We start from the raw sequence: 143,377 nt of genomic DNA on the forward strand, positions 1-143,377 counted from the left end.
AATTCCGGCTTTCCAAGTCGCTTAGCAGATGACAAGGCGTGAGATATTACGTACTTTGACTCTAGTCGGGCTTCGAGAAACAAGTGATAAGGTCAATGTACCCTCATTATTGTCGACTTCAAGAGAGAGTTTATAGATTCTATACTACAAAATTACATCACACTTCCAATCATACTCGTACTAATATTATAATTACGAAAGTTTAGATGGATGGATGGATGTTTTTTAGAGTTTGTAACCTACACGGCTGAACGGATTTCTATGAAATTTGGTATAAATATAGAGGATATTGTTGAAGAACACATAGATTTTTACTTTTGTTTTTTTTTAATACCACGCGGACGGAGTCGCGAGCGAAAGCTAGTGGTATATAATTTTAAATTGAATTACAAAACGTTTATTTATTTAAATAATTATGGTACAAAGTAGAATACTTATGTAATTTTTACACAAATAAACAAAAAGTAAGTTGTATCTTTACATAACTCATTAGTGGATTTTCTATGGTACTTCTAATTAAATTGTTTAAATTAAAAAAATGTTCTCACGTATTTTATCCTAAATCTGTGGGTAGTCGGAGATATCAATCACTATTCACATCTTCACAAACACATTAGTTATAGAGGTGAAAGCCTTAGCCCTACAAACCGATGTTTACAATTAAAAAGTAAAAAGTAGACCAATAAAAGTATATAACGTCTTTAAAATCATAGTATCTTTAGAGCGTGCGCACACCAAAACAACTATTTTGTCTCGCTTTGATTCCTATGAGAATTATACGGAGGTGCGCACAATACTCCATTTTAGGTGTGCTACTAAACTGTGAAATTAGCTGCGAAACAATCGACAATCGCACAACCGTTGTGCGATAATTAAGTCACAATTGCGCGCCCGCTCTTACTGTTCTAGATTGGTTAATTTATCATTCTTTCACTTTATAAATCGATGCAAATGATCGAAACAAATGTATAATAACGCGTAACTGATGATTTAGCATTTCTGCGATTCACGAACAAAATCTTACCGATGTAGAAAGCTGTAAATATTACATAAACCGTTGAGAATCTTCCAATACGGTAAAACGTTTGAAAGTCGATTATGCATTGCAACTTAATTATATTTAATAATTGAATATTTTTATTTAAGAAACACTAAGAGCTATTAACAATTCAAACCGTACCGTATCTTTTCGTTGGTTCATTATTGAAATATACATTTAAACGTGGTTTAAGAATAATTAATAGAGGATGTAATAAATAATAATGGATGATGTCTCAACAAAACCAGAAATGTGCGACTAGTCCTAATGTTTTATTTATGGCCGGTTTCCCAAGTACTTTTACCGTTCGTTAGTGTTTATGTTTCGATAACTCCATTCAATGCGTTTCTAAACTACCTAACTAGATTTTGACCCTTTCAAAACTTGGTTCAGTCTAACACTAATGAATAACTAGTAAATCTATACTAATATTTTAAATAGGAAATATTTGTATTTTTGTGTTTTAATATTTTTGTGTTTTTGTAAGTATTGAAATAACTCAAAAACTAATGGATCAATTTTAGAAATTCTTTTATCATTAGAAAGGTAATTTAATTGTAAATAACATAGGCTAAGTATTTTTTTTTAATTTGTTATTTTTTAACAGCTAGTGATAAAATAAATGGAAACTTCAGCAACCCAGCGTTAACATTTTTCACTACAATATGTTGATATTACACTACGCTCTGATTGTGTCGTACGATGACATCTCTACCTACCCGTTATTATGTAACGCAAAATGTAGCGAAATATTACAAGAAAGAACAAAAGAAAAGTCACCGCGGCGTGCCAAATCAATTCTGATTCCGACCACCACAATACGGGATTGTTTAATTTTTTTTTAACCATTTGCTTTTTTTTTAACCTTGTTATAGTGTAAGGCTGATAACAGCCAGTTGCTTTCTCTAATTTCTTGGACCCTTAAAAGGGTTTTCAAAACAAAAGATAGAGGTTTTCACGGTGCAGATATTCTACATTTTTAATAATCAGAAATAAGAGAAGGTAGACCAGCGTAGGGTGGTAACACATAGGCTTACTTTTGTGTTTTTTAATTCGACGCGGACGTATTCGCGGGCAAAAGCTAGTTCAATAATGAAATACGTTAACATGTAGTGAAAGAGTAACAGAGATATTTATCCGCACGTCGCATTCCTTGCAGGAGGCGGCGCGCGAGCATACCGTTTCACATACATCGTGCAGCGATATACTAGCGATTACTCCATGCTAATGCTATGTTTATAAACTGCCACCTTCAATAACCACCATATCTACAACTAAATGAACATTCATTTTTTTAACTAGAAAGGAGCAAATGCCTAATACTATCGTCCTTACGTCCATTGAAGCCTTTGTTACTTGTTAATGACTAGTATTAATCTCGTTTGGGAGACTCTGCTTTTACAGATCTTGGCATGAATATAAAGAGAGTTACATGTTGAGTTTGTTATCACTATGTCTAATAGTTATTTCTTTTCACGGACTAAAATGACTCGATTTGCCGTCTCTGTAATTCAAAATTGGAATATCGACAGATATACGACAAACTAGATTATCAATTAATACTATACAATACTAATATTATAAAGAGGAAAGATTTGTATTTTTCGGTTTTTGTATGTATTTGATTCAAGCAAAAACTACTGGGCCGATTTTAAAATCCTTCACCATTAAAAAGGTAATTTATCTGTGAGTAACATAGACTATATTTTGTATTATTTTTCCATTTCAAGCGGGCGAAGCCGTATTAAATATGTATGTCAACTAATGTATGTAGTTAAATACTCACATAATCCAGAGGAGAATTAATTTAGAAATTTAATTGGCGCAGTCATGGAGCACCTTCAGCATAAACTCTCTTAAGAAAGATGGTAAGCCATTAGTCAAATGGTTTTTATAAACATGTCAGTAAATTTATATTTTTTTAAAAACATAACAAATATAAAGAATACTAATGATGACTATGCGATGACGTTACGAGTTTATAAACTTGTAAGAATAATAGTTCTTTCATAATTAAAAAAAAGAGGTTAAAAATGAATGGACTATATTTATAAATCTTCAGTAAAAAGTGTAAATCGTTTGTATCGATTTATGTGAAGAATAATTGCCTTTCACAAAACAAATTTGATTGATAATAAATATAGGCATATTTATAAATTTTTACCGAATTCAATGGAAGAAAAGTTTATTTTATATTTCCATGTATTGTTCGTTTTCCATCTTAGTGCAAAGCGCGGGGCATGAATCTGCGAGTCGGCCAGCGAGCTCCCGCATTCGCACCTATCGAGCAGTCGTAAGCCAACGTGTGTCACTTTCCTATACGAAAAAAAACCGCAAAGTTCGGTAAAAAAACGTTTATTTTTTAAATTTTCAAACAGCCAGTAACATTGTTTCGTACATTGTTAGCGACCAGCTATAATTTAAAGTTTTAAAAATAAAACAGTGATAATGTGGAAATTAAAAATCGAACGATTCGAAATCGCCAACAGTTGTATGTGAAGTTGATATCAGTTTTGTTTTTTCTACTTCTTCCTTTTTTATTCTATTTTTCATTCTTTGTCTCCAAGAGGCGTTAACGGATTTTTCTTCTGGTGTTTTCAAGTGAATTTTGTGTAAACTAAGGTTATCTTGGATTTTTTGTTTGGTATAATATGGGTGTATATCTGCGAAGAACCATGCCGCTGTTAAGTACATTGGCCGCACTGGTTATTATTGTGAATTCTGCGGAAGAAGATTTGGACGAGTATGCACGGGAACTACGACCGAGGACAATGGAGACGGACACCACCAATTACGATGTGGTAATTACATTTAAATTTAATTTAAACTGTCTATGACTAACTATATTATTAACTGTAGACCCATGATATTAATTTACAACGATTTGTTGCTATGCTTATTAACTGCTTTATGCTGGTAATAAGGTGTGGTTATTCACAGATCGCCCATATTGATTAAAGCATTAAAAGTTATAACAAAATCCTGAGCATAATTGAATTATTTAATAAATATTAATATTTGTTCGTTCAGAATTCTATATCATTATAGTAGTCACAGTGACTAGGTATTGAAGTGAAATTTTCACTTGAAACCATCGCTATGTAGGCAATACCATGATAGACTTTGCTTAGAAACTGCCTTATAAATAGTAAAAAATCTACACTAAAGGTATCCATTACTGTAAAATCAACAATACTAAGTGCAGCAAAAAACTTTCAAAGTAATACAACTGTTAAACAAAGGTCAATATGGAGGTTACCGGCAACATCATGAAGTTGATGGGGTTCTTAGGAGAATTGGGCACGGGTCATTCCATGTCCTGCCTACACTCAAAATACTCGCTAGTCGTGGAGAGTGAGATTACATACATCTTACATACATACAGATACATATCAGAACTTTTACTAGTTAAATCGAATGTATTAGAACAATATCTATTATGCTTTGATAAAAAAAAACATTCTTGATATCACCAATGGGTCAGCTACTGTTAAAACTCGTAAACCTAAAATGTTATTGTTTTGTGTATAAAGGGAAATGGTAGACGTAATTACCGATAATGAGGTACGCAGGTTTAGGTATAAGAAAGGAATGTGTGACGTAACATACGTTTTTGTGATAGATATGACTTTAGGCACCTCTTCTTGTCAATCGTTAGAGGATTTTTTTGTATTGTCTTATATGACAATAACAAATAGACCTTTGTAGCACAGAACATTTAACTGTATAACTTTAAAAGTTTGAATAAATCAAAAAATTGATTGGTTCAAAACTATGATTTCTTATGATCAATTTCTTGTAATAAATGATATCGTCTGATAAGTATATACTCTCTGGAAACAAGTTTTCTAAAGAAATCAGACATCTCTGATCTGGAAATGTAAGTAGGCCGGGCTTGGAACTTGTTGGTAGATAATAGAAATAGTAAAGACATCATAGAATCATACTTCATTCTAATATTATAAATGAAAATGTTTAGATGGATGGAAGGATGATTGTTAGAGTTTGTAGCCTAAACGGTGGAACAGATTTCGATTAAATTTGTTACAGATGTAGAGGATAGTCTGGAAGAACACATAGGCTACTCAATTTTGTTTTCTTAATTTTACGCGAACGGAGTAGCGGGGGAAAACTAGTATTAGATAAAAAAATCTTTAAAACAAACGTCACTGCAATTTGGATAAGACCTCAACATACAAACAAAAGACACTCAGCCTGCAAGCTAATCTTGCAATCATAAAATGACTAGCAATCACTCTACGAATGTGAAAGCCGTAATACAATTGGAATCGAATCTATAATATGAAAGCGATTGCTCTAACATATGACTATCAACTTGAAGGCATTTTGTACACTTGAGATAAGTTTCATACATCATGACGCTTTGTATTTCAGTTTCCGTCAGGGAAATAATTGTACGAAATATATACTGCCCTCTCATTTAATTTGTTTGAAAAACTAAGAGACCTGCATGTTTATTGCAAATGTGTCAGCAATGGCAATTCTGTTCGTATCTATAAAAAATATAGATAAAAAAAAATATTGCAAAAAGATTGTTGATGAAATAATTAGATATGTATGAAGGATCATTGCAACCTTATTTGAAATTAAAATTTTAACCCGTTTGATATCCTTTGTGTAGAAAGAATTTGCAATTATTGTTAAACAGCAATTTCTTTCATAACTGATAAAAACGTGCCACTCTCATAAGTATTTAAATAATTCACAGTGAACATAATATTTATTCTCTATTAACCTTTACCTAAGGTTACAAAAACAGTAATAAAATACCATATTGTCGTCCAAATTGAATCAGATGATTTTATGAATTTCATAATCTCTTTACTTTTCTAAAAAATCTCAATCTGCATAGTTCGCATGAACTAAAATGTATTTTGAATTCAAAACGTATCTCCAACAGGTGGTCTCAATAATTATAAACAAACAGAAATAAATCAATCATGCAATAGAAACCGTTAAATATTAAAAAAGCGAGCTACTTTGAATTCATCAAAACAAATTACTGTATCTGATATATTTTAAACATGTAATAATTACAAAAAAATACACAAGCATAAATACAATCATAGCGTAATATCGTAATCGAATTTAACCTATCGATATATTAAAAACATAAGCCCCCACAGTGCAAGTTCAAAAGCAGAACCGGTATTTGTATAGTATGGTCGCTTTCAACTTTCCTCTCGACATTATGCCATCGCTGCTGTAACAGCTTTCGTTGCTATGAGATAATATATGCATAATAACACGTAAACTGTATGTACGATTGTTTGATCAGTATTTTTCAGGTACGGTTGTTTAATACAACGACTTTAACGTTCAATTTCAAACGGAAAAATGTATGGTTCGGTAATGAACTTTGAAACATAGAAATGATGTTGGCTGATCTTCTCTCAATCTCAAAGATCTTATCTCAATTTTAAAATTCACCATCATTTGACAAAGGGGAGGATAATTAAAAATTAAATCATACTAATATTATAAATGCGAAAGTTTACATAGATGGATGGAAGGATGTTTGTTAGGATTTGTAGCCTAAACGGCCGGATGGATTTCTATGAAATTTGGCATACATGTCGAGGATAGTCTGGAAGAACACATAGGCTATTCACTTTTGTTTTTTCAATTCCTCGCGGACGAAAGCTAGTTATTAATAAAATTGCGGGTTTGCTAGTGGTTTCTTATTATATTGGTAAAATTAATCATATGAGACCTTCTATTTTGACTAATAAAAACACATTAGAATTTATTACTTAGCACACCGTAGACGCTACCAGGTTATTGCTAATGATGAATAAATGACAATTAAAATACTCCAGTACAGCAAGTGTTACATTTTGTTCAGAATTTACGAAACAGCAAAAAAGGAATTAAGCTAGTATGTAGTGTTTGTGTAGGAACAAAAGGTAATAACAATTACCCACGAGGCAAGTCGCACGGCGCTATTCAATGCAACTGCTTCATTTTTACTTTTACGTTTTCACTTTTGATTGCGCTATTCAAAACACATGTGTTATTTGCAATCAAATTGATATGCTAATTTCAACCAGATAAACATACATGAATATACCAGGACTAAAAAAACATAATCAACATTAATTTGGGAAAAAGATTCTTAATTTTAGTAAATCATACAAAATATTGTCAACTTACATAATATAGTTAATAATTTATCGATACGGAAAAATAGAAAATTTTACTGTTCGTGACATATTTCCAGCGTGTATTTCACTTTCCACATTCATACCTATTCATGAAATTTTCATTATTTTATAGGTGCGGTGTCTTACTTAGGAAACGATAGTATTTATTTATGTGTATTACATGTAAATTAGTAACTAATTAACTATATTATAGTTCATTTTTTAAGTCAGTACAATTACTTTTTCAGCCATGGAGAGCAGTGAAAATAGAGCCCATGATGACGCATTCTACTCAAACCGATACATGGGACGGATCTCTTGAAGATCCACCAAAACGTCGCAGACCCATCCGAAAACGCAGGCGTCGACCGCAAGCATCTCTTCACGGACCTCAGGAGAGATATCTACAACCGGGAGAGTATAGACCCTACAATACAGACAACTATAGACCTCTAACAGAGATACCCTATAGACGCCGCAAAAAGATTGACACCAAACACGACGAGTGGAATGCACGAACGGAAGCTGCAGAAAGTCCAAGACCATTTCGAAGAAAAGGCCCGAAAAGAACATCAGATCAAGAGTCGTGGCATGAATTCAGCGAGTTCGGTGACGTACCCGCCGATGAAACCTTGGATAATAATGCAGCAAGTCCTAAACACGAAACTACAAACTATGACGCTGAAGTAGAAAATAGCGAGAGTCACCAACCACGGCTAACCATAAATCAATTTTATAACGAAGAGAAAAATCGAAATGCATTTGCGACAGTAGACGTTACGGCGGAAGACGATGATGACGAACCAATACAATTTCCTGCCAATAAAGATGAATATGAAGAACAAAATAATCCCGAAGTAAAAGAGAATAAATCCCTATCAGAATTTTCGTTGGAAAATGGTTCCCCTATTAAAATCTCACGAAATAGAAACGAAAACGGAATACCTGGCCAGGATAATTTAAATGACATTACAGAACAAGTAAGTTTAAAAACATAATTAAACTATTTGAAACAGTATTTATTTTCATCACGAGGAATAACAATAAGGTATAATGTTATGACCCGCGGTAAATTTATTTACCTAGTTTATCTAAAAATGTATACTTTACATGTATATATTTGTAGGAATGTCTTCGATATATTGTTTTGAGGAAAATTAAGGATAAAATACAAGCACCAATAGCTTTAACGCACCTTGATAATGCAACATTTTTTTTACGGTACTTTAAATTTTTTACCCCATTTTACTTGTAACTCTTAACATTATGTATTTAATATTCATTGTATTGTAACTCTACTGAATATGTTTTGAAACAACAAATATTTCTTTGCAGAGTAAACCCTTGGACCCGATTTCGCTAAAAGATATATTACAAAAATCCAAAGGCAAGAGTCTTAGTGAATTACTGCAACAGCATAATCTAACTTTAGCCGATTTGCTCAGCGGCGAGAAAAATGCCCTATCAGTATTAAAAACAACAGAATTACCACAAACAGATAAAGAAGCAATTGTGGAGCTATCTACAACAACCAAAGCACCTACAACCAGAACGTCTAGATTCTCCACAATCAAAACACATAGCGTTTTTGAACATGGTATGAATGCCAAAAAAGAAATCAATTTAGACGAACTTTCTTCTTCGGAAGAAATAATTGCTACAACAATCAGACATAGCACTACAGAATCTACAACAACCGTCGTTACTGCCAAAACTAGCACTGTAAATAAATTTAGGTCACATGTCATTAACAACTCCTTAATTAATCAAACTTATAATGTTCCTTCAAATGAAACAGTTGTAGTTAGTAAAAGACGACGATATCCTACAGCCGTTCGGATAAATCTACGCATGAGACCAATAGGTAACAATTCTTATAAGGGGCAGCTAAGTAGAGATATGATCAATATCACCAATAGAAGATATCAAAATAATAACTTTACTAAATTCAGACAATGGAAAGAACTTATTCCAGCAATTAAAAATCTAACACATACAAATATCAACTTGAACTTAGAAGACACAGATAAAGTAACCACAACAACGATGCCTGAAGAAATAACCACAACAGACAATATCGCCCAATTCAATGCTTTCAATACACAAAGTAGCGATGAAGCCGAAATGGAAACAACAAACATGAATACAGACACAATACCTACGACAACGGTCAATATTATTGAAACAACGACATACGAAATGATCCCCTCAATAAGACCATCACTAGCTTCTAGAGTAAGAACGCGACACAACATAACCAATTTAAGGCAGCAAGCTTTTGTAAACAGATTAAGAAATATAAAATCAAAGCATAAGATTGCAACGAATAAAACATCACCGGAACATTTACTTTCAGAATTATTCGAAATGGCGAATTTAGTATCGGCATCTGAATTTATCGCAAAAATGAAACCTAAACCAAACAATGTAAGCGAAGTTCCAATAGAAACGGTTACTACGTTAGATGATCTTATAATGAAAGAATCTTCAACGAAATCCTCTGTTCAAAAATCTATTAAAAGATCAAGACCGCGTGAGAAGAAATTAAAAACTTCCACAACTGCAGCGCCAATCGTTAGCACTACAGAGAAAACTGCTAAGTTTGAAATAGACGAAATTCTCCGTGATTCTTTAAGTAAGTATTTTGAACTGATAAGTTAATTTAAAAAAAATCTTTTAACTATAATATTTCGTCCACATAAGTGGAATATCTATAGTAGATAATCTAAAATATTAAAAATATGTACTCTATTTTCAGGTAGCGCTACATTGTCAAAGATATTGAGGGAAAGAAACATGACATTATCTGAATTATTGGAGCATAGAGAGCGTGGTTCCAGTCATGTACATTTAGCAGATATATTCCATAATGCGTCAAGAGAACCTAATCCGCCTGAACCTTTCCTCTCCAAGTCTCTCATTGAGCCTATATCTAGGGAAACATATCCTTTGAGAGCGCTGTTAGAAGCCAATTCACATAATAGTACGGCGAAGCCAACAACTACTGTACCGTACGTAACACAAACTGAATACATAAGCATACCAATGATGATGGATTTCGGTAACAATGTTAATGAAAATGCTGAAAATATAGGGATATCGTCGTTAATAACCAACTTTACTGTCGAAACCAATACGAATAATCCCAATAATATAAAAAATGTGAAGAACGAAGATAAGATAGCAGCATTACTCACGAACAGAACATCACGACAGAGTCGTGGTAATGAAGATTTGATCACACTTAATGAAATATTTTCTTTAATACAAAGAAGTCGTAATATATCTGATAATATGGTTGAACAAGCATCAAATGGTAAGTACATATAAAGTTCAAATATCTTAGAATTTTTCTGGTTATATGTATGAACGCAATCGTGTAATGCTTATACTAAAACCTATGTGATAAACGCATAATTTTTGTTTTAAGTCATTTAATTTTTAAACTAAACTATTTTTAACATGATTAAAGTTTTCAGCAAGCTTTTTCCTCAATATTAAGTTAGATAAAACAAATTTTAACATTCACTGTTCCAGATACGTCAGACTTAACAGTTAAGAAAATTGTACTCGAAGAAGACATAAACGGAGATGGTTTAATAGTTCTAGAAGATGTCCAAGGAATTGATCACAACCCGTCTGAAGAGAAAGTCGAATTTAAATCTTTGGAAAGCGAAGAGAACTCTCCAAAAATCGTACCAGAGACAATAAACCATAATACAAGATCTGCGACTGTTGTCACTGCAAGTATTGTAGGATTAATAGCTGTGTTATTTTTGTTAACATTTGTAACATTTAGATGGAAACATCAACAGCATGTGTTTATCAGGAAATATGGTTCAAGCGAAGATAGAATACCGTCTCCTGTATTTGAAAATAGGATGACCGCTAAAACTAGCAGCATGCGCAGTTTAAGTCCAATGTTATCTTCAAATATTTACTCAATCGATACTTTAGAGAAACCCCATGATAAAGATTGCCCCGAATACACATGGGATAGTCTAAGAAAACCATATTTGTAACTTTTAATCACAAAGACTTTAATGCTATTAAATGGAGTAGGTAGTTTTAAAATTAAGTGACCTGATTTATTTAAGGGACAATGTAATCTATTTTTTTATTTAAATATTTTAAGGTTTTAAATTTTTCCTAAATGAGCACTTATGACAATCTATATTGTAAATATCTCTAGTTTTGGTTTCAATGAAAATTATAATACTGAAAATTGCTTTATAAAAATTTTACTCCTATTATATTATTATGTTTAATTATCTATTATTGTTATCCTTTGAAATAATATGTTATTGACACATGAAAACTACAGACTATCTGAAATTATGTTTTTTTTTAAACAATTAAATGTAAAATTTGCCTAAAGATATTGTTGTTTCTCATAAGATAGTATGGCATGAGTGCAATCATTAAAAATAATTAATTACAATTGTTATTATTTGAAAGGAATAAAAATAATAATTGCATTGTGTTTCTTTTCTTACCTGTAGTTGTCAAATGTAAAGACATCTCGTAAACTCTTCAACACCGGCATATCAACTGTTTGAATCTTATTGTAAAAGTATGCATACTGCCTTGAGATACTTCGGTAGAGTTTCAATGATGATTCCAACACTGGTGAGGGCTGTAAAATATATCATACTAATATTATAAATGCGAAAGTTACTATGGATGGATGTTTGTTAGAGTTTGTAGCCTAAAAGGCTGAACGGATTTCGTTGAAATTTGATATAGATGTGGACGATAATCTGGAAGAACACATAGGCTACTCACTTTTGTTTTTTAATACCACGCAGACGGAGTCGCGGACGAAAGCTAGTATTTTTAATTCTAGAAATACAAAAATAAACAGTGGCCATTAAATTATTGAGCACAAATAGATATTTGAAGAACAGTAGCATTTGTCTGTGATTTGATCCTTGAGAAATTAAAAAAAAGTTAGACTGGTATATTATTACAAAAAGACCTAAAGAGACATTTTAGACGCATACAGCAAACATCTATCAAGCACCTTTCACATTTTATATTAGTAAGAAGATTATAAAAATTCAATTAGATCTCCCCTCCTTCTAATTAGTTAATAAGAAATTTAAAATAACGATATGTTAGACAGGTAGTGGTATACCTAGAAAGAGATGGATGGATTATGTAAAAGGTGATACAGTCAAGAAAAGAGTGGTGACTGAGATGACGGATGATAGAGTTATTTGTAGGAGGAAAACATTGCACGTCAACACTATGGAAGTAGGATAGTGAAATGTTAATCTAAAACTATAAATTATTTAACTAACCTAATAATCTGTTAACAATTACCTTGAGTTCAGCTAGCTCTTCAGCTGTGAAGTATAAAACAGTATTGTATTTTTCTGGTAGAACATCTATATATGGCTTCCAAAATGACTCTGAAAGTTCAAAAATTGCAGAGATTTGATTAAAGTGTTTTATCACATTAAATTATCTGTATTTACATTACAAAGATGAAATATTAATATTTATGAATAAACCTAAAATATATACCTCAAGTAACAAAAACTAGAAAGATGTTTTGTAAATTGCGTGCAGATGAAGTAGCAAATAAAAGCTAGGCCATAAAGTAAAGATTTAACAATTTCAAAGTATAGATATTTTAATTACCTGACTTGCTCCTCTCTAACAGCAAATACAGTGCCAATGTTATATTTCGCATATTCTTCAATACAGGATCAACATTAATAAAAGAACTAAGTTCGGACTCTATAGCATCTTTTTCACTCAGCATAACTTTCCCCGGCACAGTCAGAATGAGGGAGTCTTCGTTAAAATCTTTAGTTGCCTTCAAACCCATATCATATCCCTCAAATTCACTTATTTCCACACCTGAAAATAATAAATTACTAAATAAATATAAAAGCAATATATGATTGACAAATACAGAAAATACATGAGCTAATATTTAATGTACTAGACATTTGATTTATTCTAAGTATTGTAATTAATTCAATTTGAGGAAAGTATTTAGTTTTGTTTAGAACAATACAGATTCTTTAACAAAATAGTACAATGTAGAATGTGTACATATTATTTGAATTAACTCTACCATTATTGTTTTCTATAAATTCCAACAATTTTTTAAGTATACTTATACTGCATATCAAAATTGAAATTAAATTTATTGTCGTTTACCTCAACAAAACTTAATTTAAATTGCATAGAATGTTCCTACCTCAAGCACTACTGTCATAAAGTTTCCTTCAATTAGTTGTAAAGTATTAGAGATTGGCGCTGAGTCAGCCAACAAGTTGAATTAACCAACTAGGTTAAAAATATCAACTATTTCATTGACTAGTTTAAAAGCACATTAATTTTTTTTCATTGATGTCAAATTCATAACCTTAAAAAGGATTGAATTTATAATTTGCATGCTACAATTTAGTATCATAATGTACTATTCTTCTTTCATAAGTTTAAACGAAAACCCATAAGGAAAAACTGTATAAAAGCTTTCTGATGACTAACAAGTTTTGGGAATATCAAAACACAGTTACCAATTTGTACTTTACAAAACCACAATTATAATCATAATCACTGCAATACCTAGCAATGTTCTAAGCAATAGTTGTATCCTTGACCTAAACTGATTGCAATTACTTTTTATAACAAGACTTCTTGATTATTTAATGACAAAAGGTAGAATTAAAGAAAATTATTATTCTCAATTACCTTGAAACAGTGCTCCATTGTCACGCAACCAGATAAGATATTTATCCAATTTTTCTTTGCGTTCGACCGAAGGTTCTTTGGGGTACAAAGCATTTTCGATGTTTATGATCTCCTTTATAATAGTGTCGATTTCTAAATGATGATCCCAACTTTTTAGTGTATTACCAGTAGTCCGGAATACACTGGTCAGTTTAAGCACTTTATCCGTCAAAACAGCAAGCTCTTTCCGCTTTTGAAGTTGGAATTTATTTGTCTCCTTTCCAACATTTCGTTTTTTAGAGATATGCTTTGCTTGCAATTTTCGCCCCATGATTTTTTACGCTCACTTTTAAGTACACTACTCATAAAATACAAATAAATTAATTGTAAAATGATCCCATTTACCGATTTGTAAATGTAAAACGTGGGAATGAGGATAAAAAAACTAAAAATAGTTATATTGAAAGTGTTGTTTTGAAACCTACAACGAAATATGACACTGACGTTTAAATGTAACGATTTGAAGTTTTCTAGGTAATGTTACCATATTATATAAAAATTAATACACAGGTAATAAAAATTAATGAGATGGTTTGAAAATTCTTGTCTTCGTGCTATTTTCACTTAAATATTATGTTATAAAGTCATCTCAAGGTTAAGTTCCCTAATGTTAATTAATTTGGAGAAATATAAAGTGGTCATGTATTTAAGAATTGCGGGTCTTTTTGCGCACTATATAAATTACTAGCTGTTGCTCGCGACTTCACCCATGTGAAATAAAAAACAAGTAAACATATAGCCTATGTTATTCAACGATAACATAGCTTTTTAATGCTGCAAGAATTTTTGAAATCGTTAAAATAGTTTTTGAGTTATTTCAATACATATAAAAATGTACAAAAATTCAAATCGTTCTTCTTTATAATTCTAGTATAGACTAGTATAGATAAGATTTCATTCTCCAAAGTATTTTCTGTTTTTTCGCTTGTATTTCTTTAGTGCATAAAAGTACTTTTCAAAACTGTTAGTTTCTTTATTGATTAACTATCTAAAACCGCTTATATATGATTAAATGTAACAGCACCCAATGTTATAGGCAGTTCAATCGACTGACTTCTAATTTCTATCTGGCAATGGCAATGGGACAATAATATTTGGCACCACGCTCCACCAGTTCTACGAAAAGTTATTTGAAACCGCCCCAGATTTCGACCACAGAATAGCCCTGTAAATTATTTGATGGCGTTTAGTCGCATCCCGCATAGTTAATTGTAGTTATAATATGTTCGTGTCATGTCACATTAAGAAATTTTGGAAATAGTCCAATGCTATTAAAAAAGCTTTTTAAAATAATTGTACCAGCTGCCTATGAGGTATACCCCAGTTGCACTAATCTAATAGTCCGTAGCTAGAAATTGGATACCACAAAACGTGTTTTAGGGTATTTCACTTTATTCGTTGACCTAAAATACAGTAAAAATGGAAAGATCTTATAAAAAGCCTTAAGGCTAATAACTGACAAAGTTTATTTTAAGATAATGATGACGAAGGAGGACTTCCAATATTTCTGATAAGACGGTTATAGAACGCCTGTTTTTAAAATACCATACTAGCTATTGACCAGGACATCTTCCGCGTGGGGGAAGATTGAAATGTTTTCATTACTATTTTTTCCATAATAACATAAATATTCGTTTCGCGTTCTTATTTTTCGACTCCAAGAAAGAAAAACGAATGTATACTTGTACATTCGAGTACTGCAATATCAATTTAAACAAAACAAAAAGCAATGGATTTTCCATACGACTACAGCTTCCGTTGTCGGTGAAGTAAAACAAATACCCGTATATCAAAACCCCTACGTTAAACTGTCAACTCCTCGCGTTTCTCTGTTTATAGAACTTCCGAATTTATGTGTGTAATAATATGTTAAATAAATAAGCGTAAACTCTTACTTGTGAGGTTTTTTCTGATTAACGATCGCAAATATATCTATTGTTCTTTTGTCCATCATTTATTGACATAGAACAAGTTACTTAATCAGAATAATTTTTGAATCGAGGCATTTAAAAATCATACGAGTAAGCAAACTCAATAAAGGTACTCATGGATTTTAAATAATCTATTTAAACTTTTCAACTGAATGATTCCTACTTCTTATATATACACAAGAAATATTGCATAAATCTTTTAATAATTCGATCTACTACAGTGCGTTATTAAAGCGTGGAATATTAAATGGATAATTAATTGAAAACGCAATTTGCGTGACGTGGAAATCGTTCGCTATCTAACGCAAATTCCAACGCGACACACCTTTCATTACGAAGTCGCTACACAGACCTATGAATTAACAGAGCAAGGATATTATTAATAGTGTTATGAACATATTATTATTAAATATTATTAGACCACACCATACTACTACATAGTAAAAGCCTCTTGCATAATACCATAATCATCCACCGTATAACTTACCGATTCTCTTTTCTTTGGATATACATTGTCGTTTTGTCTATATTGTTAAACTGCTTCACGCTCCATTGCCGGTCCTGGGAGAGTTCCACGGCGCCCTTTTTACCACGGCTCAACAGGAGTACGTAGTATTAGTAGACCTGTAGCGCCTATTCCTGTCCAGCGCCCTGCGTGGTCATCTAATACGGGTCTTCGTTTACGCAGATACTGCCACGTTTCACTCATGACGTCACGGTGAAAAAAAAGTAAAGAGAAGTAAATAAACAGGTATTATTTCAAGACATGAGAGAGTTAGACACCAGTAAAAGATAACCCAAAGAACGTAAGAGTATTAAATTAGATTGCATTACGTAACAGGATGTGTTGCGTAAATAATTTTAATAAAAAAAATCAATGAAACAAAAAAGTTTATCTCAGTACGTAGTTAATATCTTATACAAACAGATGAGTCATTAAATATGGTACTTCTAACACGATGAGAGCTAAATAAATTTGTTTAATGTTATTAAATCTAAGTTAATTTGGTAAAGTAGCAACATGACGACTTTGCACTACCGAAGTTGGTTGATATTGTGGCTTTTACAGTTTTAAAAGACAGTGAAAACTTTGTACAAATCAACAAGGTCCAAAGAAAAGAAGTAAAGCCTGAACCTGAAAACTCTAAGCTTACATCAATCTACAAAGCTGCTGACTGACTTAATGTGTGTGAAGTGTATCTTTTAAAATATGCCAGTAGTGTTATCAAATCAAAATTATAAGCGATGCAAAAATTATAGTTCTAAAACTCAAATCACGTTTCAATTTTTCTACAACTTCGGAATCTATTAGCGCATTTTAAAATTAGTAATGATGTAATAACAACGGGATTTACTGGTTTGCATACGTCACATTAGTAATACTAGTATGTGTTCTGTGAGCAGGTTGTCTGTGCAAAGCCTCATCGTCTCTAATGTCTATAATACCGTTGAAACATTTGAGTCGATCGAGAATTCTATTAAAGGCTGTGAGCTCAGCGATCGTGGAATATATTAGCGACGCGTGAACTTTATGCAAAGCTCTAAAGCTCTGAGTCGCACCCGCTAAGCGAATATCAATTTGTAAATTAATTTATAAAGCGTTCCTTTGAAATATGTACTATTGAAAATATGTTTTAAGCCATCAGCCCTAATTCTTAGTCGAAAAATTATTCTTCTCTCAATTAAGGGCGGAACTTTTGCAAGTCTATGGGAAATCGTAAACTTTACCATAAAACATTCAGTACAATAATTTGAACTTTTGTTATGGGCTAAGTAAGGACTATGTTCGGTACAGATCGTATGCGGTCATATGAACATAATTTTGTATTTCGCGCCCCGGGTTTATTGCGGGTAAGCGCGCCCATTTTATTTTTCTCGCACGGGCGGGTAGATGAATAAACCCTCTCCACTACGGACGGGCGCGGGGCCTGCGGAGAGGGGTGTGGAGAAAAGGTCGGAATCGAGCAGCCAAGCGGGACGGTCGCGAATACTTGTGCGGATTAGAGTTGCTCTTTGTATAACGCGAAGACACAACAGGCATGTCGATTTCGGTAGCTAACGGAGTCGCTAAATTCGGTTTCGCTTTCGGAATGACTGGTACATCTTCAGGCAGCATCGCTGGAACTATAGACTTGACTGAACCAGACTTTGACTCGATTGACACTGACTGAGACAAGGCACCTGCAGGAGGTGACGCAATTCATCGAGCTGGTGAGTACCTTTTTCCCCATTACGTTTACAATATTATGCCCTCCGGTGCAATCGTAGTTCAAGGGTAGGTTGTGCCGCGGGACCCGAACCCGTTTGTACGGCACAGACTAAGTTTACATTTACACTTAATTGTATAGCTCATATTTGTATGATATTATTTATCTATAATTCAAATTAATTTTCATTGAATGAATTTAAATATCCTTTTACTTCTGGTTGACGCAAAAGCAAACGTGGGTGGTTTTTATCCGATACTTTGTTAACAATTATCATTGACCGCTTCGCACCTACTGATTTTATTAATAACAACAATCTCCTAGTTTTGATTTTATTAAAATGTTACGATTATTGAATACAAAACACAAGAGATGAAAATAGTTGACATAATTTAAAACCTAAAAATGTAAACTCTATCAAATAAATTTTTAGATCACATTCATCTGTACCAATATTATAAAGAGGGAAGATTTGTATTTTTCTATGTATTGGAACTCAAAAACTTCTGGGGCGATTTTAAAAATTCTTTCACTGTTAGAAAGATAATTTATCTGTGATTGACATAGGCTGTTTTTTTTACTATTTTTTTAATTTAACGCGGGCAAAGTTGCGAGCAATTTTCTAAATTACCAATGACAGACCTTCGCAGAAGTTTTTCAATGGAAATGGCGAATTGTCATTGGAACAATTGTCACATATTATCAAGTATCACAAAGTATGGATTTTTACCCGTATTACTTCTACTTTCGATGAGCAATTCGATTCGGTAATAAAACGTAAGAGATGACGTCGATTACATTTGTGACGCAGTAACCGCAACACAGTGAATAGTGATGGGCTTACTTCGATATCGATGCCATTTTATCGACAAATAATCTGAAAAGAATAACGTATTAAACATATATGTTAATAATATAAGTTTCTTGAATATGCTCCAAAACTAGTGAACATGTCTCAAAAATCTACATTATCATTGACAAACATTAGCTATATTTTACATCTAGAAATAAAACGTATATTCTTTTCCATCTAGGCGAAGCTGAGGCTAAACTTTAGTAATGTAAATGTTATGTTTGTTGCATGTACTTCATATACATATTTTCTTTATTTTGCTGTAATTTTGCATGATATTCTACCGTATACAAATGTTTAAAAGGTGCGAGGCCTACAAACCACGTAAATGGTTTGGCGGGAACGACTAATGTAACCATTGTATAATTTTTTGGAAATAAAAAAAAATGTGTTCTTGCCTACAATTAATAAAGTAACTTAGAAAACGGTACTCGTCACCTTAACTAGTACGTACAGAAGATAGATTATCTGTAGGCATTATAATGTTTTAAGCAATAATACAAGGTGTATGGACTGTTGATCATAACCATATTTTAAACATACTAAAAATTAAAACAGCATCAAAACCTACACAATTATATTTTTAGTCTCTGAATATAATGCCAGTGTTTAGTTTGGCTAAGGATTTTGGCTGTCGCGTAACATCCGGGTTAGAACATCGATAATTTTGTTCTGTTGCGGCTAACACTAGTGTGATGATTAGGAGCGAATCATCGAATCAATTACGAAGCATTGCATCACCGAAGGATTGAGTCACGGACACGACTTTTAACATTACACTTGGTCCTTTTGTCCGTGGGCTTTGGATCCTTTTAGTCATCGCTTTAGTGAGACAAATCACTACTAACCGCAATATTGTAAACAATCATTTTGTTAGTGCATTATGACGTTTGAAATAAAAAGATTCGACTCTACTTTGCCGAATTTTTAAGAAATCCTTCAAATTTCCTCTTTAACTTTGCAATATACAGGATACATAAATATTTATATCAGCGGTTGTAATTTAAAACATTCTGATCGGTTAAATATTGCATATCTATGTAAAATAATGTTGCAATAAATTTATTACAGGTTGATAAAGACGTTATTTGTTAAGGCCTAAGTTTATCAACAGTAGTATTACTTACTAGCTGTTGCTCGCGACATCGTCCGCGTGAAAATAAAAAATAGCCTATGTTACTCACAGATAAATTTTCTTTCCAATCTTTTTTAAATCGGCCCAGTAATTTTTACGGAAATCGAATACATACGAAAATCTTTTCTCTTTATAATATTAGTAAAGATTACTTATTTATTAGTTAGATTTCTATATAACAGTGGGTTTCGCTGCAGTAACATGAAAAAATATTGTAACTGAAAGGGATGAGCCTTTCATTATCTTTGACAAAACAGAAAAAAAATATGAGAATTTTTATTAAAACAAATCTCAATGCAGTCAAAATCTATGCTTTAATTATAAGAATCTCTTTACTCCTAGTAAGTAATACTTTTCACAATAATTCACACTATGGGCTCGTTAGATGGCGCTGCGATACGAGTGAATTAGGGTTTTTTTATTTCTTTTTTAAATCCATATCTGGTTTTCATGGTTAAATATCTAATCGTGGTTTAGATATCTTTTACCGATGATTTTTATTACTATTCGTTACAAAGAATCGCGAGCTTATTGATAAACAATACTTCGAATTGTTCTTGAATCGCTTTGTAGGTTATTAATTCATTAAGGAAATCATAGTATTAAAAGTATTAGTGCATAATAGTTGCATACATTACTTGTATTATTAGACATAGATGATGAATCACTGTTCACTGTAAATTGGCATGCTTTTAACATGTACATAATATATCTAATGCGTATGTAAATGTAACCTATACTTATTTTCATGAAAATAAATGATTTAACGCTAAATGTTGTTTTAATTAAATTCGAATCAAAATGACACATCAACTAGTAAATTATGTAATGTTTTGTTTTTAAATTGTAACGCTTTTTCGATTAAAACAATGCATTCAATCCAATATCATCTTCGTCCATATCCTACTTCCGTAGTGGCGATACAGGATTTTGTCCTCCACATAACTCTATCATAAAACATAAATAAATAATTCGTCACTCCCTTTTTTGATGTCACCTTTTACTCAATCCATCCATCTCTTTTTACGTCTACCTCTGCCGGTGTACCTCCACATTCATAATCATAATTAACATTCTCGTCGACACATGCGATTTATCCCTCCTGTCCAAAATTTTTTTTTTCATAAAAGTCTGTTGGTTGCAGCAATTAATAATTGATTACGAAATTCGTGTAATTAGTGTAATGAAAACACGTACAATTATCATAATATTCACGTGTTTAGTTCAGGTTTTATATAAAAACTTAATACATTGAAAACTTTTACTTTTTGCAAATACTTGCATAATTTAAGTTTGTTGAGCATATGTGAGATGATATTTAGCTTAAGACCTTGGCATTTAATGAAAAGACGTTCCTAAATGTTTACTGCAGGCCACTTAAGTGACGCGTTAAACTTACGTTCCAAATAGAATTTTAATTTCGAAGTGCCAGTGATTCGTTGAACGCTTATCGCAGCGTCGTAAAAACGTACACAACTTGTGTGGCGTTGTAAATAAATTGGTAGAAATTATAATAACGTGACTTTTATACTTTAAGAAGCTATAGAAGGAATTGTAAATGTTTTCTTTTTTAAATTAAGGATTTGATCTTGTTTTTTAAATGTTTTAAAAATTATTCAACCTAATGTTTGTAGGTAAATTAAATTCAGTTTCTGGTTACAGACGATCTTATGAAATTAGTGCATAAGTTTAGGTTCCCATTACAAGGAAATGGTTTCGCATTTTAACTATGCATAGATTATTACTTTTTCCTTTTAGATAACCACAACAGATGTAATTATTGTATTTTGTATATTCCCAACACTTAGCGTACTAAGGCGTGACTTGCTAGTACCTAGTACCTAGTACCAGTTCGTTTCCTGGAGTCATATTCGAATTATAGACAGGTGTTCACATAAATTCAAGGACGTTTTCTAATTGGCCAATGCACATTCTGTTAGCTGGGACAATTCAGATTTTTTAAACTACACCTAAAAATTATTGAAGTTTATTAACGAAATATCATTGTAATCTTACCTTACATGCTTACTGAGGGCTCGGAGTGGGTTAGCTCGTTTCTAATATCCAAAAAATAGGACCAGTGCGGCTTAATTGACGGTTGACGGGTTGTTGACGAAATATATGTCAAAAATTGACAGTGACAGAGTAATTTGAATCTAAGCCTTACTATACCTATGACTCCGCAGGCCGGTATACTGTGCGCCGTGTGATCGGACTTTTGACAACCATCTTCGATCACACTCTTGGAAATAGTAAGGTTCGCCATTGATGGTTACGCCACGGAGGACATCATCATCATTATCATATGAATATGTAATGTTACATAGAATGCTTTGGAGGACGAAAACCCGGTGCGCCGACCCTACGGGAGTAGGATAAGGCAGGGGAGATGATGATGTAATGTTACATGTTTTGTACTTACTACATATTGACATGTACCTAAGTGTAAGCTTTTATTTATAATTTATTATTTATTTCTTAGACTATTAGATTTAGACTGAAAAAAAAAAGAATTGTATTTAAGTTTCTTTATATCATCTGTGTCAACATTGTCTACTTTTAGTCTAATTTAGTCCTATTATAGTTTTATTAGCACTTTGCCCGGCAGCAGTTACACCGAAAGTATCAAATCGCTATGGAACTGCTGTCCTGGTGTTGCGTTAAGAATTTATGTTTAATTTTGTATATTATTACTATTTTTTTTAATTTTCTGTTTAATCATGTTTATCCGCTGTGTTGTAATATTGCTTATTTGTACAAAATAAAGATAATAAAAAAAAAAAGTGTAAGCTTTGGTTGATCTTTAGTTTTCAATTTATCAATCGCCCTGACAGCAAACCTTGACTAATATAAAAAGAATTATCATTACATATATCACCTTTGAACTTTAAGGTTTTGTAAACACACTAATTTGGTTTAATGCGATACGCTTTTTTCAATTACACGTCTAACAATTATTTGAATTTTGATTAATTGACAACCGTTAATAATTTATCTTTGCCATAGATCAAAACAATATGATGCTATTATATGTTGGAATAAATAATAAGACTTATATTGGTAAGACCACACACACACAAACACTTAATCCCGGCTTCTACTCAGACCTTTTATTCGTTTAGTTAAAAATAACGAATTTCATAAAATAGTAGTTGGCGCTTCCCCCGCGTGAAATTAAAAAAAAATGTGGCCTATGTTCAGATAAATTACCTTTGTACCGGTGAAAGAATTTTTAAAATACGACAAGTAGTTTTTGAGTTATTTGCATACATACAAAAGATTTGAATCTTTCCTTTTTATTATATAGGCATAGATGTACTATTTTTGCGCTTATAAGCACTCAAAACTAAGTATTTCAGTCAAACACGAAAGAAATGTATTCGAATCATTTCTCATAGAACACACGTGCACAAGGAATTGAAAATAATCAATCATTGAAAAACTTTATTAAAAATATCATTTGTTATGCTAGCAACACATAAGGACAGAGAGAGACAGGGAAGCAATACCTCAATGTTCCATCCTGTCAAATATTATTCAGACGTAGTAGAGACAAAGAATTTTTTATTTACATATTCGAACCCCAAATAATGTTAATGTGTTCCCATTATCATCGATGTGGCACGTGTTTCGTCCAGAAAGCTTCAGACGCTTTGATTAACGGCGTATACGCGACGCACCCTATCTTCGCGGCAGATTTACAGCTTAGACAAAGGAAATCAATTCTTACAATGACATGTGAACTATATGGGGACCCGTTACTTACGCAACACTTTCTGGAAATTTGGTGATGGATTTTTCGATGAGAATATAGAGATATGCTTTATAATTTTTTTTAATATGGGATTTGACTTTCTTTAAGTAATAAAATCATATGTAAAGTAAAAAAAAATAAACTTAAAAAATACTTGATATTCTGAAGGAAAAGTAATACAAAAAGTGGATAAAGTTAAGTACTAGCAAACAATGTTGACTTATCACTAATAATTTAATTGGATTACTAGTTTTTTACTTATAGTTATAATAATTATTTTTTCTTATGATTAACGTTTTATAGAAAAGAATACAACTTTAGAAATAACACAAGTAAAAACTTGATGTAATGCAATTATCCGTTTAGTTTTTGCATCAAATATTATTTTCTATTGACCGGTTTCTGTTAAAAGGTTTTCAATCGTTTCTTATTATAGGTAGCGGATATACTTTTAATGAAAGGGATAATTGCTACTAAGTACTTTAAAAATCAAAGCCACAAAATCAGATAGACTTAACAACTTGATATTTGTATGTATCTAATAATAATATAAAGAGGAAAACTTTGTTTGTTTGTTTGTAATGAATAGGCTCAAAAACTATTGGGGCGATTTTAAAAATTCTTTCGCCGTTAGAAAGGTAATTTATCTATGAGTAACATAGGCTATATTTTTTCATTTCTTTTTTATTATTTTTAAATTTTACGCGGATGGAGTCAGAGGCAAAAGCTAGTAAATACATATCTAGTTACTCCATGTGTGATTCACACCAACTTATCTTTTATTAATTTAAAGTACGCTGTTTTTTAATTCACATTTGACATTTAGTTTCATCCAAAGGTTAAAAGAGAACATTGTTTTTAACGATAACAAAACTAAATGCATCTTTGTTAATCATTTCTTTATTTTTGTGATATGCGAGCATAAGCAGTGCCGGTGTGGTATAGCGTTGTTGGGAGACCGCCCAGGGCACCTGACAAAACGGGCACCATAGGTTTGCGAATTATTTTCACATGAAAACATTTCAATCGCACTAAAACTCTAAACCCCACCTATTTATGTTTAAAAAGAACATTAGTGGAGCAAATAATTAGTTACACATATCGAAGCTTTGTAAATTTTGCTCCAGGCGAAAATCTGTTCATTACCGGTTTTGACTGTTTATGATTGAACAATAAAGATATTTAAATAGTTATTAAATAATAGATATAAATAAGGACAACAACGCTAATTAACTACTAATAGATTTTTAGATCGTTTCGATAAATAACTCGAACGTAGATTCTGTAAATTCTGTTACTTACCAAGCAAAATATGTATTTTAATCTTGAAAAATGTTTCCGTCTATCTCATTCCTTCTGAAACAACAGAGATAGTAACATTATTTGTGTTTTTAGCCATTTGGATCCCAAGGTTGTGAGATAAAGTCTACTTTGTAGGTACTTCAAAATCTTCTTGTTATGGTAACTAGTTGTCTTGATTCTTGACATTGATATAAATCGTTTATTGTATAACAATGTAGATATGTATCCATCATTTTATTATCGGTCGATTGTCACGATTTCGGAGGCGTGTCCATTCGTGCTATTGTCAATGTCATTACATTTCTACCCACGTTTCTCCGGCTCTCAATATAATCCTTATTCTAAAGCAGCAACGGATGTATTATACGTTTTTAAACACACGGAAGTCGCAGCCATGTTATTCTAATGTTCTATCGTAGTAGCGCGGTAGATAAATCGTTGTCTGACACGATCTCTTTGTCCCGTCAATATGTCGGCTATGGGATGTGTCGCGTTTGCTGGTGTTGACAAAATGTCACAATTTCACTGCTCGCTTTAATTACCAGTTTACATTGACAGAGAATGTACGCCCGTTGTAAATATTCTTGCCGATTGAGAGAGAGCATGTCGGCTGATTGTGAAGGATGAATGTAATTAGTGCAGTAGAAATGCATTCATCTTTATTTTATTTATAAATACAACGGCTGTTGTAATTTCATTCATACGTAAATATTAAAAAGTTAGATAAAGATACGGAAAAACGATTACAAAAACGGATGATAGGAGCACTAAAACCCGGTGCGCCGACCTTACGGGAGTGGGATGATAACTTAAGTATTAAAAAGTGTCTTTGTTTTTCCCTTTTTTTTTTATAACATAAGGTGGCAAACAAGCAAGCGGTCACCTGAATCCACCGAATTGGAAAGTGACAGCTGCCCATAAACATCCGCAATTGCAGATGCGTTGCCTACTGGAAGAGGAGACGCACATAAAAAGGATATTTTCCCATCTTATGCGTCTCTTCCAGCGTCAAATCCACTTTTCCTTCCCATCCTTTCCTATTAAGCAAGGATGGAAAGGGAAAAGGACTAAAATTGGGCCTGCGGCACCACACTTTACCTCTGTTTTCTGTATGGTCGTAGTATTACACCGAGCGAGCCGACGAATTCGTACGAATATGTAAAGCGGGCTCTACCACTGTTAAGTAAATTTTCGTATTTAAAAAATCATTACAAATATTAGCTGTCGTTCTCGACTCCGTCCGCGTGCTTATAAAAAATATCCTAGTCACTCGCTGATAACATAGCTTTTTAATGGTGTAACAATTTTTTAAATCCGCAAAGTATCTAGTTTTTCGGTCATTCAATGCATACAAAAACACAAATCTTTTTTTTTAATTATATCAGTATAGATTTTATTCTTCATAATGACATCCAATAAGTAAATGAAATTATCAAAATATTATTACGTCAACTTTACACCTTATCGTATTATTTATTACAATCCAGGTACTGTTTGTAACATTATTGTCATCTATCTTCTATCTTCTATATATATGTACTAAAATTGGAGTGTCTGTTTGTTCATCATAAGAAAAATTCCAGATTTCGGTAAGATGTATGTGCGTTGCTGATAATGAAAACGCATTAATTTTTTTTTATCGGTTTGTTCGCAAGCCATGATTGTTTCGGGTAATCTTCGTAACACCTGGGCCGATTTCGAACGGACTTTCACTGTAAGGTAGCTAACATAGACGGGCATAATATAGGCTACTTTTTATTTTAATATTGCGTGGACGAAGTCGCGGGCAACAGCTAGTTGTATAATTTTGCCCTAAGCACCTTCTTTTAAGAGTGAATATTCATATTTTTATTATCTAATCCGACCTTACCTATCGGATCAAGATAAGAAATAATACTTTAGCCTTTTAATCAGCGATAAATCGCAATAATTATTAAATACGTCATATCATTTATAATTCTTTTAATTGATTAGTACTGATGACATAATGTGGATGATGATAATTAAAAAAATAATAAAAAAACCATGATACATCCTGAGATTTAATAAGTTTAAAAAGAACTCAATAAATTATGATAAAGTAGTTGTTATTTATAAAACTGTTTTGGGTAGATTTACCTTATATCGTAGTGCCTTTTACGTTTTAATCGCCACAAATGTATATAAGCAATGTAAGAAGTTTAAGGTAATATCTATGGAAAAGTTTCCATAGAATTAGGAAACTTTTCAATGGAATGTTCCTTGAATTTGGAAGAAGAATATTATAGATGGAATGGAAAGAAGAAGGAAAGGTGCTGCAAGTCCATCTCTTTGTAAATATCTTTCTGAATCAATTTAATTGACCGCTACGTGACCTCTACTCATATCTAGTATATACTTTGGCCTCTCATTGTCTCCTTAACGTAAGATATCCTTATCAGCCAAAATTTTCACCGAGCATAAAGCAAGTCATGTTTTATATCAAAGTCCATTTAGTCCGGGATTAAATAGACATTATCTTGTCACATCAACTTAACATTTCCGACGTGGTCGAATGCAAGCATGTTTGTGCACTCAAAACAAAATCCATTTTGCGTAAGCATTAATTCTGATTATTCCCAGCCGTCACCACGCTCTGTCCCCACGTGAGGATAAAATTTCATATGTCCCACCTTTTTCCACCATCACCTATGAATTAAAACAAGTTGCCGTCCCCTCGTCGCAAATGGTGGGACGGATGAATCTTTTTATTCTCACGAGTCTCCACGTGGGGACAGAGCTGGGTGACGGTTGGGAATAATTAATTAATTCGGTAATGACTCATTAAATTGATCGAAGGATTTTTATTAAACCTAGATTACAATTTATTTAAGAGATCGATTGTCTACGATATGTTAAACTTGGTGGAACAGATAGAGCTCGGACCAGTATTAGCAATATGAGTGATACGACCACTACCATAACAGCCACAGAAGACAGCCGTGAAGTGGAAGTAATTCCGGGTTCAGTCTGATGAATGTGTCGGAGGCCAATAAATAATCCTCATATCCTCACTACCCTTATGCTCATTCTTAGTTATTTATTACCTAATAATACTAATATAAAAATATCGAAACAGATGTATAGCCACTGACTCTACCACTTATTAATCAATATTAATAATAGTAATCGATTTAGGTATTTTAATTTTAAGGAAAAATAGATTCTAATTTGTTTTTTCCATTCTTACGTCACAAATATTAGTTGTTATCTTGAATGTTAAACAAGTCTGGTACTAAAAAGACAACAAATAAGATCGCAAATTAATTTGCTTTGATTTGATAACGAAAAATAGATTAAATCGTATACTTTGGATTACATTGCAGATAAAAATCATGAATTAAGTAAGAAATATCGGTAATATTTTATAAAATGCTGTCAGATTAAGATAATTAGATTACGATGTCGGTATATATTTGATAAGAATATATCCGATCACATGATAAACGAAAGGTACGTAATGACTATCATTTTTTTCATGTACGCCATGAATAATCCCTCATCATTACCGTCAACACCCTCATCAGCATCATCATTATCAGGTCGTCCACTGCTGACCGTACGCCTCCCCCATCGATTACAACGATGACCAGTTCTGTGCCGCCGGACCTGGGTACGTCGTTTAACTACGACCAGATCACCGGAGCCCCTACACTACAGTGAAAATACTGCGATTACCAACCCGCCTCCGAGCGTGGCGATTATGGCAAACTCCTGCTCGAATGATTGCTGCTTGCTGCATGAATAATCCTCCTCCTGTAAAATCATAATCCTCCTAAATATACGTGTATGGCAGCCTTATTTAATTACATGATTTTATATAATGTAACCAGTTATGTTTTTAACATTGACAAGCTAGAATAGGTATTATAGACCGTTGACTTGTTTATATGATTAACGATTTTGTACAAGCATTTGCAAAGCAACAAAGTTGTGACATGAACAAAAAGTATAATAAAGGGGAAGTCAAGATTTTACACATGACGATATTTATGGTTTTGTAAAGAATAGAGACATTGTTAGCACGTGACAAAAACAAAAGTACCTACCACTTTGTTTTAACATTAAACAAAAATATGTGGAGGTTCTGGCAACACTATTTAATGACATTTGTTTTTTAGATAAAACAATTTTGCTGATGTATAAATCTTAACACCATAAAAATGAATTTTAATCTGTCTTCCTTGCATAAAATTTAAGAATATTACACAGATATAAAAGCTTTTGAGGACAAGACATAATTTGTTTGTACAAACATGATATGATTGGCTCAACGATTGTTGTGTACATGAAAATTGGAACAACGCCATAGTTAAAAAAGTAGGAATCAAGATTATATCTAACTACTCTGTTAAGGAAGTAGTGTTCAGGTTTAGAACTTTTTTTTTGCAAATACATCGTGCACTTATTAATATAAAAGACATAAATATATATTGTATTATGCCAGTTTTCTCAATAGTATTTACGCATGATTAAAAAAGTAGCTTCGTAACTGTTAGTAGCTTCGTAATTGTTAGATGAAATTGTTTCATTGACCAACGAGCTGTTTAAAAGTAATTACAAAGCACAGAGACAACACAAATGAATCAAATTAATTATGTTTACCAGCGCAGCAAATGCAGAGAATCTATTGGTAAATTCTTCCTTTACGCATAAATAGATAATTAATTAAATGGCTCGCTAGACTAATTGTATGCTTATAATTATTTGCATACGATAATATGTAAATCCATAGTAGTTTTGTTAGGTACTTACATTATTGTGTTCGCAATAGGTATTGAATTTTGTGATAAAAATGAATAAATATTATTTTAAATCTAATTATTTTGATTGAAATGAATGGAAGCACATCAAAACTTCTGGTTTTTTCTAAATCACAAATACGTTATAAGATAGTCTACGGAAGATTTAATACTGCCGCTGGCGATTTTTACTTGTTTCTCAAAATCAAATTACGTCTTGTATACCTACCAACGCGTAGGTAGGTAATTGATAAAATTGTTTGGGCACTCAATTAACTTAATTCTTGAAATAATTATGATAACTTTGCCTATTCCAATTCGATATCACTTAAGCATTATCAAAAGTTTCAGTTAATCGCAAATTGAACCGCCTTGTGCTTGTAATCTGACAGAATTCTCATCCAATCATATGCCAGTATGACGTGATTTTCTGGTCTTTTGATTGGTGGGTGATGACGCGATGTCTATTTCTGTGCGCAGCGAGTGTGCGCACGAGGAGCGCTGCGCATGTATGTGTGGGCTCACGCGATGCGCATGTGTGGCCGTGTTGTCGCGGCGCGCGGGCTCGCGGCGCGCTCTCTCTGTTTACCGCGCGGTACTACAGCCGGTGCGCGTGTCTCGTTCCAATCGAATTTTCCGGCGGAGGTAGTTGCAGCAGCGTTCCATGGTGTTATCCCTTGCTATCGGTGTTAATTCATGCTGATGATATTCGATTTAACGATCGGAAACGAGCGTACCTATTTCAGGCGCGAGACATAAAAATTATAGTTGTTTTCGGCGGATGCGATGAATAAATTTTGCAAATCGAGTCTGTGTGTCGAAAAGAAGGTTCGTGAGCACTATGTTTTGAACGGGCGGCGTGTTGTGGCCGTGCCGGGTGGCGTGGATGCGATCCGGCTCTCTGAGGACGTCTCGGTCTTCGCGAGACTACAGTGCCACCGACCGGACTGCGGTCTGGAGTTGTCGATTCGGACCGGGGATGAATCGCCGCCGACTCTGAGAGTGGACACGTGCTAAGGTAAAGCCTGCATCCTTGTTACTATCTCGATCGGATGATTTTTTGTTACACATCTGCGAATCTCACAGATTTGCTTATCATCGCTTTTTACTGTAACAATAATATTTATATGATAAGGCGATAAGGCAACATTTTCTTTCCTTTCTAGAAACAATAATCTTAATTCATATAACTTACATTCCTTAAGTAACCTAATAAGATACTGTAGTTCCAAGAAATATTGACCTATCAATTGAGAATAAGCATATAAGATTGACAATTAAGCGAGTTTGACCACGACCGGCTGGCATTTCAGCTTACATAAGTGATAGAGCCATGCGGCGGCTGTTGCTTGTATGGTGTGGCGCGGTCGGGGAAGGACCACGAAAAATACCACCAATGTCTCAATATTCTGTAGTTATTACAGTTTAATTTTAGATTAATCTTCTCATGTCCTTTTCTACACCACACACTACACCTGGCACGAGGTATATTAGAAACTATATGCAGATTTTTTTTCAAAGCAGTTCGTTCTTTTGACATGTCTCCTATTAAATTATATGCTAAGGAGAGGAGCAGAGCAGTGGTCAAACCATCTGGTCGTTGTTTGCTATCAAATAATATGTTTAGAATCTTGAAATGGATTTACTGTTTATAACTTTTGTTTCTTTTGAAGACCCGTAGGAAATGGTCCTTCCTTGAAAAATTTGAGAAATCGTGGGAATGCATACTTTAGTTTTAAAAAGACGTTAGCGTTTAAATAAGATTTCGCTAACAGAAACATTGGCGAATGTTTTCCGTCGGCAAAATGTTTGCGGTGTAACTAACTGCAAGCATTAAGACGGATAATTTTAAACATGAAAACTGTTTTGTTGACGAACCGATGACCTTGAGGATTGTTACTTAGTGCGGTTATTGTTTTACATATATCGCGTTTACACCTGTGCTAGTTGCCCAATGTCCGAACGAATGCGTTAAAATTATTGAACAAACTAACAATTTAAAATTTATTTTCTAGGAAATAACAACAAAACTACTGCCCTATTATATATTACAAATAAATCGATACCTACACGGCGAACAAATTTTTGATGGAAAATTTTCAAAAATATTTCCTCGGCCTGCGTCAATAGAAATGCAAAACAGGGTTTTATACTTCAATATTTTAACACAATGCCTACGTGATAATGGAACTGAATAGCGATTCGCATTCAATGTCGTCGGTGAGGCGAAAAAAGATATTTTTGCATACACAAAACATGCACATTACTATGTCAATTGTATCTTTGTAACAATAAAAGCAATGTCTTGTTAAACAGGTATGTTCTGGCATCCTTATTCTGTATCTCTTATCTATCGTAATAATCCAATTGTAACCCTACGCAATTTATCATATTTCACTTTCATACGAATTGGTACCGTCAGCATTTTGTAGACCTTACTACTAAGAAACATGTCATGCAATGATAGAGTTCATTTAAATTATTGTTATGACAAGAACGCATAAGAAGTCAGGTCAAAACAGTCAGGTTCAAAAATTAGTTTTTTTACAAAGTTATTTTTCTTTGGAAACGCTTCGACACTTTTCCAATTTCTAGTATTCTGTGGATAGGAGAATATGCAGTGTTTCAGTTATTTCATTCGATTGAAACCGAATGAAAAGAAAATAATTTGTTGTTACCTCAATACTTGGACATCGAAGCATGTTTTGGGTTAATCATTTATACAGAAGTCCCTTGTTTCGCCTTCGTTTTCGTCACGCGTGCGTGGCTATGGTAATTTTATAGCGTGTTTAAACAATTACACTCACGTTCTGTTTCCGCTAAATTAACCAGAAGGGTATGGGAACAGTCTCTTACTTGTGTGTTAAATCCTTATCAAATGCGACACAGGTTCACCCTTTTACGTAGGATCATTGAAACTAAAATAGCAGTGTAATGTACTGCTCTTCCATACATCTCTTTAACCGTCATATCTGAATTTACACTCTTCTTAAACATATCATTCACACAATCCATATATACATACTTTTTTCAGTCTTCCTTTACCCTAGTAACAATCCATATTTAATCTTAATACCCTTATCTATCTATCTATCTCTTCTGTGCTTAGAGTATGTATGTTCGGTCGGTCGGCACAATATGCATTGCTCTCCCATACATCTCTACCGCTATATCAAAATTTCCCTTAAGCATATCCTATTTCACACAATCCATCCATACTTTCCTCTGTCTTTGTCTACCTTTTTTGTAATGCACATTTAATCATTTATCAAACAGTATGTTTTTGGACAGGGTGTAAAAACAACAGCAAGCGAACGTATAGTAAAGATTGGGACATATAAAACAAAAAATAGAATATTAAAATTCATACTAAGAGTATCTGTAAACGATTGTATTATGTCGTAATTGTAGTCAATAATTAATCGATTTCTATGTCCCGACGGAATCGTTTTTTATATTGACCTAGATACGGTCGACATAAAAAAAAACTCATATGCGCATATTAAAATATACATATATCAACCGCAATTTATATCCCAAGTGTATAACCCAATTTCATTTTATACACTTATTCTAAGAAAACGCTTGTGAAGTTGCGAGATATAGGTTCTACATAACTGAAATATCAAATTATATTTTTATAATTTTCACCAAAAACCACAGTTACTATATACTTTTAAATTAAGCATTGTCATTCGCAATAGAAACCGAGACATTTATTCTTTTTAAATTAAATTTATCAAATCTAAATAAAGACATCAATATAAAAAAATACATTGTAACAATCGTATATTCGGTGCGCAGATATAAATTGGGCTTGAACAATTCATGAATGAGTTTAGTCGCCCACACTGACCGGCTGTTTTTTATACCGGGTTGGTATCACAGTCCGAAATAATTATTATAGCAATGCATCGCGTACTGGTTCCTAATAAAGGTCGCATTACAGGGCTATCGACTGCACATTCCCACGTTCGAATCGTATTAAAATAAACAGCAAAAAAGTAATTTCTACCTTTATTTTGTAATACATTTATCTTACAATTTGAACACAATATATGAAATATTGTGGCCGCCATTTGAAGTTTCTTTGTTTAACTTTCAACCCTAATTGCTTTAAATTTTTGTACTTAAAGCGATTTTTATACGATTATTCTAATAAGATTTTATTACACTGTTCCAAAATCGTTGAAAAAATGTGAAAACAAGTTTCTTAATTTTGCCAACCCTAATCACTGCTCAACAGTTCCACTCTATGCGTCAACGAAACACAAAAACTAAGATAATAAATGTCCATTACTTCATTATGTAATGTTCTCCTTGTGTTATGAATGAATGTGCTTTAAGGCTTACGTGTTAAAGTTAAAAATAATCAAACTGGAGCATTTATTATTGTGCGCTATAATTTGGAGGACGGATGAGTGTTGATCATTGCACTGTATTCACAAAGTTTGAAAATAGATTTTCTTCCAAGACTTTCCGAAATTCTTAATAAAAGTTTTTATCTGTGGAGAATCACATTAGCTAATCTAAGGTGCAATGGTGTAGCAGAGGCAACTGTAAAATCTTCGACGATATATTATCTACCGTACCGCAACAAGTTTTGCAGGAAGGACGTTTTGGTCGGGTCCAATTGTAGCGACTATTTCTGTCGGCAAGTCCAGCGCACACACAAATGTGAAGTAACCACGAACAGAGACGATTTTAATATGAAAATCGTATGTGATTTGCATGTCTTGATAAACTGTTTTAAAAAATACTTTCCACTAAGTGTTAATTTAGATTAAAGATTTGTATTGAAATAACTCTTAAACTACTGGGCCGATTTTAAATATCCTTTTACCATTAGAAAGGTAATTTATCTGTTAGTAACATAGGTAACATGAGTAACATTTTTTAAAGCTTTTTGCATATGTTAGTACAGTACATTTCAAAGACTATTCCAAGCATAGAAGTAACATTACTAAGTTATACTGAGTGTATTCTAATAAACCAATGTTCGAAAAAGCTAGTTGATGATCAGTTTGTACCTAATTTGGGCAATATGGTTAACATTTATCAAAGAGTATTCACACAACAGATCCGGTCTCAACATTGTATTTAAAATTGTAGAGTGCACACATGATAGCAACACGGTAGTCTTCCCCACGCATTCACAAGGCCTACACACATATGAATGAATGTTAATTAGTCAATGTTTTATGTTGTTTGTACGTTACACACTCATGCACAAATCGCATATTATGTTATGATTCTTTACCAACTCCAACCCATTAGACGACAAATTAACCTTAAAGATGTATTCCTTAAATTTCTAACATCATTTTAACTTACACACATCTGTATCTCACATACACGGTTAGTTCCTTAACACATATTTTGTAAAGTGACATAAAGATCACAAAAGTATGTCTTAAGGACAGAGTCTTTAAGTTTCTTTTCATTTAACGCTAGACGTGTGTTAACGCAGACGTAAGAATAATTTAGCTAAAACTTTTGTTATTTTTTATCACAACTCCAACACCTAATCATTTCCTACAAACGGCGGAAGTCATGCGTTTACAGAAATAATAAATTAAAGAACAAACATATTCGGTATTCAATTGAGTTTACTATGACCTTGGAGGAAGGTCAAAATGGCGGCTGCATTAGGGTCCCTATTTCGACAGTCATAACAAATTTAGAAATGTTTGTTTTTGTAGTGCGTAATCAGTAATTGACGAATGGTCGTTGAAGATGTCGAGTGGGTGTTGAAGCATGAGAGGTGTCAATAATGCTATAACTTAACGATGATTTTGAAAGGAATTTTTTAAGTGTACACAGAATCGATTAGTCGATACATTTCAAGATGATGAATATATTAGCACCTTTAGATATCTTATATACCTTATTTATAAGAATGGCATATTTTTTATTGTTTCAGTCTTGAGTGAAAATATTTAGTGTATTCATATTAATGTTAAAGGTATATGCGATTTCTTTTTATATTCAATTGAAAGTAAGCTTCTCGTACACTCTTAGTGTAATTTTGTAAGTATTATATATTTTACATGTTCAATTTTATTCCGTTTTTCATAGAAGTTTGTCAACATCAAAACGCTTGTTTCCGCTTAAGGTGATTGACTACCCGGCATTTTATGTGTTAATCTCCTAATACGATTTATTTGGAAAAATGAAAGGTCGTAAAATCTCTAGATTAAAGTCTAGAAATAAGACTGAAATCAAAAGAATTCTCATTACATATAATGTAGGCGTTGGAATTTTTATGGCGCTATTTAGGAAAATCTAGTACGTCAAATTTTACTAAGACTGCTGTATAACTTATATTGAAGTTATATAATTACGAAATTATAATAAAGTATATATATTTAGTGATGCCCGCTTATAATGTTTTAGTGTAATTCATATTTTTTTGCATATTTTACGTAAATACCAAAAATACTTTTGCCTTCTATAAATAGTGTGTATAAATAATTACATAATTATCGTAAAATAATTATTGCTATAAACATATTTGTTGCAACTAAGATACATCTAAACCGCACAACATAAATCAATGTAGATTTATCAAGAATTCTTTTTTAATGACAACCTACATCCTTCCAGGAAATACAATAATGATGTACTTATTCAAGGCTACATAGAATTAAATTCCGATTACATTTTTATATAAAAAACGATTATGCAATTTTTCATTAAGATAATAATGTCTCGCTTTTAAGTGTGTCAAATTTTATTTCCATCCTTATTTTTATTTGAGTCTTCTTGAATTCCAAAAAGTAGAGAAAATCACATGGCAATATTTTCGTCGTCGACAACAGAGGTTGCCGATTTCTTTGTCACCAAACCCCTGCTGACCAATCTTTTTATTGGCCGATAGTTAGTTCGAATCAGCAAAATCATATAAACAAAAACTAGGTAATGTGCCCACCTCCATACATGTTAATACTGATCAAGCGCCCGAAACTATCGATTACGTCCGGGCACTGAATACATTGATTCCGTTTCATATTTCATAGTTACATATTTGATCTTATACAAAATACAAACAAATATAAACACAGTTTCGTATATTACACGTGCTTGATTCACTTTTCATTAGCGCTGTACCTTAATCGCTTGTGTAAATTTGTGTGGCCTTGTACGAACGTTTGTTCGGCGATGTAACAGAACTTCCTTAATATTGTTTTTTTAACGAAATCGAATGCGTAATGCTTTATCTAAGAAAACAATACGTTTATGACTACCGCTAATTTGTAGTTACACGTAAATCTACAGATGGCGTGGATTAATTTATTACAAATATTTTTTTTATTACTAACTAGCTATTCCCATGCGACCTTATCCGCATAGAATTATATAAATTTCATTTTATTGTTCACATATGTCAACTTATCAATTGCAAATGTCAAAATGACATGACATGATGTCAAACCATGGCAACCTTTCTTACTGGATGGTGGCAACAACTTATGGTCTCTTTCCCACATTAGGGTTTTTATCCAAAATATTTACCCCTAAGTTTAAAAGGCGTGATAATATATAGCCTAAAGAGTGACGTAAGTGTAGGGCTTTTTATTAAAAAAAGAATTGTTCAAAAATATGCTGTAATTGCTGACATCTTAGGCAACAAAGAAGTGTGTGTTTACGCTTTATTATAATAGTATATATTGCTAATATTGTTGCACGTAATTTCAAGTGGCTGAGCGTAAGTGTTGATTATAGTCTTATAATAACTAAAACTTATCTTCGAGGAAGTTCTGATTCCACCGCAAAGTTATACAGCGTAATGCATCGTAGCCTTACTACTGTTTAACGAAAGTAAAATGTACAAAACGTATGAGAAACGTCACAATAAACCAACACCTTCTTTGTTTATAGAATTTATAAAGTAAGAGAAAAGTTAACACAAGTCTTAATAACGAATTTCGTTTATAAGTACAATAGGGGAAACTGGCGATGTTCTACCCTAAAAGGTACAATCGTTTGAACATTTTGCAGAGACGCGGAACAAAAACCAATACAACGCAGCTTATAAACATATCTGTACAAACAAAGTGGGGTAGTTATACACAGCTATTATAGTTTCTTTTTATTATTATCCATTCGTTTGCACTTATTGCTATCTGATTAGTTATTTGTAAGAAGAGGCGGAGTTTGTCTGGTTGCAATCAACGAGGCAATTTTTTCTAAAATAGAATATCGTATTTCCGCGACTGTACATAATTCATATTTACAATCGTATCACCTACTCAACTAGACGTAAGCCTTTCGTAGACTTGTGCAACAAGTTATATAGTTCGGGGATCCCCCTTTGAATGTTCAACTGGTAGTAATATTCTCTATGGTAATATACCTTTTTCTAAACGATTTCTTCACAACGGGCGTATCTCGATTAATAACTTAATAACTTTGTTGATGTTGACTTTAGTTTATCTCTTATCCTTTAGCCTCCGTAGAGATATAAATTAAAAGATAAAATTTGTCCTTACTTATAAATTGGAAGTACAGAGAACGTAAACATCGTCAGTTGGGTGTGATTTAATCCTATAATCTTAATTAAGGCTCATATTTAAGATTATTTTTATCTCGGAAAATTTGCACTTGCAAATGGCCGTCCGAGCCGTCGTCTTCGACCCGTTTGCGATATCTCAAATATTAGCTCTGTGTACAGCAAACAGCTTTATCCGAGAGTCCGTTTACTTCGCTCTATATGGATATAGCCGCTCTCCACTTTATATACAGTGTTGCCATTGACAACGGCACATATATGCAATATTTTAAACAAGGTTCTTGGATAAGCAAATTCATAATGCGCAAAATATCCTTTATCAGATTGTGTTTGTGGTCACTTTAATGATCGACCGATTACTTATGAAACTACGACAAAAAAAAAATATATTGCTTACGTAGTAATATCGACATCTTTTCATTACAAGGTTGCAAGTTATGTCTAAGCGTCTTATTGGGTGGGCTTGCTTTATACCATTATCAATTGAATAAAAATATTCCGGCTATCATTCTAAGAACGTTTTAAGAACACTTATCAAATTATTAGAGACCTTTAACCTGCTTAATACTAGATTGATATTTCTTCACGACAAATATCATAAAGGGTCATTTGATACTGCACAAAGATAAATAAATTGTGTCACAATAAATCGCTTTCAATTAACGACTTATAGGAAATGCGTTGTGCGTTTTGTGTGGAATTACGACACGTAATAAGTGAATATAAGATTAATTATTATGCTAATTTATATTAATATTATAAAGAGGAAAGATTTGTATTTTCGATTGTACTGATGGTACGTCGATTTAAAAAAAATCTTTCACCATTAAAAAGCTACGTATCAGAGAGTTATGTTTTTTATTATTTTTTAATTTTAAGTCGAAGTCGCGAGAAACAGCTACTTCAGATAATAAATTAATAACTACTTAATGGTTTTACAAATGACCTTTGCCAATTTTAATTTGAATAAAAATGTCGTTTTGACAGCTGTCAGATTTGATTAGTGATGTGACAAGATTAGAAAATAAGGCGAGAAATTAATTAAAAAATGTTCGAGGTATGATGTATCTTTATCGATCTTTGCTGTAAAGAATTTAGGTGTAATACTAAATATTTTTATTCAAAATGCTAAGGTGTGAGATATTTGTATGTATGTGGTTGTTTTGTTCGATTGTGAAACAATCGCGTGGGTGTATTGAGGAAAGTGTAAATGAAAACTTATTGAGTTGCTGCGATTTCTCAATTAAGAAGTTCTAGCTTTTTAACAACAAGTTCTATTCAGACTTTGATAATATCTAGCAATGAAGCTACTTTAAACCCATTTTCACATAACGTTCTTTCTCGATTACCTCGGATGTCATGTTTTTTATCAGTTTTTTACGTTCCGTGCCACCGACCTGTTCAAATTCAATTTTATGCGGAAAATCGTAGATGTATTGGACTTGTTAAAAGCTATTTTATATTCAAGCCTTATAGCTCTGACTGTAAAAAAAAATGTACACATAAGAATTTTATGAAGGCATACTGAGCGTAGCCTATGCTATAGTTACATAAGTATTTTTTTAAGAAATGTAAAATCTGGCTACAAAGTCTACCCAATGACCCAGACACCGGTAATAAGGTTACAGGTCGCAGTAGGAATGTGAGATTCACATTGACGCCTCCATAGTACTGCTATCCATTAGCCTTGCGAGCTATTTAGGCGTTTCATTTGGAGCGACGCTGTTTATACTTGCTCGTTAATGTACAATGACACTGGAGGTTTTATTGCATTTTGCACGTTTCATTCTCTAAACGCTATTATTTTTAGTTATAGCGGTTGAGGATCTGGTAACATAGTACTTTGTGCATATAGTTTTTTTTTTAATTTACGGAAAACTTACAAAAAAATAATAAAACAAACGAAAAACTAAAGGCTAATTACAAATTATCGTTATAGTTGTATATTAAAGCTTAAAACTATACTTTATTATCTAGATACATTTGTGATATACGTGATATATACGAGTATGTGACATATAAAAACATCCATACATCTATCCATCCAAACATTTATCCAATATGACATGAAATGTATTGCATAATTCTTTTTCTGAAAGCACAACATTCGCCCAAATACCAAATACTCGTATTCCCGTTTTCATTTCGCGAGTTACAAAAAAAAACGAAAGCCTTGTAAAAAACCTGTTATATTCTTTTGTAAGAGGCTTCGATTTTATCTGTATACTAAAAGAAACAGTCATTTCTTTTAAACAAGTACGTGGTTATTGTGGCATTTAAATCGTCCATTTAGCACCAAATTATGTTTACCAATTTTGTAAGCAAACTTCTTATAAAAAAGGTACTGGGTACTGACAATTTTGTAATTATACATATTTATTGCACAAGATATAAAAATCCTGTTTGTTCACAAGATTTTCAATTTTACAGATGTTTAAGATTTTTTTAGATATGTAATACACACTTTTCGCAAAAAAAACTTTGAACTTGAAAATTCTGTTAAATTTTTACAAAAGTTTTTTTTGTTAGATACTACCTAAAATAATGTCAATTTTTTGGTCTTTAACATAATAAAATTTATATGAAAACGTAAGACGGATTTAACAAAAAAAACGCAAGTGATCGACCCCGACTGCCAATTTGGCAGTCGCTAAAATCGAGAATAGTCAGAATTCGCACATCCAAGGCCCATCACTTGCAAATTGAAGCGCAGACGATTCGACTGCGGCCTATAGATCTCTTTTAATTGCGATAAAAAAATCCTTCACGTGTTTGATCGTTAATGCCCTAATTATCACGACGGCACATCAAACGAGCCGACGTCTTTGCACAGCCAAGAACAACGGTAATGACGCTAAATCATGGTCATAAATTGACAACAATTTTAACCAAAGCAAACTGTTTAGCAAACATTTTACGTAACTCTTAGAACTTTCCTTTTTCGTTTTCAAATGCATTCGATAACTCTATTCTGCAGTCTGTTACTTTAAATGTGCGAATATACGCGTTTAATTTAATATAAGAGGTTTTTTATCATACTTCATACTAATATTATAAATGCGAAAGTTTAAATGGAGTTTGTAGCCTAAACGGAATTCGGTATAGATGTAGAGGGTAGTCTCGAAGAACACATATGCTACTCGGTTTTTTTTTTTTTAATTCCACGCGGTGTCGCGGGCGTAAGATAATTTGTCTATAAGGAGTACCGCTTCAATCGTTTTCATGTTTGCATTATTTATTCTAACACTAACGCCCTTATTCTATATCTTGTTTGTACTAGTTTAAAGATTATTTTGAACTGCATTTGGGTGCTCACATCAAACGTGCCGCTATCACTTGCTGATATGACAAATTGTTATTAAGACCGCCTTTGAGAAGACATACATTAACCTCTGATCTCTTTTATCAGTAACTTGTTTGCGTAAAGTTATTTGCATATATGGGAGAGTAGTGCGTAAATCTGTAGTTTGTATATTGTAAGTGGTCACTTACAGCTTATGATTCGCAGACTGCTAAAGATAAGCAATACATTGTTCTTTGTGGCCATTATTTTTAAAATTACATTATATTTTATAGGTATACTAATTGTTGCCTGCAACTTCATCCCAGTGCTTTAAAAAAATAGTAATAAGCCTATGTTACTCACGGGTAAAATAACTTTCTAATGGCGAAAATTTTTTTTAAATCACAGCAGTATTTTTTACGTGAATCCAATGCATAGATCATAAAAAGTAGGCTAGATTTGCCTTACTTAGATGCTTATGCTGTTTTTGAATTTACGATAAAGGCGTACATATATTTCTCAATGTTACTAAAACATTACTAAGTATACTTTGTTTATTACCAAAATTCTGAGTAGCACCGCTTACGTTTGTGTTTTCTTAAATACCACAGAGCTGGATAATTTTAGTTTAAAGTAATCTATACAAAAAAAGAGTATTGGCTTTAATTTAAACTAACATATCGTTAAATTGAAAAATAACGTATATAAAATCAAAAGTAAGGTCCATTTAACGAACACTACGCTTACATGTGTATTTCGGAGTTAAAATGTAAACAAAATTAAAAGTATTAATAAAATATGTCGTGTCCTCACATTTGCAGGTGTGGCCGGTGGCCGGGTCAAACGCGAGTCAGGGGCGAACTCGGTTTGATAATTGCCTTTTTTAATATCAAAATTATATAGTAGGTACGTTAAGTATTTTTTTCATGCTGATACATCTAGTACAAAATAGCATATAAATAACTAATGGCCTGTTTCCCAGCTATATTTAACCATTCGTTAGTGTTATTGGTTAGATAACTTAATGGAATGCGTTTCCGAACTAAATAACTTGAGTTTTACTTCGATGAAATTTAGCTCAATCTAACAATATTGAATCACTAGGTAATGTAAATAAAGTAAATGGAAACTACAGCAAACCAGCATAAATAGTTTATTAGTTATTTTTTAAACTTTATGCATTTAAATTGCTAAAGTTGAAGTTCAGGAAAATTATATAAATGTAATGAAAGTTGATTAAAATGAATAGAAATGAATTAGTGATAAGATATTGGCACTTCAGTCGATATTACACACAAACCCAATTCGATTTACTCTTTGGATAAAACTTGACTTCACTTATATTGAATTTGTTGATAATTCATTTTGCCGAGTACTTTAAAAAGTTAAAAAATACGACAATAGAGTAATTATTCCTCATGTTTATTTTGTTTATCCTGTTCACCTATTTTACGATATAAAATAATGTTTTTAATTTAATTAAGAAGTCCATTGTCAACACTCCATCCCTGCATCATGCAGCCCTGAAAAATCAGGGCACAAAGGAGGCAAAATATGTCAAGGTCAACACATGTAAAGGACATATTGTGAGCCTTTTTAAAGTATTTGTCTAACACGAAAACCTTTTATAATTCAATGATATCGAAATATTGCCTAAATATAAACGTCGAGAATAATTTACTTCTGTATATGCTGTCAGATTATGCACAACTTCGATGTAAGCAAAGAAATAAATATCGTAAACACTTTATTCAGTCCACCTGAGACGAGGTTTATTTACAATCAACATAAGTAAGCGTTAATTTTAACCTTTAGTTTTAGTTTGAAGTAAATTTGGATTAAGCATTACAATATCCTAATTGAATAATGTTTCCCATTTTTTTAATTCTGGAAAAGTAACATATGTGTAAATTGTAAACATATACATAAGAAAATCTTCGTAATTTTCCTTGTAACATCACTTTCCTTTACGACCGACCTTATAGCATTGAATTACATAAATTGCACATTAACGTGGCTGAAAGCTTTCCGCGTAGATATTATATTTAACAGGGTTTGACGACCAATTTTTCCATTTGTTGACGAAGTAAATTGTTTAAGTAATTATTAATTAAGGCATTGCTGTGAAATTATTAAGTAAAATCGGTAGAAAAAACTAGTAATTTACTATAGCCCAATCTTACTGGAATAATAAAACCTTAGTAAATAACATCTGTACACTTTCAGTTACCTATATCTGTGCCAAATTTCATCCATTCTCTTCTAAAGTAACTTTCAAACATCCATTCTCATAATTTCGCATTTTTTATCAGTAAGCAGTAAGATATCGTTTCATTTTATACCAAGGTATTTTGACTTTTTAAAAATGTTGACAAAAGACATGTAGTGGTTATTAAGTTTTAAAGGCTTTGATTTTGATAATCCTATCAAATTAAGGATGACATTTCCATCTTAGATTTTGAGCAGATAACTGTTGATTCTTAAGCGGGTAATGTAAAGAACAGTGGTATTGTGCATCGTATTCTTGGCGAAATGCCAACACTATGGGAGCAACGTAACTCTATGAAAAAATAATATCCACCCACACGTGTCGTATAACATAATGTGAGAACATTAATCACATATTCACGGCATAAATAAACATAGTTTCTTAAATAAATGCCATGCAATAATGAGGAAAGGTTGACCTTGTAGAAAATTAACATTTACGTCTCGTATACGCTTAAGGATCTTTGAATCTGGTCAGTGTTACAGCCAATTAGTACATACCAGTCATATAAAAACTTGGCTATTAAAAAAACTAAAGAAAACCTTCGGAATCGTCTCTAATGAAATTTAGAATGAGATAAATTTGGGAAAGTGTATTTTCAAACGTGTTGAAATATATTTTTCTCTTACTAATTTTTGTTGAACATATTAATACCTTCAAAATTGTTTATCATTCTGTATCTGTTTTCGTGTCAAGTCACACGTAGACAATACAGACAAAATGTACGTAAACATTTACACTTTATATGCTTAATTGAGTCTATGTCATTGCTTATCTCTAAGAATCTTATATAAAAGCTAAGAAAATGGCAAGACCATTTTCTTTGCTAATATAATAAGTGCGAAGGTTTAGATGGATAGATGGATGTTTGTAGTCCCAACTGTTGAACGGAGCTCGATGATATTTGGTATACATGTAAAGTATAGTCTGGAACACATAGACTTCTTGCTATTGTTATTTATTATTTCCATACAGACGTAGTCGCATGCGAGTACTAATCTATACTAATATTATAAAGAGGATTTGGATTTTTGTATGTATTGAAATAGCTCAAAAACTACTGGGCCGATTTTAAAAATTCTATCACCGTTAGAAAGGTAATTTATCTGTGAGTAACATAGGCCATTTAATTTTACGCGGGCGAAGTCGCGAGCAACAGCTAGTTCACTTATAAACCAATTGAAATTCATCAAACGCACATTTTGGTTAAAATGTTATTGTTGGTAATAAGGAATGTTTGATCGACCTATTTTTATATTATTAGTCCTTGAAAAAAAAAGCCTATATAACATCAAACATTTGATAGCACCAGTTTAACTGGGCAATAAAACATAAGTAGATAAGCATGTGTTTACTAAAGGGCAATTTTATAGAATAAATCAAATTATTATATCTCATAAAATGCAAATCGTATAAAACTATATCGACTCGTAAATCGTTTGGCAGGTATACATATGTAATGACGTGGCTTTGGCTCCGTTCCAATTACTTAAGGTGTGAAATAATATTGTATGTACACAAATCGTTATCAGTCTACTTAGACGACAATGTTATGTAACGCTTTAGAAAGTGGAAAATTCTTCACGTGATTATTGAGGCAAATGTTTTTTTGTTAATGTTTTGTTAGTACCGTAATTTAATTAAATTAGTTTACGTGTTAAGCGATTTGGATAGGTTTTCAGTTATTATGTATTACTATTTGGCACGAATATAAGTTGTTTTTATACAGAATCGACTAAAACCCCATTTTTTGTTTAGTTTCTTTTATTCTTATTTAGCAGTCTGCAATAATTATAATTAAAAATTAACAGAACTTATGTATAGAACTGTGTATTTGCAATTATGTTTTGTTCACTTGTAGTTTTTACGTTAGCTAAGGTTGTATTCGTTTCATTTGTACATTTTTCGTTTCGTTTGTAAATGTATTTTGTAGTGTTGTGATTATTATTTTACTGTGGGAAAAAATTCAAGTTTAACATCCGTAAGTTGATTAATAACTTAATTGTTCCGCGGCCTCGCACCGCGTCGCTTCCCGACTTCACTCGCTCATTAACAATTCAATGCAAATTAATTAAATCGATACAATGTTATAAGAACAGTATGAATGGGCGGCCACTGGTTTTTTTAAACGTTCTATCTATAAGGAGATCAAATATGTGTATCGCATAATAATCGACTAAAACAGTTTGTGTGTAAGACAAAAAATAACAACCGATAGCCTAATTACTGTACCTGGTAATGCATTAGCTTTTTAAAACTAGAGACAGATGAAAAACTAGTCGGAAATCCAGGTCGTCTAAGCATGTCTAATTCTAGACTCTAGATTTAGTTAACCAATGGATAATTTTTAAACTCTACGTATTCATTTATTCGCCTTACTATGAATTACAACATGACCAAAATTACCCACAACTCACGGCATAATTACAATTTAATGTAGAAATATTTATTTATGTAAATAAAAAAGTGACATCTCAACAAAGTCTTAAAATATGTGAATGAAATTCACAGTTCAGAAAGAGTTATTTCTATCAGGTTTAACAGCAATGCCGTTTTGTTTTACTACAAATTTTAAGCTGATGAAAAATGACGGATGATTTCCCCTGTCCTATAGCAAAACAAATCGCGGGCATCGTGCCAGGGGAACTAGGTCGACTGGACAACGGGATAACGTTCTTACTTCGTTATCACAAAGATTAATTAGATTCTACTCAAATTACATGTTTTCGTAACTGTGTGCTTTTTACCCATTAAAAATTTAAATCGCATCTCTTCTGTACTGTATTTCTATGCGGTATCCTTGACCATACTCGAATTTAATAAAGAGTGACATTTCGGTCTAATCTCCAGCAGTGTGATTCAGAGCACGTTTCCTGAGCAATTTATAGGAACAAATTTTTATCTAGTTTATCTCGCTTATAGAAGTATGTAGTGAAGTGAGTACTATAGTGTAGTGTATGTTTATTTTTAAACCCACACAGCCTTAGCTAAGTACTTTAAGCTAAGCGGATCTTAACAAATGTACCCATCAATTGTGTCTTCATAATGAGAGTGATAATTTCAATAATAAAATCTCTATTTATTTATCAGAATGAACTTGAGTGAAGGATGTAGGACAAGATTATGTTCGTAGCATTCTGTCGAGATGCGTACGAACAATTTGTCCACGTCCAAGCTGTATGAGATAATATACTCTATGTGGGTGAATATAATAAAATGTACAGATAAAAACGTGTCCATACTAGACGTTAATGATTCTAGGCGGCTAGTTATATCATCATTGTTTTGTATTATGTTTAGAAACAACAACGAAAATAAAGAGTGGAAATAGCCACGTTGATGGTGTATATAGGTGTTGAATGGGAATATCGAATATTTTGAAAGGAATTTATGGTTGTAAAGTTTCATGCGGTGGCTGTTTCTTTCATCTAAATTTGAACAAAGCGATCAATAAAAAGAATTCTCTTGTGCTACCTTTTAGTGTTTAAGTATCTAACATTTAGGGTGTATCCCACCACTGGCTGATAGAGGCTCAGATAGCTTAAAAATCACGTCACTGTCAGATAAGGTAACAAAATCCGATATTTCCATCACATACACACGTTGGATTGTTTTCAATGTACAATTTGGTGGGACAGGCCCTAAGTATGTTTTACTTAGTATCAGTTGCATAGGATATTGAAAAATAATGATCTCTTTTATTATTTACCTATTCATTTTATAGACCTCCTGCTGCGAATGTTATTTAGCATTTATTGTTTCGGTAATTATCGCATAAGCACAATATTCAAGTCACATGATACTTAGTTTTCTGCATCGTTAGCAAGTCATTACTCCTACTTAAGCAAAACAATCTAACTAAAATAACTAACTCCGTTATTCAATATTGTTACTTAAAGTATGTAAGAAAATCTAATTATCAGAAGAATTATGAATTAGAGGCTAAAGAGGTATGCTAAGACACGGCTGTCGCCAGGGGGGTTAGGGTGGCCACTCCTAGAAAATAGACAGAATGAGATATAGATATAAAAACTTTTTCGAACCATTCCTTGTTAATGGTAGCTCCCATTTAGACCTAGCCTAGATAAATGGTCTATCAAGGCTCATCCTACTGGGCTAGAGTAAATTGTGTTATTGTTTTTAAAATTCCAATTCCTCCGTTACAACTTTATTGAAGCAATAAAGATGTCAAGAAATTCATTAGTAATAATAATTTAATGCAAATGTTAAAACAATTCGAATGATGCGAGATTCTCCATAATATAACCTGCATTCGTTTGCATTCAATTAAAGTTGGCGGCCATTTTGGAATTCATAAAATTATACTCGCGCGCTTTCCGACATTCAATGTTTAGTTTGCGGAATGTTTATAATTGCGTGCTCATTAAATTCCACAACTGAAATAAACCAAATAAATTGAGATTTTATAAATATAATAGGACGATATCTGTAGTTATATGTTACAGCTATTAGACTTTTTTTGGCAAAATGCCCGCGTGCCTTGTGTAATTTCAAAGCATTAGAATTGTAATACAAACCATTCCCTTGCTAATGGATAGTGAGAAAAATAATATTACTATCTTTAAATACGTCATGCACTTTCGTACGGTTACATTTGCGGTACACGTGTGTCGAATTCTTTTCAAACATTTACATAATTGACAGATTTATTATCCGAAGGTCGGGTCTATTATTAAAATAATAACGTCTTTGATTCAACCGACCATTATTTTTCAACATAAATCGATTCTTCCGATACATTGTAAACTGATCTGATAAACTTACGAAATACACAATATAAATAAAGGTTGCCAATATCTTAATGTCTTTCAAATGAAACTCTATCTCTTGGCGCCGTATTTCTAACGTCTCAGAAGTAATTAAGTATAGCGTACATACTAGCTACTTCCTTAGTCTGGTAACAGTCTTGCGATTCCAGTAATGCTCTGAATATTAATGATTAGCAGAATATCATTGGGAATCTTGCACTTTCCATTTTCTGTTTTTGTCTAAATTGGAATATCTTTTAAACTCCTCGTGAATAATAAGGGCACAGGTTAGGCAATAATTCGGGGAATCCCCTCACACAGAATAAAAACTAATCAAAATGTAAATCAAGAATCGTGCGGATAAACAATAGACATCAATATGCGCTAAGGAAAAGTGAGGACTATCGCCCAACTTATTCGGGCGCTATCAACTAATGGAAACGATTATAGCATGCGGGGGCTATGGCATGCGTGGTAGGAGATCTCTTGAATTACGTGTGCTTGGTAACTGAAACTGTGCTCTAAGATTTGACAAATTAATTAGAGGGTAACAACCTCTAATGTCAACAAATTCTCTGTAACATTAAAATATAGAGATGTTTATATTTCTAAATGTGATATCATATTTCATGCGCAATGTGCAAATGTTTTTGTTAGCTGTAAAATTCGTTGGATCGACAGATATGTGATCCCATTCGTTATTGTCGACAGGTTACTATCAGGTGGTAACGATTTTCTATTGGTTTTTGTAGATTTATGTGTTCTTTTTAAAAAAAAAAAATTTCCGCAAAGCGAAAAAATCTTTACTTTCCTTAAGTAACAAAATTATTGATGCTCATTTGTTTTAAATAAAAAAAAATAGTGTCTGTCCAAGTCTTCTGCCTTACGTAAACAGTTCCTCAGTGTGTTGCAGGGAGTATCAAATGCATTGCATTTTTCATAGAGTTTTGAAATTAATTTGGGAGTTGTTGATTAGTTACACGGACATTTGTTTGTTAGCAAATATTCAACGACGTTCGTTTGTTTAATATTTATATTCTATTCTCTGTTGACTACCTTTGTTCTAATCGCTTGTCATTGTGTATTGAAACGAGGCGCTTGTTATTTTCGTGTGTCTTACATCTGAAAGATCTAGCGACGTGTTGATATTTTGTCGTTGCCAACTTAATTAACAGCAATACAGTACGCCTGGGTCTGGGCAACACTTTGTACAATTTTAAATATATGCTATTTTTAGTAAATCATGGGAAATAATACAGTACGCTTGGAGAATAACAGTGGTAGAGCCCGCTTTAACATCTTCGCACGAATGTGTCGGCTCGCTCGGTGCAATACCACAACCCCACAAAAGACAGGCGAGAAGTGGGAGCAATTCCGCGTTTCGTCTGATGAGTGTGGTGTCAGAGGCCTAACTTTACTCCCTTTTCCGTCCCATCCTTTTTCTCGTAAGGATAGGATGGAAAGTGAACGTAGATTTGACGGTGGAGGAGAGGCATAGGAAGAGGAACTATACTCTATATCTCTTTTCTTTATTATCCTGCGTCGATTAAGGGTAGGCAATACATCCGCTACTGCGGATGTCTATGGGCAGCGATCGCTTTTCCATTTTGTCGAATTCAGGTGGCCGCTTGCTCGTTTGCCACCTTATAACATAAAAAATTGAATACTTTGAAAACTGATTCATTATGTGTATTAAAGCTTTAAAATAGATTTATTTTACTGTACTTCAAAAGGAACGTTTATAGTATTATACATTAGTTGGAGTGGGTCTTTTTAACTATCTTAGCATAGTTTATTTTTCCAAGATTTTAATGCATTAAGACAAAGTGTTCTCTGCAATTTGATCTTAGATCAAAGCATAGACAATTTGATTGTTAACCTCAGTTATATAAAAACTGTGTTTGCGTGTTGCGTGATAACGTACCAGCGTGGGCGGAAAATGTTTGATTGCTCGTTTGGAATGTCAAAAAGCACATTTAAAACGTTTTGCATAATGTATTTATTATAAATTCTACGTTCTTCAAGTTGTTTATCATTTGGTATATTATAATGAGGTTATGGCGCCATACTTTTAACTATTAATCTTCTACTATTGTCTTGAACTTTTTGATATTAATTGCTTCATGTTGTCGTGTATGAATGGTGGAATAAGAATTTGAGCGCGTATTAATCTATTATATCTGATCAATGACAATACATTGTTGATATTTTATCTGTTTTTTTTTTTTAGGAAATGATTGTAACAGTACCGGCCAGTGTTACCTTATATTATGCACAACAAATTCGATATACTTATGAAAACGCTAAGATAATTAGAAGTTTAAGTACAAAATGTAAAGGAAAACAGTTTTTTTTAGAATTTCTCTCGATTAATCTAATCTTCTAACTAAATCATCTACAGTATATTAAGTATTTTTTTTCACTTAACCTCATTGGTCAATAAACCTCAAACTTTGTCTATTTCAACCATAAAAAAGCAATATTACTTATGCCAAGATAATAGATACTTAAGACAAAGTAACTTACCGTAAGAGGGTCAGGATAATTCTAAACACGCGAACTGACTTCGAAAGCGACTAACAAGGGTGAGTCAAATGTGAAAATCTTTTTAGCATTCCTATCAGTATAAAGTGAAATGCAAGTACCATTTATATTCAGCCAATCAGGCGACAGTAAGTCTGAAGCCACGCCTACGTTTGATGCGCATTGACCTAGAGCTATTGAAAACTACGTGACTTAGTGCCTAGACTTACGTAATTACCTGCACCGTAAACTTGTTGTAGTCTCTTGAACATTATCCTTGTGCTACGATCTTGGACAAACTTAACAAATCAATATTAGTTTCATATAATTGTTAAATGGGAGTTTTATGTTTTGCTTTGAAAGTTTGTCAAAATTAAATTAGGGATAAAAATACATCGATAGTTTTTTCAAAATACTTGTCTAAATAAGCGATCGAAATCAATGTTTTCTAGGATGTTTTAAAATTAGAGTTATTTAGTATGTTGTGGTTTTACAAACACACTGTATATGTATTTTTGTATTAAAAAAAATCATGTGTATTCATTAATAAAATCCTTTTCAATGTTTACGTTAGCTTACAGTATCCGGTAGTTAATCTTTTAAAAATGTATCTAACAAACACAAGGTTTTAACGAAATTACATGTTTTATATCGAACGTGACTGAATTGAGTAATTTGATTAATTATAAAAATACAGTTTCTTAATTTAATTTTCATAGACGTTTGAAGGTCAGTTTGGGGCTTGGGGACCTTTTGATCAACGCTATACGTTGCATTAGGAAATGTTACTAAGTTTTACTATTTATAAAGTCATTAATATATGTCGAAATAAAATTTTATAAAACTGTATTTGACGAACCTGTACCATGACTGTTATAAAATCCCATTTATCAAAACAAGGTGAGCACGATAGACTTAGTTTGAAAAAATCTTTTATAAAACGTTCGTGCTGTTATTTAGTTCGTGTAAGTGGTCTAATTTGTGAATGTAATGGATTTCCATTAAGTGCATTTACGCCTTAAAATATTAGCCTGTAATTAGGTCTAAGTGCTTTGCCTGGGGCTAAGAAAACATTATAATTTAAAACACATACAGCCTTACAAATAAACGCAGTATAAAGTTGAACTTAGAAAAAACTGAGTATATAGTAAATTCAGTTTATTCCTAAGTTTAAATTTATGCCGCGTATATTTGAAAGGCTGATACCGTTTTGTGGTTCAAACTCACTATGTAATTGTATTTAATGCACCCAAGACTCTCATTTTGTTATATTAAACTCAAGAAATAATGTCATCTCACATGTTACTTGGACCCAGTTAACAGTAACATTAGGGGAAAATTATTTCTTTAACCGGAATTCAATAACATAGTCATTATTTTTCCTCACATATTCGAAATGACATTGTCACCTCTATCGTTTTTAACACACAAATGATAGATCAAATTCATAATTTTTCGTAATCCTGTACATTATATGTTTAATGCTTAAAATTGAATAAAACGTAAATACTTTAACACAAATTTATCAATCACATATCTTATTAATCCATTTATTAGTTGACGTATTGTTCTTGAACGTAAATTTATTGCACAATTAATTTTATGAATGGAAAGACCTACTTAATGCAGCTGAGGCGGGAAGGTCACCTGCTTCAATGTCAATGAATAGCTGAATAACTGCATTTTTACAACATTGAACATGCATGTCAAGCAAAAACATTTCATTCAAATTGCTTACTACGCATTTGGTACTTTAATACATTTTTAGATGTTTTCTCGCTACAAATTATTCTTTCATAAAGACTCTTAATGTTTCATATTACGGCTCTAAATAAACACCATGCGAAATAATCTAAATAAACTAGTTGTTGCCCGCGACTTCGTCCACGAGTAAGATGAAAAAGTAGCCTATAATATGCTCGTCTGTCATCTACCCTTCAATTAAGTTTAATTAATCGGTCCAGCCGTTTCAGTGAGTACCCGGAACAAACGCGACTTATGACAAACAGACAGTCAAAAAAATTTAAATGCGATTTTCGTTATCAACAACGCAAATACATCTTTTTGAAATCTGAAATTTTTCTTTTGATATTACAGACAGACACTCCAATTTTATTGTTTGTATAGATTGAATATGTAATACCATTTTAATTGTTAATCTCTTGTTTTTCAATAAAATTATTTCTATTTCTATTAAATATGGTGACATATATATATCCATTTTGTTTTTATAGTTACTTATTTCTATGATGTGTTGTCCGGCTCCTTTAATCTCAACAATCTTCATAAATATATTTACGACAAAGCAATTATTGATAATTTGTTTCCTATTCCACTTTATTGCGCGCCTCGGTAATGCGTGTCTGAAGTGCCTATTACGGAATTGATTAACTATGCCGGTTAGTGTATATACAGCTTTAGAGGCGTGTGTAGTATAGCCGTTTTCGCACGTCGTCGCCCGCGTGGAACTGTAATAAAAAATAGTCTATGATTTTCACTGATAACGTAGATTTTAACGTAAAAGAATTTTCGTAATCGGAACAGTTGTTTTTGAGTTATTGCATTAAATACAAAAATGTATTCCTCTTTATAATATTAGTATAGACTTCCATATGAAGAAATATTTTATTCTAAATTGAATTTTTTGATCGTTTGATCCAAAGATTAGTTAACTACATATAGGAAAAATTATAAAAATGTGTTGATCATTGATTAAATAAAAAGTTTTTACTTGCTTTGCTAAGTAAAAACTAAAAACTAGAAACGTAAATTTATCTAATTTTTACCATAATTTACCACTTTTCGTAGCAACCCTCAAATAATCTTAACAAATATTGGTTTTCTTAAACAAAAAATTTGGAAATTCCATCACAGAGAGTATCGAATAAAGGTTTTCCTATTCATATTTTGAAGAATGACAACTTTAGTCTCGTTACATAAAAAAGTTGCAACCATCTATGGAATGTTTCTTTTCCTTAAGAATGAACGAGGGCACGTGCTCACGTGCTCCTATCTAATTGTTATTGTAGTAAACGACAGATTGTAAAACTGTAACATATTAATTGAAAACATAGGGATATAGACTCGTAATAAATATTGTTAATTCCAAATTGAATTTTTACAAGCAAAATGTTTTTCGCATTATAATATAACCTTGCTTTTTGTTTAAATTCTAATTATCCGTCTAAACCCTGCAGTTAACTTTATAATTCGGAAAATACAGATTATAAGAATCTTATAAAGTTAATAAAACCCTAACTTGTAGATCTTAAGTTGTGGAGTTGTATAAAGAAATTCAATCTGCTAAGTGGTTTATTGTGTAAATTCAGATGAATTTGTGTAGTTTTATAAAATGGTATGCGCTATTCAGACACGGCACGCTTACGTTTTAATAATATTATTGGAACGTACGTTTTAATACTATTGTGTTTTACATCTAATTTGCTTCAATCTTTGGACTTTTTATTCACCTTTGGCAAGACAGTAGACAAGATGCAAAACAAAACTCTTTTTTTCTTTTCGTTTCTTTTAGCTAACTTCATTTTTACCTTTTTCCTTTTTGTAAAGATAATATCAGCTGAATATTTGATCACACGACTGAAAAAGTATTATTGAATTTCCGGTTTTCCAGTGTTTTAATGCACTAAGTTCTTAAGATAATGATAACATTGGCAATCCAACAGTTAACAAAAATATTAGCACATAAATAAGCCTTGAACTTAATGTTAAACTTTCATGTTTTGGTACAAAATATCGTTATACTGAACCTTTGTGGCGAGTTGCGAACAATGCAAAAATGTCCACACAGGGATAAAGTTTCCTCAATTTGGTTTTATGAAATGACATTGAATGTGAGTTAGACACGTTCGGGTGTGGGCTGCATAGATTAGGAGACGACCGCAAATAGGTCACGGCGGCGGACGCGAGACGGATCGATGGACGTTTCTTTTTTATGGCAACCACGATCCTACGTTGCCAGTACATATTAAATAAAATGAAACAAACCTACACCATAATAAGTAGAAAAGTTTCATTATAATTAAATTATGTTGGTATTTAGTCATAATTTAGTGGAATAAGTTATGTTATTCTGAAGGTGAATGATCTAAGTCTAATATCTTTGTATCAAACTTTCTTCTTCTTCTCTTTCGTATCTTCATTGCTGAAGGTCGTGCTTGCCCTGGTAAGCCTTTACCGTTTCATCTACCAGCTGCCTCCACGCCGCCCTGTCTTCGGCTCGTCTCAGGGCAGTCGGGATGTTGAGTCCCAGTATGGACTGCACCTGATCGGTCCATCGGGTAGGTGAACGCCCTCGTGACCTTTTGCCCTCGATTTTTCCAACCACTACCAGTTTGTCCAGATTGTCCGGTTGTCTTCGAGCAATATGTCCAAAGTATCCCAGAACTCGTCGGTAGCATATTGTGGATAGCCTGGTAGATATTTTTAATTGTTCGAGAATTGACTTGTTCGTTCTTTTTGCAGTCCACGGTATACGCAACATTCGCCTCCAACACCACATTTCGAAGGCATCAATTTTCTTTCGGTCGGCTGCACGAATTGACCACGATTCGGTCCCGTACAAAAATATCGAGAAGACCAAAGCACGCACGAGTCTGGTCTTGGTGGTATTTGACACTTTCCTGTTTTGCCATATTCTAGTTAGCTTACTCATTGCTGCTTTGGCCATCTGTGTACGTCTGCGAATTTCTCCGTCACAGCTTCCCTGATTATTTACCAACGAACCTAGGTACACGAATTCGTTTACGAACTCCAGGTCTGAGAGTTCTCCAGTCCTCTTAACGAGTCCCGGACGGTCCACCACCATGACTTTGGTTTTCTTCTTATTTATCGATAGGCCCACCATTTCGCTTGCAGAGTCAACTCTTCCGAGCAGTTCAGCCATTTCTTGTTCTGAGGATGCAAACAACGTTGTGTCATCTGCATATCGAAGATTGCTGATTTTGTTGCCACCAACGGAGATACCTCCATCCCACTCTTCTAGCGCTTTCCTCATGATGTATTCGCCATAGATGTTGAAGAGAAGAGGAGATAGGATGCATCCCTGCCGGACTCCTTTTTGAGGCTTAAAAGCTGCTGACATCACATCGTGTACCCTGACCATTGACGTGCCAGTCTCATATAGGGCTGCGATCAGAATAACTAGGTGTTCCGGAACGCCCATTTCTCTAAGGATTTTCCACAAACAATCCCACCTCACGCAGTCGAATGCTTATATCAAACTTAAAAGATTTCAAAGCTGAACATGTATACAATTTGCTACTAAATGCAGGTCATATTCGACAAATTCAACACGTGTCGAAATACTGTTCGAGGCGGCAAACATTTACATGTATTTATAATCAATAAATCACACGTCAATGGTAATATTTACGTTACCCGAATACGAAAATATCAAACGACACTCGCAAACGAAATCTTTGATAATTGACAATGCTGTTTTTTTTGTAAAGATCTTCGCTGGCTGTTGCAGATAATCCGAAAACCGGTTCCACGCCCACTAAAATTCTGATTGTCGAGGACGAATCAGCATTTTGGGAACGTTTAATTTCGAATACCGCTAATTTACCTTTTATCGAATTTTATTATACCTGTTATCAATATGTCAATGTAGACAAAAAAAATTGAAATTGAGGGGTATTGAAACTTTTTAGTAAACTGACAGTTTTAATACTGACTGACAATAAAAGGTCAAAAAAGAAAGAAAACCACGATGTCACTCAATAATCAAAACACTAATTGAACATTAGTGCTGGGTTTCAATGGAGGAAAAATTAAATTAGTTCGGAAACGCATTTAATGAATTGGTGGAACCATAAACACTAAAGAACGGTTAAAAAGAAGCTGGGAAACCGGCTGTAAATGAGTTTGTAACCGGAATAGAAATAAGTTACATTTTAAGTAAATACATATTTATAGTTATTACATATTTTTATTGTCTTATAAATTTATTATCATAGTTTCAAGGTCGAAATGATATTTCTAATAGGTGACCTCAGATTTTCATTATTTGTTGAGATGGTATTTGAATTATTAAAACTAGTTTTGCGGTTACGGAACTCTATTGTATTTGATAGCACGTATATAATTTTCCTAGAAGTATGATCTAGGTCCAACCCTATGTATAAAACTATACACATTTACACTAAATACATGCAGAAGTTAGAAAAAAAAAAAACATTTTTCTCACCCACGTCCCGTTTCCATCGACGCCATCCCACGTATTTTAAAACTGACAAAATATGCCGACAGTCTGAAAATGGTTCGGTCTAAATTGCATAGCCTTAAAACGTATACGGGTATTTGATTATGGTAACTCTATTTTGTCGATGTTGATTGTGGAACGGTTAGAGCGGGCGCACACCTTTAACTAAACTATCGCACGGTTGTGCGATTGTCGATTGTTTTCCAGGCAATTCAACTATATAGTTGCACAAGTAGAAATCGAGTAGTGAGCGCACCTCCATATAAACTCATAGGTATCAAAGCGAGACGAAACCATTGTGCGATAGCTTAGTCAATGGTGTGCTCGAAAATTTAATGGTAAAGGAGTTGTATATGTTATTTACAAAATAAAAATAATAAGGTTAGTAAGAAATTAAACTTATACCAATATACACTGTAAATAATCGGCGCTTACGAAAATAATTGTTTAAAATTCAATTATACTCAGCCGAGAGTGCGAACTAGATAAAAAAATGCCACACATTAAGTGCAATGTCGTGAAAAAAACTTAATAAGTGTGATCAGGAAACGTTTTGTTTTCGTTATTTCCGTAGCACGTTTAGCGTAACGAATGAACGTTATTTTTAGCGTATCTAAACATGTTATGTACAACACTAAATTAAACAGCCTTGACGGATATGATTCGTTCAGAACATGAACGCATCTATGTAGCTACATAAAAGATCACAAGCTTACTTTGTACATAATAGTAGTTTGTAATTATCCTAACGCTTTGTGAGTCTCCAGGTATTATCATTTTATTGGTTTCCTGTCATATAATTGTGTGAAGGTCGAATCGGACATTGCAGCTTCTATCAATTGTTGCAGTTTTCCGCTTTTGAAATTTACGCTTGTATTCTATGAACGAAACTATTTACATATTTTAAATCGTACTAATATTATAAATGCGAAAGTTTAGATGGATGGATTTTAGAGTTAGTAGCCTAAACGGTTTAACGGATTTCGTTGCAATTGGGTATAGATGTAGAGGGTAGTCTGGAAGAAGGTATAGGCTACTAACTTTTGTTTTTTTTTTAATTCCACGCGGAAGGAGTCGCGGGCGAAAGCTAGTTTCAATATAATTTAAATTCATTCATGATTATTTGTCCTTAATTCACTTTATAATACAATTTGTGAATAAACATTTGTAATTTTAAATGCTTAGAAAACAATTTTAAACCAACCAATAATTATCAATAAGTCACGTTGTGGTTTATTTGTATAAAATTGTTTATTTCAACTAAACCTATATAATATTCTCATTGAATCATAACCACAATGCAAAACATTGAAACGAATCTCAACACTTCGCTTTTTAAGCGCCCCTAATAACCTGACAGGCGCAAAAATTTTAAGAGGTTGTATTATTTTTTAAGACATTACAAATTTCAATATCGTTTCAGTATTCGGCCGTAAATGTCTGCTAAATGTACAAGGCCACGGTCGAATTCTATGTTGATACACTCAATATGCCAATGCATGCATTTTCCGCAATAACGTTATAGTAATAATAACAGGATAGAAATATTCATTTGTTATTAGGTAGCGAAAAGGGTTAAGTTCGTCCACTCTAAACAAAGACAATTTAAAACACAATTAACACACATTTACAGTAATAATGACGCCGTTAACCTTAAATCTTAGCCGTAATTAAAAAAAAAATAAAAAACGACTACAGTAATAATATTTGCACACACTAACTCGGTGTATAAAAAACAAGTAATCAAATAAAAAAAACTAAAACCATAAAGAGGATGCAATTTTAATTTTGAAAATACCATTATTAATAAATTAGAATAATATAAAGAGGAAAACTTTGTTTGTTTGAATTTAATGAAATAACTTATAAACCATAGGGCCGATTTTAAAAACTCTTTCACCATTAAAAGCTACGTTGTCAGTGAGTAACATAGGCTATATTTTACATTATTTTCTAATTTCACGCGGACGGAGTCGCGGGCGAAATCTAGTAGTAAATAAAGTTCATAAATAAACATTTAATTTATCTGTAATAATCATATTACGTTTAATATCCTTACATTGTGACTATAAAATTATCCATTTGAATTATAGCCATGTCAAACACACTAACGTCAAACGTGACTGAACATAGTTGGGCTCAATAATAAATCGGTGAAGGCTAGTTTCAACTTATTCATTTAATATTTCCACTTAACAAATGTTGATTAATGAACAGCTTGGGTCCACACGTGCGATACATATTGTACTAAAAATATAAGGAACTAAGTGTATCCCGTTAGGCCGATCAAACCCTATCAATGGACTCAATGGGAAAATGCTATAGCGCCGATCGATAGTCAATCTGAACAGTTGAACTGGAAGCACCCAACAATACGTTAATCGGCCCAACGGGAAACACGGAACAGATAAGTTAATAATTTCCAAATAGAAGACGTTGATTATACTAAGCTTGTTTTAGTATAACTTTATACGACAAATTAACTCTAAAAGACTTCCTTAGTAACGATGAATGAAAATTATTCTGTTTACGATAAATTATTTGCTTGTTATAACATTTTATTTGTCAACCAATCCTTTACCTCTGACGTACTTTCTCCTGTGACGTAACTCATAAGTCTGTCGATATTTAAAGAAAAAAGAATAAAGAGGTCTATTATAAAAGCAATTTCTTTTAACCGACATCGTAAGCATGCAAATGCTATTTTTTTCGTCTTCTACACGTTAGACGTGAAATTCGAGTGAACAATGCCTTGCCAAACTTCCTTTGTTCCTTTTACGCCGACATGTATTTGGTAGTACATATACGTAGACTGGCGCCGTATTACTGGTCAAACAAGAGATAGCACGCAGAATTGACAATTTTCTATCAGTGTATATTGTTTATTAATTCAAAAGTTAACGTACGAGATAGAAACAATTTAATGCGCAATAAAGTAAACAACTTTAATTAAAACAAAATAAAAACGATTAATGTCTGAATAAGTATTTAATTGATTGATTGATCGAGAATGTATAAATAAATCTTTAGAAGATGTAGGTATGTAGAAGTAATAGCAAACGCTTACAATATTAGTTGATTAAAAGACCCGATATTTACATCACCATTTTAATTAAATCAGTTTTGAAAGAAATAATTTATAACCTCCCGGAGGCAACGTTAGTAAATTTTGTTACTCTTTGGCATGGGATTTGTAAGTGTGCGTTAGTTTCAGAGCACACCTACCGACCGTCGCGCCAAAATTGCGGCCGATAGAGTTTATGCCCGCCACCGAGTGTCAAGGACACGCGCGCTTCTGTTGCTATGTTCGGAAACGAGCGCCAACGAACTGCTTTGTACACAATCTTGCGCTTTAATATCTACTTAATTATCAATATTTAATTCATTTTAACCCCAATAATATTACAAACTTAAAGATTCAATTGTTTTTTTTTGTTCATCAAACACAACAATAAGTCAAAGTGAAAAATCTTACTTCTTACCAACATTATAAATGCGAAAAGATGTATGGATGGATGTTTGTTAGAGTTTCTAGGCTAAACTGATGAACCGAACTCCATGAGATTTGGCGTAGACATACAGGATAGTCTGGAACAATACATAAGCTATTTACTTTTGTTTATTTGTAATTGCACGCAGACGGAGTCAAAGCCGCTAGAGATATAATTTAAAATTAATATCGACTTTCCGTATATTCGAATATTATATACTATTCCGATATTAGATTCTTAACTGTAGATATTGACAAAATGTCCTTCAACAACCGAAGAACAACGAGCGTCCAACAAATGGATACGTGTTGTCCAAATCGCGTCATTATGTTCCTATATTGTTAGTTTGAATGCAAGAATGTACGTGTAGATTAAATAACAATAATGTTACACTAAACTTTATAATGATACAATTACGTAATAACTGCCACTGTGAAAATCTACTTGAAGAAGAATAAAAAAAACTACCACTCTCTTATTGAAATAAGCCGAATGTTTAAAATGTATCGAATTCCTAAAATAATTCAATTAGTGACATAGCCATAAATATAAATATATGCAAGAATCATTAATCAACAACAGAAGGTAAATGTCAATCAACTTTTAAAACTTGCCAAGAAATCGAACTCCGAAAATGTTTTAAACCTAGCGCACACTGGGCGTAATACTGTTTTTCCACGCGAATATTTTGTGGCAGAAATGCTAGTGCATCATACATAGCGATTTTAAATCTATAAAATCTATGTTGTGTGTGAAAACCTTATTTCTATTCATTCACAAGTCGATCGGTTACAGTCGCCATTACACAGCCTTGTTTCTGTTTAGGGATTATCGTTTATTAGATAAACATCGATGTTGCCATATAATAAATTATCTTCACATCGATGTCATTAACATTACATATTAACAGGAAGTCGCCACGGTCATTTGAGCATCGATTTTAACTCGATTAATCGATGTCTATTTCTGTATATATTATCTTAAAGTTGGAGGTTTAAAAATTAGTCAAACTGCATTCTTTGATTTTAAGGTAGAATTTGGAAATCGTCATCTTATGACGGGGATCGAATCCACTCCGATCGATACTTTTAATAAATCTTCTTCGACGAACAATTCCTTTATTTTAATCCAATTACAAATTAAATTCATTCGCTTATATATTTGTGTTCCTGCCACTTACTCGTAAATTATACGCAAAGTGTTTTCCGTTGCAAATTGTGGATTACTTGTCAATCTTAGGCATACGTGTTAGCCGCAGGGCAATGCCTGGAGGCATAGTTAAGTGTGACTTATACACTAATTGACTTAGGTGAACTTTGACACCGATTTTTTAACAAGGTTTTTTTATGTAACTGGCATTACTTAAGTGTAAAGTATCAAAGATCGATGATATTAGTAAAATTTCTTTTTCGGTCTTTTGTGACAGAATTGTGTTTTATCGGATAATAGATATCTTTTTATCCGTACATAATAATAATATTTTCAACACTAACTAGCTATGGTAACAAATAAAGCGTTTTAAACAGGATAAAACTGTAATAAAACTAACGCAATTAACTTGGCACATATTAAATCGTTAGTAGAGACAGAGCGGGCGCGGCTAAACTAGGTTACCCATTTCTTGTAACTTCACGCCGGCCATCGGAAATATAACGACTGGTTACACCTCCATTATGTTGGTAGTTAAGCCCATTCTGTATTGAAAATGTTTCCCCCTTAACGCGTGGAAGGTTATCGACTGTCCTTTTCGCTCTTGTGCGTTTAAAAGTAAGTGAGAGCAAGAAACAATATGACGTATCATATGTACGTATACATAAACGTTTATAAAGTCCTGGTAGTTCTGTAATAAAACTAACACTAAAGTAAAAGTTAAATGCACAAATATTTGCATACTCGTCTGTCAATATACGGATACTGTTAACTTTTCTCAGCCCCCATTTTATTGCAGAAAATATTATCATATAAATTTTTTGTTCAATATTTTGCTTCACTTAAGATATATGGTATACAGGCCCACGCAAATCGACCGGATACATATATTTTTCGTTCGCCGTTTTTGTATACGGACATCCTACAGCCAGTTCGTATTTGCATATAAGATTAAATTGCCAAACCCACGCTCTATAGCGGCAGTAAGCTAAACAAAATAATCAATAAATTTATATACTCCGTACCTTACATTTCGTCTCCTCTCCTAGCTACAGTATAAAAAGTATCTATTTCGCATTTCATAACCTATCCTCATGTTTTCACAATAAGTATTCTATATATACAAAACTCTGTGACCTTATTTACAAATTCCGTCTATCTTTTATATTTTTATAGTCAATTAACTTTGATATATTTTGCTTTTTGAAAGCCATTATCATTATCAGTGTCTAACTACTTCGACTACAATTTATTTGTTTCCAAAAGCGGTCGATGTATAGAAACATTGTTGAACTTTGTATGAGTCTCAAGATAAACTGTAATATATTTCACTTTCACTCATTATGCGAGACGTGTGTCAGGTAACATCTTGCGTGTCGTATGAACAGATGTGGTCTATTTGTTCAACAAACAAGCCATTCACTGTCGATCAATGTATTACGCAAAACGACACATAAATAAAAGAACCTATCTCTTAATATTATCTACAAAATGAAAGAGGATGGCACCGTGAGTCAAGATTTGACCTGGATACTGGCACTAAATAAATCAACAAGGAATTAAAGAAAAAAAGCTAAAATTCAAGGTGCTAACCTTAAAACGCTAGTCTATTACGACTCACAAAACTATATTTCTCCCAAACCGTGTTTTCCTCACCGCGATCAGAATGAGCAAAAACGTCGTCGGCCGTAAGTAGGTTACTCTGTCTTCGTGCTTTATTGTGTTTACGTGCCACAGATATGAGATACAGAGATACAGGCTGGGTCAAGGTGTATGCGAGACAGCTTTCGAGTCTCACGACTATATATGGCGGCTAGCATATTTTAGCTACCGTTCAACGTCGCCACAAATCATTTGTTCGGTCACGACGCGTCCCATTTGTTGCCCGACACCCTAATTTCCACATAATGCTGTCTAGAACCGACATCGGTGTCGTGTCTATTAATTGCTTAATCCACCGTCCTTATCCCGATCGTTTGACGAACAATGGACGGCAAACGCGGAAGACTTGAAATGCGTCGTAAAAAGCGCGTAGTTTTAATTTTATGGCCCGCATTCAATTGGGGCCAGTAAAAAACGTTTTATTGGAGTCGCATCCTGGCAGTAATACCGCGAGGTCGCGATGCTCGCAGCTCTAATTAAAAAACCCGATACTCGAACTTGCGAAAGCGCAGCAGACACGCACAATTACGGCATCCGTACACGCCCTTCATTACTCTTTTAATTAAATTTACCATATTGTCATTTATCACTTTTATATGTTTATTTTCATTAATGTCCTGATTGATAACATGAACAATTATATGGTCTTTGTATTCTAAATTGATGGACAAAGTTCTTAAGTGCTATCTTTTGTAGTATATTTAAGCAATCGTCTCTAAGGACTTCGTAGGTAGGCAAAAGTTATTGCATATTGCGATATGTATGCCAAATATTTCTTATAAATTATTTTACAAAATCACGTCGATGAAACAACACAAATTTACAAACAATCGACATTTTTTAAATATTTCAAAATCAATTTAGCATACGAATCAATATAATAACAATTGTGTCCTTTGTTTCAGATAGAACAAAACCGCCACCTACGTTACCCTCCCGTGAAGACTTCCGACAGTGAGACTTTTCAAGTGCCATTTGGAACCAGTTTACCATACAGTGATATTTAGCTATAGCGCTAGCACTCGCTAGCTAGGTGTAGTGATAGACATAGGTGAGGTGCTAATAGTATTTAGTGTTTAAAGTGACCAAAAAAGTTACGAAGCTGGCTCCGTACAAGGATATATTGAACTCATCTAGTATGAGCTCGGCTGTGCCAAGTATCAAGTGTGAGGAGTCGCCATCGCCGAGTGCGCCCCTCGGGGCTGAGGGGGAGACAGAAGGAGCATTCAAGATGAGCATCAACGTGAACCTCAGCACTGCCATGATGAACTTACTGGCGGCCGACAACGTGGGCCCCGCGCTGCGCACGCCAGAGATCGTCAATGACGTCATCACCATGACCAACCCATTAGACCAGTACAACTATAATGAAAAAAGTTCTACCTTCAAGGTTAGTGTTGTTAAAATAATTTTTAAACATATGAATCGATATCTCACATTTTTCAACTACTAATATTTGCTCTACATAAAAATCTAATCAAACCTTTTGACATGCTTTTAAATGCAAATAAAAAAGACCTATATAGATATTATTTTTATGTCTTAAACTAAATTGAATTAGGCCTTCAATAAGTTTAACTTTCAACGTTTTTAAATATAAAAAAATGTTCATATGTTTCGTTATTAAAATTAAGAATTCTAAAACTATGCAAGTAACATTGAGTTTTATGACCACACTAACTTAGGTAAATAACATTTCAAGATTCTATCAAGCCTTTAAAAGGAAACTAAGTTCTTTAACTTAGCAAGTTCACGCATTAAACAAAAGTTATCATTAGTTAGACGTTATCCTTTTGGCCTTATTTTTGATACAAACACTTTTGTATTAAAATTAAATCAACAACGATGTCCAGGCCTATTAGCCTATCTATTGTTAAAACCAACATTGTTACAAAAATAACTCTTTTTTTTCTATCCTAACAAAATTAAAATAGTAACGTACATAATATCCATTTAGCAATTATCAAATTAAATATAACTAAGCAATTCCGTCCATATTTTAGAATAAATTCCATATAAATGATAATCAAGTAGGGGTTTTTTTGCTGGCCTACTGACCTATTTCTAACGCTCAGTTGTTTTCAACAAAGATGCTTTGTCCGTTATGTTTATAGTGAAGCATCAATTTATATGAAATAAGTTATGGTGCGGTTTTAACTGCATAGAGTAATGTGGATTACAATTTATATTTATAAATACAAGGATACGGTCTTAACTAAATTAAATGAAAAAGAGTATTCACTCCATTCTACTCTCGTACTAAGACTCTATAACTTAGATAAGCCCACAATTGGTACGCTATCGTTCTAGACACTATTTAAGTACTTTTCTATATTTAAGAGTATCTTTCTAAGCAGGCGTCACACCTTTAACTAAATTATCGCATAAGTATTGTGCGATTGTCAATTGTTTCACAGTCCCTTCAATTATTTAGTTGCACAACTAAAAATCGAGTAGTGTGAGCACCTCTTTATTACCTCACAAGCTTTCGCCCGCGAATCCGTCCGCGTGGAATTAAAAAAACAAAAGTGAATAGCCTATGTGTCCTTCCAGACTGTCCTCTACATCTATGCCAAATTTCATTAAAATTCGTTCAGCCGTTTAGGCTACAAACTCTAAGAAACAACCAAACTTTCGCATTTATAATATTAGTATGAAATACGATAGGAATCAAAGCGCAACTAAATAATTGTGCGATAGTTTTGTCAAAGGTGTGTGCGCTCTAAGTGGATTGCCTATTGCCTTCGTGCTGTGCTTGTATGATGGTCAAGTAGAGTTGCTATGAAAGACAAATTGAGTTGAAGTGAATCCTAATGCCGTAATCGAATATTCCTCATTAATTATAAATGTTTAAACGATGGCAACATTGTTTACAAGCCATGTTATACGGTAGTTAGGTCTCAGACGTTACGGCGCCGTTTTATCTATATTTAGTTAGTTATTTGCAATCTCGCGTCATTTGATGAATGAGATCTGTGTTCCTATAGTCATGTACGTACATTGTCGAGTGTAAAATGCCACAGAGAATTTAGAGCGTGAAATAACAATGGAACAATACATAATTATTTGTACATTTTAATGAATTGGTGTAATGATTTTTTGTTACAATGTTTTATTATCGAATTCCAATTATTGTAATTAAACAATTGAATGTCGATATGTGAAATTATTGATCTAATACTTCAGATTGTACAAATTTAATGTTTGAGTTATGCAGATTCAATTCGTACTTAGTAATACTTACTTAATCTTATATATGTGGAAGTTTGTGGATGGATGTTTGTTAGAGTTTGTAGCCTAAACGACTGAACGGATTTCGGTGAACCTTGGTATATATGTACAGGATAGTCTGAACGAACACATAGGCTACTTTTGTTGTTTTTTCATTCCACGTGGACGGAATAGCAGTCGAAAGCTAGTACATGTTATAAAATTAACATTTAAACATTAAGATTCACACTAACAATAAACATTGTCGAATTGTAGGAGTATTATTGACTAGGAAATCGTAAATTCCGTAAGAATTAAAAAAAAATACATTAGGCATATCGTAAACATGTTTGCGAGTAGATGACACCGAATTGCCAAGTTAATAATGTAATCAAACAAGGAAGGATGGAGGTCGTTTGAATCTGTTATTAGATAAAAAAACAATTTCCAATTAACCATTATTATTGTAATATCTAAGATATCTGAAACTGTAGTTAATTCTTACAGTATATATATATATTAAACACCGTTAGAAAACTTTAAAAAATATAGTATTTAGTTGCATCTAAGTACGCTGATTGTTTCCTTTTCGTCCTTCATGTTTTCGGCAGTCTGCCAATGTGTAAATATTCATCGTAGACCAGCACATTAATATTTAAAATTTATTGCTTCCAAGAAATACCGTTAATGACCAAACGCAAACAATATTACTTTTCTTAACACCCGTACTGAAATATACATAGAAATAAAAATCGCTTCACAAATCTGCTAAAATTTCTATAAGTACCTAAATATTGAAGTTATCGTAATTTTAAGGACTACTATTAAATATAAAACAGCAATGTACACAACATAAAACCTTTTAAAAAATTTAAAAGTAAGTAAATAGTAAGTTAAATTAAGTATTGTCATAAAATTGGAATAACCCGCAAAATACTTATTCATCTAGTTATAAGAATATAAACTTTACCTTTTTATTTTTAATCGAATTATTGGTCAGGGTACAAATTTTTAATAGCATTTGTCTTTACACCTACCATTAACAACAGAGTAAATTACTCTTTGTTATTATAATGAACATACTAATGCTGGGTTTCTGAAGTTTCCACTTATTTTGTCATTGCCTAGAGATTCATTATTGTTAGGTTGACCTATGTTTCAACGGAGTAAAACTGAAGTTACGTAGTCCGGAAACGCATTTCATAAATTTATCTAACCAAAAACTAATGAATGGTTAATACAATACCGGTAAATTAACGTTGGGAAACCGGTCATAGAACATCGGTGGTCAACGAAGTAAAACATTACATTAGAGGTAGTGGGGTACGAGTGAGCGCGGATTCATTTCCTCTCATGTTGCAGGGCGGAAGCGGAAACGACTCTAACTCATCGATGTCCAACGGCTCGTCCGCCACTTCTCCGGCCTCTGGTACTCCCCCCAGCATACAAAAGGTAACACACTTTTATTAAATTTGTAAACAGGGTATCTGTAAGTTATCCATATGGGATTTAACACAGAAAGAATTATCTAGAACTGTCCTGTCTTTGTCATATCGATACTAATAGTTATAAATTTGACGAAATATAGGGGATGCCAAAATTTTCATACAGCATATCTACGGGAAATCTGTTAGCTTCATATTAAAGGGTATAAATAATCGCAAGCGTTTCTAGTGTTATGAGAAGGATAATGGAGAAACAAATGAATGAAATGCAGATAAGATAAAACGCAATTATGAGGAATTAAGATTTTTCTTATCATTACTCGAAACAAAGATGTTATAATCATTTCCTCGTAGAGCCGACATACTCGTATTTGTATTAGTTAAGTTTGGCGGAAGATCTTAATTTTACAGTCTATTCATTGAAATTGCGAATATTATTATCTCATTCTTAAATTCTATAAACGATTATAAAATATATGGGTAATGTTTATTGTTGCTTTAGACATAATAATGTAATGATATCTGACATCTTACAATATGTACAATATTGGTCTTTTATGATAAGGGGGATGTGATTTAATATGTTGACAATTTTATGCAATGTCTAGCTTTCGCCCGCGACTCCGTTCGCGTAGAATTAAAAAATGTGTAGCCTATGTGTTCTTACAGACTATCCTCTATATCCATATCAAATTTTATCGATATCCGTTCAGCCGTTTAGGCTAAAAACTTTAACAAACATCCATCCATCTAAACTTTCGCATTTATAATATTTGCACAATAAAACTCTTGTGTATTAAAAGCATTGCAATGTTTTTGTTCGCATAAATAATAATACATATGACTTGTTACTTAACAAATAAGTACTAAGCCGGATCTATGACACTTACCATGTTCCTTTTTTATTTACATTAAAAATAAAATAAAAAAGTGTTAGAAATTATATTAGATATATTCATAGCCTAAAAGCGTTTATATAGCTCAGCTATAACAAAAGCTATAATTTATAGACAATCGTAAATAGCGTTCACATTACGTAAACATGTCACATCCTGCATCTGTGTTTCTATTTTAATATTTCTTTAGTACACATCAAGCGAATGTTTTATTCATATTATAGCTTATCCAACCATCTGCTACACTTCGCGATTCCGGGAGAATCGAGGTCCTGGGCCGTTAGTAAAACATGGAAGATTTTCTACAATATATCATTTAACTAACGCAAAGTATTCTTTACAATAAAAAAATACACAGACGAATTGAGTACCTTCTTCTTTTGGGAAGTCAAAAATAATAACATTTGTAACACAAAAACATAAACAAAAAATTACATTTCTAATCAAAATCCTCGCCACAAACGCTCTACATTTTAGATGTCTATGCAAAAGTGCAAAAATGTATAGTTTATAAATAATCTCAAATGCAACACAATTGTTTTAATTATTCTTACAATTTTGTACTTGCAAATTGATAATACAATACTTTTTGACATGACATTGTGATTCAATTCCCAGATAAATACTTTGTATCAGAGCAATTTCTATGAACTATTGAAGCCTTTTTACCTACAGAGACAATGGACGGACGTTAAAATGTGTGAGAAAAAAACAAACACTTCGTCGTGATTATTATAATTGCAATTGTATATAAATTGCTATTGCATTCGCTTGTACTTATTCTCGCGTTTTATATAATTTGATATAGTATGTTATACAAGTTTATTCGTAGCTCATCGCAACCTTGATGAAATGATTCGATCAAGGTGTCGACCGTGAATCATTGCAGCATAAAAAATCTAAGAGCACGATCTTTTATCTGCAAAACACTTAAGTATTTATATTTTTTCCACGTGATTTAAGGAATCGAGAAAAATGTTACATTAAAAACTTAATTAGAAAAAGTAAATTCATTTTCCGCCATCTTTAACTTAAGCTTTATTAAAACTATATTGATGTACAACCGCGATAAATCGGGAACTTGACGTTTTTATTAAATACAAAAACTTTAGTTTCTTAGTACATAAGCTTTACGTTTTATTATAAAATGTAACTTTGCATAATTATGCAAGAACATTTCTAAGGCACGCGAAACACTCATTTCATAGTCAGGACTAAGCTAGAGACGGAGTTTTATGACTGTTGACTGCTTTCATGTTGTTTATAAACAATGAATGTAGGAATAATTAACCTAATTTTAATACTTTCATCTAAAACTCGCAACTTGTTTTTATAATGTAACTTTCGTCATATAAAACAATCTTTATTGTATTTAACTATAATAAAAATGAAACAAAGTTATTTAAAGTATCAGTTAATTGAACTAAATGTTAATTTACACTCAGTGTATGAAATACTAGGTGTTGCGACTTCGCTCGCGTGTAATTAAAAAAAAAAACAGCTTAAGTTACTAACTGGTAACATAGCTTTTTAATTGTGTAAAAATTTTTGAAATCGGCCCAGTAGTTTTTGAGTTATTTTACTACATACGAAAATACAAAACTTTCCTCTATACAATATTAATATAGATTAGTTTTCACATATTGCCAACCTTCTCATTTCGATTAAAAAAATAACGATATATCTTTGTACGTTTATTTCGCCAGTGGAAACGGTTCCATTCGATATTTATGTAAACTTCAATCGGTTAGAAAAATAAACAAAAGCTTAGCTCATTGCTCAAGTCGTCGGTTCGCTTTAAGTTATTCATTATTTCCTTTGCCACTTGAAGTGTATGTCAAGGCTACGACATCGTCCGATTGCACTTTATACAAATAAATCAAAGTTCGATCAATTAGAATTGAACAACCTTCAATTATCTTCGAAATCACAAATTGTGTCATAACTCGTCTAAAAACTTAAAATTTAGCAGCAGTCTCTCTTATTCTTACTTAATATTATAAATGTTCAGATAGATGGATGAATGTTAGAGTTTGTAGCCTAAACTGCTCAATGGATCTCGATGAAATTTGGCATAGTTGGAGAGTATCGTCTAGAAGAACACGTAGGATAGTTATTCTTTAAATAATAGCAAACGAAAGACCTTATTGAAATTTTTTTAATTTGATTAGGCTACGGGAGATTACAATTCACAACACATACTATGCGGATTTTTAGTCTTAGTATAAAAAGGTACGATTTATTTCTAACTACAGTTATATTTATAATGAAATTTCATTTCAGACTTGCTCGGATCTGATCAAGGCCGGCTTAAAGCTGTCGATAGAGTCGAAACGCAAGATGTCCGGCAGCGATACTGACGGCGGCCTCAAGCGCTTCAAGAAAGAGGACAGCGATGACGACTACGATAGCAGTCATACGCATACCGTCAAAAACGAAGGGGTAAGTAATGTGATTTTAGTAACTTTATATTAAAAATAAATTGGTTAAAAAATAATTAGTCTGGTGAATTAGTCAATTTTTAAGTAGCTTTTTAAAATAATCTGTAATTTAATAAAAAGTGAACGTTAGTTATGAGTGTGGACGTACACCGGTAGAAGTAGACCTAGAAAGATTTGGATGGATTGCGTGAAAAGGAACATCACCAAGAAGGCATGACTGAGATGACGTTTGATAGAGTTATGTGGAGGACAAAATCCTGTTGTGCCCCTACGACAGTAGGATAACGAGGAAGATGATGGATCAAGTAAAAAGTGAACTTCCTGCCTGTTTATAATCACGAATACTTGTGCTGCAAACGTTCAGCATAAATTATATCCATCGTACGCCATATAAACTGTACCAACCATTGAAGGTACCAGGAACTTAGAGACGCGAGATCGCGAATCGTTACTAAACCAGAGTTTATAGCGACCATCGATGCATTATAATTCAACGGCTTTATTGAAGTTTTATAGGCTTACAAAGAAGGCACCAGCATTGCAAATGCGATTGTGTTCGTGACAAAACTGCCAAATGGAAAGCGAGTGCGATGAGAAATTATACGAGTGGAGTGTTAGAGCCCTTGTTCATAGATTATTAATTCAACAGCTAACCCCGGAAGACGAGGAGCGCAGGCGACGCAGAAGAGAACGGAATAAAATAGCGGCAACCAAGTGCAGGATGAAGAAACGAGAGCGCACCGTCAACCTGGTCACTGAGAGCGAGGTTCTGGAGAATCAAAACCAAGACCTCAAAGCGCAGCTAAAGGTAATCTATTTTAAAAGGGTTATAATCTATACTGATATAAAAAGGAAAGATTTGATTTTCTGTATGCCTTGAAAAACTTCAAAACTTTGAGACGATTTTAAAAAATCTTTCACCAATAAATTAATATCAATTAGTGACATAGACTACATATTTTAATTTCCCGCAGACGAAGTTGCGGGCAACAGCTAGTTTTGAAATATTTCTTAATAATGCAAAGATTTTTTTTATTAAAGTGTTGCCCTTTATGATTATTTTTGTCATGTTCTTTTACATTACTCAATATTTGTAATTATGTTTTCAGATTAATCTGTTTTTATTCGCAAAACTCATATTAATAAAATATGTCAAAGTTTAACATGCAATCGTTATCTTTACAGGATTTGGAAGTTCAAAAACGGCAACTCATCGACATGTTATCGCTGCACGCAGGCTCCTGCGTCAAAAACAACTCCACGACAAGAACTTCTTCTTCGACGTACAACATGCTGCGTACTTACGAACCTCAGACATTCCCCGCAAACTTTGACGCACAATCACCTTACATCAGACCGGAGTCCGCTAACATCCTCGCATCAAGTTACACATGTGTTACACCACTTAATGGAGACTCTTCCATAGACACGATCTCTTCACTCGACAACACATATATCACCCAACAAGTAATAGACGTTGACTACAACCGACCAGATAGTGTACTCAGTCTTCCACCCAATTCTGATCAGCACTTTATTAACACAGACGGCTATATGCCTAAAGCAGCCAATTTACTCGTTCCCATCGAACACGAGGCCGAGTATTACGAAACAGAAGTGAATTACAACTTGTCATCCGGCCAGCCATGCCACACGTATCCTGGCACCATCTCAGATGCTCAAACGAAAATCGCCAACGGCCTAAACGACGGCTGTCTCGTTTAGCTTTCCACCCCATTACCATTTTCGGGTCCAAAATTCTCTTTGACGTGTATACGTATATTTTTAAGAAATTGCGAAAATTCGAAATATCACCGGCATTTTAGTTCTTACATAATCGTTTTTCTTTAACATTTTAAATAATATGTTTTTGTTGTCTACGTGAAATGCACCGCCCGTAACGTACGTAAAATAAAACAGAAATTCAAACTACATTATTTTTAACAGTTATAATCGAGGGTTTTATTTCGAATCGTAAAGTATGTCTACTGTGTAGAACAACAACGTAGATTTAATAAAAACTGTAACAATAAGTTACTTTATGCAGTTATAAGGTCAGTGGGCGATTCGCCATTTTAATCGAGGTAGGTGCTATTTTTAAGTTGATTTTAATAAACTACGCGAACGTCACATAATATATTTATTCGTTCTTAATTTCCAATGTGTTGTGAAATAATAATTTCGAGTCACCTTTAACAACAGCTGCGACTGTGAAACAGTTGCTTATGCCAGCTACACACCTTTAATTCTTAAACCATAGTTTTAACTGTACACTTAGTACTGAGCAAATCACTGTCAGTTACACTGTACTATATAACTATTAGTTATAGTTTTGCTTGCACATACGCAGTATAAACTTTACAGTTAAAACTGTGCAGTCAAAACTAAAGGTGTGTAGCAGGCATTAGGTGGCGATGGTTTTAATTTAATTTAGTTGTTTAACAAGATACCGTATTCGTTTTTAAGTTCTTTAATTTTGCTTTGATCTGTACAAAATATTTATTGTCACTTTAGATCTGATTAATTATATCGAAGGTGCAATAGTTTAAAAGTTTAAATGACATAATAGTTACGCAGTGTCTAGTCTGTAGACACCAAATATATGTAACTGTTAACACCGATATTCTCTTCCAGTACAATAAAATGAAATACCTCCTGTTGAAATTCCGAAAGTATATTCTATGTTACACAAGTAAAAGGATTTAATATTCCACATTTATGTATAGGCATAAGATAATGTAGATATTAAGATGCTTTAACTCAGATGAAATCGTGATATGATTATTATTGTTATGAAAAAAATAATTACCTAATTTTTAAGTATTTTACATTAAAACGACATAACATAACTTAATATTGGAATTTAGGGCACAAAGTGTCACTTAACAAATCATTAAAAAAACAGAAGTGCCTCCATTACTCAAAGCTCTTTTACCATATTAAATAATAGTTTTGTAAAATATTACCATTTAAGATAAGCTTTTTGATGCGATATTTTTGAACATAGAATAAAAAAATATTTTAAAATATTCTCGACTGAGCACAATTTGAAATTTGCATAATAACTGGAGTTGTACTATTATGCATATATTGTTAATAATAAAAAGTTCAGATAGACAGTGCCTTTTGCGTACCAGTGAACCTAGTCTTCTTGGCTTCCTTTGTGATACAAACAGCCAGTCGCGCAAGCATTTATTTTTATATTATTATTGTGATAAAGTAGAGTACTTCAAAAATAAATTAAGCACAATCGTTCATGTTTAATCCTTAACGTTTTTTTTATTAAATTTTTATCACATTGAATTGTAACTATGCTTTTCTGAAAGTAAAATTTATTTTTTGTGAAAAATGTAATATTTTTAAATTGGTACAGACTGCAACAACATAAAGTAATTCTGTTGAAAAAAATGATTTGCCTGTTTAATAAATTCGAATACGAATAGAATTTATTAATTTCAGAGGAGCATAGTTATTGAGATCACACACAAAAATTGAATTGTAAAATTATGCAAACATTTTATTTTGTACACTTTATTACTGTAATATATTTTTTTGCTATTGTTTTTAACATAATGTTAAATTGTTTTTGATTCATGTATGTTATTTTTAAGAATTTAGTATCTTCTTAGTAATCTTGTGTAGAAGATTATCTAAGAATGGTACACATTTGATGGTGTTAACCATAATAATGTAGTCATTTTTAATTTTGTTTGTGTTTCTACCAAGTAATTGTGATATATTATTGAGAGTTAAATTTTTTTAACAAAACACATACGAATAAGAAAGGAATAAAGCGTTTATCTTACGATTTTTTTCTGTTTTTTAAGCATATAAAACATGCTTCCATACTTTGAAATCGATATTCAACATTAAGATATGATTTTTTTTTTTATTAAAATTTCGTCACAAATTATTCTTCCAGGAAATATGTTCTGAAAGAAAACGGCCTTACCAATTTTTAAAACTACCTTCAATAAAGATGTATGTAAGAATAAATTGTATTTTATATATATTCATATAATTTCATTGTCTTTTTAGTGTAAGACATTATTGTATTTGGAAATGAAATGATTAATAAAGTTGTTAATATAAATTTTATATAATTAGGTTTTGTAAGTGTTAAACATCACTTGTACCTGCTTCTTCAATATGAATATTTTGAACAGTCGAAGCAAAATTACTGCGCTTATACATTGAAAAATAAATCATATATTGCATTATAAACTTATTTAATTTTTTTAATTCCTCTATATTCCAATATCCTTATTTACCTTCCTTCTCCGATATGAAGTTTGGAAATTCAAAAAAACATAAGTTATCTAAGTTTTGCTTATAAAATATAATTTGTGTTGATTTTCAAAGTTTAGTGAACATGTTACAAATAATTTCGTAAAGACTAAGATTACGTTCGTAATATATTTCAATAAAATATTCAATGAAGTCTTACTAATATTAGTAATATTATAAATGCGAAAGTTTAGATGGATGGATGTTTGTTAAAGTTTATATCTTAAACGACTGAACGGATCTCGTTTGAAACTTGATAGAAGGAACAACTAGGTTACTTACTTTTGTTTAATTTTACGCGGGCGAAAGCTAGTAATAAAACGACAAATTCACATCGACGATATTCTTTAATATCACAATAAAATTTAAAACAATTTGATCTAATTTACATTACATAGACAAATATTACTATACTAGTAATAAAACAGCGTCAAATCTATTGAAATAGACATCGAAGATTACCTAAAGTGGCGCTACTCTACGGACACATTTAATTACAAGTCACATTTAGTGCTTTTATGTAAAAAATAATTAAAACTGAGTCGTAAATAATACGGGATAATCGTGTATTTGAGCAGATTTACCTGGAAAATAAATTATCAGGTTAAAACCACAAAGAAATAGTATACCAAGCACTAAATTTCTTTAGAATGTATGAGAGGTGACAAAATTGAATTATTCAAGACTTTAGTTAGTGGAAATTAAGTAATAACAAATATAAATAATACAAGATAAAGCAATTAACAATAAAAAAATGTTAGAAAATGAATAAAATGCGTACATGTCAAAGCTGACAGCATCTCCGGTACATTTCAAACGCTGGTGACAAGAGAAAACATAATTAAAGGTTTAAACATCTAAAACTTACTAAAAATAAGAATTTCTTGAAGATAAAGACAACATTAAAAAAATAATAAATACTTCATTAAAAAATTGCAGTAAGAAATTTTTTACTGCAATATTTTAATGAAATTAAAGTAGAAAGTTAAAGAAGTTAAAGTAGTTTGACCTTTACTCCATCATATAATATAATATTGAAGTTATTTAAGAAAACATTAAAATATATGAAATTAAAATACTTCATTATAATATTGTAGTAAAAAAATTCTTACTGCAATATTTTAATGAAGTATTTTAATTTCATATATTTTTCAAACTACTTTAAAGGAATACAAGTAAAAAATAACTTAGTCCGACCAAAAATGTAAAAAAAAACTCACCATGTTACGGAAAAGTATAGATTTTTTTTTTCATACATTAAAAAGTGTAATAAATTTTTATGTCGATATTTTTATATTCAATGAATTATTTATTGTGTATTATAATTAAAGATTAATTCCTTACCATTTCGCTCGTTTAGACCAATCTTTAGGTGTCCAATACAAACAGTCAGGATCGATCCGAAGCCATTTTTTCTCCATCGCTTTCTCATGTTGCTGTACAATTTCCTTTATCGATAAAAGAAATATCAGATCGACGGATAATACAATATTTTAACTTAAACGTTAAATAAACGATACCAGTTACCTGATTTACTGAAATAATGTACTGCCCTTTGTAATAATTGATTAGATTCAAATTCTGCAGCGTGCTTATGACGTCCTCTTTCTTTATGCTCGTCATTTCGCAAATTTCACTAAAAGGTTAACAAAAAAGAAAAGATGGGTTTCAAAATTCACATATTTACAAAAAAAATGTCTCAAAAAAATTGGTTATTTTTTGCGATGTTTAAGAATTGTTTTTCTTTTTTTTACAATAGACAAATATTTTCACAAGAGTTTTTTTTGCAATAATAATGTTGCCTAGTTTATTTTTTTTACTACAAAAAATCTGACAAATATTATCACAAGTGTTTTATGTTACAATTAAGATTTTTCCTAGTCTAGTTTATTACCACAAAAAATCTTCAATCATTTTTTTGTTTTTTTTTTTGGTTCTTTGTTATTGTTAATTGACTTACTTGATAGTAATAATAGGTTTATCGTTATCAGCGACGGGCGGCACGTTCATGAGAATGTCGAGTATGGTCTGCGCCCAGTAGCTGCGGTACGACAGCAGACCGAGATCCGACAGCGGCTTCTCTGGAGAACCCGTTTTGCCTTCGAACTTTGATAAATTATAACCTAGAAGAAAAAAAAACAAAGTAAACGTAAAAAAATACAGGAATACTTGGTTTTTTTCACTTTTAAGGATATTTTTTAAAGCTATGAATTTCTGTCTTCTTTCAGAAAGGTTACCCTATTTAAAAGATAACAAAAATACAACGTAAATGTAAAAAAAATACAGGAATACTTGTTTTTTTTATGGGTATTTTTTAAGCTATGATTTTCTGGTTTAGAACTGTGAGCTGTTTAAAGTATTTAATCAGATTTTCTCTAATTTAAGTAAGTAAAATACTATTAAAGTAGTCGCTAAGTCTCAGTATACTTACTAAATTCTATAAGTAGTTTTCCATATCCCTTCCTTTGGTATGGAGGTAAAGTTAAAATACACGCTACATTATAATCTTCAGTGCTCTCTTTTTCTTTTGAAAAATATCCGACTATGTGAAAACCTAGAAAATAAAGAAATCCAAATAAAATTTAAAACGAAAAAAAAATCGATACTTTCGTAATCGATATTTTTAGTCATTAAGTACTTAAAAAAATACAATATAAAGACAGATAATCGCTGTTATAACTGACCTCTTGCATCAAATTCCGTCATAACATAAAACAAAAATGGATCCGTATCGTAGTACAAAGTCTTGTGATCGAGGAACAGTTTCGCGAGAAGACACAAATTCTGAGCATAACATTTGTTCTTGCGGCCGTCGATCTCAAAGAAAGAGATACTGCCCTTCCTGTAGATCTCATTGCCCGGCGGGTGTTTCAATTTACATTTAATCTAAAAAAAAACTTTATTGTGATAAAAATGAAGAGTGTAAGATATACTGTGAGATAAAGAATAAAAAACATACCAAGTGTCTTTCTAAGCACTTTTTACTTTTCCTGTACTTCAAACAAAATTCACATATGTAAATACAAGGTAGGTTGACCATTTCCTGCAAAGAAAAACGCATGAGTTACCTCATCAAATAGAAATTTAAATATTTCATTAGATCGTGCGGCGTCCAAGCGTTGCCAACAATCGAAATTGGCGTCCAGCAATTGCCGACAAGCATACACGACATCCAATCATTGCCGATTATTGGAATTGGCGTCCAACATTTGCCGACAAATGAAAATGGTGACTAATAATTACCGCCAATCGAAAGTGGCGTTTAACAGTTGCCGACAATTGCAAGCGGCGTCCAATCGTTGCCAAAAAGCGATAGTGGCGTCCAACAGTTGCCAACGAGCGAAAGTGGCGTCTAATTGTTGCCAACAAGCGATAGTGGCGTCCAACAGTTGCCAACGAACGAAAATGGCGTCCAACTGTTGCAAACAAGCAATATTGGCGTCCAATAGTTGCCTGATAAACGAAAGGTTCAGAAAAACTGGCGACAAACATCTGTAAGGTAAGGAAGACTGACCTGCGGGTAAGGTGCGAAGTACCAGGGGCGTATCCTGTGGCGGCCCAGCTCTATCATCTCGATGTTCTTCATGCGCGTGACGAGGTCGTCGTGTCCGTGCGCCACCATGCTGCCGGACTGGCGCGGCCGCGCGGTGGGCGTGGCCGTGCCGCTCGCCTGCTCCGCGCCCGCATCTAGCGACTCTTGAGGCGGTGGCTCCTGAATTCAAATTACACAACTGACTACCAAAGCTACAATCATTGCAAGATCGAGAAATGACAGCGGAATTTAATACATAAACAGTAAAAAAGTAGGACAAAAGACAGATGAAAGGCGTAAACAGCTCACGAGAAAAAAGTTTAGATAGCTCAAACAACTGAATCAGAATACTTAGTCGATAAATCTATGCTAGTATTATAAAGAGGAAAATTTCGAATTTTTGGATTTTTGTATTTAAATAACTCAAAAACTACTGGGCTAATTAAAAAAAAAATTCACCATTAAAAAAACATGTTATGAGTGAGTAACATAGGCTGTATTTTTTTAGTATTTCTAATTTCATGCGGGCGAAGTCGCGAGCAACGGCTAATATAATGTAATTAAAAAAAAAAGAAAAAATAACGGCCAGAACAATAAAACACCTAACAGTGTTCTGATCTACGTTGGTATGATAAGAGTTCAGTTTTTTCCCACATATATTTCGTTGGTCGTTTTTGTTAACCTCAGTATCAAGTGAGTTTGCTTTCCGTTTCCTGTTGATCTTCTTCTGCAGCGCGGCGGCGAGCACCGCGCCGCCATTCACGAGGGTGTTGGTCTCCGCCACCAGCGTGGGGCTCGCCGGCCGCGACACCAGCTGCCGGGGCTCCACGGTCACAGATATAGCTGAAAAAATGTTGCATAATATCTATTTGGAAAAATTAAAAAAAATGGTACGTGTTTCATAAATTGAAAAAAAAAATTAAATAAAACATTTCGTCCATATTATTTCAATTATAATTCATTTGTCAATTAAATAAATTTGTCGCGAGAAATAAGAAACTACAAATATTGACTAAAAAATAAAATTAAGTATATGAAATAGGTTGAATAAATTATTGATTACATTAGTGTGTTTAATTTAAATAAGTTTGACTATTAGAGTTACATTATGTATCGAGCAGATTATTGTCAAACTAATTTAATTTTTATGACTAAATATGTTAATATCTATTTTTTCTATACTTTTAGAGACATGCAGGAACACTGTTTTAATGCATCTCAAGTAAAAAGTGATAATAAGGTGCCTATTTTTATACCTTAAATACAAGAATTTTGATTTTTGATAAGTTTGTGTTATATATAAATAAATAACACACTGTAAAATGTTATACATAATTTTTTTTTACAATAAATAACATACCAGGTGTATATTTTTGCGCGGAACCATTGAGGGCATTTGTACTATGTATTTTTTCAGGTAATTTTGGTTGCAGTTGTTGTTTAGCGCCCGTCTCTCGGTGGTTACTGAGAGACTTCTGGGGCTCAGGGCAAACATTATCATCTGCCAACAAATTGAAAAAATAAATTTTGATTACAATATAAAACAAAAAAAAAATTCAGATACAAAAAAACATTCGGATTTTTAACTGGAATGTGGCAACACTCAGACAAAAAGTCATTTACGTATAAAATAGTTCAAAAATATAGTTTTGTTACATCCTAATTGCCAACATATATTTAAAAATTTCAATATAAAAAATAAACCAATCAAATTGGCATATTCATCAAAAATAGCAGTTAGTTTACACACAATAAATTTTATGGCACATCTATTCTCAAATAGAATTCTACAATTTTTATCACAGAGCACAGTAAAGTTTTTTATTCAATTTTATCACTGCAAAATTCAATAATTTATCCATAGTTAACACATTCAGTTCTATTGACTAGCTAACTCGGTTTACTTTCTTATGAAAAAATCATGTTCCGCAACATATTACAAGGATAATTGTATTTTTATCATGCTTGGGAGCAAACTACTGAACAACTACACACAAGAAGAAAAATAAGAATTAACGAACATTATTTAACAATACACTAATATACAAGTGCAATACACAAGTTTTAACAATTAACAAGCAATTAAGAGTACATTTAAACATTTATAGAAACATATGTAAAAGACTGTAGATTATAACCTAATCAACACAATAGTAAGGAGAAAAGAAAGTCCATGGGCCTTTTTTTGGGATAAATTTCATCAGAGTTATTTACAGTAAAAACATACATTTAGAAAATCAATTTCCAATTACATCAAACATGTTATAACCCATCTTAAAGGGTATATATTAATGCAGTTGACATTAACCATGAGTTTTTTAAAAAACCTTATAAAACATGATTATCTTCTTTTGGTATTGAAATACCTAAAATAACACGTTCAAACATTGATTGTTAATAAAGCAAAAACTAAAACTCATTTATGTACCGCTATATACACAATGCGTCAATTTCATCTATTTTTATTACACAGTCTTAATATTATATTATGGAATACACATATACACATTTCGTTTTTGTCCATAAATCTCAAATAAACCCCGATTTCTAAAACCATTTATACTGTGCGCTGTGGCATAGTGCAGTGACAGTTGCCTAACATTGACATTTCTCAGTACTAGACTACTACGAGTTACTGCCCTGGTCGAGGTTGCGGTAGTCACTGAATGTGAGCAGCATGAGACCGGGCATTGTGGAAGTTAATGGGCAGGGCTATATTCAGCAGTGGACGACCTCAGACTGACAATGATGCCAGTTACTACAATTGTTAATGATTTAGTGTATTAAAAATGTGGTATCGCTGAGATGAGCGACTAAGCCTTCATTTGTAAGTTGCAGCTTCAAGAGTGTAACAAAACACTACTGAAACTGTCATTGGCACCATGCTGCGCATATAATATATGAAAATCTGTACTACATGACACATAGAAGATAAAAAAATTACTGTTTAAAAGTATGCCATACCATAACTGTGATACTAAAGAAGCAAAACACACATACTAATGAAATGAGGCATTATGCCACCTCCTGAACCTATGTGGGTTTTTTTCGGTGTGGTGCTGCCGCCAGAGGGTGCACCATCTCGCCTAGGAAACTGGACCTTCCTTGTATCCAGCCATGACTCCCCGACCCATTCATCCAGACGTTTGTTAACTGAAAAAAAGTAAATTGTTTATGATAAATGTTTGATGTACAAAAAGTAACAAGTTTTAATTTTTGTTTTCATTTAATGTTCATACTGTGTTGGTAATCAATTTTAAAATAATACGATTATTTTTAAACCTCTCTAATAATGCTATCTTCTCATATAATTAGCCGCATTCTTAAATAAACTTATAGTACTTTGGTGAATAAATTGAAGCAGGTGTTGGTTTAATAAAAATCTTTTTTTTTTTTAGAAAACCAGGACGCAATACAATGTTCATATTGTTACATACAAGATTAATACATTTAGTAATATTAGAATTCACAAACAACCTTTTTTATTGTAAATTTGCTTAGATTTATATTAGTGTTCTAAAAAAAAAGCACTAAGACGGGAGAACCCTAGCTCCTACAAGACGGGCCTAGAGCCTAGTGTAGGAACCAGGCGATCGACCACAATTGTATTAAAAGAAATTTTGCAACTTTATAAATAAATCTTTTAAATCATTTTTTTTTATTTTTTAAATTTCAATCTTCTAGGCATGTTATAAAATATCTCTGATTATATTTTATTATGTTAATACTTACAGTCAACATAATGTACATAATACCCTCTTTGTCCTCGTATTTCTTTTATACTAATAATTTCCGCTAGTGGCCAGTCATCGCCTCCTTGCATACGAACTGGCAAGCGACATCCCTCCACCAACGATGCCTAGGAGTTGAGTTACCTCATGAGTACACTTGTCACAAATTGTATTAATATTTCAATAAATAATTATTAGCATTTATCGCTGTTACCGCAGAATCACAAAATGTTGTAACTTCATCCTCGTTTTCGTTCATTTCACGTTAAAATTAAATTAAACGTGAGGTAAATACACACGCTCATCAAATAAACATCTGTCAACTGTCAATGTCAAATCCACATTTACAGATTCCACACAACAATTGCCAGTTTTATAAAGAAGACTTACCTGAGAGTATACGGACTAGAAAGTATTTATTGATATCACCCTAGGTTTCTGGCAGTGCATTTAAAAAATCTTTTGAATAAAGCATCACTTCAATCTCTCTTTTTCTTATCTCAACTTTACTTTTAATATTATGTCTGTGGCTGTAGCTTCATACTTGTTTCTTCTGTCAGAAAAAGTAAAAATCTAACCTCAAAAGTGAAACTGAAATACTGGTGAACAAAATTTTAATTGTTGTTCCTATTTTATAAGTTAATAAACCTTATATTCCTAATAAAAACTAAAGTATAACAAAGATACAGCCTTCCATTAATTTTTAAAAAATGGCGGCACCACCTGAAATGAGTGAAGCTGATCAAATTAAAACGGTATAAATCTCTACTTAATCATTCTTAAACATCGTTTACTAAATTAAAACTCTCTTACAAAAATCGTAATTTTTCTTTTCAGTTCAAGGATTTTCTAATGCAATACAACAAGTTGTCAGAATTATGTTTCAATGACTGTATTCATGATTTTACTTCGCGAACATTAAGACCAACTGAGGTAATCAATTTTATTAATATATATCATTATACAATGTTACTATAAGTTGTATACTGAAAATTTACGTAATTCTCTTTATATGCAGATACATTAATGGACAGTTAACCTAATACTTATGCTTTTTTCCAAATACTCAAATCTGTTTTATTTTCAGGAAAAGTGTACTCTGAATTGTATGGAGAAGTATTTAAGGATGAATCAGAGAGTTTCACAAAGATTCCATGAATTCCAGATGATTGCCAATGAAAATATGTTAGCGTTGGCACAAAAATCAGGCAATCCTAGCTAGTGAATTATCATATTATAGTTGCATTTCTTGCATTTCTTATTTAGGTTCTTCAAATGTTAATGAATATAGTGTTGTTGAATAAAAACCGTGTTTTAAGTTGTTTCACTGTGATATAGTCATAGTAATTCTGTTAATGGAAATAAGAGAACAATGGTTTAAGTTACTTCTATAGTAATAAATATTTTAAAGTAATTTGGCCTTGTGTTCATAACAGATTAAATGTTTTCTCCCTATTGTGAATTTCCTGTGCTAAATAGCTGTACAAAAAGCATAAAGGTGTTAATATATTTTTGGAAGTTTGTGAAAAATATGTATTATTGAAAAAAGAGAATATATTATTACTAAGTGTTTCCATATATTATAAATTACCACATTTATTGTAATCTCCAAAAAACATTGACCTTAACCAAAGTTGAAATACTAACTAGCTGTTGCTTGCGACTTCGTCCATATGAATTAAAGAAAAAACCATGGCCTATGTCACTGTTAATGTAGCTTTTTAATGGTTAATGGATTTGGCCCTGTAGTTTTTGAGTTATTTCTATATTTACCCTTTATCCCATAAATAAAACAAGAATGCCAAGTTAAAACTGTACTTTTAATTTTGTAAAATTAATAAACAAACAATTTTAACTATAAATTTAGCATTTATATGTGTCACACAGTAGGCATGAGATACTTTTCTTCGGACAAGGTTTAAAACATTTTGGGTTCGGTGGAGAAAAGTCGAGAACGAATGATGCCTGGGAACTTGTGTAGTCAAATAAATAGTCATTGAATTTCGCCTCTACAGAGTATTTCACTTTTCCTTGTTCGGCATCATTATCGTCTGGAGAGGTGTTAAGAACGTATTTCAGTGGATAAGGACCCGATGGTGCGTTACTTATTTTTGAAGGTTTCGTACAGATGTTGTATTGGCCTCCATGTCTCACTACTCTAATGATTGGTTGTCCGCAAGGCGTTTTGCAACAGGAGGTGGCCGATGGGCAGACAGCCGCGCACTTCGGCACAAAGCAACACGGCTTCATGCAAGGCGGCTTCGAACAAGTGGCGATACAAGACGTGCATTCTCCACTCTTCATGCAATTGTGTCGTTCAATTTTCCTGAGTACAGAACAGGAAATATGACCTGGCCGCCAGCCGCATCTCAACTGGAATAAAATCGAAATAGCTTTAATAAATATGACCTATGTTACTCACTGGTAACGAGGCTTTCTAATGGCATAAGAATTTTTGAAATCGGCCCAGTAATTTTTATTTATTCCAATACATAACAAAAATACAAATCTTTATAATATTGGAATAGATATCGGTTGCGGTGACTGAACCAGAGATATCAGTTACATGCCACACAACATTATCTAGGATTGATTATTTGCGAATTGCGAGATACTTGGATGTCATTCTATACGATTATGTCTGTAAAATACTTTAATTTCTGCCAAACGAATATATTTCTGTTATAGTGACAACGCAGAACATTTTGTGTTGAAACAATTACTTTGTCTTTTATTTAAGAAACGTCCATATGAATCATTGACTAATGCACGGAAAAAAAATGCAGTCTACCTACCTAAGGCCATCCTAAACAATCGATGCGAGATCCGGCTCCGTGACAAGGCTAGCCTACGTATGTTTATACTATTTTTCAGGGATTTCCTAAGACGGATCTGTACTGACCTGATGTTCAGGTGCATCCTTTGCCGTGTAGTGCCATCCCATATGTCGTGGCACGGGACCTGCTTTGATATCGTCTCTGGTAAGACATCTGTGCTTCGGCAAATCGCAACGTCCCAAACAACTCACCGACGCTTTATTGCCTTATAAAAAAATTAAGTCCTCACATTAAAGTACTTGACAAGTATATTCTAATTTCTTATAAATAAATAGTTTGACTACGTAATTATACGACTTTTCAATTATTCATTTTACTTACATTTTGCCTTACAACAACATGCCATTTTCGTTTTAACGTATCTGAAAAATTAAACATAATTTTCACTGCAATTATTCGCAATAAGAGTCGATTTAGCTTAGACTCTAGTTTTTTTTTTTACATATTAAAAGGCAAACGAGCGGCGGGACCACAAGTGGTTAACGACGCCCATGGACATCCCAACCAGAGGAACTACAGATGCGTTGCCGGCCTTTGAGGAAATTGTAGGCTCACTTCTTGAAGGACACTAAGACGTATTGCTTACAAAGTGCACCGAGTTAAAGTGTGGGGTACTCTAAAACATAGACCACTAAAATATGTAGTCAACTACGAAGTTAGATATTATAAAAACAATGCCCGGGTACCTAGGTCATCGACACTTTACCGTTACAAATTTACAGTTACTATACGGTGAAGAAAAACTATTCGGCAACTAAATTTGATTTACTGATTACTCATTTTTTGTCGTGTAATTATTAATGTAATTTAGTCTTATATGGGATAATAAACAGTAATTATTACAACGAAGGTTGAAATAGCTTCAGTTATTAACTTACATTTACGTTGTAACGTTCATAATAAGCTCTTGATGTTTCATATTGCATTTTGATATTTAATTTTCTCCCAATGCCATGTTTCTGTGAGACACATATTAAAAAAATATATATTTAAGCCCGACTTTTTACATATTGTTTTTTTTTAGAGTTATTCACAATTTTATTAAAAAAATATAGGCTGACAGAAGATAAATGTCAGACAAGAAGATTTCGTAAGAAATAAAACTGCTTCTTAAAGGCCTGTAATTTTAGCACTTCACTATGAAGTTGCTTGTAAAAGTTTTTATTCCAATTTTATCTTCATATTTCGGTTTCAATTAGCAGCATTATAAAAATCATAGTGCACATAATATAGTGTTAGTTTTAATAAATAATAACATAAGGATAGATTTGAACATATTCAGTAAATGAATTGCTTTTCTATTAAATTATGAGGTTCACTTTAGTGGAAAAAAACTCCAGACAATTGAATGGTGTAAAAAACATTTTTATCAAATGTAGAAAGTTTTATTTTTTTAACTTTAAATGCATGACGCATTATTGCTATAAAAATTATGTCACACAAAAACTCCCAGATGTTATTACGTATAACTCCTTAACAATTTTCAATAATTTATAGTATAAATATCCTATATTCTTACATATTCCTACATCCCACGTCATTTTAAATACGTACATCAAATATGGTTAGTTAAATTAAAATAGCTTAACTTGTGTTTACTCGCAAATCTGTTTTATTACTTTACGCTTAATATTTTTGTTAACATTGTCTTTTCATAATTATTAACATTTTTTCTTTTATCTTAATTTTTCTTGCGTTTAACCTTCTTGGTCGGAACCTCTTTTCTTTTACCACCGCAGGAAAAAGTCACTATGGCTTTCAAAGTGGCCAGTGTTAATACCAGTAATGTTGAGAACACCAGTATGATATCCAGATTGAGGTATTGATACAAAGGTACGTCGGCTGCTGCGGTTCTGTACGTGAAATTAGAATACCGCGCCGCGAACTCTGTCCAATATATCGCCGTATCCAATGGCGCCATCGGTCGATCGTGCCATGCTTTTGACAATAGTTTCACGTTGGTGCGGAATCTAGAAAAAAAAGAGGTTATTTTTGAAAATAGAAAGTGTTTAAAAATTTCTTGTGCGAATAAATATAACCTAAAAGTTTTGTTTGGAGAGTCCTGTGTTCGGAGGGTAGGCGTACGAGAGGTAAGGGATCTGTAATATTTCATTATTTAGCACTTTAAAGTGAACACTATTTTTACCTTGTACTGTTTTTACTGTCTTTAGCGGTTTTTACCGTGTTTTCGCCTTATTTTACATTATAGCGCATTATTTCGGGGCAAAGTGTAAAATTTTGTTGATAAAAAATTACAAATATTTGAACGTTGATATATTGTCGATATAAAGTGATAACATATTTAAAATATCTATTTTTTTTTGCATCTCTATCAATGATAATGTAAATTTTTTGCTGCGTCATCGACAATTTATTTATCTGCTTGCTTATTCTATAATGTAGGTAGTAAATGTACGAAGACGGAGTATTTTTTTGTTTGGTTTTTAATTGATTATTAGTTAAGGACGATTTTCTTTACTATTCAACATTCAGATATTGAAATATATATTCAGATTCAATATACAATGTTTACGGCATTAAAATTCCATTTAAGTTCTCAGAATTCGTAATAATCGTGACGACATCGAATAGTTTCTCCAACCGCAATCTCGACACGAAACTCGGTTATTCGAGAATATTCGGAACTAACTTGTTTATCATTTTCAAAAGTAAAGGTGTTAATTCAAGATTTAAATGTACTTCAGAAAAAAGCATAGTCCAGGAAATAGATAACATTTGGCTCTATGCTATTATTTTATGTCTCATAAAAAGTTTATAGTATTTTACTAAAAATCAGATAAAGTGAATACGAGTTGCCTTATCGCTGTAATAAACGGCTGAATTAAGTAATATCGAAAAAATGCTTTGTCATTGTAAATGACGAAATTATGTCAACAACTCATGCAATATTTTTGTAACTTACTTTGGATCCAAAACTTTTTTGAACGCAGCGATTAGATTTTCTTTATTCAAGTCTCTGACTTGCAGTTGTACTCCTAGGCCGCTCTCTTCTACCGCTGCAGCGTTAGAAGGTTGGTCCCCAAATACTGGCATTGCTACAACTGGTACTCCAAAGTGAATCGCTTCTGTTGTCCCTCCCATACCACCGTGTGATAGAAAAGCCAATGTTTTTGGATGTCCTGTCAATATGTTACAAAATTCTTTAACAACTGCGGAAATCGTTGTAGTTGCATGTGGTAGGATGTTGTAATTTATACAAATTTAATATTAGGGTGTTAGAAGAATTGCAATTGCTGATGAATAAACCATTAATTAATACTAAAGAGCTTCAAACATAGAATAGAATAGGCTCTTTTTATAAAAAAAATCTGAATTCAAAATCCTTGAAATAATTTAAATCAGCGAAGCATTTAACAAATCAATAAAAGAAATCATGTTACAAAAGTAAATATGTTTACCCAAAATATCGACTTGGGGCAGCCAATCAGCGAGATAGAGTTTATTTTTGTCGACGAGCAAAGTTTTATCTTCCCACTTCCAGACGAATCTCTGCGGCAATTCCCTAACAGCTGCCAGCACCGCGTCGAGTTTGTCGCGCGGCATTGTTGAACTTTTAATAACTGATCCGAAACTTATGTATATGACACCATGTTCCGCCGCATCGAAAAACTTTTTCAAGTCCTGCAAATAAAAATTTTTCGTATAAGAATTTTCCGTTAGATGACCTGTTTTTTCAAATCTATTGGTCCTAAGTTATTGATCGATTGTTGGAGCAATATTGGCTCGTTAATTATTAGCAGTGAATTATTTTATGCAATTTTTAACATTTTCAAGTTATCTGTATGATGAATTATTTAATTTATTAACTTGAACATAAGTCCTGTTAAGCACGAGCTTGAGAGGATGTTGTTTATCAACTAGAATTTGTTGTCTTGATCTTCGAATATACCTTTAATATAATATAGGTAAGTAATTACGATCAGCTGGCCTCGATTTTTAAAAAACGCATTTTATACAAGTATCTATCAATAAATATAATTTGACTAGCTGTTGCCCACGACTTCGTCCGCGTGGTATTAGAAAACAGACGAACTATGTAAATAACGTGTCCCTTGGGAACCGGACATTTTTCGGGGATGAACCTTATTCCATGTGTACTCCAGACTTTGTTTTATATCTGTACCAAATTTCAATAAGATATGTTGAACCGTTGCAGAATTATCGAGTAAACATCAAAATACGAAATTAATGCATCCCACGGGAACCGTAACTATTTCCGGGATAAAAAGCCTATGTGTTCTTCCAGACTATCCTCTACATCTGTACCAAATTCCATCAAAATCTGTTCAGCCGTTTAGGCTACAAACTCTAACAAACATCTATCCATCCATCCATTTAAACTTTCGCATTTATAATATTAGTATGATATTGGTATGATTATTACAAAAATGGTAATGATGAATACTCACTCCTGTTAACGGTTTGGATTCTTGTACATGATAACCGCCTATTTCTATAACATTAGCCGGGAACAATTTAGATCCAGTGAGAACAAAGTTATGATACAAAAGTAAGAATTTCATTTCCCGCGCTAAATCTTCTAAAGGAGGTATATCGTCGAAATATCTTGCAAGTGTGTTTTGATCGTTTCTTTGTGACACAAAATAGTAAAACGTTTTAAAATATGTGTCGAACACGACTCTTTCTAGTCGTTGTACGAGTGTCGGCTTAGTTCCACCTTCGAGGAAATGAAAGGACACGTAAGAAGGATTATACGGTATACCTAACCGATTGTAGTGCCAAGGCATTAATATATGGGACGTTATTCCCACGACAGGTGCATTTAACTTGTAAGCAATTCCTAAAGCACAATCACTATTAAAAACTTCAACAACAACAACATCGTACTTAGGTTTTTGCTTAATCATGTCTTGAACATCTTTATTTGCCAACATAACCTCGCAGTTTTCTTTTCCACTTGTAGTCAAGAACACTCCAACTTGTAGAACGGTCATATACGACCTGTCTATCGGCATATCGTCTTCTAATATCTTTATACTTCCCGCCAAACTAATATCATTATAATTCTTCGGCGGCTCTTTTTCTGGGAAGTGTGAAATAATTGTAACATTATGACCACGTTTTGCTAATTCTCTTAAATAAATTCTATGAACGAAGAAATGGCTCTTGCCCTGATACGGAAAGATGCCGAGAATGTTTAAACAACTTGCACTGTTTGCTATAACAATAACTAAGAAGGTCACCACGAGATTCATTTTAACGTTGCAAACGGTCGTCCGTTCGCGCGCCGGCGTGATGTGAACTGGAAGTGGCCGGTGACGTAATTAACTAGTTTGAGGTACAGTCTTGATTCATGTTTTATATCTTGTCAATGATATTACACTATTCACGAGAATGATAACGTTACGTTATTATTCTTATGTAATTATAATTAAACAATCCAAAGTATTATATTACTGTTATAAAAGTTAAGGTACACCTAAACTTGTTTTTTTTACTAATTCGTCATCATCAACTTGCCCTTATCACTTATGGAGGGTCGGCACTGTATGTGCTTTTCCATACATTTCTATCAGCCTTCATATCTGAGTCCAATCCCTTCTTAAGCATATCCTCTTTTACACAATCCATCCATACTCTCTTTGGTCTTCCTCTTCCTTTGTAGCCATCCACATTTTTTCCTTATTAATAACTACAAAATAGAGGTTTAATTTTACCTTATAGGATATCTTTTTTTCACTTTTAAACTTAGTTTTAGGTTAAGTACCTACATTTTGTGCAAATAGGAAATCATTAAAAAAATCAAGACATAAATTAAATTCAAAGAACCTACTAAAATACTTCCTGCCTTCGTAACTACACAAATTAAGCGGATACTTAAGAATAGTATTTCGGTATATAATTGGCTAATAATCCAAATAAGGGCACAATAAAACTGCATCAAAAGTTTAATCAAAGCTGACAAAACTACCGCGTAGGACCTTCACTCTTTATTACATAAATAAACTAGCTGTTCCCGTGTGAATTCATCCGCATGCAATTATGAAAATTTTACTTTATTGTTTACATTTGTCAAATTATCAATAGCAAATGTCAAAATGATATGACATCACATGACAAACCTTAGCAATCTTTCTTTGTTGATGTTGGCAGCAACTTATGGTCTCTTTCCCACATTAGGGTTTTTATCCAAAACATTTACCCCCTAAGTTTAATGGCGTGAAAATATATAGCCTAAAGCGTGACGTAAGTGTAGGGCTTATTATTAAAAAAATAATTATTTAAAAATATGCTGTAATTGCTGACATCTTAGGCTACAAAGAAGTGTGTGTTTACGCTTTATTATAATAGTATAGATAGTATAGATAGATAGATTAAAAGGCAAAATAAAATTAAAGAACCCATAATATGAGAACCAAGAATCCATTAAAAATATATATTTTTAATAGTTCTTGAAATATCGAGATTAAATCTGTATTAGACTATTAGCTTTTGCCTGCGACTGCGTCCGCATGGGATTAAAAAAAATATCAAAAGTAGCTTATGTGTTCTTCCAGACTATCCTTTAGATCTAGGTCAAATTTTATGTAGATCCGTTCAGCAGTTTAGGCTATAAAATCTAACAAACATCCATCCATCAATCGAAAGTTTCGCATTTATAATATTAGTATGATTTTAACAGTCTATGTAATTATTAAGTAAAATATTACCTTCAGCGTAATAGTATCTAGGAATGGTTACAAAAACAAAGGTATTCGAAAGAACTACAACTAAAAAAGCGTAGAACAGTAAAAAGTACTTAATTGATTTAACAATTACTCTGAAACCTTGAAGGTTTAAATGTAAAAAGTGGCGCATCAATGGTCAATGATTAAACAATTTACAAAGTATAACAAAAACATAGATCAATTGAACATTTATATTTTAAACTAGCTGTTGCCTGCGACTCCATCCACATGAAATTTAAACCTATAGTCGAGTAACGACGATAACGTAGCTTTCTAATGGTGAAAGAATTTTTGAAATCGGCTTATTCAATACATACAAAAATCCAAAAATACAAATCTTTCCTCTTAATAATATTAGTATAGATGAAAATCAGTAAGTAACCTGACTACCTTAAGGAAATGCTGGGAAAGAAACCGGGCCTAACATCCCTGAAAAGTAAATAACTGAAGCATTTTTAAATCGATATTGTCGGTCATGCTAGGGTAGTTATTGAGTTGTATTGTGCCATAATAACCGAGTATTCTACATTTACATTTGTTATTACTTTCTATTGCGGTCTACTATTTTATTATTTACACTCTGTTCGTGATCATAATTTTTAATAGCTACCAATTTTAGATTTTTTACTTTTAATGTTATTAAGGAACTTCTCCAAGCAATATGGCGTTAAAAAGTAAATTATGAATTAAAGCAGATAAATTGCATTGCTTGTTTATAGTATTTATTTATACAAAGGTTTGATTGCGACCTTGACGTGCAGACTGCGTGCAATTTGGTGTGACGAATAGTAGTGTGACGTCAGATATCGGTATCATGTAAAGACTACAAAGTTATACTGTCTGCTGATAAGATGCATGCCGCAGTCGCCTGATACCGCGGTTTGTAATATACCGTGAAATCAAAGTGTTACCATGTGATATCGAAAAATTTATACGAAATTACACATATTGTCATTATTAATTTTACTTCTTACTTCATACTAATATTATAAATGCGAAAGTTTAGATGGATGGATAGATGTTTGTTAGAGTTTGTAGCCTTAACTGCTGAACGGATCTTGACGAAATTTGGCGCAGATGAAGAGGATAGTCTGGAAGAACAAATAGGCTACTAACTTTTTTTTTAATTCCACGTAAACGGAGTTGCGAGCAAATCTAGTTTCTCATATCAGGTGATTGAAATAGGGTTTTGGCGACGAAATTATGGCTAAATAATTTAGATGTTATCTTATTTAAAAGTACAATGCGTGTGAACGCATTTAAACACACTTGGCGTTGTAAAGGTCAACACTTAATTTTACGACTACCTGTTAATTTGTTATGTTTTAAAAATTGACCTTGTGTTAAAAATATAACGATTGTACTTTTAAAGGCACTTTCATTAAATTATGAATCTAGCATTTTCGAGATCTTAATTAGCTATCGTGTGATAGATAAAATAAAATAAGACCATTGGTTTTTTTAAATTAAGTTTATTTTATTCACAATCACGAGTATATTCAAATAAGATGTGGATACTTGATTTACGTATAAAAAACATGTCATTTCTCCTTATCATAGTTTTTTCTATTCATTATATTTCTATCAACGAATAGATACAATTAAATAATTAATTAACAAAACAAGAAACCCGACTGGTTTATAACCAACTCCGGAAAACATTCACTATTTTAATTGCTTCAATTGTTTAAGCTACCAGGAGCCATGAATACATATATACAAAATCTCAAACAAGAAATGAACTTGCATACTCGCGAAAACAACCCTTTGCCATTCGGGTAATAATACTGGAATTTATTCTCTCTTTGACTTCTTTTTATTATTCGTTGTTTTTGTCTCCTTTTTATTACCAAACATGTAGCGAAGAAATAGTACAATAATAAATAATGGTATGACCAATAAAATAAAGAATACATCTAGACATAGATATTGGTAGAGAGGGACATCTGCTGCCGCGGATCTGAAGGTAAGGTTTGGATAACGAGCGGCAAATTCGGTCCAATGTATTGCGGTATCCATACTCGAGACTGGTCGGTCTTTCCACGCTTGTGATAATGTTTTAACCTTCGCACGAAACCTGTGTATCAAATAACGTCTAAGTATAATAGTATATACTAATATAATAAAGCGTCATAACAGCATATTTTCGAATAACTCTTTTTTTGTTGTCACGCTTTAGGCTTTATATTTTCACGCCTTTAAACTAGGGATAAATATTTTTGATAAAAACCCTAATGTGGGAAAGAGACCATAAGTTGTTGCCGACATCAAGGAAGCAAGGTTGCCATGATTTGACATTATGTCATGTCATTTTGACATTTGCCATTGATAAATTGACAAATGTGAACAATAAAGTGATTTTTTTATAATTTTTATGCGGATGAAGTCGCATGGGAACAGCTAGTAATTAATATAAGTCGAGATTAATGAAGTATTCATATTATTTAAGTTAATAAGCATTAAGTAAGAATCGGAAATCAGGTTTAATTTAATGGATTTGGATTAAAATCATGTTTATTAAAGTATTATATAATTTAACAAGGTTCTCCTTGAGAGTAACTATTATAGATTATGTGAAAAAATCTAAAGGGATTAGATTAAGAAAACTCGTAAAATACATACAAAATTAACGTATTTGAGTTGACTTTATGTTTTTTTTGTATACAAGTTTTATTTTAACGACAAAGTTCTTTGTACTTTTAAACAATTTTGAAAAGGAGGAAGTTGTTTTACGTGCACACGTTCTTCGATGTTTCCCGTTGGGCCCGTTGGCATTTATACGCCAACAGGTCGATTGACCCATTGCGAGTTTTTCTCTGCTTTGGGTCAATTACCTATATAGACTCCATTAATCTGGGAAACACCCAGATTCGTCACCTTTTATTTAAATCATGTACGATTTAAAAATACTTACCCAGGCTCCAATATCTGTTTAAATTTCTCCAAAAGACCCTCTTTCGTGAGTTCCATAAATTCTATTTGGACGCCCAGACCGCTCTCTTCAATGGCCGCTGCATTTCCTGGTTGGTCTCCAAATATAGGCATAGCTAACATTGGTATACCGTGGTACAAGGCCTCTGACGTACCCAAGAGACCGCTATGTGAATAAAACGCCAATACATTGGGATGACCTGGTGAATAAAACAATATTAAATCAACATAACTCACGACCATAATGCTTATGGATAGACAGGAAGAATGCATTTTATTTTGTCGCGGTCCCAGCACAATTCTTTCAACTCTTTAAAATTTACCCATTACCCTAACTTTACCTATTATCATCAGCCTTTATCTGCCCATTGTTGGACATAGGACTTTACACTTGAATAAGTTAAAAAGTCAATCGATAGTATAATCGAATAAAAATAATTCACTATTAGTTGCAAGGCAAACAGATTAAAAATATATTCGTCCTCGATGTCAGTAAGCTAAGCTTGACTTGAATTTTAACAAATATTGGTTCCGCTGATTTTTTATGCTAATAAAAAAATGAGCCGTGTTATTATTCCAGTGGCGTTAAAAGACAATGGCTATTCAATACAAGACATAAGCCAATAACAAATACATTTACTCCCTCACTGGCGCTAGTTTTTCGACAATATACTTACATAAGATTTCGTTTTGTGGTAGCCATTTAGAAAGGTAGATATTTGGTGGATTTCCGGGTAAAGAATCTTCTTCCCATTTCCAAATAAATCTCTGCGGGAGTTCTTTTAGTGCGCCGATAATAGTCTCTATCTTCTCTCTGGGTGTGGTTGTGGATCTTAACATAGACCCAAAACTTATATAAATAACTCCATGTTGAGATTCCTCAATAAATTTACGTATATCCTGAAAATTTTCACTATTTATAAGCATTTTTTACTAGAGTATCGATGACAGAAATATCTTTTATACAAAATGCAAATAATTAAAAAAATGCAAATTGTATTTGTAGAATTTTCTTGTGAGATAATTAAACGATATTTCATTTAAGTAATTTAGATTATAATAATTGCAATGCTGTCATTGTAATAAATAATGATAATTAAGCAAGTTATAGCTTTGTTTTTGAAAATAGAATTGCAATAATAAACAAAAGTTATTTTAAAATTATTCATTACATTATACTCACATCAGGTAACTTCTTAGGTTTTTGTACATGATAACCACCAACTTCTATCACATTCTGTGGATACAGACTCGATCCAAAATGTACAAAATAACTATAAACCAGTTGAAATTTAATATTACGTCCTAATTCTTCCAAGGGTGGTACATCGTCGAAATATTGCGCTAAAGTATTCTGATCGATTCTTTGGCAGTAAAACTTATAAATGAATCTTAAGTAATTATCGAATAAAACTCTTTCAACTTTCTCATAGAGTGATGGCTTGGTGCCTCCGCTTAAAAACATATGCGAGACATAAGAGGGATTGAAAGAAATTCCGAATCTACTATAATGCCAAGGCATCAACGCATGAGAAGCTAGACCAATCACTGGCAATTTTAAATGATGTGCCAATCCTAAAGAACAATCACTATTAAACTGTTCTGTAACAACGATGTCGAATTTTGTCGTATTCCAAGCGTGTTGTACATTTTTATTTGAAAGCATGACTCTACAATTGTCAGTACCCCATTCTACAAGCGCAAAACTCAACCTCAACAATGCCCAATACGACTTTTTCACTTCAAACACATCTTCTAGAATCTCCGAAGTATTAGCTAGACTTATGTCATGATAATTTTTAGGGTTGTCTGTTCTTGGGAAATGAGATACCACTGTCACATTATGTCCCCTTTCTGCAAGCTCTCTGAGATACTGTTTAAAAACGAAGAAATGACTCTTTCCAGGGAACGGGAACAATCCTAATATGTTTAGTGAATTCACTTGTTTTATTTGGCCACATGTTATTAACACTAGCACTGAACACACGACTAAAGTGACTTTCATTTTAGTTACACTAGCGATACATTCATCGCGACAATCAAAGCCCGTCTCGTGTAATTCAGTCACGGCGTCGCTTTATATCTACTGATAAAAATACAGACGAAATGAGTACCTCCTTCTTGCGGGAAGTCGGTCAAAAAGAGATAACAATATATTTGGATAATAAAGTACTTCTTATTTGACATTTAATTAGCGTTGATATTTAACATCGCAGTTTAATTTACTGTTTGTAAAAGATAGTGTTGACCGTTATTATGCGACGATATTCAAAATATTAAACTCCATCTCAAATTATTACAGACTAGCTGTTGCTCGCGAATCTGCGTGAATCTATACTTCTTCTATAAATAAAGGGTAATTACAGCATATTTTTGAATTTTTTTTTTAATAAAAATTAAGTCACGCTTTAGGCTATATATTTTAACGCCATTAAGCTTAAGGGGTAAATATTTTGGATAAAAACCCTAATGTGGGAAAGAGACCATAAGTTGCTGCCAACATCAAGGAAGCAGGGTTGTCATCATGTCATGTCACTTCGACATTTGTAATTGATCATTTGACAAATTTAAATAATAAAATAAAATTTTCATAATTTCATGCGAAACTTTAACAATAAAAATGTATCCTATAAAAGTTACGTTATCAATGTATAACACATTGATAACGTAACTTTTTAACGGTGAACGAATTTTTGAAATCGGTAAAGTAGGTTTTGAGTTACAATCCATACAAAAATCCAACTATACAAATCTTTCCTCTTTATAATATTAGTACAGATAGATCGTTTTTTTTTATAATTGTACATTCTATTTAAATATCTGCTTGTTACATTAAATTTTACTAACAAAAAGTTAGTTTATAAACATGGGTTTTAATAATTTACTTTAAGAATTTAATTGTAATATTAAGTGTGACTATGTATGAAAGTATAAATTCTTTATAGATTAAGTAATGAATTAAAGCGTTCCCACGACCTCTAATCGTTTAAAGGTGAACAGAATAAAGATATCCATGTAGTCTAAATCTAGATTTAGACCTTGTACGAGACTAACCTTTCAGAATCGGTGCAATAGTTACCTTGATTTGGCAAACTAAAAACTGCTAAGCTTAATATTTAAATGATAAATATTAATTAATTTGTTATTTAAAATATTTTATAATCTAAACTGTATATTGTTGCCTGTGGCCCTTACCGTGGGTTTCCATTGCTTACAGACCGAAAAAAAAACATGTTGGCGGTTTCTTAAAAACACATCGTTATATGAAAAGTTATGGCACATTTCGTGATTTTTATTTTATTTATTTTAATTCAATGCAAATAATCATGCTTCTAAACAAATTCACAGCTGAAGGATAAAGGATAATTAAAACCGCAACTGGGAGTTTAAATTATTTTTCATTTATTAAATAAGAACTGTATTAAATTAGGTGTTTTTCTCTTTTTTCTTGTAAGTCTTTTGTTTTTTGCTTTTAAAAAAGGTTTTATACAATATACCCCCGATACAAATAATAGTAATGGGTATCATGGATAGAATAAAAATAATATCAACACAATAATATTGGTAGTGGGGGACATCTGCAGCTGGTGACCTGAATGTGAGGCTTGGGTACTTCGCGGTGAACTCGGTCCAATGTATCGCTGTGTCCATAGGTTTCGGACGATCATGCCAAGCCTTTGATAATAATTTAACATTCGCTTGGAACCTGGAAGTCATATTGTAATATAACACCCTAACTTACGGCATGAGGAAGATATTATATTACACATTTAAAGTTCTTGCATAAATACGTTGTTTATCAGTCGATTACATTAGTAGATTGGATTTCAACTGGAAATATAAATTCAATACTCAAGTTAAATTTGTAACAATCGAAAGACGCAAGGTTTAATAAGAAAGGAACCATAGTTATATTAGTTTAAGTATCATTTTGGTCCAACCTATTAGAGGTTCATTTTGCCATTAAAATTAATTAAAAAGGATTACAATGAAATAAAATATTTCAACGTTGTTAGAGCGTCATCTTATCTTACTTCTTACTAATATTATAAAGGCGAAAGTTTAAATGGATTGATTGATTGATGCTTGATAGAGTTTGTAGCCCAAACTGCTAAACGGATCTCGATGAAATTCGGCTTAGACGTAGAGCATACTCTGAAAGAACACATAGGCTACTTTGTTTTTTTTTTAATTCGACGCGGACGGAGTTCGGGCGATAGTTAGTTATAATTATTGATTGTTAGAAATCTAAAGTAACAAGAACTACTTACACAGGATCTAATACCGTTTTAAATTTCTTTAGTAGATTATCTTTAGTAAGATTTTCCAATTTTACGGTAACACCAAAACCACTTTCCTCTATGGCGGCAGCATTTCGGAATTGATCAGCGAACATCGGCATGCCCACTAGAGGCACTCCGTGATACAAAGCTTCAGTCGTCCCCAACATGCCGCAATGGGAATAAAACGCAACGACATTTGGATGTGCTAGAAAAAAGTAAGCACATTGTTCAAATTTTTAATCATTTGTTTAGAATATGCAGCATTAGGTTGAGGGGAAAAGACCTAGGCAGAGATCCGCCATAATTGTCGATTGAAGCTGATATATTTTAAATTGAAAATAAAGTTTTCACCTAATAAATCGTTCTGTGGCAGCCATTTAGATACAAATACATTTTAGGTTTCCCTGGAAGTGATTTTGCTTCCCATTTCCATACAACTCTCTGAGATAGTTCGGCGAGCGCGTCTAAAATCGCTTGCATTTTGTCTTTCGGCATCGAAGCAGTTCTCAGCATGGAACCAAAACTTATATAGATGACCCCATGTTTTGATTCTTCCACAAACTTGAGAAGCTCCTGCAATAGAAGCCTCGATTAACGGCTATAAAATGTCAATTTAAAATTGCAATGCTCTTAGTTGCTCCTAGTAATAAATATTAGCAACAATTAAGTAATAGGAATTAATTGGTTTGTCAAATCTGCACAAACTGTGAAAGTCCATTCTTTCTTTCGGCCTTTATAAATAAAGATATAAATAAAGCCTGTAATTCATATAATTTGTAAATGGTGTGATTTTTTAAAACAACATATTTATTATAATTGTCAAATCTTATCGTATAATCTGATTAAATTATGTACAATACTTACACCATTCAGGGATTGCGGTTTAGGAACATGGTAACCGCCAACTTCAATCACATTGGCAGGTAAAATGTTTGACCCAGTTAACATCATATTATTATACAGTAGTAGAAATTTAATATTACGACCTAATTCTTCCAGTGATGGTATATTATCGACGTATTTGGATAGTACTTTATATTCATATCTTTGTGTTATAAATCGGTAACTCAAATTGAAATAAATATGTAAAATGGTATGTTGCAAACGTTGCATTAGAGTCGATTTAGTGCTTCCGTCTGATAATAAGAACGGTATGTACGATGGGTTGTATGAAATTCCATAACGATCAAAATGGTACGGCATCAAATGGTGGGATGTGAGAGCGACAACAGGAGCGTTCAGTATATGCGCTAACCCTAAAGCACAGTCACCATTAAATTGTTCCACAACTGCGACATCGAATTTCATTTTTGTTTTCCATAAATCTTGTACCTCTTCATCATCCATCATAATGTTACAATTATCAACCGCCATATACGATAGTCCCAAAGAAGTAATAATATTTATTAGCATAGATTGTTTTTGGAATGGGACTATACCTTCGAATATCATAGCTTTTCCCGCCAAACTGATATCATGATAATTCTTAAGCGGTTTTTTCTGAGGAAAGTATGAAATAACTGTTAGGTTATGTCCTCTGCTTGCTAATTCTTTTAAATATGGCTCAAAAACGTTGAAGTGGCTTTTACCTTGATACGGAAACACTCCTAATATATTTAATGAATGAACTTCGTTGCTTATACATGTTGATAGTAGAATTAAATTTAATAACACTGACACGTTCATTTTATGTATTTACGATTTTCTATTATAAGTCCGTACTATTACAAACAAACTATGAACTGAATATTTTAAGCAATTGTTATCTTTAAAAATTGATTATTGAATTACATATCATCACGTATATATAGTTAGTTAAGATATAAAATGTGCCAAAAATATTTCAAGATAATAGGGGCAGTCATAATCATGACGTTACAGACGCCATATATTACGTAATTGGTTTGTATGAAAAGTGAAATACATATCAAATTTAGGGCTCATAACGAGAATTATGTGTAAAAAAGTTCAAAAAATTTTACTTAACATTTTACAAACGATCAAATTTGGCCAGCAAGAAGTATTACATTACTATGATTTTATGCAAAATTTTCGTTTGTATGATATTGCTATATTCATTATTACAGGCGTTTCTCCAAGCAACCCGTGCATGCAAGGAAATGTAGGTTCAGTGTAAATAGAATTGTCATGAATAGGTTGACTGGATTAATTTTTGCAAATTCCTTCTTTTGAATTTTTACTATATCCCAATAATTGTGTTGTTAGCGCCTGAACGAAAATTATTTGTAATTGTGCGTAAAAGTTGTATCTAAATTTAATGACATTACTAAAATCACATTATGTACTGTATATATTTACCTGCTGGTACGTAAATTATGAAAAATAAAACATCTAGGTTTTTCAAAACTTTTATCTTAACATCAGCATTATAAATACATACTCGTGTTTATTTAACTTTAAATTAAGTAATTGTCCCATTATCCTTATAACAATCACACAAATACTCTGAATATGAGATTCCTAATCAAATTTCACTCTTTTTTCTTTTCTTCTTTCTTCAACGGCTGCGTTTTGTGACGCCGCATCATTCTGACAGCAACAAAAACAACACACGCTTAATATTTTATACACTACATATGCTAGAATGTATAACACTATAGCTACAAATGCAAGAACGTCCAACTGCAGTTGTTGGTATAATGGTAATTGGGCAGAAGATGCTTGTAAGTTTGGTGCGCCGTTGTATCTGGCGACATATTCTGTCCAATATATCGCAGTCTCTAACGGCGACATAGAACGGTCGTGCCATATTTTCGATACAAGTTTTGCACGTTGTTGACATCTGGAAAATTAAACAAACCGTTAATTTCACCGTCATCTTTTTGCCATTTATATGAGGTATAGATACTTACTTTGAATCCAATACTTCATTTACAGCGTCCAAGAGTAGTGATTTTTTCAAATCATTGTAAGCAACAATAGTTGCGATACCGGCATCTGCCATCGCTGCGGCATTGCCATACTGGTCTCCGAATAGAGGTATCGCGACTACAGGGATACCAGAGTCAATGGCCTCGATTGTGCTTAGGATACCAGCGTGAGAGATGAACACTTTTACGTTATCATGTTCTGTAATGTAAAAAGTAATCGAATTAGTTAAACAACTGTTTCACGAAGTATGGTATGGGCATGTTATGAGGAGGGATGAATCGCATGTTACAAGAAGAACGATAGTTATGAGTGTGGAAAGGTACATCGGTAGAGGTAGACCTAGAAAGAGATGGATGTATTGCGTAAGTGACATGATCAAAAAGGGAGTGATGTTTGAGATGACGTATGATAGAGTTATGTGGAGGACAAAAACCTGTCGCACGGACTCTACGGGAGTAGGATAAGGAAGAAGATGATGAATTTTTTACGAAGGAATATGGTGACCGGGTTGTGGCATAAAAAACAATTGTTCTTATTTAATGTGACTAGTTTTATTTTAATGTTGGTAGTCGTGTTCAATAAAGTATACTTACTCAGTATTTCATATTGTGGGAGCCACCTCATTGTCATGATGTTTCTCGGCAAGTTTTCTATGACATCTCCATCCCATTTCCATAAGATTCTCAATGGTAACTTGCTGAATGTAGAAAGAAGTTCGTTCAACTTTTCTTTAGGTAATGTAGAGTCTTTGACCGTGGAGCCTAAGTTCATGTATATCACCCCGTACTCCGCTTCATTTATAAATCTCTCGATTTCCTGCAAAATCGGAAAGTGAATATATAAAATCGATATTTTAACTTAGATTTGTTTTTGTCGTCGAATTTTAACTTGTGAATCTATGCTTGAAATATCAGAGTACACATTTGCATAACAATGAAGTTCTTAACCATGACGTGTCAAGGTTAGCTTAACCCATTTGGTTTGTTTGACGCTTTTCTTGTTTCTTTTATTTTTTTAGTATTGCAATTATTGCCATTCTAAAATAACAGTATTATTTTGATATCTTTTGTCTATTATAAATTATTTCGCTGTACTCAATTGTAGGAAAGACATACATGTGAAAATCCTAATACGATCTCGTGGAAACATTGACCATGTTAGTTATTTATTTTGTAAATCATATAAAATGTCTTCTAGTCAAACTATAGAATTGACAAGTTATAAGTTAAATAGAAGTTTGTATTACAATCTCCATCTTTTAAGGCGTGGGTGTTTACGAGATATTAAGTGAATAAATATGTTTACTGGATTCGTCGTCCTTGGCATTCGGTCTCGATGCGCGCGCTCAAAATCAATATGAGCTACTTTTGATTATGACTCAATGTATGACATCCTTATTAGTACAACAAATGGTAGATATCGTGTAAATGTAAATGTAATTACAACACGATAACATTTGTATCTTGTTATTTACTCCAATTATTATCCGAAGTTCAACCATTGTAATATTTAGAAGGTTTTTTATTCATAAATCAGCACGTTTTGTTATGTATGTAGTACTTTGCCGGCTTATTCTTGACGTTTTACTTTATTTGCTCTTTGTATCAACTTTGGCCAAGGCCAACTATTCGTAAAACTTCACGTCACGTTTTCGGTCCATATCTGATTTAGGGCAATAAATTCCTAATATTCGATAGTATATTGCTAACTAATGAAGTTTATTGAGCATTTTACACATTTTTTTTAAATTAAAATAGAATGAACTTACCGTTGGAATAATTTTAGGCGGTCTAATATGTATGCCACCGATATCAATTACGTTATCAGGTCTGGGGAAGCCTCCGTACACTGACTGATGCGTGTTTACAAACACCAAGCTAGCGTTTGACGCGAAACTCTCCAACGAGGGCAAGTCGTCGCCTAGATACTTGTAGAGGTACACGTGGTCTGTCACTTGGGATCCGATGTAATACACCCAGTTGGCTATATGATACAATATATAACTTCGTAATCTGTCAAAGAACCATGGATTCTTTCCATAGGGCAGCAACGATTGTGGTATGAAAGCTGAATTGAAGTTGATCCCTAATCGGTTGTACTGCCAAGGATGTATTGGCTGAGGGTTAAACAAAATGTACGGAGCGCTCAGATTGGCTGCAAACGCGATTCCACAGTCACTGTTGTAAGACTCCACAATAATAACATCAAATCGTGGTCGAGTTCTTAACATATGAAGCACTTGGTGATTGTTCATCAAAACTTTACAATCATCGTTGCCCGATTTCGTTGACACAAGAGTTTCGAAAGGCACTCGCGAAATTTCACTCGCTATCACTGACTCGAAGGACAATCCTTTAAGAACTTGCGTATCGCTGAGAGGAACATGATGATAAGAAGGTGGCGAATTTGGCAATTGGAAATGACTGATCACAGTCACATCGTGGTTCCTATTGGCTAGTTCTTTTAGCAGGCCGCGATAGGTGAGATGGTTGTTGCGATCCAATGAGGGGAATATACCCAATATTCTGTAGCCGCTCGCTAATAACGGCGCTATGAAGTAGAAAGCGAGGGCTGTGTACTTCATCATATTACCGCAGTTTTCATACGGTTTGTGATGCTACCGCGTGGGTACTGCCGAATGCCGGTTCGCGTAGTTAATAATAGTACTATAGATGCTATGAGGTAATGTTGACGCTGACGTTATCGTTTCGTAAGAATTAAAAATATTCGATGAGCGAGCGCGTGACCTCGCGCCGCGTAGCAACCGTGCGCCGCACACGGCCGTGCGGTGTAAACTGAACGGGACGCTAGACGAGCAGCATTAATTATTCCTTATTTTGTATTTTTACATATTCCACTTATTTAATTAATTTTGGTGTGTGTCATTTTGTAATTAATATAAGGTGCACTTTGCAGATTTTATCTAGTAAAGGCACTTATTTCTTTACTAGTTAATACCAATAAATTTCGATCCACATTAAAGTTTTGTACTATCAACTAGAAATTTTGTAACGTGAAAGGGTTGCTTCATTCTAACTATTGTAACTTCCTAAATATTTGGGTTAGCTCCGGTAACCCAGTATTGATACATGTATAACGAATACATTGTATGTTAATAACAGAAGATATTAGCGTGGTCATTTGTACACACACTGGCCCTCTGGAAAAACTCCTTAGTAGACATTTTATGTGTTTTTATAGTGTTTTATGATGATGTGATCCATAGATGATGATTTCAATGGTTTAAGTGGGTAACTTTGAGCTGTTTATATTCCATTGACTTCCTTTCACATCCCTCTACACCTTCTATAACTAAAATTGAGTTCTGCACATACTTCTGTATGCTTCTAAGACACCAAGATGTTTAAAAAATGCAATACTTTCTCGGGAATAAGTTTGCAATAAAAATCCTTCTATGTTAGCCAAGCTTTATCAATAACTGTCAGAATTGCCACGTATACAATTTATGTCCCTATAATTAGCTAGTGCAAAGTCCATTTATATTGAATGCAAAGCAAACACGCCGATGTTCATTTGACAAGTTTATATTCAACATTATTATCGTAAACAATTGTATGTATTTAACGTCTGGGAATTAAGTAAAACAATAAAGTAATAGTTCTAATTAAGGGATCGAGGTAAAACCGTTTCTTTTATTGTTTTTAATATTATAAAATTATTTTTATTGCCCGGGATTAAATCTGGTATGTATTCAATTTGTCTTGCTGTTTGAATCTGAATCGTTTGAGTAAATAAATCGATATTTTGGCCCATGTCTGGCAGTCCAACCCTCTTTTACTTTTTTAGTCTGTACACCCTTATGAGTAGGGAGTTCCTACGCATTCCCGTCTCACAAACCGAAGAGGGGTCAAGTCGGACTCGGACAGCCAGAAAAACTGCATCACTTTTGAATGGATTTATTATCGTATTGCAGTTTTAAACATTATCAAAGTTATTATTTGATTAAATACATTTTTCAATATTTGCAGTATTTCATAGAACATACGATATTTGTTATTACAATAGTATAATAACGTTAGTTATTTATGATTAACATAGTATATACGTTATTTGTAAACGTGACGAGACAACCATAGTAAGTTTTATCTTTTAACTTGTTTTATAAATATAACTAAAATTAAATTATTAAATTGATTAAAGTAAATAAAATTTACATTATTCAAGAGGACATTGACGTAATTTTTTTTTTACAGTCAAACACATAACGCGGTGACGCTTAAAACCTGAAAACTAACAGCCCATTAAAAATCAGAATATTTTTATTAACTGATGATCTAACTTTTTTAAAAACACCAGTGACGTTATATTTAGTGTTTGGATGACGTATGGAAAGTAACCGCCGTAGTTTTTTTAAATGTTCGAGAAATAGACTAGGATTAACGAAGTCGTGCAAACGCTACTTACTGTAACATACGACGGAAAAATATGAATAGCCTTGTATCGAACGTCAATGAATTTATTCAACCATGATCTACAATTTTAAAAAAAGCTGTATTTTTGGTAGAAAATTAAGACAAATAGCAACATTACAACTACATTAAGCAGATAATACATAAACAATTCTTATTTCAATTGTAAGAGTACATCAAATGTCGCCTTGCCCTCTATTTCGTTGTACAGGGGCTAATGTATACTGGGTTTCTGTTCCGCAGACTGGAAGCAATTTATATCATAGGCAGTCGAGCGTGGCAATACTGAACATAAACTCGAATATGTAGATTCACTAAATTTTCAACATTTGTTTAGCAAAGAAGTATAAAATTCAAAGGAATTTTATTCACAAAGCCTTTAACATACGTAATATAATGCTTTACTAGCTTTCCTCGGTGACTCCGTCCGCTTAGAATTATAAAATCCATTGTTATCTTCCAAGCTATCTACATCTGTGCCAAATCTCATCGATATCCGATCAGCAGTTTAGGCAATAAACTTTAACAAACATCCATCCACCCACACTTACGCGTTTATAATATTAGTAAGATTGTTATGTAGATCGATACAAAGTAAATGATTGAAACAATGCTTGAAACGAACGGTTTTGCTTCGTCCCGACTTCTGAAACACCAGGGTTTTCATTTTAACTAAAATGACAAAACATGAGGAGTATTAGAAACTACGTCATAATATTCATAGGCATACAGACCTAATAGAAAAGCGATAAGATTTGTAAAATCTGTTTTAACAGGTTTTTGTGTCATATGAATTTACTAACGCACATTTCTCCGTCGAGAAAGTAAGTCGCTTCATATCTTGTAACGTAATGATTGGACGTACAGTTGTCGTCGTAACTCTGTATGCTTTGTATTGACCTTTATTCTGTTGTGTTAAGGTACAAATTTGTAATACATTGTGCGTGACAGTACCTAGTGTGTGCAACCATGAACAGTTATGATCGCGGTCATTGCCCATCACGGTCAGAGCGAAATGTGTTTATAAATTTATCAAAATATTCTACCCGTTTAGTTACGTAATTGTTTATGTAATAAATGATTTGCAAATTTATTTAATGTTAACGTAATAAAATACTTTACAATGTTTTAAAAAAAATCCTTCTGTTACGCCTGCCTTTATTTTCGTTCAAGAGCGGGAATACACATGCCAGTGTAATGAAGTAGTAGCTGCCAGTTACTGGCACCTTACGAGATAAGTCATGTCAGTGTTAAGTATCCCAATTATCCTCCCTTGACTCCCGTTGCTGTTTCAAAATCAAAAATCACTTGCATGCCATGTACGTACTGGCATTTATAATAGCTGACACGTGCCAGCAACTTGCATCCAAGTGTGAGAGGAACTGCTACCATATGTGTCATCCTGCCTTAACTCTGTAGAATAAATACTTTTACTAAATTTATTTATGTGTAAAAAGTACAAAAAGTTTATTGAATATTGGCCCAACAATAACATAAAATTGTAATTATTAGTGTTATAAGGACAGAAATTACATTTGTATTGAAATATTCCACAAAGAATTTTCCTTAATATATAGAAATGATGGGGCGTTATAAAAGAATGTAAATATCACCGCTTCGACGCCTCTTTATATTCGCATTTCTAAGGCATTAGGGTTCCAGTGTCGACGTCATAAAAATGTAATTATAAGAAAACTTCGCAGCCCACTTAAATGTACATTTACCCTTTGAAGAGCGATTTGATTGAGGTGTGAGATCCATCATATCTTCATTGTACTCACTTCCTCAATTATTTATTTTCTGTTACATCTTTAGGGTGTACACACATCGACATGTTTGTTAAAAGCGTATTCGCACTGGTGCTTTTTTAACACCGCGTTAAAACTATGACACACGCAGTAAAATCTCGTAAAAAGCAATACTGTGCTATGAAAAGGCGGCACGACTTAAAAGTGTTGAATAGATTCTTGAACAAATGAATGTTTTTTTAACGATAATTTAGCGCGCGTCAAAAAACCGCCCAAGAGAATGGCAGCTAATGTGCCAATGTCAATTACAATTGTATTTATATCGCAAGAAACTAAACTAAATATTCTAGTCCAAGTGTGTTTTCGTATTTGAGAGTTATTGTGCAAGTGGAAATGCTTTTCTCGTGACGGGGCATTTGTGTGAAGTTGCCTTAACATTTTACCAGAAAGTGTATAAGTGATATAATTTATATTTTGTGATTTTGATTTAGTTAAACATTACTTTAAAAAGTATGTAACGCAAGTTTTAATAGAATAATATAATCAATTTCCCATAATCCATCCAATGAACGATGTAACCCTGATAAAACCGGAAGGGGCGCCCGCCTGGCACCCTCGACCCGATGTAAATGATCCAACGCCAATCTGAAAATGTTATACAATATATGTTATCGAGCAAAATTGCTACTGAGTATTGATTTATAGTTAGATGCTATTTTAGGTAGTTGAAATTAGAAAGACGCCTTCAGGCAAGGAACGGTTTAACATTGCCAGAGTTGCAAGGTTATGGATGAGCGTAAAATGGGTTCTTAAATATAAAGCGAGGACCTTCTCTTCGTTAGTGAAGTAAATACTTACAAGAGTATCTCTCCATGAACCAGGTATGACGAGCGGACCGCCAGTGTCACCAGCACAGATGCCAACACCGCCAGCGCCGCTTGTGCACAAATGATGATCTTGTATTACATTGCCGTATGTTGATCTACATTCGGCATTCGAAATAACTCGTAGGTTAACACTGGTTAACGGTTGTTGTGTACTAATACTGGCACCTGTTGGTAATAATATAATTGATAGCAATGTTAATGAGAGTATTTGAATATTAATCAGAAAATTACATCATAAGCAAACATATACTAGCAAGTGCGTCACATTTAATTTCTAAGCGACTCCTAACACAAAATTAATATTTCGCATGTTTTTGTCACCGAAAACACGGGTTTCATTTTATCCGAAGATAGTTCTCAATATAAAGAAACAGCACTTATACTAAGAAATGTTTGTAGTGATATTTACACACATACCGTCTCTAGTGATGCCATATCCAGACGCACGTACAGATTCTCCTGCGAAGTCATTGTTCATATCGTCACCCCATGGTAGGAATGCAGGACTTATATTATCTGTAAACGAAACCAATAATAATTTCATTATACAATTTGCTATTTTTTTTTACATTTTACAAAAGACAAATAGCTGGAGATATTCCACTTACCAGAATAATCAAGTCTAGGTATGCGTAAAATAGCAAGATCGAATGCAACATTTCCTGGAACATATCCAGTGTGAAAGACCACGCTTTCTGCTTGTATTCTGGTACCGCCAGAGAATAGGAAGTTGGAACCAGCGACTACCGTGACAGAGCGGGCGATGTTAACACCGTCATTGTTGCAGTGTGCCGCTGTCAGGATCCTGTTGTCAGCGTAAATGACACCCCCGCACACCGCTTGACGTCCGTCAGGCAATGTAACGATAAGTCCAACCTATGGAAATTTTTCAGAAGGAATTAAGAAGAGTTTTAAAAAGAGATACGTCAGAGGTAAACAGACATCTAACCATATAAAAAAAAAGTAAAAACCATAAAAGAAAAGTAATGATCAGCAATGACGAGGTTTAAACATTACCTGATTAGGCACGCCACTGCTCGGAGACCCACCAACAATTCTTTGTCCTGAACTGGAAAGTTCGTATTCTAATTTTCTAATTCTCTCTGCTTCTAGAACTCCTGTAGTATTGAGATAATTATAAACACCATTTATTTCCGAGACATCTGTTACGTAACAATTTACTACAGCTAATGTTGCTAAAAAAGTAATTAATGATTTCATTTTTAATCACATGAATATCCAATTGTATGCTATTAGTTGCGAATGACAAGAAACTAGAGGACTATAAGAACGCAAATGTAATATTCAGAATGGTTTTGCTTTATTTTATCTTTGAAATGATTACGATGATATTAGTAAAGATTATAATAAAATTATCTAACAAAAGATACTTGGAAGATTAAGAATGTGTAACGATTAATTAATAACTGATAAAAAAAAATTGAAAAAGGAACGTCTCTCTTTTTCCTATATCAATTTTGTGTTTCATTCATCAACAAACATATTTGTAAAAAAAAAAATAAGCAACTTCTGCCTGTTTCTTTGTAGTTAGTAGAGCTGCAATTTTAAAATGGATATATCTTTCTAGAGGTTTTCTACTGATGTATCTACCAAAGTACTACTAACTTTTAACCGTGATAATTGTGGTTTTCCTATTATTTATTAAAATAGAATTTACAAAAATATTGAAAGGAAAACTGGAATTGACGAGTATTTCAATTGATATCAACTGTAAATTTTATCGTAGTACAGCTATCTCGCTAAAGTAGATAGTGATAAAAACATAGAAATAGAAGACACCTTTACATCTGAGTAGCTGTGGCCCGCGTCTTTGTCTGCGCAGAAATAAAAATTGAAACAAATGTAGGCTATCTTACTCAGTGATAACGTTGTTCTTTATTGATTAAAGAATTTTTCAAATAAGCCCAATATTGAATTATTTAAAAACATACAAAAATACAAATCTATCCTCTTTATAATATTAGTATAGATTTTTAATAACCGTACGACAACAAGAAAAACCCCAAAAATTATGACGCGGACTAGGCAGCAGTAAAGTGTTTTTAAATATTTGAGGTAACTACTTTCTCTCTCGCGCGGAAAGCAGAATTATAAATGTTTTTTTAATTGGGGTGTAATAAAAAAAGGTTTTTTTCAAAAATGCAATTTATTTCAAAAACAATAATAATTTCATTGCCATAACACATGTATCATGATTAAAAATCAAGTGAATTTAAACAGACATAATCCAAGGAACGAAAGAAGTGATTCTTGTGAAGCCGGAGGGGGCACCGGCTTGACAGCCTCGACTCGAAGTAAAGGATCCGATGCCAATCTGGAAAATAACAGTTGAGATCCTATTTATTCAAAGCAGTTTTAAATTTTATGGTTACCACGAGAAAATCTATTGCAGTCATTGAAAATAACAGCTCCTGCTACTAATGCTATTGCAGTTTGTTGATGAATTTTGGTCTACTTTACTATCAGCATCAATGAGTTTCACCATATGTATCGCCTATGGCACTTTTAGATATTTGATACCACAGTTTATAGGTACAGAGTACCCTTTAATAGTTAATAGTGCTTTGAGTATATAAAATTAAATAGATTATATTGTATTAACAAGGATGTTTCTCCAAGTGCTGCTCACGACAAGAGGTCCGCCTGTGTCTCCTTTGCAGATGCCTATTCTGCCAGCACCGCTCGTGCAGACATGACTGTCCTGTACTACATCGCCATACACTGATCTACATTCAGCATTAGAGATAACTCGAAGTATGGCCATGTGTAGGGATTGATACAATTGCATACTTCCGCCTGTTGGGAAAGCAGTAAGATTAAATGAGGTGTACATTGGATACAGTAAACAATTGAAAGAATTTTTGGAACAAAGGGATTACTGTCCTAATAAAACTTATTAAGCATATTAATATATCATTTTCTATGCAATTTAAAAAAAAAAACAAATTTTAATTTACATACCATCTCTTCTGATACCAAATCCAGAGGCGCGACCGTACACACCTTCGTAAGTTTGGTTTAGTTCATTGCCGGTGGGTAGACTGACTGGTTGAATGTTATCTGAAAAAAAAAAACTAATATAAGGTACATGGCTACATGGTTTATTGTTAATTTACAATCTATTTAACAGTGAGCTATCATTTGCTTATCTTTGTTTTTGGAATTGTTTCTGAAATATCGAAGTTCAGCAGAACTTACAAACAAAACGTAATCCTGGTATGCGCAGAACGGCTACATCATTAGCAATGGTTTTAGGATCGTATTCTGGATGCATGACAGCACTGAGCACAGTTTCTCTGACACCACCGATGAAGATGTATTCCGATCCTACGACTACCGTGATAGACTCGGCGGTGTTAACACCGTCATCGTTACAGTGGGCGGCTGTTAGTATCCTGTTGAAGGCAATGATCACACCTCCGCAGATTGCTTGTCTTTCAAGACTTAAGTCTATGATTAGTCCAGCCTGCAAATAACATTACATTTAAATTCAATAATACATAGATAATATCATTTCAACCTTGTTGGTTTTTACATGTAACTTTGTAACAGTTTTTTTACCTGGTAAGGTACCACTGCGCTGACCACATCAAATCCGCCAACAATTCTTTGAACGGAACCAGGCAAATTATATTCCAGCTGTTTAATTCTTTCTGCTTCTTCGATTCCTATCGTGCCAAGATAGTTGTAGACACCGTTTGCTTCTGTTTCAGCAACCAATACATTACAATTTACTGCAACCAAAGCTGCTTATAAAAAAGTTACAATAGAATACATTTTCGAAGAAGCGAAGTTGACAAATGGTAAAAGACTGAACACAGTTGTGAATAGGAAGCCCCCAAAAAAATCCTCAATTTATACTCCTCATGTTTGAAGATAATAGATACAAGGAAGGATTAAAATTTAACTATCTATTAAATTTATCTTGTTCGATTATGGATCTATTTGGGTAATACCACAATACAGATTGTTTATCGATTGGTAATAAGAATATTATTAATGATAACTAATAATCAAGAGGGGGGCGAGAATTATAAAATCGACTATCACTGTTTACAAGGGTTTTGTTTTATTCCACAAACGTTACTCTAATAGCATCACTACGTAACAGAAAAATACAGAATATTTAAATTTTATTTTCTTTGTATTCATACAATATTGTTTGTTGTCATAAATTCTTCTTTCATTTGCTGCGCATACAACGGAGAGCGACTCGAATCGTCAACGACCGATCTCTTACCGATCGGCTAGATCCTCTGGTCTTACTAAGGGACGTCAGTTCCCTCTGAATTTTTTACCGCATTTACCACGGGGAGTGTTCCGAGGAGTTGTTTTGAACGATTCCTATTGCCGAGTTTCGTCATCGGACGACACTATAAACTGCCAGGTACTATCTTCACCATCTCGATGGCTGGCATTCCACAACCGTGCCGTTTTCGCGAATCTTTCTGCCCCGCATAGCCGTGTTGTGGAACGGTCCGTCCTCGGCGGTATTTCCAAACCAATACGACTTAGGGTCCTTCAAGAAGCGAGCCTATCGTTTCCTCAAAGGCCGGCAACGCATCTGTAGTTACTCTGGTATTGCGGATGTCCATGGCCGTCGTTGACTCCCTCGGTGTTTTCGCCGTCCGTTTGCCTCCTTTTATTAAAATTGTGCACAACAGAAATGTGGATACCTGTCATAGATATGATATAAGGAGTTTCTATACCAGGGCATTTCGGTGCTGCGGTAAGAAGTAATTTAGATCTTATATAAAGAAAATCATGCTCGACACTTTTGCTTACAACACTGTTGTGAAGCTCTCCATTTTAGTGTATTTTCGGTTTCCTAAAATTTCCTCGGAATGTTAGTATATGAGTCCAGAATGTGACGTAAATTTAGCCTAAAGTGGCAGAGCAAAATGCGATCAGTTACTAGGATGCTTTAATGCATTGAGGGAAGAATACACTGAAAGGGAAAATCCATTTCCTGGGGGTATAAGGGTGGGAGGAAAAGAAGTAAAATCGACATGAGGATGGACGAAAATAATTGAATGAAAGAATACTGTTCTGAATTACTCTTTATATCGATTTCTTCTATGTGATTAGTTATGTAGCGTGGTATAAATAACTATTTATATTTATGTTGATAAGTAGAGCAATACTCTTACGCTTACATCTTACGCATTTTCACTGTTTTTATTTTAATGAGACTTATTTATCTGTCTGCACTAAACAATCTGACTAATTTAGTTTTCACTTGTCATCCCATTTATTCTTCGAATAGTTAATATTTAAGGTACACATCAATTACTTTTTTATCTAATAAATCGATTCGAGACATCGTTTCTCGTGCGCACAGCAAAGGAGTGAAATAAGTTGCCGGCGTCAGTGTTCCCGTCAAGTTATAACGTGGGTGCCTTTAAGAGCAGGGTGAATCGGTACTTACTAAACTAGCGCATACCATCCTTCGACCACATCTTCACCTTGGTCTACGTGGGATAGTGGTCAAGCGCTGGTTTTTTGCAATTTAAAAAAAAAAATCTTTATCTTACTAAGCAGTGATTGAAAAAATAGATGCTGCATATATATGCAAGGAATTGATAATTTTACGTCAAAATTGAATTACGTGGCGCCAGTTTTAATCAGAGTGATGAACATAATAGATAACCAGATTCTGGAAATAACTAGAATTAAGTTTTAATACGTGATAAGATTTTGTTCTATTGGTTATTACCGAATTAGACTTTCTATGACAAACGAGTTAGAAGCCTGAATTCGCCAAAACTGCGAAGCGACGGATGCCCATAAAAGTCCGCAATTGCAGATGCGTTCCCTAACATTCACTGACAGAGGAAGGTACGCAAATAAAGAAAATATTTCCTTTTAAGCGTCCCATGCTCCGTCTAATCCACTTTCCTTTACTATCCATGCTTATAATAATAATGTAGTAAATAAAAGTGTGCTAAAACTAGGCCTCTTATACGCGCAGTCATCCGACGATACGCGGAATTGCTTCCACTTCACGCTTTTTTCTGTGTCTTCATATTGCAACGTAAGCGCCGTCTCATTCGTTGGAAGATGTTAAAGCAAACTCTACCACTGTTACTTTTTATTTTAGTAGAGTGTTAAATAGATATTTTCTTCTTTAGTATTAACTTTATTAGTTAATAGTAAATAAAATAATAATCCAATACTGCATTACCATTATTGGATTTTGAATACGTAGTATTAAAAATATTGAAGTCTCCGGTAAATGGGATAATTTGCTATCCAAAAAAAAATTGAATTAAACACTAGCTACTATTATCAATGCAATATATTTCTATGAAAAATGTTATAATTCTGTGAAGCAGTTTATGCAGTTGACAGTATAAAGTCGATTCGTAATATTATACAGATATAATCCAAGGGACGAAAGAAGTGACTCTTGTGAAGCCGGATGGGGCACCAGCTTGACAACCTCGGCTCGAAGTGAAGGATCCGACGCCAATCTGTAACATTAGACGATAACATTTTAAATGTGAAATCAATATGCGACAATTTTCCTGTTATTGATACCACTGCGATAAAGCGGACACACACCTTTGACTAAATTATCGCACAACTGTTCGCGATTGTCGAAAAAAAAAAAATTCTACGTTAAAATACGCAATGGTTACTTAGTACTATTGTAAACTAACAAGCACGTCTCTCCAAACACTGGTTACGACGAGAGGTCCGCCTGTATCGCCGCCGCAAATACCGACACCGCCGGAGCCGCTTGTACACAAGTGATGGTTTTGTATAAAGTTGCCGAAAGCAGATGTACATTCGTTGTTCGTGATTACACGGAGATTGACCACGTTCAGTGATTGTAGAGAGCCAATGTTCGCACCTGTCAACAAGATAGTCAATTACACGTTATGAAATAATTCAAATGTTTTTTCTGTTTGAGAAAAAATTACGTAATTAAAAAAATCAGCACTCTTCATTAAATTATACAAATTAAAAATTCTCATTTGCATTAAAAGTAACGGCTGGTACAAGAAGAAATTTTACCTAATGAAAACAAAAGACCATTGGACTTACTATTTAAAAAAAAATAATAGAAACAAATAGTTTGACACTTACCGTCTCTTGTGATGCCATATCCAGATGCCCTAGCTGTTGTTCCTACGAAGTTTTGATTCAAATCACTGCCGGAAGGTAGACTGACTGCTTGAATATTAACTGAAAAATTAAAAAAAACACAAGAATGTACAACCATAATTGAAAGTTTAAGTATTTTTTATATATTAGGCTAAGGTACAGCTGCCGATAATACATCAAATACTTCATTGTATTTGCTGTATTATGGGCAGTAAAAGGGAGGAAAATGGTAATGTTTACGTTACATTTGTTTAAATACTTACATGTATAAGAAATTCTTGGTATTCTTAGAACAGCAAGATCATTTGCAATGATCCGAGGGTTGTACCCCGGATGCATGACAACGCTCTGCATTTGTACTCTAGTGCCGCCGGAGAAGAGAAGATTAGATCCAACCACCACAAGGATGGACTGTGCGATGCTAACTCCATCGTTGTTGCAATGGGCCCCGGTTAGGATCCTGTTGTCAGCGATTATGACACCCCCGCACACCGCTTGCCTGGCCACTCGCAATGTGATAATTAGTCCAGCCTGTGGAAATTAAATCATACTCATATTATAAATGCAAAAGTTACGGATGTCTGTTAATGATATGCTATTTATGAAACTGATTTATGTATTTTGATAAAGTACAGATGTAGAACATTGTCTGAAACACATAGCCTTGCTAAGTATTTTTAATTCCGCGCATACAGAGTCAGGAGCGAAAGATGGTATTAAATAATTTGTAGCTTTAAAATGAAAGCTCTCATGTGAAATAATATTATTTCATTCTTCTAATAGATGGCGTTGTTATCAATCTTCTTTGAAAAATGTTATTTAAGCTAAGTTATGAAAAATTTACTTTCTGAAAGTCTATCTAAATATATTTAAATATATCATATCTCAATATCGAATTTTTAGATATGCAAAACTCAGCTGTAGAACACTTTTGTACGAAATTTAAATAATTATCAGAGTATCATAATCAATGATAATGAAGCCGGAACTCTATTGTTGTCATGCATACCTGGAATGTAAATTAATACGTTGGTGATGTTTATAATAATGTATAATGCACAAGTATTTACTTATTTTATAAATTATATTTCTCTAATTTCTCAGCCCAGTTTCACACGGTAGGTAAATTTTTATACTATCTGTTGCCCGCGACTTCGTCCACGGAATATTAAGATAAAAAGTAGCCTATAATATGCCCGTCTATGTCAGCTACCCTTCAGTGAAAGTCTGGTCGAAATCGGTCCAGCCGTTACGGAATTTACCCGGAACAACCGCGACTTGGGGATAGATAGACAGACAAAAAAATGCGATTATAGTTATCAGCAACGCAAATACATCATCTTCCCGAAATCTGGGGTTTTTCTTTCGTGTTATAACAATATTAAATCTATTATAGCTTTTGTTATGGACATAAATACGAGAAAATAAATACTTCTTGACTGCCATTTAACCACATTATTTTATCAGTGGTAGAGTCCGCTTTAACATATTAACACGAATGGACCGGATCGCCCGGTGTAATACCACGACCACACAGAAAACAGGCGTAAAGTGGAAGCAATTCCGCGTTTCGTCTAATGTGTGGGGCCGGAAGCCTAATTTTAGTCCCTTTCCCTTTCCATCGTTTTAAGAGGAAAGCATAGGAAGAAAAAGTGGATTTAACGATGGAGGACACGCTTAGGGAGAGGAAATGCCCTCTTTATGTGCATCTCCTCTTCCGTCAATCAAGGGTAGGCAACGCATCTGCAATTGCGGATGTTTATGGGCAGCGGTCGCTTTCCATTTTGGTGGATTCAGGTGGTCGCTTGCTCGTTTGTAACCTTTTATTATTAAAAAATCATGATTTTACAATATTTAGAAATACAGGCTTTACCTGGTAAGGAACAGCGCTGCTTACGGTGGATGATCCACCGACGATTCTTTGCACAGGACTGGACAATTCATTCTCAAGTTTTCTGATTCTCTCTGCTTCTTCGACTCCTACAGTTGCGAGGTAATTGTATACACCGTTCGATTCAACATCAGCGCTCAATATATGACAATTTACTGCAATAAAATTTGCTATTACAAAAAATATAAAGGAATTCATTTTGGATGACGCGACAAGTGCCTTGAACTAAAATATAAACTAAATGACGTGCAATGTATTTTTTTTTATTTATCATTTAATAACGATAACGGATATTCAATATGATTAAAAATAAACGATCCATTAAATTTATCTAAAAAATGATTAAGAGGTAAATATAAAAAAAAAAACTCTACAATTACGCACATTCCTGAATAATAGAAATAGGCTATTATGTCATTTATCTTTAGTAATTTTTCTGTTATTGGTTTTATTGAAAATATTTGTTAAAATTATTTAAACAATGAATAGACTTTAACATTACATTTCTTGCTAAAATCAAGATTAAATCAAATTAAAACTTTTTATTACAAATCTTGTATGTAAGACTTAGTCTATGAACAAAAATGGTTTCAGTTAATAACGGTCATGATAACTCAAACCACGGTAACTTAAAAACCTCTATAACTTTAAAAAATAATATATTCCCTTCCCCAACCTCTACAACTTACTTCCAAAACCTCTACAACAAATACCCTTGATAACTTAAAACCTCTATAACTTAAAATATTTTGTGTTTCCCTTGGACTTTAACTTATCGAGGTTCTACTGTATCTACATTATCTTTTGCGTTGATTTAAAACGATTGAAAAACAATCTTTTATGTACATAGTATCAATTATCTAGGCAATAAGCTACTTTAAGATAAGATAGTTGTATATATGAATTGTTTCTAAGACAACAATTTTTATAGCATACAAAAAAACCCCGATAAAACGCAGACCAGATAAGAATCAGGAAATTTTTAATATCGCGTAATGTTTACTATCATGTATGAAAGTCTAAAGTTCAGTAAAGTAATAAAATAAAGTTAAAATGTTAGTAATAGTTTTGGTGTTTGCCAGTAGGAATACGCTTTTAACATATTTCGCAACGCTACCGATAGAGGGCAGTGTTTTAACTTTTTGCATTTTAGTTTTTCAGTACAATTGCCAATAGATTTCATTTATTTAGATGTTATTGTTAAATTTCATAAAAGTAGTTATGTATTTGTATTTTGTTTGTTATACAGAACATACCCCGAATAATAGAATTGGTTACGTAATATTTTTTGGTGAATAAAAATACGTGATGTTAATAAGACGATTACATTTTATAGCGCATTAAATATATGTTAATTGATTCAAACAGAGCATTTATGTGTAATATCTCGTTGAGTACCTTTTAAGGTTAAAGTGAGCTCGCGTGCACTTTGTGAAACACAACTATGATAGTTACTTGCATGTGACCTAATTAGGCAATATTCAGCTAATGGCTTCTAAGTGTAGTTCGCCTCAATACACGTTCACTTAAATGAACTCAAAGTGGAAATTAATATAAGTCATCTCTGTGTAAGGCGATATTACTTACATTTGTATATACTAGCTTTCACCCGCAACTCCGTACGCGTAGAATTAAAAAAAAAACATAAGTAACCCTACGTGTTCCATGCTCTATACCGATAACAAATTTCATCGAGATCCGTTTAGCCGTTTAGGCTACAAACTCTAACAAACATCCATCCATCCATCCATCCATCTAAACTTTCGCATTTATAATATTTTATGGTATTATGTTATAAAAGCAGTAAGATCCACACTTAATGTCTATTATGTATAAAAATAATATTTATCTGCTACGAGTATGCGTTAACCCAAGATAAGGTTTTTTTAAGTTTTAATTAAGTGAGGTTAATTGTGTGGTGATGAATTAATAAACTATCTTAACAATTTTTTACCCTCATTAGAAAAAACATTGTATCGGCCAGTAGATTATAAATTTTTTCATGACACTGAAGATATTTTTCTTTTGATACCTTTAGACGCTTTACTTCAAATATTTCACTAAAATAAATATCACAATTTTGTCATTGAAAAGCCTAAATTTAAAACCATGACCTGATTTTAAGTTGCAAAAAAATATCTTGCCTCTTTCATACTAAAACATATAAACGACGGAGAAGGTGTGAAGTGGGAATGTAAACTGGGTCACGAAAACGTCTTTGGTTTTACAGTGGTTGAGAAAAGAAAAAAATAATTGTCCTAAGAATTGAACATCTTTTTGATAAAGGAAAGAAACACCAATGCTGTAAATTATTTTAATTTTTATAAATGCTTTTAAAGTTTGTAAAAAATATATTACTGGCATTATTTAAAATACAAAACAATTTGAATGTATGGACTTACAATTAATTACTTATATTCAGGAGTATGCATTTAAATTTAAAAAAATTCTAACCCAAGTAATCCTCGGGGTAAGAACTGAGAACTAAGCTTAAAGTGCAAAAATAAATCGCTAAAGCGTGCTAAGTAGGGCGGTGTTAAAGAATGTAGAATTAGTAAAATACGGGTTTCCTTTCCTTGTTTTTTTAAAGAGAAATCTAAGAGGAGATAATGCAAAATGCCGGCGGGCGTCATGTAATCCGGCTGGGGAACGAATGTGGGAATACGGGATAATGGCACAAAGAAAACTGTAGAGTAACTTTTTTCAACGCTTTTTATGTTAACATACGTAGTTTTTTTCAACTTTTCTATTAAAATCTTTTATATAAACGGTTGATTTCTACATTGAACAGTTTATGTTAAGTAAATAAGTAATTATTTTTTAAGTCTACGGTAGTATTAGAAGTATTGTTTTTATGCTTTACGATAAAAACACACGTAAATCCCAAATAAATACTTTTAAGGATGTAAACACCCTAATCATGTTTACATTTTACAATAACATGGATAAAAATTGCAACTCTTTTCATTTCTCTGTCTTTTGTAACAGGTCAAGTTTAAAAGTGGTGGCACTAAATTTTCGACTCTAACAAAAAATACGCGGCGAAAAACTGGCACACTATTGTTGGTATTGTTAAAAAGAAACCTTTTTCTTTTCAAATAATTTTCCACGGGTATTTTTATACTGGATTTTTTCATGTGTGAGTAGAAACTTTTTGGTGGTTATGTCACTAAAAAAATTACCTGATAGAGTATCTTAACTTCTTTGTTTTTCATTTACAAAATAATATCATTGTTTAACATGATATAATCTTATCTTACTAATATTATTAATATTACAAATGCGAAAGTTTAGAAGGATGGATGGGTGTTTGTTAGTTTGTAGACTAAACGGCTGAACGGATTTATATTAAATTTGGCATAGATGTAGAACATAGTCTGGAAGAACACATAGGCTATTCACTTTTGTTTTTTTATATTCCACGCGGACGTAGTCACGGACGATAGCTAGTAATGGTGTAATACATTTACAAAGTTATATAGTGCATTCAAAATGTACGAGTAGTTCATGTTAACGCCCTCATTTCCGGTGAAAATGCATAGGTATTAGCGAAATACCAATGTTATGTATATCATTATATTTATTTATTGTTCAGTATAGTGAGCACAGTATATCAAAGTGAAAATATTTGCCATAGTATCGACGGTAGATTACATTCATCCTGATATTTTATGAAAATTTTAGTTATGAATGAATCCTGCTTAAAATATCAAACTAAGCAAATAGAACACGAAATTAGGGTCATTGGTACAGTAGACTGTAATGTACCCTACGCTCGTAACGCTGTTCTCATGAAGTCAGTGTATGCAAGAGCACGTCCTGTTTATTTACACTTCTGCTTGTCACGTAAATTTGCAGTTTGTCCTAGCGGCGCACACCAAAGCTACATAAATAAACCTGGATTTCAAAAAAGTCACGTTTAATTTTGTATTTTGGCTTTTCAAACTTTTATATTTATTTATAAGTACATGAAAACGACAGTAACAAGGAACAATGTACCATAAATCTATTCCTTTATTATTATTACTATTGGGCCGATTTCAAAAATACTTTTAACATTAAAAAGCTACGTTACAATTGGGTAATATAGGCTATCATCATCATCATCATCATCATCATCATCATCAGCCTTTAAGCAACGTTGGACTTAAGCTTTCCTCAATACTTTCCACCCAGGCTACTTTTTTACTATTTTTAAATTCGACTTGAAAGAAGTCGCGAGCAATAGATTTTTTTTACATTTCGGATTAATTGCTTAGTTATAATTTAATTTGTATCAATTAAAATCTAACCAATAAGTAGATTTTAATAAAATGTACAGTATGAAACAATAATCGTTTTTAAATAAGGGTTAACACATGTAGTCAGTAGACATGCAAATTAATTGTTAGGAGTGTAATCATCCTATACGCAATATAATTTAGAAGGGTCGTCTAATCGTCGCTTTACTGGCAACTCCGTCTGTTCACTCCCACGGCTCTTAGGCCCTAATCCCGTCCGTAATCAAAATGAATCTCGGTAGAGTCCTTCCTACATGCGGATTATTCGAAATGAAATAAAAAACTGTTTAGGAATTAAATATTAAGACAGTTTGATTAGCTTTAATACGTACATTTTACAACTTACTAAGTTTCATGTATTAAGTTTTGGTTACACTGCTTTAAAATTCATGATATGTGTGAATACATTACTTATAATCCGGACTCAAGTAATCCCAAAATAACGCCTTTAAAGGCGTAAAAACAGTTTTTTATATACGTACGTAATACAAGTGATGTTACAATTTTACCTTTTAATTAATTGCTGAGCGCTATAAGAATAGTATTGCAGACCACCACAATCCCCTGGTAGCAGTTTTACCCAAAAGTGGCAACAGAAGGAGACTCAAAACGGCCTCTATTATTTAACAAAAAAGACACGTTAAGGTCTACTGTAAAAGAAGTTTCTCGAAGGAGAAACACGTTGTGAAAGTTTAAACTTTTTAAAGACTGGTTGCAGATAACTAAAGAAAAAAAAATGCAATTTTATTTTAATACTTAAGGGGCATTTAACACTTCATCAGGTCATAATAAAAGCTTTTTATATGCATTTCAGCGTCGCGCCGATCTGACACACCTGCTGTTTACTACTTTAATTACGTAACCCATTAATTCACGTCAGAAAGCAGGGGTTGTGGACAGAGACGGATTGGACTGTTGTTACCGATATTTTACTACAGGGCAATGAGCGAACAGTCCGTCGCGATCGATAAATAAACGTATCATTTTGTGTAGTTTGTTGTGCAAAAAGCAAGCTTTAATTAAAGACTACAGATGTCTGAAGTGAAGTTTGTCTCAGTAGCTCAATACTTTTATAGTCGCCACGGAATGTTCGATCTTTACGTAGTTGCCTTAGTGTTGAATTAGTATTTGTTTTAATAAACAAATAATGTTAAAACATTTAATATGGCCGTTCTTATATTCTTTTTAATACTTTTAAACGAAATGTCTTACAATCTTCGATAAATATTAAAAACATGTTACAAATTTCTACGAAAATCGCAATGATGGGATGATCCTAATTGATTATTTTGCCCCCGTAATACACGGATGTACGAAAAGCAAACATTTTTAAATAAAAAAAATCACGAAAAGTTTAAATTAAATTTTCTATTTTTGAGATATGAAATAGCCAACACCATACAAAAGGGACAAAAGTTTTGCAAATAACAAAAGGCCAAATCCCTCGCTCGGATGTCACTTTTACGTATATGATTCACACGGTATGGACGGTGCGTTTTTTACAGGTGTGCAGTTTGAAAAGGCGAGCAAAAAGCAGTTCTCACTCGAATGTTATAAACATGCCGTGTCGTGTTTGGAATAGGGAGGCTGTGGACAGTGCTGTGAGAATTTATATTGTTTGTCTGCGTGAAGCTATCTCGTTGGAGCAGTGCCATGGGCCGAGTAATTGAGAATTCAGTCTCCTCAGTTTTGCAATAAATATTTTGGAGTATATACATACATAGTTACTAAAATTAAACACATCCAAAAATGAACATGGTTATTTAATCCTTTTTAAGTGGACTTATGGATCGAATTTAAACTAAATGTTAAAATTTGGAAAAAAAAAAATGTTTTTCGTTAAGTGAATTGTATATTCTTAGAGAAATAAATATCCTTAACTACAATTTTGTAAAGTATTGTGATTTTAGGTGAAATATAAAAAGAGGCCTCTAAAGTCGTAGATAATCATGGTTGTAGCTGACAGTTTAAAATAGGCAACATAATACTTTTATTATATTTTATACAAATGACTGATTCAACGGAAAAATGAGGTAATAATTTGCTAGTTTGAAGATTTCTAGAGAAAATTAAAATGAAACTAAACAATATAGTTTCCTTTATGTTTAAACTAAACTAAATGTTTCTTTAAAAATTGTGTAGTTGCTTTAACTAAATTCTGATTAAAATGAACCTTAGAGCATGTAAAGAGGATCAATGGGGTGGTTTGGATATTCACCGCCGCTTAAGACCAAGTGTGCGTACATATTTACTATTTTAATTACGTTACCAAGTTATCCAAGTAAGGGTAGGGGTTGAACACAGGGTCGGATTAACCAGAATTTTTAAAATTACAAAGCAATGTAAATTTGTAAATTCCGCTTTTTTTGATATAAAATAAATTGTAATTAAAGAGTTTGTAATTAATTTATAAAATGGTATTATAAATAGTAATTGTTTTTTTAATTTGTTTATGGATTTTCTTCGGAGTAAGGAATATATCATACAGAAAATTTTACACATTTTTCTTTATTACAGAATACGTCTCAGTCGTTTTATTACGTATAATAGACTTATTTATGTTTGTTTGCCCTTTGAAGATTGTTTATTCAAGTAGGCTGCGAGCTCAACGGCCGTGTAAAGTCCCTTCCACGTATTTTAAAGTCTTTTTACCTCTTTTATGATCAAATTATATCCTTTTACACTCACGTGGAGCATAAAAGTACCTTTCAATTTATTTTATAAACATTTTTCAGGTAACTCAAGAGTATTTTCAACAAACGACGACTTAACATGCATTAAGACATTTTTTTAAAAGTGAAATTGAATACAATACATGCTTGTTGTTTTATAACAAATCATTTATTCTTGTTTGTGCAAAATAAATACAAGAAAGCAATACGGGATTTTGTTAATAGATTATTTGATAGTAACGCTAGATAATTTAATCCTATTATCAAAAAAGATAGTTAGATAAAAGATACGTAATTAGACAAGTTTACTCATAGTCATTTAATCCTTATTGTAAATAATAATTAACGACTTTAATATATTTTTAATATTGATTCAAAGTCCGTACCTTGACTTAAATTTCCGCCGCTTTATGATTTTTCCACTTCATTTCGTAATTGTGAAATCGTATGGTATTACTTCTCACGTGTTTCCTTTAATTATTTACAACTGAGACTAACATCAATTTTAATTCCTGTGTAGAAATAAGTATTTAGTTAGTCTTTAAGAAAAGAAGTTGGCAATTGTGTTATTTTTATTCAACCAGTATTATTAGTAACTTGTTAAAGCGCGTTAAGAGAAGCGCAATCAAGCCGCTTTGTTGTATATTTTTAGATTTTAATGACATTTACAATAGAAAATACCCTATTTTTCACTATAACTTATGTTTATTATTTACTAGACGTAATAAGAAACGGGGTGCAATTAAATTTTTTGCAACGGTTCAACTAAACAGGATAGGTCGGGCACGTTCGCGAGTTATGAGACAATCGTGGCTTTGAGGTTAGCGGTCGCATTTCCGTTATCTATACAAGTATAAATAGAAAACAATGTTTTACAATTATTCCCTATGTCTACATAAATCAGTAGATTGTTACATTTTTGGTACGCTATTCTGAAGATATCAGAATAGTTTTATACTTTATAATATACAAAAAAACGGATTAAACATGTTTTCGCTATTTTTCAATATAGACTATTCGTAATATTATAAATGAGAAAATTTAGATGTTTGGATGTTGATTACAGCTTACTGCCTCAACGGCTAAAGCGATATCGATAAAATTTCGCATAAATGTAGAGCATAGTCTGAAGGATCACATAGGATATTTACTTTTTTAAATACCACTAGGACTGATATGATATTAGTAAATTAATAATTTAATTATATTAATGCAACTGTTTTTACACATTTTAATGTTATTTTGCTGCGGTTGCAGGTGTTGTACCGTACAGTAAGTAAACGAATGAACCTGCAATACTTTTTATATTAACCATTACTGCAATGCAGGCGGCGGAACAGTCGAGCATAACGATACATAACTTTTGAAGTATCGTAATTTAAAAATAAACTTGTAAGTACGTGGGAAAGAACCTCCGATGACTTTTTAATCGATTTGAGTCATAAAAAAGTTAAAGATATTTTTTCTACTGAAAAATTATTAATTAAGTATACTACAATTATTAAATAATTGGTAATGTCTTATTTACTTTATTTTCAGTAATAATTAATTGTTAAAAGTTAGTAAACACTTTCAAAGTCTACGGTAATTAATTAACAAATACTTGATTGTTTCTCTAATAATTATTTACAGCGATGTTAATAACACTACGGTCGGAATATTCTAATTAAGAGTTTTGAAGATCTTTTAAGGATTCTAGGAATATAATTTTGTCTAACAATGAAAGATTTATATTTAAGATAATACAAATACATTTCTTCTGTTGCCTTTATATTATATTTTATGGTTGCGAGAACTCTTAATGTTCCTAGGTTTTTTCCTTAGTTTACAAACTAATCTGCGTGTCGTTTCCGTCGCTCTTACGGGTTACATTACTTTTTGACCCTTCCTTATAATAAAATCTCTGCTATGTGAAATTTATAACTGTGTGGCTTTTCGACGCTTTAATGTAACTATTGTGGTCTCGAGCGTTGTGAACATTTGGTTATTCTAATGGTTGATTGATGCCCTCTTGGTATGTTTCTCTCGATTTTGCCATTGTTCCTTTCATGTGAAAATATATGAAATAATATATCTGTTGACCAATTGGCATATATATTTTGGAACACAAGTTATACAATAGTACTAGAGCGTAGTGCATTAGTGGCGGTCCAATGGTTCAGGTCCAGGCTAGCGTGTGTAGTGCAGAGTATAAATTCAACGTTTGCACTGTTTGCGGTTTTCCTGGATCAAGTACGTCACAGCGTGTTTATCGTCCCAACATGAGGACCTTTTTGGTTGACTTGTCCATGCTTCGATGCATGGAACTTTTTGTATAATTTGTAAATGAAATAACAATGTAATAGTAACGTTACCGGTAGTAACTTTCGTTTGATTTACTAGATCACTTTGGAAGAAATCCTTTTTTGTCGACCGTACATGAAGTAGGATAGCTATAAACATCGAAACTTTAAAATCTATAAAACTGTATATTTACATAACTGTTCTGATCTGCTACATAATTATATTTAAATGCTTATCTGGTTTGCTTGCTTGGTGCCTTATAAAATTGATTTTTTTCATGAATGATATGCTTTTAAAAACCTAGAAAGAAATGGATGGATTGCGTGAAAGGTGACAAGATCAAGAAGAGAGTGATGACTGAGATGACTGATGATAGAATGCTTTGGAGGACGAAAACCCGGTGCGCCGACCCAACGGGAGTATGATAAGGCAGGGGAGATGATGATGATGATGATATGCTTTTAAAAACTTTACATTAGCATGCTTTTTATTATCTTACAAAATAATAAAAATGCTTGGAATCTAGCTGGCAAGTCTGAAGCATCTTTAAAAGTAGCACTTATCTCGTTGACTGCACTTCCGTGGAACTGACCTAAATAAAACACTCCGTTACCTACGTGAGCTTATTAATTAAGTTATATATCAACATTTATAAAAAATTGAGCTTATCTACAACTCATAAAACTTACATGAGATTATGTTTAAAAGTAAATTTTCGCAATTTTGTTTTAAGTTAAGGACACTAAAATCTATTGTTCAACATAATATCCCTTCTCGTGAATATGCCATTAAACAATATGTTAGCTGTGCTTTTTGTAGTTCCATTTGATCTAATAACATTTTGTCACTTTTGCGTAGGGGGATAAATAATGCTTTTACTTTATTATATTAGAAATATGTACCATAACAAGTTGCGTTAACAAGATACCATCTAATTTATCTCGAACTTTTTGAAGCAAACGTGATAAGTTGCACAAGGAAAAAAGTTTGTGCATTTATTTTATTTTCCAGCGGAAACGTACTAAGACAAAAAAAACTTACAATAATTTAATGAAAATACTTCTATTCCGTGATATATTAAAAATAGAGTAAAGAAAGAAGGGAATATCGAATTACTCATACGATTTCATGTTACATTATTCAACAGGGTCATAAGATGTGTTTGTCAACATGAATAAATCCGTACGGAGGTGATAGTTATCACACAAGATAGTATATTGGATCCGCAAACCCAACCTAAATAAAATACTTCGCTATCGCCGTGGGCAATCTGTTGGCAGCTTAAAGAATTTACTGCTTCTCTTTAACCTCGCCACATTTAACTTACAAGGATCTAAAAACTACGACTTAATTTAGTAATCATTTGACAAAGAGTGTAATATTATTCACGCTTAGATAACTTTGCATAGGGTACAAAGTTAACTTCCTATTATTATTTGTTACTTAATTAAGTTTAGGCTTACTTGTCAGTAAAACCAACAATCTAAATCCATAGAAAAGTGTTTAACATTAACTGGCTTTTGCCCGTGACTCCGTCCGCGTGGAAACAAATTAAAGTAGCCTACGCATTCTTCAAACTATTTTTAAATCTATGCGAAATTACATCGAGATCCGTTCAACAGTTAGGGCTATACACTGTAACAAACATCTATCCATTTAAACTTACGCATGTATATGTAAGAAGTAAGATTTATCATTATTTCTATCACTATTTTCAGTAGATAGCCATTTTTAGTAGTTTGTAGTACTGATGGATAAAGAGGCGACAGTTCTGTAGTAAAAGTTATGAGTTTCATATCTCGAAGGTAATGTTTTGCAGGAGTTATCTAGCTCAGTTCTGTTTTATCTATACTCACAGTCCGTGTGCCCGCATCGCACAGGTAAAGATTGCGTAACTCTTGGCGCTCGGCGTTTGTTTTACTTCTTCTCAGATTTATGCTTTAACAAAATGGATAACGGGAAATGGTATCGTGCTATTTACACATTTTGGCCTAGAACTTTACGTTTGATATAAATGTTATAGCTTGTGTAGTAAAATCGTTTAGTATTCCTTTTTTTTTAAACACGTTTAACTAAATAAGTTAACTAAAATAAGGATAGTAAGTTTTATGAGCAAATAGCACGAATTAAGTTATCGAATATCTTATTATTAGGCATCAAATTTAAAACTTTTAATTTCTGAGTCACTAGCGGCTATTACCTATACCTTATTTGTTTAATCTTTTAATCAGTTGATAATAGGATGATGTTATGCAATAACTACTCATTTAATTTTACTCTAACATGTTACCTTTAAACAACAATTTATAGAAATGTTCGGAAAAGTTATTTCAAAGTTATAAAAGAGACAGATTAAGTTATATGCCGTATTCAAGTTTATGCAATTCGCTGAACGGAAATGCGGTGTGTATTTATTTCTCGCAAACGAGATCTATATTCTCTCGCGTCACGTTGCTTACAGTCAGCGTTTTATGCTGTTATGAAGTGGAAAATGTATTGCGGTTCTTTGTTAGTAAGTGGTGTTACGTAAGATATAAAAATAAAAGAATACGATTGGGCACAGTTATAATGTTATGACGAAGATCGGAGGTTCCGGGGCTCGAGCAATTGACTTGTAATTCACAGGTCCTGAGTTCGAATCCCCCATGTACTAATGTGATTTTCGATTTTTCTCATTTTGTATGTACATTATTTATCCGGCGTTCTTTCGGTGAAGGAACACATCGTTATGCAATCTCCATATATCTGCGAACAAATTCAAAAATGTCTGTGGGCCGGCGTGGTTGACTATGGCCTTGTCACCCCTGACTTAGGGTAGGCTCCAAACCCTTCAGTAGTGTCGTATTATTAAGTAAATTGAAGCGTAGTTTAATGAGTTAAATGATATTATGAAGATAAAAGATTTCATTGTTTGTTTGTATTGAATAGGCTCCGACCAAACCGACTAGAGAAATTCTTTCTTCATTAGAAGGGCATATAATAACCGAGACATCAACGGGAAAGGTGTGAATTTAAAATATATGAGATGTACATATGTTCTGTGCTACTCAGGCGAATCTTGGGCTTCTCTCAACTAAAGTTACATATTTGTCTTTACATTGCTTCCTGACATAGTTTAAGTACGATGTGATAAAACGTAAAAAAATTGACGCAGATAGTTGAATTAAGAATTTCTGTTACATTTTATATATTTGCAATTATATAATTTTATTTCTAAATAGTGAATACAACATTCAAGAAAACAGTAAACATAAGCTGCTATTTAATAGAAATGTACAATAAAACAAAATATAGGTCAACTACAAGCCTACTTTGGAAACAACATAATAACGTCCATTGAAATGCTACCATTATAAGTACACAATAACTTTTCACTGAATGATTGTCGACATTTCTGAATTGTCGATGTAGCTTTTGAATTTATTCCTCCATCACAAAACAGGTCCACAAAAGGTGTTTACTTGAATCAACAACCGAACGTTACGAATTTCGCAGAGTGTATATAAATCCGAAATAAAACACCTCTATTTCTCTAATGTATAACTTTAATCATACTAGTAAATATTATAAATGCGAAAGTTTAGATGGATGAATGGATGTTTGTTAGAGTTTGTAGACTTAACTGCTAAACGGATCTCGATGAAATTTGGTATAGGTGTAAAGCATAGTCTGCAAGAACAGATAGGCTACTTACTTTTTTTAATTCCACGCGGATGGAGTCGCGGGCGTAAGCTAGTTAAATAACGAATTTAATACATTTAAGTTTTTATATATCAGAAATGACAGAATTGGTTAAATATAATGACAGACATATCTGTTCGATTGCATGAAATGAGATTTTTTTGTTTACATTGGGACCTTTAGCTAACGCAGTGTTAGATTTTATAGTGTGTGGAATTAATAAGATTGATTTATTTCTTAGTTCTAATGGAATTACATCAGGTTTAAATCATTCAATTTCATAAATCATCGTAGAAGTGTTTTTTGATATTCATAAAATGTAAGTGAAAAATTTTGAACCGTAAATTTTTGTGTTATCGAATAAAGAGGTTACAAAGGACGCTAAATTCTTTACCGAGCCAACAAATCCGAGTCCGTGGCGATAGCGGAGTATTTTATTTGGGTCATGTTTGCGTAACCGAAGTGCAGTCTCTGTGATAAGTGCCACTTCTAGATACTGCCTGTTTACTTTACTTTGTTCGCAAACATATGTAATGGAAAAGATTTCTATTTTAAATGGATTTTTATTACAAGTTTTAAGGCAAGTCTTAGTTTATTCTATAAAGTAGCGGTACTTTATAGAATAAACTAAGTTCTCATTCCATTTTCGAAAGGATTAAGAAAAATGAAATAATGATCTTCAAATAGACATAATATCATTAGCAAAGGAAATTGTTGACATAAATCTTAATGTGTTGGGGTTTCCACGTAATTAGAATTACCATAAAAGTGATTTGTAATCACTTTTAACTGTATCTTTCAGTAATAATTTTTCCATCTCCAAAGTAAATTAAACGAAGTAAAGAAAAAAATTACATGTCCCTAACCGCTGGGTCTACTATTGTCTACGTGTTATAAAAACGGCACGCAATGTAAGTCCCGCCGCGGCCAGAGCTGCATGTCACGCTACATGAGTTATACGCGGGGGACAAGTTTTTTCAGGTGTACTCAAAAAAAAAACGGGACAAAAATGTTGGAGAACAGTGAGCGAGTCCCGTTAACTGTTTGCACAAGGAATTTGTGAACATTGCCGTGACGTGTTTGGAATAGGAGCCGCAAACGTGCGCAGATTTTTGTACCGTTATCTGACTTGAAGGTATTTCGAAAACAATAAATTTTGATTGGATGTACAGGTTTTTATCATGCGACAACCAAGTTTTGATTGTCAATTGTTTATTGGTGTTATATTCGGTTTGTTTATGTTTTAAATTGAAATCTAATGAGCATTCATTTTACTACTTATTACTATGGTGTTAAGCTTGAATTTTTATTGCCAAAAAGTTGATTAAAAAAAACTCGCGATCTCTCTCATGCGGTTAAAAAGCAGAGATGTCAATAGTAATAGGTGTATATAGGTGGTGCATGGAAAGCCAATGATTAAATTTATTATGTGTGATTTTCTCTATAAACATTAAAGTAAAGAATTCGCACAATCACGGTCGTATCTCATAAATCAGGAACGTGCCCGCGATACACTGCACTACGCCGTAGCATCGTAGCAGCGTAGCAAAAACTTTCATTACTTTTCTTGATAACTAGATATCATGCTGATATTGCTTATAGTGTTATATTAATTGCATTTTGTTTTGATGCATTTTAAATTATAAATAAGTTAAGTTATCTTAAAGTATTATAATTTAAACAACAAACTGAGAACACTTTATATTATTACGTAAATTAATTTCGAGTCAGATTACTTATTTATCCTTAATGTATCAATTTATATTTAAAATTTAAACAGACAGAAGAATGATTGATGATAATGGCAGAACAAGCGAAGTTAAACGTTTTTTTTACTTAATATCGCAGTATTCCATCATTATTCAATGTCAGACAAGAGCTTCGATTACACATTATAAGAAATATACGTGTATTTACGTACGTTAAAACATATACTTTCTTGAAACTGATTCTTTTAAGGAAGTATACAACAGTAACTTAAGATATTTTTGTCCACTTTTTCTATTTTTATTTCCTTAAAGTTAATCTAAGTTTTATTAAACGAACGTATGGTAATTTAGTTAATTCAAAAATTAAGATAAAAAGTGAGGTAAAATCTTCTTTAACCAAGTATTTTCTTTTAATAAAAGTAAAAAAATTAATGTTAAAAACATCTTGAAACACGTTTTAATATGTTTTAAATTAGCTCAAGCGTTTCCATTTTACAGAAGTATCTCTTGAAGATAAATGTAAAAAAGAAAATAAAAAATTAACACTTGTGTGTAACGAAAGTGTGTCGCGAGTGTTAATTAGTCGTTAAGTCGTGTCGAGTTTGAGGCTCGTGAACGCGCAGCTTGTGTGTGAATGAAGTGCGCCATACTCGAGCATCTTTTTATCCTGAAAGCGACGGCCTGCTATAATCCGAGAATAGTAAAGTACTAAGATATAGTAATACGTAAAATGCTATCACATTTCATTTTAAAATTGATCTTTCTACACTTTTTTGGTTTAAAAGTTGAATTTCGACTAACGTTTTTGTTTGCGTCGTTAGCCATTTACTGCTGAAATCTATATTCGGTCTTGATCTATGGTTGCTTACTAGTGATGTTTTTATTGTCATTTTAATGCATTAATTTAAATTAGACTGAACTATGATTTGCATCAGCATTTGAAGCATGATTTGTTGTTAATAAGACGATCAAATAAATTAAAACGAGGTTAACATTATGAAGTTTTTTTAGTAATACTTAGATCATCATCATTACCAGCTCAATATACGTCCCCACCGAAGGGCTCGGAGCTTACCCTAAGTTAGTGTGACTAGGCCAAAGTCAACCACGCTGGCCAAGTGCGGGTTGGTTGACTTCACATATATCTTCACCGTAAGAACGTCGGGTCACTTATGTACATATAAAAATTCACATCGCGGGATTCGAATCCAAGACCTGTAGATTACAAGTCAAGTGCTTAAACCACTGAGCTACCGACGCTCATTTATTTTACTTTAATATATTTCAATTAATCATATAGTACTTATTATACTACGGCAAAATGTAGATTAACAACGGTATGAACACAATTTGCCAAGCTCAAATAGGAACACAATACTGCTGATTCCAGAGTATTTCTCATTAATGTTTACGCAATGTTATACGATAGTGTTTATCCTGGGAAATAATCTTTTAAAGCAAACAACGATGTTCCACACTGCTGATTGCCGCGGAGTGCATTCCGCATCCCGTCGACCAAACAGTTTCTTTCTCTTAATTGAAAAAGTACAGTATCGTTTTTTTATTTCTATTATTCATATGTAGCCAATTATCAATTACTAAAGTAAGGTCTAATCTCGTTGTTTACCTTGTTATGGCTTTAAAATTTATAATAGTCACTTTTATTTATTTTAAATTCACCAATTCAAAGCTCTCCAATTGTGAGAAAAAGTGTGAAATTGATAATTTTTTTTGTGAAATATCAGTAACAAAACTTCCAGTTTTATTTGCCATAAAATATGTGTTCGTGCAATTCAGTTGCAATGGAAACTGTAGCGAAAACCTAAAGAGTCTTATTTACTTTCGTTTATTTTCTTAATCTGACACACGAACGTTATTTTCATCAAACTATTCCAATCAACATCGAACAATGAACAATACTTTAATTTTAATTGTGTATCGATTTAAATATTTAAACCTTCATTCTAAAAAATTGTTTTCATTTTGTTTTATTGTTCATTTAATTAGTTAGATTTGTTTACAGCGACATATATTATTTGATTAATTCTTAGTACAAAAATATATTCCAAAACATTACTTCAAGAAAGTATAGTTGGTATTCCGATGGAACTGTGAGCGTTGTTTATTTTATGAGTGCATTTTCTTGTTCTACACACTATTTTGTTTGTTTCACGGCGAACCCCAGCGACTGTGTACTATTTACCCTTAGCACCTGTTGTTTGCTGCTTTAATTACTTTTGTCATTAGTCGATGTCTTTTATGTGTACACACCTTATTGCGATATATTTATTGTACTCATAGATTTCGGATACAAGGAAGATTTACATAATACGCTAATAGTAGGTAAGTATAATTGAAGCTCAACAATATATCAATTAACTACGTTTTGCCCGCGGCTTCGTCCGCGTTAAATTTATAAATAATAAAAAAGAAGTGAAAAAATATAGCCTATTTTACTCCCAGGTAAATTACCTTTCTAACGGAGAAGGAATTTTTAAAATCGGCCCAGTAGTTTTTGAGCCTACTCATTACAATTAAACAAAGTTTTCCTCTTTATAATATTGGTATGGACAAGATATTGCCCGTTGTTTCGACTGCGTGAATTAAATAAAGCAGCTTACTCGCGTATTTAATATAGCCTATATTACACAGCGATAATGTAGCTTTCTTATCTTAAAAGAATGATTGGAATCGGTCAAGTAGTGAACGAGTTTATTCGTTACATACGAAAATACAAATCTTTGTTTATAACATTGGTGTACATATAGTCGGTCAGAACTATACGCTCGTGTGTATCAAAAAATGCAAAGATTTTTTTTATTTTTTAAGGGCTATGAAAATGTAGATTTAATCACAAAAACTGTAATGCAAAATGTTCCCCGTATAACAATTTCAGGATGTACTAAAAGTCATAAACATAAACGTTTACAATTCTTTATCCAATTCTCTTAAGCTCGCTTGTTCTCGGCGAAGATGCGCGGCGAGCGGCTCTACTTGCCAAGAAACTATCTCTTTATTTTAAGATTATTCAGGACTTTGTCACAGATTCAATTTAAAAGCTCTCTCATTCCAGATAGCAGTGTTACTTTTTATTGTACTTTTAAAGAAATAAAATAGTACGCTTTCTCAACACGTAAAGTTAAATAGGGAAAATAATTACGAATAGAGCCTATTTATTACAATCAAACAAACAAAGTTTTCCTCTCTGTAAAATTATACAAGTTTAAATATAGATGTAAGAGTATTGAAAATATTTGTGCCATTCTCAGATTTTTTCCATGTTTTAATACATTTTTATAACTATGCAACATATTTTAAAGTTTAAAAAGTAAAAACGATTAACTGCAGCCTATAAATTAGCTCTCAATGCAAATTAAACAACCCCTGATTGCATTGAATGAAAAATGTCATCGGCAAGAAGGAGTTTTAATTATTGGAAAGGAAATTGAAACCAGAGTGGAAATGAAAAAGGTAATAAAATACATCGATTGGTAGATGAGTGCTGTCGTGGCGGCCTATTTTACAACTAGATTGCTCTGTCGGTGCTCTACTCTGCAATACTAAATTAAAAATACATTTTACATCACAAAGATATTTAAAAAATTATCATTATTTTAATCTTAATAACTAAAAATGTAAAATGATAAATACATCAAACCCTTTTAAAATATTTTCGATATAAGCGTTCTCAGAACATTCTAGTAATGATTTATTGTTGGTTAAATTGCCAACATGGTTCACATATTGATTTTTAATAAAAAAACAAAGTCGAATGTAAAATAATAGTATGTAAATCAAGTAAAATAGTGCAATTATAGCTATTTCTAAATTTTAAAGATATAAAATTGTTTGCTTATAAAAATTTCTTTCGCTTGGCGTTATTCCAATTACGAAATGTTTCCTAAGCGTGTTCAGTTCGGCCTGTCTATCTCATATTTTATACGATAATACTTTCTCATTTTGAACGTTGAAAAAAAAAACCTCCAAAACCTTTGTCTTAAATTTTATGGTTCATTTGAAGATTTATGGATCGTAAACGTATTGTCGCCTTTATATTTTACGACTTGTGACGCGAAAAATTTTATTCTGTTTTTACGGTTTTACCTTCAGCTGTTCATTCAATCGCTTACTGAAATTGGTATTATCATTATTTTTTTTAATAAACATATGTCATTCAAAATTAATATTGACTTTTTGAAGTGTCAATAAATCGGGATAATTTGTAGCTACGTCAAACCTATTTTCGAATGCTTCTATCTCTTACGAATGTTATGAATGCGAATGGATGTTTGTTGCAGCTTGTAGCCTAAACGGTTGAACATATCTTGATGAAATTTGGCACAGATGTAGAACATAGTCTGGAAAATATATAGGCTTACATTCGTTTTTAAACATAAAAATTTGGAAATCTTGGGAGAACTATCATTTCATAAAAGCTGAATAATGAGCTATATGTCCCTTGTTATATAACACATTCTTTTCGTATTTACAGACAAATATAATTTACGATTTTGTTTTGGTGTTGTAAAAGGAACCTACGGTTAATAAAATTTTACGCGTTGTTTGACGAGTTATGAATCGTAAACGTGTTTTCGTCACTTCATATGACCGGAAATATGTGGAATCACTTTTGTATTCTCTATAACAGTGATTCTCAACCACTGTGCCGCCAAATTTTAAAAGTATGCCGCCAAATTTTTATTATTAGCTTGTAATTATTCCCTTAATAAACGTTTAACTATTATTGTAGTAGATATTAGTATATTTCGTATATTTACAATTTTTGTCGTAAACTATTTATGCAGTTGTTGTAGTAATTAAATAATTTTTATCTTTTTCTTTTTGTGCCGCCAAATTTTGAAATCATTAAATATGTGCCGCAACAAAAAAAGTTTGAGAATCACCGCTCTATAGTATTTTTCGAAATCATTCTTACTTTTTTGTTAAATAATCTATTTTTATTACATTTTAATTGTCACAAAATAGAAACGAATTATCAATCGTCAGTACACTTGAGGCTATAGTTTGTCCAATCTCCTTGGCCCATATTACAAAACCGTGAAGTTGTAACACATAGTACGGACTATTACGTGAGAGAATGAAAATAAAACATGATGTTTTATAATGTCAATATAACAAGTTTTTCGTCCATTTCTCATTAATTTATAATCATAAAATTTAATCTGATGAAATTATAATTTTAGCTTAATCATTGTATTGAGAGTTTAATCAAAGTTTGTTAATGAAAACTGTTTATTGTAAATGTCAAACGCATGATTGACCTTTTACCTTTGTTCCAACCGTAATCTCAATTACGTTGGGCTCGACTTACCTTGGCCAAAAATAAGCCGTTTTCATAAGAACTTCACTACATATATATGTATGTATATGTACGTATGTAGACTATGTTTTGATGTTTTTAAATTTGCAATAAACTTAGGTTTAAAAAAAAGAAAAATGCAGAAATATGTGTCGCTACTGAATAATGTAAACTAGTACCACTGATAAATTCTTCTTTATTTACTAATAAAACATACTACTTACGTAAATTGATAAAATTGTATTTTAAAAAAATGAAATGTTGCTACATTGCTCTCTTTACATTTTCTCCTTCTCCACTCCTTCTCCACATTCTAATTTCGTTCTTTTTTTTAAATTATAATAATTATTGCTTAACCACTACTATTAAATAAAAATATGATAGCAACATCTTACTACTTCTAATTAGTTTAAAATGTTAAACTTTATAACTTTCAGGACTAATTTAAGGATCTTATTCTTCTATAATTCTTATTCTTCTTCTTCTTCTATCCTTTAGAACGTTAGGTATGAGTTTGTTACACAGTTAGAGGTAGATGGATTACGTGTAAGGTGACATGATCAAAAAGAGAGTGATGAGATGACGTATATGGAGGACAAAAACCTGTTGCGTCGACCCTACGGGAGTAGGAATATGATGATTTTGGAGATATTAAGTCGATATGAAATTTGTGTTTAAATATCAAGAGAGTACGGGTATTTAACATTCATATTAAGATGTAACATAGTTAGTAATATTCATAATAATGTAATGCATTCACTAATGACCAATAGTTTGCATCTGGTACATAAACATCTGCCACCAAATGAGTTTAAGCATTAAGGTTGCGCTGACTCCGTGTTGACTAGATTTAGAATAAATTTAGACCAACTTTAAAAGCGATTTATGATTTGACTTTTAAATATTTTACCAAAATATTTGTGCCATCTCTCATAAGAATAGTATGATGTTGAATATTACACTTTCTTTAAGCATATTCGTTAATATTTATTTTACATTTTTATAACCATCATTTCTTTCTCTGTATATAATTTTAATCGATTTTTTAAATCTGATCTAATTTAATTGTATTGCAATATTTTATTGTTTTTAAATTAGGCTTATAGTGATATTGACTGTGGTAGATATAGAGGTGGTGGTTAGCGTTGTATGGACACATTATGTGACGAGACGATGGGGACATAAACCAGAGTGTGTAAAGAATGAATGTGGATGGCTACAAAGGAAGAGGAAGACCGAAGAAAGTATTGATAAATTGTGTGAAAGAGGATATCCTTAAGAAAGGATTGGATTCAGGTATGACAGCTGATAGAGATGTTTGGAAGAGCAGCACATACTGTGTCGACCCTCCGTAAGGGATAAGGGCAAGTGGATGATGACTGTGGTAGATATCTACCACAGTTTTTAGTTTACACATCTTTACATAAATAGGATAAATGTTTTGTTTTATCTTTCAAAAAGATGAAGTAATAAAGATGTACCTGCTCCACAGGTCCCTGAATAAAATGTGTTAGGGGAACTAGAGGGCGTCATAGAGCTGCCCAAGTAAAAAAAATCACTCTAGTGGTATGTGGTATGAACTTACATACCTTTTTCTTTCAAGTTTCAAGGGCTTATAATGTTACATTCCATGAATTTCAAAGGATACGTACTAGTTACTAACGTCGTCTTAGATCTGTATGTCTGACCTATGTTAACGTCTTACTTGAAGTTAACATGACGTCATAATATAACCGACATCTGTCTGTTGAATGGTTTAAAATCTGTCTGTTACATAGTTGATTTGAATGTATGTTCTGCCAGGAATAAACAATGTAGAACATATAACAAACAAATCTTTATTGTAATAAGACAATATAAAAACAACATTTTCTTTCAGAATTGTTATAAATGATTAAAATTATGTAATTAATTTAAACTTAGACAAATAGTTTTCAAAACATTAATGTATTATTCAGTAATCTAAACAACGTAAAACGCATTTCACATATTTCTTATTTAGACTAACGTTAGAGAGACTAATTATTTAATGAAGGGTTTAAAACCTTTGTTGGGAAGATTATTTATTCAAACGGAAGGAATGAAATGTAACAAATTTATCATGTTACTTGTAATTTCAAGTATATTTTCGTAACACAGGAAAAAAATTTAGAATCTTCCAAATAAACAATTTAAGAAAAAAATTATTAATCTATATAATTGTGGTGTCTGTAATATTAAAAGAAAACATCGAGATTTTGTGAAGATGATGAATTTGCATTGCTGATAACGAAAATCGCGTTTAAAAAATTTGTCTGTCTGTCCGCAAGCCGCGATTTTTCCGGGCAATCTCTAAAACGACTGTGCCGATTTGCGACCGGACTTTCATTGACATAAACGGGCATATTATAGGCTACTTTTTATCTTAATATTGCGTGGATAATGTCGCGGGCAACAGCTAGTTCAATAAAACATTTTAATGTTTCCCGATTCTTTCTAATTTGAATTAATAAGGTCATTAAATTATTCTATGTTTGTACCATAGATATTTTAATAGTAAATATATCAATTTAAAAATCAATTGAGTAAATACTTCTCATTTAACATCAGTAAAATGTTAATGAAAATTACAACACTCTGTGGTGAGAATTGAAAACGACGATGACTGGAAGAACTATTAATTATGAGAAAGGAAATTGAAACAAGGCCGGTAATGGAAAAATAATGAAATAAAACATCCATTGCAGACGTTTTGGCCTAATTTTAAAACTAAGAAGTGAACTACTTTATTTAAAAGTAGAACGTATTTTACTTGAAAGGTTTTAAAATGAGGCAAAAACATGCATGAATTAAAGTTAAGTAGAAAAAATTTTTTTGCGTGATTAAAAAAAACTCGCGTAATATTCACGCGTCTTTAACTAAAGATGAAAGTGCTGTAATATTATGAATACCATTCTAATAAAATATTTTAAATAACGTTATCTGTTTATGTCGTTTTTTGTTTTTAAGCTAGCGCCTGACAACGATCCCACCTGAAAAAAGCGATGAAATGGTATGCGTTGCCTTAATTATGAAGCCAAGTCTGACTGGGTATAAAAAAAAAACAATCGCAACTACAGAAAACTCCAGACGTAATTATGTTAAACACATTATTTAAATCATTAAACATGTTTTAAATGTAATTTCGAATTAATAAAACGAAGGTAGCGTTAAGAAACAAAACAAATAGCATTTGTCCGATAAAAGTTTATACCTTCTGTCGTTTATTGTGTCGCTAAGTGTCATTGTTGTCGATTACTCTGGAGAGTGCCTCGTTAAAGGACGCGCCAGTTGTCTTCGAGTATCTTATTTATGTTGGATAAAGTTTCTACAAAATACTAAAGAATTTGGAACATTAGTTATGGAATTACAGGATTTTCATAAGATAAAAAATCTTCTTCCATTCTCACTGATGGAATCCTTGTATGAAGATATATTCACATATCTCTTTAAAAATAATTAAAAAAAAACAATTGATTGAGGATCGGATGAAATAGCGCCATCTAGTATTAGCTTTATTATTAGCTTCGTCTTATAACATGTTTTTTACGAAATTCCAAGTTCTTATTAGTGTAGTGTTTATGTCACAGAGCAGAATAGTTATGCAGTACTTGTTTGGATAGAATATATTTGACTTTGCATTTGTGTTTGGAAGTAATTTATTCCAACGCAATTAGTTTTAATCAAGTTTTACAGCGTTGCACCGAGGCGTCTCCGGCACGTATTAAAGTTATGGGATAGTCATGACTTCGCAAGATGGCATTATTCAAAGTAAACTAAATATTAACTACATTTAGTTATTGCATACTTCTTGTTACAAACGTACTGCAAAATGACTATAAATTCAATAAATAATAAAATTCTACTTATGATCGGTTTCCCAGTTACTGTTAGCCATTCGAAAGTGACATATGTTCGATAATTTGATGAAATGCGTATACGAACTACGTATTTTGAGTTTTAGTCAATTGAAACATGACTCAACCTTATACTAATGGATCACTAGGTAATGATAAAATGAATGTAAACTTCAGAAACCTAGCATGAAACATATTACTTATGTAGCTTAACATCTTGGATCTTATTATTACTTTTTTTTTAAATATTTAGATAATCATAATATTAACTAGTATTTACTCTTACATAATACTAGCTGTTCCCGTGCGACTTCATCCGCATAAAATTATGAACATTTTATTTTATTGTTTACACGTGTCAAATCATCATTAACAGCCTTAGGTCGTCCACTGCTGAACGTAAGCCTCCCCCATCGATTGCCACGATGCCCGGTCCTGTGCCGCCCGCATCCAGTGCACTCCCGTAACCTTGACCAGGTCATCGGTCCATCTTGCGGGA

General features: G+C 32.7%; 12 protein-coding genes and 1 pseudogene across 13 annotated transcripts in view; 3 read left to right on the forward strand and 10 right to left on the reverse strand.

Moving 5' to 3' along the window:
• The window catches only part of LOC106104404 (histone-lysine N-methyltransferase setd3), a 20,826-nt gene extending 6,432 nt beyond the window's left edge, over nucleotides 1–14,394 (reverse strand). The window contains exons 1-4 of the mRNA XM_013284449.1: nucleotides 13,915–14,394; nucleotides 12,850–13,071; nucleotides 12,529–12,617; nucleotides 11,700–11,839 (exon numbers count right to left, since the gene is read on the reverse strand). Of these exons, the coding sequence (XP_013139903.1) occupies nucleotides 11,700–11,839; nucleotides 12,529–12,617; nucleotides 12,850–13,071; nucleotides 13,915–14,224 (761 nt within the window). The 5' untranslated portion in view covers nucleotides 14,225–14,394. The remainder of the gene's footprint in view (nucleotides 1–11,699; nucleotides 11,840–12,528; nucleotides 12,618–12,849; nucleotides 13,072–13,914) is intronic.
• LOC106104403 (filamentous growth regulator 23) lies at nucleotides 3,334–11,391 on the forward strand. Its single transcript, XM_013284448.1, has 5 exons — nucleotides 3,334–3,840; nucleotides 7,452–8,183; nucleotides 8,539–9,838; nucleotides 9,962–10,519; nucleotides 10,741–11,391. Exons 1-5 carry the CDS (start codon nucleotides 3,691–3,693, stop codon nucleotides 11,223–11,225), a joined length of 3,225 nt encoding a protein of 1,074 aa, XP_013139902.1. The 5' UTR covers nucleotides 3,334–3,690; the 3' UTR covers nucleotides 11,226–11,391.
• Nucleotides 14,395–30,465: 16,071 nt separating the features above from the next.
• On the forward strand, nucleotides 30,466–74,556 carry LOC106104402 (proto-oncogene c-Fos). Its single transcript, XM_013284447.1, has 6 exons — nucleotides 30,466–30,913; nucleotides 64,682–65,166; nucleotides 68,349–68,438; nucleotides 71,611–71,769; nucleotides 72,418–72,576; nucleotides 72,954–74,556. Exons 2-6 carry the CDS (start codon nucleotides 64,915–64,917, stop codon nucleotides 73,491–73,493), a joined length of 1,200 nt encoding a protein of 399 aa, XP_013139901.1. The 5' UTR covers nucleotides 30,466–30,913; nucleotides 64,682–64,914; the 3' UTR covers nucleotides 73,494–74,556.
• A 1,827-nt stretch (nucleotides 74,557–76,383) lies between these two features.
• Nucleotides 76,384–83,642, reverse strand: LOC106104422 (histone acetyltransferase KAT5). Of its 2 annotated transcripts, none has more exons than XM_013284474.1 (14): nucleotides 83,533–83,642; nucleotides 83,320–83,446; nucleotides 82,588–82,740; nucleotides 80,948–81,088; nucleotides 80,270–80,430; nucleotides 79,570–79,767; nucleotides 79,015–79,098; nucleotides 78,740–78,941; nucleotides 78,487–78,609; nucleotides 78,016–78,178; nucleotides 77,583–77,691; nucleotides 77,400–77,491; nucleotides 76,837–76,874; nucleotides 76,384–76,639 (listed from the first exon to the last, which is right to left on the reverse strand). In XM_013284474.1, the coding sequence occupies exons 1-13, from the start codon at nucleotides 83,575–83,577 to the stop codon at nucleotides 76,868–76,870; spliced, it is 1,605 nt and encodes a 534-aa protein (XP_013139928.1). In that variant the 5' UTR covers nucleotides 83,578–83,642; the 3' UTR covers nucleotides 76,384–76,639; nucleotides 76,837–76,867. The 2 variants fall into 2 exon arrangements, with proteins under 2 accessions (XP_013139928.1, XP_013139927.1); XM_013284473.1 differs by having other exon boundaries at nucleotides 77,400–77,503.
• Nucleotides 83,643–83,865: 223 nt separating this feature from the next.
• LOC106104363 (mitochondrial import inner membrane translocase subunit Tim9-like) lies at nucleotides 83,866–84,645 on the forward strand. Its single transcript, XM_013284398.1, has 3 exons — nucleotides 83,866–84,073; nucleotides 84,156–84,251; nucleotides 84,406–84,645. The coding sequence occupies exons 1-3, from the start codon at nucleotides 84,029–84,031 to the stop codon at nucleotides 84,538–84,540; spliced, it is 276 nt and encodes a 91-aa protein (XP_013139852.1). The 5' UTR covers nucleotides 83,866–84,028; the 3' UTR covers nucleotides 84,541–84,645.
• Nucleotides 84,646–85,117: 472 nt separating this feature from the next.
• Nucleotides 85,118–87,217, reverse strand: LOC106104400. Its single transcript, XM_013284445.1, has 4 exons — nucleotides 87,034–87,217; nucleotides 86,477–86,517; nucleotides 86,221–86,360; nucleotides 85,118–85,691 (listed from the first exon to the last, which is right to left on the reverse strand). Exons 2-4 carry the CDS (start codon nucleotides 86,499–86,501, stop codon nucleotides 85,182–85,184), a joined length of 675 nt encoding a protein of 224 aa, XP_013139899.1. The 5' UTR covers nucleotides 86,502–86,517; nucleotides 87,034–87,217; the 3' UTR covers nucleotides 85,118–85,181.
• A 324-nt stretch (nucleotides 87,218–87,541) lies between these two features.
• Nucleotides 87,542–91,459, reverse strand: LOC106104399 (UDP-glucuronosyltransferase 2B2-like). The gene is made up of 4 exons (XM_013284444.1): nucleotides 90,586–91,459; nucleotides 89,575–89,797; nucleotides 89,079–89,295; nucleotides 87,542–88,125 (listed from the first exon to the last, which is right to left on the reverse strand). Exons 1-4 carry the CDS (start codon nucleotides 91,390–91,392, stop codon nucleotides 87,837–87,839), a joined length of 1,536 nt encoding a protein of 511 aa, XP_013139898.1. The 5' UTR covers nucleotides 91,393–91,459; the 3' UTR covers nucleotides 87,542–87,836.
• A 2,860-nt stretch (nucleotides 91,460–94,319) lies between these two features.
• Nucleotides 94,320–97,854, reverse strand: LOC106104398 (UDP-glucuronosyltransferase 2B15-like). Its single transcript, XM_013284442.1, has 4 exons — nucleotides 96,980–97,854; nucleotides 96,474–96,696; nucleotides 95,780–95,996; nucleotides 94,320–94,942 (listed from the first exon to the last, which is right to left on the reverse strand). The coding sequence occupies exons 1-4, from the start codon at nucleotides 97,799–97,801 to the stop codon at nucleotides 94,660–94,662; spliced, it is 1,545 nt and encodes a 514-aa protein (XP_013139896.1). The 5' UTR covers nucleotides 97,802–97,854; the 3' UTR covers nucleotides 94,320–94,659.
• Nucleotides 97,855–99,222: 1,368 nt separating this feature from the next.
• LOC106104364 lies at nucleotides 99,223–101,832 on the reverse strand (annotated as a pseudogene).
• A 629-nt stretch (nucleotides 101,833–102,461) lies between these two features.
• Nucleotides 102,462–105,754, reverse strand: LOC106104353 (UDP-glucuronosyltransferase 2B10-like). The gene is made up of 4 exons (XM_013284386.1): nucleotides 104,740–105,754; nucleotides 103,565–103,787; nucleotides 102,953–103,169; nucleotides 102,462–102,882 (listed from the first exon to the last, which is right to left on the reverse strand). Exons 1-4 carry the CDS (start codon nucleotides 105,556–105,558, stop codon nucleotides 102,561–102,563), a joined length of 1,581 nt encoding a protein of 526 aa, XP_013139840.1. The 5' UTR covers nucleotides 105,559–105,754; the 3' UTR covers nucleotides 102,462–102,560.
• A 3,897-nt stretch (nucleotides 105,755–109,651) lies between these two features.
• On the reverse strand, nucleotides 109,652–111,335 carry LOC106104432 (collagenase-like). The gene is made up of 5 exons (XM_013284492.1): nucleotides 111,054–111,335; nucleotides 110,645–110,912; nucleotides 110,454–110,552; nucleotides 110,008–110,201; nucleotides 109,652–109,794 (listed from the first exon to the last, which is right to left on the reverse strand). The coding sequence occupies exons 1-5, from the start codon at nucleotides 111,255–111,257 to the stop codon at nucleotides 109,693–109,695; spliced, it is 867 nt and encodes a 288-aa protein (XP_013139946.1). The 5' UTR covers nucleotides 111,258–111,335; the 3' UTR covers nucleotides 109,652–109,692.
• Nucleotides 111,336–112,269: 934 nt separating this feature from the next.
• LOC106104349 (collagenase-like) lies at nucleotides 112,270–115,516 on the reverse strand. The gene is made up of 8 exons (XM_013284381.1): nucleotides 115,501–115,516; nucleotides 114,632–114,781; nucleotides 113,619–113,803; nucleotides 113,256–113,523; nucleotides 113,019–113,117; nucleotides 112,687–112,853; nucleotides 112,594–112,601; nucleotides 112,270–112,393 (listed from the first exon to the last, which is right to left on the reverse strand). Exons 1-8 carry the CDS (start codon nucleotides 115,514–115,516, stop codon nucleotides 112,270–112,272), a joined length of 1,017 nt encoding a protein of 338 aa, XP_013139835.1.
• An 821-nt stretch (nucleotides 115,517–116,337) lies between these two features.
• On the reverse strand, nucleotides 116,338–119,294 carry LOC106104360 (collagenase-like). Its single transcript, XM_013284394.1, has 5 exons — nucleotides 119,041–119,294; nucleotides 117,431–117,698; nucleotides 117,150–117,248; nucleotides 116,720–116,913; nucleotides 116,338–116,530 (listed from the first exon to the last, which is right to left on the reverse strand). Exons 1-5 carry the CDS (start codon nucleotides 119,254–119,256, stop codon nucleotides 116,429–116,431), a joined length of 879 nt encoding a protein of 292 aa, XP_013139848.1. The 5' UTR covers nucleotides 119,257–119,294; the 3' UTR covers nucleotides 116,338–116,428.
• Between the last annotated feature and the right edge of the window lie 24,083 nt (nucleotides 119,295–143,377).

Source organism: Papilio polytes, unplaced genomic scaffold, assembly GCF_000836215.1.
Source record: "Papilio polytes unplaced genomic scaffold, Ppol_1.0 DF823688.1, whole genome shotgun sequence".
Taxonomy (NCBI): domain Eukaryota; kingdom Metazoa; phylum Arthropoda; class Insecta; order Lepidoptera; family Papilionidae; genus Papilio; species Papilio polytes.

Bases quoted from the DNA above. Each gene is read 5' to 3' on its own strand.
- LOC106104403 (XM_013284448.1), top strand. From the start codon at position 3,691: ATGGGTGTATATCTGCGAAGAACCATGCCGCTGTTAAGTACATTGGCC. The intron at 3,841-7,451 runs GTAATTACATTT...TTACTTTTTCAG, and splicing joins ACACCACCAATTACGATGTG to CCATGGAGAGCAGTGAAAAT. The intron at 9,839-9,961 runs GTAAGTATTTTG...CTCTATTTTCAG, and splicing joins AATTCTCCGTGATTCTTTAA to GTAGCGCTACATTGTCAAAG.
- LOC106104402 (XM_013284447.1), top strand. From the start codon at position 64,915: ATGAGCTCGGCTGTGCCAAGTATCAAGTGTGAGGAGTCGCCATCGCCG. The intron at 65,167-68,348 runs GTTAGTGTTGTT...CTCATGTTGCAG, and splicing joins AAAAAAGTTCTACCTTCAAG to GGCGGAAGCGGAAACGACTC. The intron at 68,439-71,610 runs GTAACACACTTT...ATTTCATTTCAG, and splicing joins CTCCCCCCAGCATACAAAAG to ACTTGCTCGGATCTGATCAA.
- LOC106104422 (XM_013284473.1), bottom strand. From the start codon at position 83,577: ATGAACGAAAACGAGGATGAAGTTACAACATTTTGTGATTCTGCG. The intron at 83,447-83,532 runs GTAACAGCGATA...CTCAACTCCTAG, and splicing joins CAACATTTTGTGATTCTGCG to GCATCGTTGGTGGAGGGATG. The intron at 77,504-77,582 runs GTAACTGGTATC...TTATCGATAAAG, and splicing joins ACATTATTTCAGTAAATCAG to GAAATTGTACAGCAACATGA.
- LOC106104363 (XM_013284398.1), top strand. From the start codon at position 84,029: ATGGCGGCACCACCTGAAATGAGTGAAGCTGATCAAATTAAAACG. The intron at 84,074-84,155 runs GTATAAATCTCT...TTTTCTTTTCAG, and splicing joins AAGCTGATCAAATTAAAACG to TTCAAGGATTTTCTAATGCA. The intron at 84,252-84,405 runs GTAATCAATTTT...TTTTATTTTCAG, and splicing joins GAACATTAAGACCAACTGAG to GAAAAGTGTACTCTGAATTG.
- LOC106104400 (XM_013284445.1), bottom strand. From the start codon at position 86,501: ATGGCATGTTGTTGTAAGGCAAAAT. The intron at 86,361-86,476 runs GTAAGTAAAATG...TTTTTTTATAAG, and splicing joins ATGTTGTTGTAAGGCAAAAT to GCAATAAAGCGTCGGTGAGT. The intron at 85,692-86,220 runs GTCAGTACAGAT...ATTTTATTCCAG, and splicing joins AGGATGCACCTGAACATCAG to TTGAGATGCGGCTGGCGGCC.
- LOC106104399 (XM_013284444.1), bottom strand. From the start codon at position 91,392: ATGAATCTCGTGGTGACCTTCTTAGTTATTGTTATAGCAAACAGTGCA. The intron at 89,296-89,574 runs GTAAACATATTT...ACATATTGACAG, and splicing joins GCCCCAAGTCGATATTTTGG to GACATCCAAAAACATTGGCT. The intron at 88,126-89,078 runs GTAAGTTACAAA...TTTTTTTTCTAG, and splicing joins AAAAAAGTTTTGGATCCAAA to ATTCCGCACCAACGTGAAAC.
- LOC106104398 (XM_013284442.1), bottom strand. From the start codon at position 97,801: ATGAAAGTCACTTTAGTCGTGTGTTCAGTGCTAGTGTTAATAACATGT. The intron at 96,697-96,979 runs GTGAGTATAATG...GAAAATTTTCAG, and splicing joins AACCTAAGAAGTTACCTGAT to GATATACGTAAATTTATTGA. The intron at 95,997-96,473 runs GTAAGTATATTG...TTTATTCACCAG, and splicing joins ACCACAAAACGAAATCTTAT to GTCATCCCAATGTATTGGCG.
- LOC106104353 (XM_013284386.1), bottom strand. From the start codon at position 105,558: ATGATGAAGTACACAGCCCTCGCTTTCTACTTCATAGCGCCGTTATTA. The intron at 103,788-104,739 runs GTAAGTTCATTC...CCGATTTTGCAG, and splicing joins CGCCTAAAATTATTCCAACG to GAAATCGAGAGATTTATAAA. The intron at 103,170-103,564 runs GTAAGTATACTT...TTTACATTACAG, and splicing joins CCCACAATATGAAATACTGA to AACATGATAACGTAAAAGTG.
- LOC106104432 (XM_013284492.1), bottom strand. From the start codon at position 111,257: ATGAAATCATTAATTACTTTTTTAGCAACATTAGCTGTAGTAAATTGT. The intron at 110,913-111,053 runs GTAATGTTTAAA...AAATTTCCATAG, and splicing joins GCAGTGGCGTGCCTAATCAG to GTTGGACTTATCGTTACATT. The intron at 110,202-110,453 runs GTATGTGTGTAA...TATTACCAACAG, and splicing joins ATATGGCATCACTAGAGACG to GTGCCAGTATTAGTACACAA.
- LOC106104349 (XM_013284381.1), bottom strand. The intron at 113,804-114,631 runs GTAACTACAGAT...TTTTATAAGCAG, and splicing joins TGGACATCCGCAATACCAGA to CTTTGGTTGCAGTAAATTGT. The intron at 113,118-113,255 runs GTAAGTTCTGCT...TTTTTTTTTCAG, and splicing joins ACCAGGATTACGTTTTGTTT to ATAACATTCAACCAGTCAGT.
- LOC106104360 (XM_013284394.1), bottom strand. From the start codon at position 119,256: ATGAATTCCTTTATATTTTTTGTAATAGCAAATTTTATTGCAGTAAAT. The intron at 117,699-119,040 runs GTAAAGCCTGTA...TAATTTCCACAG, and splicing joins GCAGCGCTGTTCCTTACCAG to GCTGGACTAATTATCACATT. The intron at 116,531-116,719 runs GTTAGTTTACAA...CTAATGTTACAG, and splicing joins GTGTTTGGAGAGACGTGCTT to ATTGGCGTCGGATCCTTCAC.